A 125,530-nucleotide genomic window follows, 5' to 3' on the forward strand; every position below is an offset into this window, starting at 1 on the left:
GTGAAGTTGGCATGGTTGATGCATTGATGGACTAGAGGCCAGCATGGTTGTACTGGATTGATCCAGGGAGGGAGAGGTGGGAGATGAAGTGCGGAAGTTTGTTAGGCTGGCTCCATGCAGTGAGAAGCCAGTAGGTTTTAGCACATCTCAGCACAGTAACCCTGACAATTTCCATTTCTCATAATTGAAAGATTTATTTTTAGATCTCCCATTTGGGTTACATGGGCATAAGTATTTTGGTCATCATCTGCTTCTTTCTCAGACTGGACTGTACATGGAGAAGTTGGGACTTGAACCTGTTCTTACTTAGGATGCTGGCACAGCAGGTGGCAGTTTTCTTCCTTTTTTTTTCTTAAAAATTAATCTTTAAGTAGTGTTCAACAGATTTGATGTGGTTTGTAAATACAACTTTTTTTTAAAAAAGGATTTATTTATTTTATTTAAAAGGTAGAGCTACAGGGAGAGAAGGTGAGACAGAGAAATATTCCACCTGCTGATTAGCTTCTCAAATGGTGGCAATGGCTGGGGCTGAGCTGATCTAAAATCAGGAGCCAGGAGCTTTTCTGGGTCTCCCATGTGGGTGCAGGGACCCAAGCACTTTGGTAGTCTTCTGCTGCTTTTCCAGGCGCATTATTGGATCAGAAGTGGAGCAGTTGGGACTAGAGTCAGCACCTATATGGAATGCCAAGGACTAGCCTGTTGAGCCACTGTGCTGGCCCCTATAATTACAATTTTAAGAACGGAATGATATTCCCTTTATCCCTCTCTCCCAGCTTCCTTCTTTCTTTTCGTCTTCTTTTCCTTGTTTCTGAGATAACATCTTTTAAAATCACATTACAATGCAAAGCTTAATACTTCATCAAATAAGACATTTCACAAGTAAAAACCAAAAAGACCTGGGGCTGGTACTGCGGCATAGCAAGTTAAGCCTTCACCTGTGGTGACAGTATCCCGTATGGGTGCTAGTTCAAGTCCTGGGTGCTCTAGTTCTGATTCAGCTCCCTGATAATAGCCAGGGAAAATAGCAGAGGACTGCCTAAATACTCAGGTTCTTGCAGCAAGGTGGGAGACCCAGGAAAAATTCTTGGCTCCTGCCTTCGGATCTGTCCAGCCCCTACCATTACGACCATTTAGAGAGTGCACCAGCTGATAAAACATCTTTCTATCTCTCCTTCTCTCTGTAAGCCTGACTTTCAAATATTCAAATATATATATATATATATATATATATATATATATATATATATATATATATATATATATATGGAGGAGAAGGGAGGAATAGGGTGAGGACACATTTAAATAGAAAAACATTAGCCAGGGTAAAGCAGAGAGGGCATATTCCAGGAGATAGGAGAGGACAGACTGATGGTAGAGGGGCACCTGGGGACTAATGGACACAGGAAAGCGCGGAGACAACTGTGTGGTATTGCAGTGACCAAATATCCCAGTGGCATTCAGCCAGCAGCGATCTGAACTGCACTGGCAGCAGGAACTCCACCGGCAGCTGGAACTTCACCAGCAACCAGGTTGGAAGGGGAATTCACTGGAAACTCAGGATGTAAACCCAGACAAAGAACTGCCCATCTTGCTGGTTTGTTTGATCTGACCAGGAGCAGAGACAGAGCAGCAGATCCCAAACTGGTGGTGTAGGAACAGGGTGGATGTCACAGCCCAAACTCCCAGTAGAGTTGAATTGGGTGCCATCTTGTGTAGGGAGGCAAAGGCTATGGGACAGGACTGAGCATGCACTGAGCTGGAATTGAACTCATTTCTGTCTCAGTGAACTGCAAAAATGTGGCATCCTACAGGTTCCACCCAAAACAGGTCTGGGTAGCCCTCAGACCTGACGACCAGAAGATCAAGAACTCTAGTAGTGGCACATCAGGCACCATTTTGTACAATGTGACAAAGGCTTTAAGACTGCAAGGACAATAGTGAGCTGTTCATGCGCTGAGCTGGGAGTGAACTCACTGAGCTCAGTGCATTGCACTAGTCCCACACAGAAAATAATACTAACTTTGGCATTGTACAAGTCAAAGTAGATTCATGTGGCCCTCAGAATTAACGTCCAACAGGTTCTAGCAAGATCAGTACCACCAATAACCTAGCTATATAGGATGCCTGGTGTCTCCTAATCCTGGGAACTGCTCCAACTGGAAGTGGGAGAAAGGTTGCATGGACAATGGTGCAGCCTCAGCATGGTATCACAGGAGGTGGAGAGTGATGAGCCAGAAGCTGGGGCTATGGAGACCACAGTGGAAGTCTAACATAAGACCTAGACCTGGAACTCACTGGAGGGAGTGGCACAGTTGGCTGCAAACAAAGAGCTGTGTACCAACCACAACAAGTAAAATGAATTGTAGACCTGTGAGTGACACAGCTTAGAAACTTGCCCAAAGGAGAAGACTCTGCTAAGCAGAAGTACAACGACCAAGAGCAAAAGATGAGACAGAGGCACAGTGAATATTACTGAACACTCCCCTGCAAAGGAGCAAAACCCTTTGCTGACCTCAAAGTTAACTGAGGAATACATACATAGAGAAAAGAGTGGATACAGAATTAAAAACATTTGTTATAAAACTTCTTATCAATGAGAAGCACGTTAATACAGGAGTTTAACAAATTTAAGGAACATGTCACACAGGAAATGAGTCAAATGAAAACTGATATATCAGAAAATGAAGGAAACAGTGAAGCAAATTAAAAATACAGTGGAGGGCCCGGCGGCGTGGCCTAGCGGCTAAAGTCCTCGCCTTGAAAGCCCCGGGATCCCATATGGGCGCCAGTTCTAATCCCGGCAGCTCCACTTCCCATCCAGCTCCCTGCTTGTGGCCTGGGAAGGCAGTTGAGGACGGCCCAATGCATTGGGACCCTGCACCCGTGTGGGAGACCTGGAAGAGGTTCCAGGTTCCCGGCTTCGGATCGGCGCGCACCGGCCCGTTGCGGCTCACTTGGGGAGTGAATCATCGGACGGAAGATCTTTCTCTCTGTCTCTCCTCTGTATATATCTGGCTGTAATAAAATGAATAAATCTTTAAAAAAAAATACAGTGGAGTCTCCAAAATAGAATGAACAAAGCAGAAGAATCTCAGAATTGGAAGACATTTCCTGTCACCAGGAGGAAACAAAAAGTTGGAAGCAGAGATGGGTCAAGTTAAAAAGAGTATTCAAGAACTGAAAGACACTATTAAAAGGTAAAATATAAGAGTTATGGGACTCCCAGAAGGTGCAGAAAGAGAAGCTGGGACTAAAGGTGTATTCAATGAAATAATAAGGGACAATTTCCCTAATCTAGAGAAAGAATCAGGAAACAACATCCAGGAGGGGCACAGAACTCCCAACAGGCCTGATCAAAAGCAATCTTCACCACGACACATGGTAATCAAGATCCTTAAATGTGCTCGTGAAAAAAATCAATTGACATATAAAGGAATGCCAATTAAACCCACAGGAGATCTCTCACAGGAAACTCTACAGGCCAGATGAGAATGGAGGGACATATTCCAGATTCTAAAAGTAAAAAATTGTCTGCCCAGGATAACGTGCCCAGCAAAGCTTTCTTTTGTCTTTGAAAATGAAATAAAATTCTTCCACAGTAAAGTTAAAAGAATTTACCTCTTCCAAACCTGCCCTACAAATGATACTTAAAGATGTTCTCTTGACAGAGAAGAGGAATAGCACCTACCAAAACCAAAGGCAAATGGGAAGAACATCCCAGTAAAATGACAACAGAAGACTAAATCAATGAACAACCCATTCCTAATATGACAGGACCAAATTACCACGTATTTATATTAAGCCTGAATGTAAATGGCTTAAACTCATCAATCTAACATAGATTAGTGGACTGGATTAAAAAAACAAAACCCATCTATTTGTTGCCTACAGGAGACACATCTCACCAACAAAGACCAGTGGAAACTATATCTCATGGATTTTGATTTTTTATTTCATCTCTTCAAAACACTTTTTTCCTCATTAAATTTCTCACTGACTTATAGAGCATATAGTAGCATCATTTTCTTCAAGAAGGTTCTTGATTTTCATTCATTAATAAAAATTATTAATAAAATGAAAAAGAAAAATATATAAAAATATATCTTAGTTTGATTAGAATTCACACAATAGATAATTAAAACTATTAAAAAAAATCCCCACATTTATCTGAAAGGCAGAGTTACTAACAAGGAGACACAGAGGTCTTCCACCCCCATTTCCCCAAATGCCTGCAACAATCAAAGTCTCCCACAAGGGGGCAGAGGCCCAAAGACTTGGGCTATTCTCTGGTGCTTTTCCAGGCAGATAAGCAGGGAGCTAGACTGGAAATGGAGCAGCTGGGCCCTGAACCGGTACCCATATGAGATGCAGTTATTGCAGGTCATGGATTTATCCACTATTCCACAGTACCAGCTCCTCCGGGTGACCAGTTAACCTGCTGTGTCACACTGGCCCCCTTTTCCTTCTATTTATAATGATTCTAGTCAGGTGGACATGCTGGCCACCTTAGGTGGTGGAGGAAGCAAGCAGAGTTCAGAAGAAAAGAGAAATTGCAAAGCTAAGTTACAATATCCCTAATCTCTGAGAAAGCAAGGAAGCTTTGAATCATTGCAAAGTCCTATAAAAAGCCCAGGTTACCACTGCTATTTATAATTACACATTTTTATAAAACTAATAGTAGCAGAGGTGGGTGCTTGGTGTAGGACACCAAGAGCCATTATTAGAGTGCCTGGGTTTGAGTCCTGGCTCCCTTCTTGATCCAAGCCTCCTGCTAAAGTGCATCCTGGGAGGCAACAGGTGATGGTCCTAGTACCCTCACTCACGTGGGAGACTTTAACGGATTCTTGGCTATTGATTTCACAGTGGCTCAGTCCTAGCCATTATGGGAATTTAGGGGATGAGCCAGCAGACGGAACATATCTTTCTGTCTGCCTTTCAAATAAGTAGTCAATTTAAAAATAAATTAATAGTTTGGACACCTGGTGCAATGGCTTAACTGGCTCATCTCTTTGCATGTGCCAGGATCCCATATGGGCACAGGTTCATGTCCCGGCAACCCCGCTTACCATCCAGCTCCCTGCTTGTGGCCTGAGAAAGCAGTGGAGGATGGCCCAAAGCCTTGGGGCTCTGCATCCGTGTATGTGACCTAGAAGAAACTCCTGGCTCCTGGCTTTGGATCGGCTCAGCTCCAGATATTGCAGCCATTTGGAGCATGAACCAGCAGATGGAAGATGTTTCTGGCTGTCTCTCCTCTGTGTCAATCTGCCTTTACAATAAAAATAAATAAATCCATAAAAATTAATAGTTTGGATAAATAGCTTAGGATTTCTGAATTCCTGGTGATAATAATGACAAATTTCCTTTAGACAACAAATTCTCTAAGCAGACAGAATTCTGTACTAGTTTCCACAAGGCAGTGTTGTTCCAGTCTTCAGACAGGAAAAGCCAGAACTACACTCTTGTGACATTAGAGAGTCTTACTACATGTAATTCAAGTCCTTTGATGGGATGTCATCACCCCAGCCGTTGGAGGGATGTATTTCCAGACCTGGGAGCTATAAGCTAAAGGTACGAATAACCGCATTGTTGATAGGCTGCCACTAAAGTGGTCAATTGGAAGCGCCCCCTGAGGGGCAGTTTCCAGAGTCTCCTCTTGGCAGCAGCCGTAGTAATAACAGTCACAGTAGCAACAGAAAAAGCAGCAAGAACCTCTGGGACAGTAGAGGAGCAGCAGCGATGCCAGTGCCTAATTTTTGTCCGATTTTATACATATCTAATATATATGAGGGCACTTCAAAAAGACCATGGAAAATAGAATTGAAATCCATGCATACTAATGAAAAATTGAAATCTATGTGTACTAATGGTCTTCAAAAAGTTCACAGAAAACATATTTTATGGAAACACTAGGTGTGGGGTCTGGCACGACAGACTAGTGGCTAAATCCTCGCCTTGCATTCACTGGGCTTCCAAATGGGTACTGGTTTGTGTCCCAGCTGCTCCACTTCCCGTCCAGCTCCCTGCTTGTGGCCTGGGAAAGCAGTGGAGGACTGCCCAAGGCTTTGGGACCCTGCAACCACATGGGAGATCCGGAAGAAGCTCTTGGCTCCTGGTTTTAGATCAGCTGGATTCTGGCTGGCTGCTGGGGCCATTTAGGAAGTGAACCAGCAAACAGAATATCCTTCCCTCTGTTTCTCCTTCTCTCTGTAAAATCAGCCTTTATAATGCAAATAAATAAATCTAAAAAAAAAAACTGGGTGTGACTTTTTTTTTTGCAGCAAAGAAATGTGTTTATTTGAAGGGGAGCATAACAGGGAGAGGGAGAAAGAGGGCTGGGCTAGGCTAAAGCCTGGGCCTCCCATGTGACGGGCAGGAGCCCAAGCAGTGGAGCCATTCTGTGTTGCCTTTCAGGCACATCACCAGAGAACTGGCTAGGAAGAACAGAGAAGCCAGGACTCCAACCAGGTGCTATGACATGGAATGTAGCCCACTGTGTCACAATGCCTGCGCCTACATTCTTTTAACACTTATTGTTATTGGAAAGGCAGAGTCACAGAGAGAAGGACACACACACAAACACAAAGTGAGAGAAAGATAAAAAGAGAGAGAGAGAGAGAGATCTTCCATCTGGCTTATTCCTCAAATGGTTACAACAGCTGAAGCTGAGCCAGTCTGAAGCCAGAAACTAGGAGCTTCCTCCTGGTCTCCCATGCGGGTTCAGGGTACTAAGGACAGAGTCCCAAATCACACACAGGTTATCATTGGTTGAGCAGGAATTTCAGGCAATCAGCTGCAGAGCTTTTAACCACTTCACTGCCCTGCCTCTTTAAGGATCAGAGTGGATTTACTGTACTCAGGCAGGAAGATGTCTTGAGGCCCTTTAAGTAGGAATAAAAGCTACAGAGTATACAACTCCTTCACAGATAACACACAGTAAGCGGAACATGGAAATAGTTCCAAGAAAAATAGGCAAGTGGGTAAATTAAGCAGCTAAGGGGCAAGGCGATCCCGCTTCCTACTAATGTGCCTAGGAAAGCAAAAGAAGATGGCCCACGCATTTGGGACCCTGCCACCTATGTGGGAGATTCAGATGAAGGTTTTGGCTTCAGTCTTGCCCAGCACTGGCTGTTGTGGCAAGCTGGGGGTGGGGAGATGTCAATGAGCAGATAGAAGATCTCTCAGTCAGTCTCTTTAAAAATAGAAGAACAAATCTGAGATGCCAGCCCACCAGCAGATGCCAGCATGGGGGACCGGGGATCCACGTGTATGTGTGTGTGAGCCATGGGCAGGCAGGCAGGTGGGCAGGGCCTCAGTTCCATGCTGCACCACAGGAACTCTGGCCTGGGAGACTTGCACCCTTGTGGGAATGGGGGCTGGGGATTGCTCAAAAAAGGGAGTATGGGGATGTGTGGGAGGGAGGACCATTGAGAGAAAACATGACAGGTGAGGAATGACTTCTGGGGGACTTCCACAGACCAGGCTACTGCACTTGCAGGTAAATGAGGGGTTCGAGACCGGATGGTTTGGAGGAGGGAAACCGAGAACCTTTCAGGGCCAAACAAATACACCTGTCCACATGGGAGACCTGAGTTAGACTTGTTAGTATTAACCACTGCCTACCAGTGCACACACGAAAGCCATGGTTGGAGGGCCTGCCTGATAGGGCTAGACCACAGTATCTGCCAGTGAGTGCTGTGGCAGGGGGTGGACTATAACACTAACCAACATGTGAGAGAATCATGTCTGGGGGCAGATTCTATGAGGGATTTGTGGGCCCACCCCTCTGGGACTGCAATATCTGTTGGCTTGCTCAAAGGCTGGAGGTGGCAACAGGTCGAGCTAGGCATGACCATGGAACTCACCCAACACTCATGGGAGCTGGAGTTGGGAACAGGCCAGGTTTGTCCAGCTTGCAGCACCCACACATCCATTCAAGAATTGGATGTGGGACTGGCAAGGTCACAACATCCACCAGCACATTCAAAGGCTGAGACTGAGGGGGAGAGGGTAGGGGCCTAGCACCTACTGACATGTGTGAGATCCGGGTCTGGGAGTAGGCTTGGTGGGAGAACTTGGAGAATTTCCTTACTGGGCTGTAGTTCCTGCTGCTGAGGCTGAGTCAGGACTGGGTGTGGGCCAGAATAGACATGACTGTTCCACTTGTCAGCAGGTGTGTCGACTGGCTTGGGAGGTGGACCAGGCAAGGCTGGGCCAAATGGTAGCACACTGGCATGCACAGGATCCAGGATGGGGTATGAGCCATGACAGGCTAGGCTCATACTCAGTGGTTTTCATGAGAGCCAGGGATGGGAGCAGGCTTGGCAAGCTGAGGCTGGAACACTCACTGGCAAGAGTTGGGGTGGGGGCAGGTTGGGCCAGGCCAGGCTGTAGCATCGGATAGCAAGGGCCAATACAGGGGGTTGACTAGTTGGGTAGGCCATGCCAGGCTGGAACCACTTGCACATGCAAGATCTGTGACTGGGAGCAGGCCTGGTAGGGAAGCTTAGGGGACTCCCTTGCTGGGCTGCAGTTCCCACTGGTGAACACAAGAGTCGGAAATGGGGGTGGCAAGAGTTGAACATGATTGCAATATCCCTTGGCATGTACTTGGGCTGGGTCTGGGTTGTGCCAGACTGTGCTAGGCTCCAGTACCTTCTAGTGCTCATGAGAGCCAGAATGGGTGTGGGCTGGGCTGGGCGTGGCTAGGTTGTCACACCTGTTGATCCACATGAAAGCCGGGTTTGGGGGTGGATCAGACAGGGCTGGGCTGTAGCACCCACCAGTGAGAGCTGGAATATGTGTGGGCTGCTCTGGCAAGGCCACAGTACCCACTGGTGAAAGTCAGGACTAGAGGTGGGCCAAGTCAGACAGAGCCAAACACTCACTGTTATGCACGATATCTGCAACTGGGAGCTGGTCTGATAGGGGTGGGTGAACTGGGCTGGACATGGCTGCAGCATCCCTTGGCATGGGTGTGGACTAGGTCTGGGGTGTGCCAGGCTGGGCCTGGCTCCAACACCCATTGGTGCTCATAAGAGCCAGGGTAGGTGTAGGACAGGCTGGGATAGGTCTCTGCACCTGCTGAATCACATGAGAGCTGGGTCTAGGGGTGGACCAGGCAGGGCTAGGCTGTAGCACCAGAGTCAGAATGGATGTGGGCTGGCTGGATAAGCCCACTGTATATGCCAAGGCAAGAGGTGGGCCAAGTCAGACTGGGCCAAGCATCCACCAGTATGCGTGAAATCTGGGGACATGACCTGATAGAGAATCTTGGGGTACTTCTTTGTCAGGACGCAGTTCCTGCAGGTTAGCATAAGAATTGAGGCTAGGAGCAACCCAGACCAGGCCAGGTTACAGTTAGTACCTGCTGGCCTGTGTGTGGGTCAGGTCTGGGGCAGGCCAGGTTGGGCCAGTTCATAGCACCCACTGGCATATTTGAAAACCAGAACAGGGTGTGGTATAGGCTGGGTTGGATATGGGATGGGTGGGTCCTGGAGTCTTGCCCTACCAGCTCACATTGGCAACTGGCAGTTCACATTCAGCTGCCAAGTGCTGGGAACAGGAGCAAATCCTATCAAACTAGACTGAAGAATCACCTGGAAAGTATGATATCCAGCACTGGGAGTGGGCCCAGCGGGGAAACTGTGGGCACCTCTCTGATGGGCTCTAACTCCCACAGGTGAGCATGAGAACCAGGTCTGGGGGTGGGCCTAGCTAGACAGGTGGTGGCACCCACCAGCATGAGTGTGGGCTGGATAGGTGGGTTGGTTGGGCTGAGGTAGGCTGCAGCATCCACTGGTGTGTACAAAACCCAAATGGCTGTAGGACAGACCAGACTGGTCTGCTGCACAGGAACCAGGGCTGGGGGCAGGCCTGGTGGAGGTTATTAGAAGTTGCTCCAACTGGGCTGCAGTTCCCATTAACGTACACGAGGACCGAGGGTGTGGTGGGTAGGCTTCACCTGGGCCGCAGCATCCTTCAGTTTGTGTGTGAGATGAAGCTGGGGACAGATCTGACCTGGTAACTGCAACCATGCTGAAGCTGGTGATGGACTGAGCTGAACCCTGCACTGACTGGCACAGAGGAGTCAGGTCTGGGGTCGCTTAAGTTGAGGTTTCTTTGGGGACCCACACCCTGCAGCAACTGGACCTCTGGATTCAAAACTCCAATCACAGGGAAAATGACAGGATCTGTGGCCTGACTGTGGAGTATGTGTCAGAACTGGGCCTCCTCAGTTGTTGAAGCCTGTGCAGTAGACAGCTTGACCAGATGCACGTGGGGAACACGACAGATCACTGAAACCTGCAGATGATGTCTAATACCATGCAGGGTAGAACAAATTGGGCACCAGTCCTGTTTGAGCTTCGACAGCAGGTATTTGGGTGAGCCGAGACTCTGAGGTGGACTATATCAGTCAATGAACTTTGGAGGGATTTCCTCAACCTTGGATCAATGAAATCACCAGCATGCGAGAACTATCAAAACTACTTGAGCATGCTGCACATTGGGGACCTTAGGATGACACTGGGTGGCTGTCCCACATTCTTGGGTACTGGTATGGTTAGGCTGCTGGGAGTGGCCCTCACCTCCTCTCTCTCTCTCCTCTTCCTCCAGACACAAGAAGAATAGAAAGGAAGAATGAAAGCAGTCGTTTCATCCACTTCCTCCATTCCTTGATCCTTCCTACCTTAATTGATGGTTCTTCTCAACAACGTAAATATTATCAAAAATAAAATAAATTATCAAAAGAAAAAAGTTCAAGAAACTAGTAAAGTATAAGTGGTGAGCTTTAAAAAAAAGATTTATTTTTATCTAAGAGAGATAAAGACGCAGACAGAGGTCTTCCCTCCACCTGCTGGTTCATTCCCTAAAAGACTGCAATGGTCAGAGCTGTGCCAATCTGCAGCCAAGAGCCAGAAACTTCTTCTAGTTCTTCCACATGGGTTCAAGGGCTGCAGGACCTGAGCCATCCTCCTTTGCCTTCCCAGGCTATAGGCAGGGAGCTGGATGGCAAGTGGAGCAGCTAGGACTCTAACCAATGCCCATATGGGGTACCAACACTGCAGGTGAAAGATTAGCCTGTTAAGCCAATGCTCTGGCTCCAAATGGTGAGTTTTTACCTGTACTGGAGGAAGAAGTGTGAGACATGGTATAAGCACTCAGCAGAACAATCAGCCTTCCATGTAAGAAGTAGAACAATGATCCTAGTTATGTCATACAACCCACAACTTTCACATAAAACTTTTAAAGAAAATAATTACCAAGACACTTTAACAATGCAAACTTTATTTAAAAATAAGTAATATAAAAATGTTCAACAAATATTTATTCAGTGTAACCAAAATAAACAAACATCAATTTTTAAAAACATATGTCTATATCTATATATATGGGTAGGAAACAAGCGCACTTCTTGGTCCCAGTACTTTTGAATATATTACCTTTATCCAAAGGAATTACATTAATGGCTTGATGGCTAAGATGATAACACGTATTAGATATTTGCAAGTTTAAAAGTTGTTTTTCAGGTTCTGAAAGACATTTTGCCAATTCTTTGTCTCAGAACTCATAATCCCTAAAATATAAATGATATTCCCAAGATGACACATGTTATAACATCAAATGGTCTGAACAGGTATCCAATTAAGAAGCTACATGTAGGTAATTATATGAGATCTGCAAAGAGTTTTAAGGAATGTCTGGAAGTTCTTAGCAGAAACAAAACACAAAACAAAAGGTAAAAAGAATAATGCAAAGGAGACAACAAAAAGAACATAAAAAAGTTAATGAAGAATGACATAAAACTAAGCTGCCAAAATCAATGAAGGTTTTAAAAATTACACATTTTGGGTATTAGTATTATTGAGAATTCCTAGTATTAATACTGAATAAAACCATAAATGGCAATAAGAATAACTTACCTCAGGAAGGTAACTTTATAAAAATTTTCTTTTTCTAAAAACAATGTAACCTGGGTTCGAAGACCAGAATTTTTATATTCCTTAGACTGCATGCATGCTAGATTAGTAAAGGACAGCAGTCAAACTGACTGAACTTCAACTTGGATGTCAAAGGACTGATTTTGCAGTCATGTCTTAGAATCAACTCTTACATGTAACAGCAAGCGCCAAAACCCTCAGTGGAAAGTTGTATTCAGTTTGGTGAGCTCTGAGGTCATCTCTGGCCGAATCAACATCAGACTTATGGGCAGCCAGTCAGGTGGTCAGGGATTCTCCTGACTTCTTAAGGCCACAAACTGGAGGAGGTCACACAGGCAAACAATTCACATTGTGTGGAAAGAGAGAACAGGCATTAGTTATGTCCTCTGAAGGGGGACACTGTCCAGTGGTATTCTGGACTTTTTTTTGAAATTTCTGTGTTGTTCCTGCATCTGAAAATGTATGAAAAAAAGAGCAATGACAAAGAGGAGAGATAAAAAAAAAACCCAGCTATTTGACCTAAAATGTAAGACTTAAAAGAAAGCAGACAGATCAGACAATAAACGATGAACAGTTCCTATAGTTTGGAATGTAATATTCCAAAGGCAAACACACCAGAGAAAAACACACATTACTTAAGCAAGCAAGGGAAGACTATAGTAACACAAATTAGTTTTGCAGAGTGCCAACTGGAGGAAAAAACACATGTTAAGCTACATTAACCTGACAGAGATCAGGTAGAGAATCTAGAGTCATTTGAAAACTGAAAAAACTTCTAAGACTTAGTGTCATGAATTGGTTGTTTAACCACCTTCATGTGGGAATATGCGTCAGAACTTTAAACTTGGGAAACTGCCTTTGGGTAAGAAAACACTTCAGAACATTGAACTTGGGATATTCCAACTTGTCTTGCACCAGGTTGCACGATCGTCACACAGCAGCAATCTAGTTCATCAACTGGCTTTGAAAGTAAAAACAAAACACTTTAATATTTCTCATTTCTGTTAATGATGCATTAAAATGCATGGAATGAAAATGAAACTTACCCAGCAGTGAGATCAGAAGTTGAGGTAATTTTGGTCACTGCAATAAGAAAAAGAGTTTTACACTTAAAGCAGTGTATGTGAAAAGCCAGACTTGGTTTAATAATATAAAGGGCCCATAAAAATACTGGAATAAATAGCAGAAGCCCAAAGTAACATTTAATGTATACTTACTATTCTCGACCACAACTTGGCAACTGTGATTTTTATAAAGACTTAAGTGTTTAGCCATACGATCTAGGCGAGTATAATCAGTTAGGAAATCACAGTGAAGGCAGACTACAGTAATGCCCCTATGGGAGGAAAAAGAAGAAAAATTAGAAAGAGGTTCTTACATTTTACGGCAATTCACACACAGGTTCAATAATTATTTTTAAGAGTCCATGTTCTTTTAATGTGATGTAATGTCATTTCAACACCTTAATCCAGGTTATTACTGCATCAGCCTTAACTACCACAATAGCTTTAATCCATTTATGTGCTTAGTTGATTGCAACTCAACTTGTACACTCCTCCAAACTGGTCTTCCTTTAGAGCCCTTGATTTTATTCAAGACATGGATGATTTTCCCAATGTCTTCAAATTAAAATTAAGTCTAAACTCCCCGGCACTGTTTTCAAAGGACTTCACAATCTGAATCTAAGCTTAAAATGATCCCCCCAGATTGTACATACTGTTATGCGAACTTCATGCTCCATTCAAACTAGTACTGGTTATTCACTGTAACTCACAAAAAGGCGTATGTACTGTGCTTTTTCCTATGATTTTTTAAAAATATATTTATTTATTTTACATTGGAAAGTCATATCCATAGAGAGAATTGGACACAGAGAGAAGATCTTCCCCTCCGTTGGTTCACTCCTCAAGTGGCCGCAATGGCCGGAGCCAAGCTGAGCTGATCTGAAGCCAGGAGCCAAGAGCCTTCTCCAGGTCTCCCATGCGAGTGTAGGGTCCCAAGGCATTGGGCTGTCCTCCACCCACTTTCCAGGCCACAAGCAGGAAGCCAGAAGGGAAGCAGAACAGCTGGGACATGAACCGTCGCCCACATGGCATCCCTGCACATGCAAGGCGAGGACTTAGCCACTAGGCTACTGTGCTGGGCCCCTTGCTACACTTTTATGCATGCTATTTCTTCAAATCAGAATGTTTCTCTTCACAGAAGCAGCAACTTCCCCTCATCCTTGAAATCATAAAGTCTCTTTGTCCTCCTTGTTACAAATAATGGCAAGTTCCACACATAGAAATTAACTAGTTTTCTGCTGAGAATTGAAATTTAAGTTGAGAAAACAACACCTTTCATCTTTAATCAGTCAAATAGCATACACACAACTGAGCTTAAAAATGAGGTAAAAAAGTGTCATCTTTAAAATTAAAAAATCCATCTACAGGTTTAAATTTTTTTTCTAAAACATGCAATATAGCTTGTCCTTTTCAAATTACTTGCATGCAGTATTGTTTTAACAATAACACTAATGCATTTTTAAAAACAGAATCAAGCTTTATTTAATCTGTGTGTCAGCTATTCGGTCCAAAATCATTAATTTTCAATATATACATGAACTTACTTACTCAAAAAGTATATATCAAGTGTCCACCAAGTGCAGATACTATTCAATGCCTGGTAAATATCTGGTAACATGAGCAAAATAACTAAACAGAGGAACATGGAGTCAAAACAAATCAGAAAAATGTGAAAAAAATCATGCTTGGTGATTTTGAGCAGAGAGTTTATAGTAAAATCAAAGTTAATTTTAATATCCTTAGAAATATTAATGAAAACTTTCTGTATATAACCACATTGCATATTTATCTTCATTTCCTAAAGAAAAAGTAAAAATTCCTAAGGCTTCATACTGGCTTCAAACCTCATACCAGCTTTGGTAAACTTACTTCTACTCAAATACTGAAGGTTTCCCCTTAATCACTGGCACCAGTGAAACAAAGTTGATTCAGGAATAATAGGCTAACCCTTAGTTAGAAGGGGTGGGAACATTAGCCCTGCCTGTGCTTTCCATGAGTTCCACAAAATCATTTGTCTAGATCTGCTAAGGCAACCGCAGGTGGAACTTGAAATTAAATAAATCTGTAGCAGACTAATTCTGAAGTTGATAAATTTATATGGCCTGTGGGTGATGCTATAAATATCAAAATGGGGCCCAGTGCAGTGGCCTAGCAACTAAAGTCTTTGCTTTAAATACGCCGGGATCTCATATGGGCTCCAGTTCTAGTCCTGGCAGCTCCACTTCCCATCCAGCTCCCTGCTTCTGGCCTGGGAAAGCAGTCGAGGACAGCCCAAAGCCTTGAGACCCTGCACCCAGGTGGGAGACTGGAGGAAGTTCCTGGCTCCTGGCTTCTGATCGGCGCAGTACCGGCCATTGCGGTCACTTGGGAGTGAATCATCAGACGGAAGATCTTCCTCTCTGTCTCTTCTCCTCTCTGTATATCTGACTTTGCAATAGAAATAAATAAATTTTAAAAAATCAAAATGGCTATTAGAATGAAAAGGTTCCCCACCCTGGTCTATTGGGACAATGAGCAGAACTTTACTATGTCCAGTAACAATCATATTATATACAAGGTACCCCAATATCAGGTTTGAAGAAGTACTGCAATTTTTAAATAGAGAAAAAGGAAAAAGATCAACCGGTTACCTGAAAGCTTTGGAAGAACGCTTCTTCAGAAAATGAATCTGCATTCTTTGAGAGTTGCCATGACTACTGGAGAGGCAATAAATAAATCAGATTTTATTAATTTTGTAAATTGAATCATACTAATTTTATAACTACATTTTGAATACCTTTAACTTCTGAGTTTTATTGATCATGACCCTTAATAATACAAATATGTTGGTCCTTGCTATGGTCTAAATGTGACCCACCCATTCATATATTAAAATACAAACTCTCACAATTATAATATTAGGTGGTGCAGGCCTTTGGGCCCAGAGAGCTAGCTTGCCCCTTCCACTATGTGGGGATGTAGTGACAAGGTAGTATTTATGAGCAATGGGTCCTCACCATACTCTTAAAACTGCTGACATCATAACTAGAATTCTCAGCATCCAGAGCATGAGAAATTTCTGTCATTTACACACTTATCAGTCTAGTATTTTGTTATAGCAGCCTGAATGCACCAAAACAGCCATCTTAGTTTAATTCAAAAGTTTTACCTTACATTCAGTTTTGCCTGAGGTATATTTTTGAATTAATTGTTTCCCTGAGAATATTCTTAGATGATCTGTACCTCACCACTATAAAAAACTCTCAAGAGTTAAAAATGTAAAGAATCAAATTAAACTTCTCCAGCTATTAAGAGTAAAAACAACTTAAAGGTCATTCACTAATAATTTGTTCTGCAATAATAGAAATCATTATGAATGATATTCATTTGTTACTTTCTGATTCTAATATGCTTTTTATTTTAATATGGATGGCAATAATCTGAATTATTCTGGAAGTAAATGCAACTCAAACTCAATGGCATTGCTAAATATATAAATAAAACCAAACATTTAAAGAACCCTTTGAAATTACTAGCAAAACCTTTTAAAGGAAGCAAAGTTCATAAGTTAAAATAATGCTTCTCCTGCATATGGGAACAGAACTCTGCAACCAATGGTAATAGCTCTCATATCAATTTTAAATTAAAAAGAAAAGCTTGTCTAGTTAGAAAACAAGACAGGATTAGCCAGGATTTGTGTAGCACAGCATTACTCAGAGTATCACCTGGAACCTTGTTAGAACGACAAAGGCTCGGGTCTCCCTGCAAACCTGCTCACTCCATCTCTAGCAGGAGGCCCAGAAACCAATTTTAACATCTCATTCTTATGCAAGCTAAATTTGAAAAACATTAGCTTTATCTTTTTTCTGACCGATCCAAACTAGCCAAACACAGTTAGCCTCAGACACAAGGTAACCACCATCATCATGGCATATATGCACAAGGAAAAAGAAAAGATTTTGGCTAGCAATAATCCCAAGACAATAGCCTTAGAATAGGGGGCAAGATGAAAACAAAGAGTTTCTTCACAGAGATAGTGCAGGCAAATGTGAAGTAGAATAGCTCAGTGATATAGAACTGAAATAAAGGAAAAATCTTTATGAATAACTTTGGTTATCAGATACTTCTGGAAGTAGGTGAACTGAGAGTGAAGGAACACTATATTCTAGGAATAAGCAACAAGGAAAATACTTTATTTTTAAAAACTATAATTGGGAGGGGGGCATGGTGCCGTAGCCTAGCAGCTAAAGTCCTTGTCTTCCATGTGCTGGGATCCCATATGGGCCCCAGTTCGTGTCCTAGCTGCTCCACTTTCCATACAAATCCCTGCTTGTGACCTGGGAATGCAGTAGAGGATAGCGCAAAGCCTTGGGACCCTGAGCTTATTAGCATGGAACAGGGCTGACCACCCCACACCAGCACACACACAAGCTATGGCTGAGAGCATGTCTAGCAGGGCTAGATCCCAGTACCTGACACTGAGTGTTAGATCAGGGGATGGGTAACAAACATTAGACTGGGCCATGACACCAACAAGTACACAACAGAACCAGTTTGGGGGGGGGGCGGATTCTGTGGGGGATATGTGGGCCCAACCCTATGGAATTACAAATCCTGCTGGTTAGCTTGAAAGTTGGAATGGTGATGGGCTGAGCTTGGTGTGACCATGGAACTCACCTATGCTCACTGGTACTGGGGCTGGGAACAAGGGCAGAAGGTATAGGCTGCAGCGCCCTAAAACAGGGTGTGGGGCGGGCTAGGCTGCACCAGTTCATACAAAGGCCAGGACAGTTGGGGCAGGTTATGTTGGGCAAGAGCCAAGCACCTGTTGGCATGTGTGAGATCTGGGTCTGGGAGTGGACCAAGTTGGGATAACTCGGGAAACTCCCCTAGTAGGTCATAACTCCCGCCGATGAGCACATGGTCCAGGCTTGGGTGTTGGGCAGGATAACTCTATCGTTCAGCAAGTATGTGAGCTGGTTTGGGAATGGGATGAAGTGGGCGTGGCCAAGCAATCCACAGCCCACTGGCAAGTGCAGAAAACAGGATATAGTGCTGCCACACCTACTAGTCTATATGAGAGCAGACTGAGCAGGGCCAGGTTGCAACACCTGCCAGTGAGTTAGGACTGGGGGCCAGCCAGGCCAAGCCATGCTGCAGCATCTGAAGGCAAAGGCCAAGGCAGGAGAGGGACTAGGCCAAGCTAGGTCAGAGCAACCACTGGCACACGCGAGATCTGTAGCTGGGATCAGGCCTGGTTAGGGAGCTAAGGGGATGCCCTGGCTGGGTTGTGGGTCCCATGGGTGTGCGCGGGGGTCAGCATTTGGGCTGCAGTCTTGCTTGGACATAACTGCAATACCCCTTGACATGTCTGTGGGCTGGGTCTGGGTTGTGCCAGACTGTGCTAGACTCCAGCACCCACTGGTGATCGTGAGAACCAGGGTGGGTATAGGACAGGCTGGGCTAGGTCTTGCCTCTGCTGAGCCACGCGTGAGCTACATCTGGGTGTGGACTAGGCTTGGTTCGGCTGTAGCACCCAACAGTAAGAACTGGAATGGGTGAGGGCCAGTCAGGAAAGGCTACTCTTCCTGTTAGAGCAGAAGGTGGACTAAGTAGGGTTGGCACATGGACCCATGGGTGGGTGGTGAGATATGGCACTGGGAGATGTTCTGATGGAGGAGCATGGGGAACTTCTGTCAGGACACAGTCTCTGCAGATGAGTGCAAGAATCAATAAAGGGAGCAGCTCAGATCAGGCCATCGGCTTTCCTTTGGCTCAGGTCTGGGGTGAGCCAGGCTGGGCCAGTTCATACCACCCGCTGGCATTCCGAGAGCCAGACTGGTGTGTGGGTCATTCCAGGTGGGGCTGTAATATCAGCCAGTTTACATTAGGGCTGGGACTGGGGGCTGGTTGGGCTGGGCTAGGTTGTAGTCCCCACCAGCATGAGAAGGAACTAGGCGTGGGCAGGGCCAGACCAGGCTATAGCACCCCTGGAGAATGCCAAGGGGAGGTGGGTCATGCCAGACTGGGCCGCAGCACGCAAGTAGCATACGTGAGACCCAGGGCAGCAGGGAGTGAACCCAGTAGGGGAGCTGTGAGGTGCTCCCCTGCTGGGCCACTACTCCCACTGGTGAGTGTGAGAGCTGGGATTGGTGGCAGACCAAGTCAGAAAGGGTTACAACACCTGTTGGCTTGCATGTAAGCTGGATCCGGGACAGGCCAGGCTGGACGGATTATACCTACTGCTACAAGCATAAGCCAGAGTGGGTGTGATCAGCTAGCAGATGCTGGCACAGGAAGAAAAAGCTAAACTTCAGCACCACCTGGTGAGTGTAAGATTCAGGAGTGGGAGTGAGCCCATTAGGGAAGCAGTGAGCACCTTCCTCTTGGGTTGTCACTCCAGCTGGTGAGCATGGAAACCAGGACTAGGGGCAGGCATGGCTAGACAGAGTAGCACCTGCTAGCACATGTGTTTGCTGGATAGGGGGCCTGGTTGGTTGGATTGAATTAGGTTTCGGTTCCCATCGACATGTATGAGAGCTCAGTGGGATGTGGGACAGAATGGACCAGTCTGCTGTTCATGCTGACAAGCACGGGAACCAGGGCAGGGGGCGGATCTGGTGGGGGTTATTGCAGGTCACTCCAACTAGGCTGAAGCTCCCACTGGCTTGCATGAGGGCCAAGTATGTGGTGGGCAGGATCGGGCTGGAGTGCAACACCCATTAGTTTGCATAAAAGACAGGGCTGGAGGCAGAACTGACCCAGTAGTGTGTGCATAGGCAAATTTGGGTGATGGACTGTACTGGACCCTGTATTGGCTAGCACACACAAGAAATCAGTTCTGGAATTACCTCAGATGAGGTTTCTTTAGGAATCCCCCCAACTGAACCACTGGACTCGGAACTCCAATCATGGAGAAAACTGCAGGTTCCATGGTCTGACCGTGGAGTGCATGTGTCAGAGCTGGGCCTTCTCAGTGGCTTAGATGGAGCAGTGGACAGCATATCCAGATGCACATGGAGGATATGGCAGTACACTGGAGCCTACAGAGGACACCTGGTACCATAACAGAGGACAGAGGAGAGAACAAATTGATCAACTACCCCAGCCAAGAATACCTGGGCAAACAGATTCTAAGGTGGACTATGTCAGCCAGTGGAGTCTGGAGAGATTTCATCATGTTTGGAGTGGCAAGATCAGCAGCAATACAGAATTGTTGAAGTTGAGTAGTGTTTTTGGGACCCTGGGATGTTTGGGAGGTTGGGTGTGGCTTCTTCCCTTATCCTTCCCCTCCCCCCAGTTACAGGAAGGAAAAAAGAGAATGTGAAAACAATGGTTTCACTCACTTTCCTCTAGCCCTTGACCTTTCATACTCTAATCAAATGTAAAAATTATCAAAATTAAATTGTTACAATTAAAAAAGTACAATGACTTTCCTACATCCTCCCTCTTGCTGCATATTTTTATCTCCATGATGAGACACTGCTTTAGAGAAATTAGCTTCCTGAATGACAACTTTGATTTGCAGTTTGCATGCTTAACTTACCCTGTCATATGCTCTCTACGGGCTTTATTACAGTTAGTGTTGTATTTGCAGAAACTGCAGTGTATATTTGCAGAAAAGTGGCTTGCAAAATCTTTTATTTTGGAGTGACACTCGATGCATGTGTGTATCTCCTGACGGCACCTTACAAAGGCAGAAAAGTGGTTTAAAATTATTGTAAAACAAAATAATGAAAAGCCTTATTAGCTTCTTAGTTGAAGTCAAGATGTTTAAATTAATCTTTAAATAGAGACTATAATTTCAAAATTTGCTTTAAAACTAGCTAAATTAAGTGTAAAAAATCTAATACCAGTTAATGTTTCCCTGGAATAGAAAAGATGAAATTAACTAACTCATATATCACAAGATGAAATATACAATTAGTGTGAACATGGAACTTATAAAATAAACAGTAATTCAATTCCTGTCCAGCAGTTGTATAAAAGTATCTTTTAAATAATTTGCTTGGGTTTTATACCAAGTAAGTAACTATGTTATGTAAGAGTGCACAAAACAGGTCTGTGACATGGTAAATTACATTAAAGTAAATATTAATACTGAAGATTAAATTAGTTTTGTCTATCAGGAATGGAGGGTGGTACCTTAACTTCTTCAAAGCTATGCTGATTGTATTTCTTCCGTTGCGCTGACTCTTCAATTGGGTAATGGGTTTCATGCAAGGGTTAGCTGTATCTCCCTGTAGTTGAGTTGTGCTAGCTGGACTTTCACTGGATAAAGTCTCGTCAGGCTTACTTGTCTTGCTTGCATTGGCGTTTGTAGAACTTGTAGCAGACGTACTATCACGGCATGGAGGCAAAACCTCAAGAGAAGTGCTTATAGAACTTTTAATTAGTGATTTTGAGTGAAGATGTCCAAACGAAGCTCGAATAGTAACCTTTAATAGAATGAATTTTCATACTAGTATAAAAAATATCACCAACTGCAAGCCCTCACCTTATGACCAATTGTTTCTGAAAGTATTGTCAAAACAGTTCAATGGAGAATAGTCGTATTAGCAAATGCTGCTGTAAAAGATGATAGTGAAATGAAAGAGTAATTCAAACTCCTTATTCTAATACTACAAAGATTAAATCAACGTATATCAATGACCAAATTTTAAGAGCCAAAACTGCAGAATTACAAGAAAGTACAGGAGTAAATTGTCATGACTATCTGTCAGCAATACCACAAGGAAATAAGAAAAAAAATAAATGAACAGGCATTTCTTTAAAGATATAAATACTAAACAAAAGAGTTACCATACGACCCAGTTATTCCAATCCTAGTTTTATTTTTCAAAGAGAAATGAAAACACTTCTTTACAGAAAAATTCACACAAGAATTTTTTTGTGGCAGCATGACTCATGCTTGTGAAGAAGAAACAATCCAAACGCTCACCAACTGCTGAATGCATAGAATTAAATGTTTCTAAAATCGAATGTTGGGACTGGGGTTAAAGATCTACCCAGTAAAGTCGCTACCTGGAACGCAGTCCTGGCTGCTCCATTTCCAACCTGGCTTTCTACTATTGAGTCAGAGAAAGCAGCAGAGGATGGTACAAGTGCTTTGGTCCCTGCACCCACATGAGAAACTGGGAAGAAGCTCCTGGTATCAGACATGCCCAGTTCCTGCCACTGAGACATTTTTGGGGAGTGAACCAGCAGATGCAAAACATCTCTATATTTCACTCTAACTGCCTTTCAAATAAATGACTAAATATTAACAAATTAAAAAACAAACATAAAACCCTAAAGGGTCCGGCATGGTATCCTAGCAGCTAAAGTCCTCGCCTTGAACGCCCCGGGATCCCATTTGGGCGCCGGTTCTAATCCCGGCAGCTCCACTTCCCATCCTGCTCCCTGCTTGTGGCCTGGGAAAGCAGTGAAGGACGGCCCAAAGCCTTGGGACCCTGCACCGTATGGGAGACCCTGAAAAAGCTCCTGGCTCCTGGCTTTGGACTGGCTTAGCTCTGGCCATTGCAGCCACTTGGGAAGTAAATCATCGGACAGAAGATCTTTCTGTCTGTCTCTCCTCCTGTCTACATATCTGACTTTCCAATAAAAATAAATCTTAAAGTAGAAATCCTAGAATGTTAAGTCCACCATACAAAAAAAAAATGAAGTACTGAAACATGCGACAGCATACATGAATCCAGCAGATATTATGCTAAACAAAGAAACTAATCTTTGAAGATCACATATTATATGACTCCATTTAGATGAAAATTCCAGAATAGGAAAATCCATAGGATCCAAAAATAGATTAAAGTTTGCACAGGACTAGTGGAGGGGAAATGGAATTACAGCTAATGGGTATGGGTTTTTCTCCCTCATGGATTCAGGGACCCTTGGGAGCACTTAAGCCATCTTCAGCTGCTTTTCCCCAGGCCATTAGCAGGAATCTGAACTGGCAGCCACATAGGATGCCAGTGCTGCAGGTGGTGGCTTTACCTACTGTGCTGCAGCGCTAGTCCCTCCATGGGTATTTTTGATCTTCAAGACAACTAAAATGCTTTCACAAACATAGAGGTCAAAATTTAACCCAAAGCCTGAAATAGCTGGAAAAGACCTGCATTATCCTTTGGTAAGTAGAAAACAGTTTCCAATAAATATAACCTTCTCTTTCTGGGAGTTCATTAGGCAAGAGTTTTGCTTCCTAAACTTATGGTGGAGATTACATTAATTCTTCATACAATATGGAGATTTTTGTTTTTTCTAAAGATTTATTTTTATTGGAAAGGCAGATCTACAGATAGGAGGAGAGATAGAGAGGAAGATCTTCCATCTGTTGATTCACTCCCCAAGTGGCTGCTACAGCCGGAGCTGAGCTGTTCCGAAGCCAGGAGCCAGGAGCCTCTTCTGGGTCTCCTAATCATTTAACTCTACTGCCCTCATGTGCTTGAGGAGCAGCCTATGTAGAAGCCTATCAAATACATGTGGCTTCATATTATACAAGAGCACTGGATCAGGGGCCAAAAGGTCTGAGGTTAAATTTCAGTTCTGCCTCTTTCCCAGTATGTGAAACAGAATAAGCACTTTCTTTTTTGTAAGCCTCCTCATGTGTAGCATGGGAATCTTTGCTTAATCTACCTCACTGCAACACGATATAGATCAAATAAGGGTATGCATGAAGAAGCTGAAAGTTTAATTCTAAAGTGTCATAAGAAATTCAGAATTATTATTATTATTATTGTTATTATTTGTGTATATTATCAGAATGAGAAGATAGACAAGAGGACTACATTGCTCCTATCTATCAGTATCCTGCATATCCAGTTTTAATTTGGGATGAATGTACTGTAGCAAAGGACATTGGTTAGTTCCCCTCATTGCAGCTATTCAGAGTATTGGTTTACATGATTTTAATTAATTTAAATACCAGGCATACATTCAAAGGTATATACTAAAACTCAAATATAAAAATTTTGTGATTATTCATTTCAGTTTTTATTATTCATCCCTCGCCTATAGCAAATTCTCGAGAGCTAATGTTATCTAAATGTTATTTAATGTTAAAGATAGAGAGGGGAGGCAGAGAAAGATCTGTCTGCTAGTTCATGCTCAAAACGTGTACACAGACAGCAAAAAGGAAAGATTTAGTTCAATGTGTGCTTCCTTACTATAAACAAATACTACCCAAGAGCAGAACTTGTATCTCTATATTCAGTAATGCCAACTTCAACAAAACAAATGGTTTTCAAGAGACTGATATATGCTGGGGTTACAATGACAGATCAAACACGATTATTCATAAAAACACCTTATCATCTGGCTGCTGAAACAGACATAACTATATGCTGCCAAATGGAATAGCTCCCAAAGCCTGCAGAATATTGAAACCTAATGACCCAGTGTACAATCAACCTATTGCCCTCACTGACAAAGCATACTGTTCTAGCAAAGCACACATCAACAGAAAACAAAAAACAAAAGAGAAACACAAGGGTCAGAAGTTCTTGCTTCCGAGCATAATAATAATAAAAGCTAAAGCTAAGATTACAATAAGTAGAAGTCAATTTTTAATATTACATCCAATAGGTTTCTGTTATTCATAAAAGCATATTAAAATACAACATTTGAAAGGCGGGTGTTCGACCTAAGCAGTTGAGACACAGGGTTAAGGTGCCTGGATCTCCTGTTGGAGTGCCTGAGGTCAATCTGTAGCTCCAGTTTCCAATTTCAGCTTCCTGTCAATGCAGACCTGTGAGACAGCAGGTGACAGCTGAAGTAGCTGGATCCCTGACACACATGTGGGAGACCTAGACTGAATTTCAAGCTCCTGGCTCTGGCCCCAACTCCAACTACAGCCATTTGGGCATTTAGGGAATAGGAGGTGAACCAGCAGAAGGGAAGATGGGAACTCTCCCTGTCTGTCTCTGTGCCTATTTATTTATTTGTTTATTTATTTAAAGATTATGTATTCAAAAGGCAGAATGATAGAAGGAGAGGGAGAAAGGAAGGAGGAGGTGGTGAGGAAAGCAGAGACTTTCCATTTGTTGATTCCTTTTCTATAAGTCCACAATAGCCAAGGTTAGGCTAGAAAGGAGCAGCCAGGTCTGTCATGCAGGTGTCAGAGACTCAAGCCATCATTCACCTCTTCCCAGACACATCCCGTGGAGAGCTGGGCTGGAGGTGAGTAGCTGGGATTTGAACTGGTACTAAAACGGGATGAGGGTGGCCCAGACAATGCCAACCTCACTACCTCTTGAATAAATAAAAATAAATTAATAAAGATACAACATATTTTAAACTTACTTTTGTTCCTGAAGGCAATCCCTGTAATTCTTTAGGCTTTATAAATGTCCGATGCTGTAACTTGTGATCCATTTTCTCCTGGGCGGTCAAAAACTGCAGCCTGCATTTTGTGCAACGATGAACTCCTTTTTTCTGTTTACATAAAATATTAACGGAAATCACAGAAATAGTATATTTTATCATGATAAACCCTGGTACCTGAAATTGCTTTTATTCTAATTTCTAAATTTTAGAAAAATTAGCATTTTACTATCTTCCATAATAGATATATCAAAATATTTTCATTTTTAAAACACTTCTTGTATTACTGAGTTTCAAAAGCAATATTACCATATAAGCATACATTCTGAAAATTATACCAATTAGATTCCAATCAGAAAAGTCTAATAGCAACTATAGCATGAAAGCTATTATAAATTTGAAGTATAAACAAAAAATTTGTAATATGAACTATCCAAGCACATGATCCTCTGGAAATGTTTTACTATATTTTAACTTTAAAACATAAATTCTTTTTTTAAGATTTAATTTTATTGCAAAGTCAGATATACAGAGAGGAAGATCTTCTGTCCGATGATTCACTCCCAAGTGACCGCAATGGCCGGTACTGCGCCGATCAGAAGCCAGGAGCCAGGAACCTCCTCCAGGTCTCCCACGCGGGTGCAGGGTCCCAAGGCTTTGGGCTGTCCTCGACTGCTTTCCCAGGCCAGAAGCAGGGAGCTGGATGGGAAGTGGAGCTGCCAGGACTAGAACCGGCGCCCATATGGGATCCCGGCGCGTTCAAGGCGAGGACTTTAGCTGCTAGGCCATCGCGCCGGGCCCTAAAACATAAATTCTTTTAAAGTTCTGGCTATTTCTATTTATTTCATGAGTTGGTAAAATATTTTGATTGACCTTATTTTATAAGCCCAACAAATCTGATAAAAACTTCCCAAGAAAGCTGTTACATAAACAACTGAATTGGTCTACCCAATCAAATTTTCTGCAATGATGATAATGTTCTATAGCCACACTTTCCAATTGGAAGATGTCAGCTACATGTAGTTATTAAACATAATTAAACAAAAAGATTTATTTATTTGGAAGGCAGAGATAAAGATTGAGATAGAAATGAGTGTCGCAGTGAAAAAGAAAGCTCTTCCATCTGCTGGTTCACTCCCCTAATGACTACATTTGCCAGGGTGGGGCTAGGCCAAAGCCAGGAACTTTTTCTGGGTTTCCCATGTGGTTGCAGGGGCCCAAGTAGTGGGGCCATCCTCTGCTGCTCTCCCAGGTGCATTAACAGGGAGCTGGATCAGACATGAAGCAGCAGGGACTCAAACTGGTGCCCATAAGGGATGCCAGTGCTATAGGTGTTGAATTTACCTACTATATCACAGTGTTGCCCCTCATTGAGCACTTATAAATGTGTATTCGTTTATTTGAAAGGCAGAATTAAAGATAGAGAGGGGAGGCAGAGAAAGATCTGTCTGCTACTTCATGCCCACATGGCTGTAACAGAACTGCTGCACAAGGAGTCACCAATTCTATCTGGATCTCCCAAAGTACTTGGGCCATCCTCTGTTGCCTCCAAGGTGCATTAGAAGGAAGCAGGATTGGAAGTGGAACAACCAGGACTCAAATTCACACTATGATAAGGGGTGCCAGCCATGCAGACATTTTAAACTGCTGTACCATGACACCAGTCCCTAAGAACTACTTAGTGACATCACATTACTAGGGAGATCCTAGAATAGAAAACTTTTTCTAGCGGTTCTTAAGGGTGAGGGGGCCCACAAGGATGAAAGAATTACAGGGCCTGGTGCAATGGCTCAGTTAGGCAATTTTCACCTTGCATGCGTCAGGATCCCATGTGGGTACCAGTTCATGTCCTGGCTGCCCCATTTCCCTTCAGCTCGTTGCCTGTTGGCCTGGGAAAGCAGTAGAGGATGGTCAAAAGCCTTGGAACCCTGCACCCATGTAGGAGACCCAGAAGAAGCTTCTGGTTTTGGATCAGCTGGGCTCTGTCTGGCTGTTGCAATCACTTGGGGAGTGAATCAGCAGATGGAAGATCTTTCTGTCTCTACTACACTCTCTGTATATCTGCCTTTCCAATAAAAATAAATAAATCTTAAATATTCAAACATGTGATACCATCACAGTCATAACAGATGATCTTGAGTGTGTTCAGAAATTCTACTTTTTAAAATTGTTTTCCACTTAACAAGTTAATTTTGATTATCTAGTGATGAACCAAAAGCTATGTTACTACCAGTGCTGAAGAAATTTGCCATCAAAATATAAGCAATATTGTAAAATATTTTGAGCTAACCAGTGAAGAAACAAAAACTGTATTAAATAATTAAATTCTATAAATCCACTGATTTCTGATTTTGGCAAAGGCATAGTTGTTCCTTCCCTCAACAACTCTCACTGTTTTATCAAAGTTTTGGTCAAAGGACAGTCTAGTTTCATGAAAAGAATCAGTTAACATAAAATGAAAAATCAAGGGAAAAGTACAAGCACTAACATAGACATCCCAGAAATTATATAGCAGAACTGGTAAAAGGAATGCAGGAAAGAAGTTACAACCTAAATAGAGTTCTCTGGCATAGTTCACATATCTGGTAATAAGTGACATTGCTGTTCCTTTGTAACCAATTGCTACAAAGGACTATTCTGGGTCACTGATGATAGTTGCATATCTTTCCATTATAAAGAGTGGGCAAAAAAGTAGAAATAAGGTTGTTAAGAAAAAAATGACAAGAGGGTTATGGGCTCTCAATTTCATATTTCAAACATACGTTTCCTATGCCCTAGATAACCACCTTCAAAAATATTCCCATTCCCACCACTCTTCAGACCTTGAAATAGCCAATCAAGTATTCCACTTTTTTCTTTTTTTCTAGAGTTGCTATTTCTAGTCATTTTTTCAGGATTAAAAAAAAAAACACCTTGTTTATGAGCCTCAGCATGGTAAAAAAACAACACACACACACAGGCAAAGAAACAAGTTTCACAAGTAATTCTACTTTCTATCTAGAACAAATTTAACTAATGTTTTCTCTTTGTGGGTACATTTATTTATTTTTATTTAGACAACACAAATTACTAAATCTCACCTGATGACTCATGTAATGATTCATATAGCTGGCTGCTATTTCACTAACTTTTAGGCAAAATGGGCATAACAAGTGCTTAGTGTTTTCATGGAATGTTTTAAAGTGAGTTTCCACATCAGCAAATGTTGATGATCTAAACTGGCAAACCTAGAAATGTAAAGAAGGTTTAGTTCGACATGAAAAATTTTAACATAAATGCAATTATTTCAAAGTAACACTTATGGGTCATTTCCTTAGAAGATTATATACTGTGTCAACTCTGCCACCTATATAGGCAAGAATCCCCTAACTGCAAATAATAAGAATAACTCCTGAAACAGAAAAGTTACTTTGCAAAATTTAAGGACATGTTCCAAAATCAGAGCTGGCCTTCCTTCTTCATTTCAGTTCTTCTACCCCCGACTTGGCTTGAGCTTTCAAGCTCTGATACTTCCTGCTCTCTATTTTTTGGCTAACTAAAACAGAGTATTTTTTCCTTTAAACTTTAAATAGCATCTAGGCTATGTCAGTGGCAATTTATCTTTATCTTCTTTTCTCATTTCTGGGAGCACTTTGATTCTGGAAAGATAATGATCCCAAAGCATTCAACTGGTTCCAGCTATGAGTATTTCCTTTCTCCTCAGCATGCCTATAATTTTTCTTACATGATAGGCGCACATGTTTGTGTCTGTCTAGTATACTTATCATGAAACTACAGCCTATAGGTAAAATGCAGCCCACCCCCCCACAGGTAATACATAAATTAAGTTAAGGGAGCTTTCATTAGTGAAGAAGATCTTCAATTTTAGGACAGTAACTAATGTTATTTAAATGGTTTCTAAAATCAGAGGAACTACAATGTTTCATAGCACATGAAAATTAAGCAAATATCTAAGTACAAAATAAAATGCACATACCTGGCATATATATGGCATCTCACCAGGTTTATGAGTGTCCTTCATATGTAGTAAAAGAATACGTTCTGATGCAAATGATAATTCACAGATTCTGCAAATAGCTGAAATAAAAACAATTATATCAGTCTAATGATATACACATATATATTTATACAATGTATATTTGTGTGTGTATATAAACATATATAAAAATATAAATAATAGTCATCTTGTACATCCATAACAACAAGTAGTAATAGTAGTAGGAATAGTAACAATGGCAGCTTTAACAATTCTCTAACTGGTAACTCTATAGTGTTATGTGGATATTAACTTATCTAATTTTCATAACTTCATTGAGGGAGATACGGTTATTTTTATCTCTGTTTCTCCAGATGAAGCTCCAGAAGCACAGAATGGTTAAGTAACCTACATGTAACTTGTAGCTGTATTAAAAGGCAGAGCTGGCATATGAATCTAAGTTGTCTAGCAATTAGACCTTGAACTTTAACCGCCACTGCAGCTACATTTTTCACAATAAAATGTAAATCAAAGGACAGCGATTTCAACTTTGAAAACCACAGAATCTAGGTGTTTTAATTTAGTCTCCTGTACACAATACATGGGTGGTGCCAAGGAAGTTCCACTAATGAATTATTTACGAGGGGTTTCAACTGCAGTAGCAAATTTTAAGTTTATAAAATGTGCTTTTCAACTGTGTCATCACATTACAAATCTTATTCCGGTTTGAGAAAAAAACAAGATTTTTTTTCACAGTGCAGATGACAAAAATCAATGCTTAGAACTTCAGTGAAATTGTCTCTTACTAGAAACCTCCTGAAGGGTATGTGTACTCTCAATGTGGCACTGCAGCTGGAAAGATGTGGGATACTGCCGGAAGCAGTACTGGCAGATGATAGGGTTTTCACAATTGCTCTGCTTTTCAGTTGTCACGTGATATCTCAGGTGGTTCATGAACCTATAAATAATAGACAACAGGTGCAATTATTCAGATTTATGACCAATAAAAAAACTTTATAATTAAGTATCTGAACCTAAGTTTAAAAGATGCAGTAGCAGGATTCAAAATTGTACCTCTAGGGCCTTAAGCACTCTAAAAAGATATGTACTCTTCCACCCATCCTTCCTGCAGACACAGGAGGGAAGACAGAAACTGCTGCCACCTCCTCCACATTCCACTCTAATCAGAGGCTCATATGAGTCTGCAACCCACTCACGTTTGTAATAAACATTAAAATTGAAAAAAACCCCAGATATGCACCCTAAGTAATTTACTTTCATTAACTGACTCTATAAACATTATTCCTTTTATCTTTATTTTTAAAAAAATAAATGAGGTCAATATGAAATATCAATGATTTGCTACAATTCTTCATCATTATTTAAGATAAAACATTTCTTTTTTGGTAAAGACCAGTACTAGCCTACTTTTCTACACATAATATGTTAAAAGGAAGGAAACCCTACCACTAAAAAGCTTTAGAATCATGAGAGAAATCTTTCTTAGTCCTCCAAGATGTACATTTTTTCAGTCCTACATTTAGCTATTTCAACTTCGTTAAAAGGCTTAAGAGAAGCAACTATGACCTTCAGTGGTAAAAAAAAAAAAAATACAAGTATAAACAGGCATGCTTATTTTGAAGAATGTATTGAAGTTCCAGGTTGAGTTTTTTTTTCCCCTCCTTCCTCCCTTCCATCTTCTCTTTCTTTTCAGGAGTGATCAGAGTTAAGATTTACTGAACACACAGCCAAGGAGCAGTGGGCTGGCAGGATAGCCCAAGACTGACTGCTCCCTCTTCGCTGAATTTTAAAGTAAAGTGATTCAATCAAAATTTTAAGACTGGGTCAACTATTCACAATTACATACTATGAGTCCTTAAAGAAAATAATCTTGAAGTGATCATTGTGAAGGTTTTTTTTTTTAAAATCATTCTTTCTTTTTCAGATTTCCAAGACACTGATTCTCTGTAAAGCTAGGTATGGTACACTTTGAAAAATATCTTTACTCCCTTAGTTTTGGTAAATGCCTGCAATTTGCTTTGAAAGGTACCTAAGGAGAGAGTGTATTCCAGCAGTTAAGATGCCTGTGCTATACTTCAGAGTGCCTGTATTTGTTTAATTCTCATGTCTGGCTCCTGAATACAGCTTACTTCCAATACAGCAGCCAGGTGTCGGTGACAGTTACAGTGACAGCTGAAGTAATCGGTTTCTGCCACTCATGTGGGAGACCTGCATTGCATTCCTGGCTCCAAGCTCTGGCCCACGCTCCTCCCTGGCCATCAGAGGCATTTGAGAAGTAAAACAGTAAATGGGAGCTCTTCTGATTTTGGTCTTTCTTATTCTACCTCTAAGACAACAAATAAAAATTTTAAATGGAGAAAGGTATCAAAAAAAGCAGATGATTCTATGGATAAATAGATATATGTGATAAAGTAAGCAAAGGTTAAGCTGAAAACCAAATTTGGAATGCTCCAAAATTCAAAACTTTCTGAGGGTTGAAATGACAGCATGAGTGGAAAATTCCACATGTGACCCGACAGTATGGATCACAGCCAAAACACAGGCATGTTAAAAATAGTGGGTGAAATTATCTTTAGGTTAGGTGAATAAGACATACATAAAACGTAAATGTATTTTGTGTTTTAACTTGGGTTCTGTGCAATATTCACTCCCTCAAATCTGAAACACCTTTGACTGCAAGCGTTTCAGATAAGAAACACTTCATATAGCAAAATTTTAATGGAAGAGATGTGATGGTAAATAGATGTTCTCTGTAAACTTTTTTTTCAATTTTGCTGAATATGAGGATATTTCATAATGTCTACAGACATACAATAAGAAGTTTACTTAGGTGCAAGAATTTTCAAGTACATGCACACAAAGGGTCTTCAAAACTTGGTGGAAATACAAAGTATGAAAAAAATTATGGGGGTAGGTGTGGTGGCTCAAGAGGCTAATCCTCCACCTGCAGCACCAGCATCCCACTGTGGGCGCATTTCTAGTGTTTGCTGCTCCACTTATAATCCAGCTCCCTGCTAATGGTCTGGGAAAGCAGTGGAGGATGACTTAAACCCTTCGGCCCTTGCACCCACATGGAGGACCCAGGGCAGCTGGAGCTCCTGGCTCCTGGCTGCTGATCAGCTCAGCTCCAGCCTTTAGGGCCATTTGGGGAGAGCTCAACTCCAGTCATTGTGGTTATCTGGGGAGTGAACCAGAGGATGGAAGATCTTTCTCCTTCTCTCTGGAAACATGCCTTTAAAATAAAAAAAAAAATAGAAAAAGAAAAAATTATTCATGAACTACAATTATTTCTTACTTCCCTTTCCTATTTTAACTTCTTTTTTTTTTTAAATTAAAGATTAGCTTATTTCAAAGGCAGATTTACAGAGAGGAGAGAGAAATGTCTTCCATGCCCAGATGGTTGCATGGCTGGAAATACTTGAAAATTTTTATAATAAAATGTTGGAGAAACAACCTCACCAACTTTTAAGCAATAACAAGCTGTATGTCTTGTACTTTGCTGTATCTCATTTAAGATGATAGATATGGGTCCAGGGCGGTGGCCTGGTGGCTGGAGCCCTTGCCTTGCAAACGCTGGGATCCCATATGGGCTATAGTTCTAATTCCGGCAGCCCCACTTCCTGTCCAGCTTCCTGCCTGAGGCCTGGGAGGGCAGTTGAGGAAAGCCCAAAGCCTTGGGTCCCTGCACTGGCATGGAAGACCCAAAGGAGGCTCTTGGCTCCTGACTTTGGATTGGCTCAGCTCCACCAATTTGGGCTGCTTGGGGAGTGAACCAGAGGACAGAGGATCTTCCTCTGTCTCTCCTGTCTCTCCTCTCCTCTCTGTCTCTCCTCCTCTCTGTGTATGTGACTTTCCAATAAAAATAAAAATAAGTCTTTAAAAGATGATAGATACAATAAGTAGCTGGACTCTATGCTTGGTATATGTTTGCAATGAAAGAATCTTGATTGAATTTGAACTGTAATACTGCATCAAGGTGGAGGAATCCACCGGGGGGAGGGGAGGGGGAGGGAGGGGGGATACCCAGAGCCTATGAAACTGTCACATAATGCAAAATAATTAACAATAAAAAAAAAATTGAAAAAAAAAGAAAAAAAAAAAAGATGATAGATACATGTTATGCCATGTAACTCAAAAGACAATAAAACGCAAACTCATGAAACTTGATAAATTCTTTAAAATTGTACTAGTAATTACATCTATGTTTCAAAATGTGTTAAGGTATAAAATTAAATGAGTCAGGATACATCAAACTTATCTAAAGTAGATAACCAAAATAGAACAGTTTCTCTGCAAGGTGAATGTGCTAAAAATAACTATGAACTGAAAAAATTTGAGCATTAAATGAGACTAGTAGGGAGGTGGTCAAAAGGAATAAAATGGTTCATTCTTGTGATTCAAGAAAAAGCAAGATTCTTGGAGCTATACTGGGATACAAGAGGTTAAGCTGCTTGTGATACTGGCACCTGTAGTGAAGCCCAAGTTCGAGTTCCAGGTGTTCTGTTTGCAACACAGCTCCCTGGTAATGCACCTGGGAAAGCAGCAGATGGCTCAAGCAACTGGACCCCTACAATTCACAGGTTAGACACAGAGGGAGTTCCAGGCTCCTGGTTTGATCCTGACTCGGCTCTGGCTATTGCAACCATTTGAGAAGGAGATCGGCAGATGCAACAGCTTTTTCTCCTTTTTGTCACTTTATCAAATAGATGAATCAATGAATGAATAAATCTTTTATAAAAAATAATTAGCAGGGCCCGGTGCAGTAGCCTAGCTGCTAAAGTCCTCGCCTTGAATGCCCAGGATCCTATCTGGGCGCCGGTTCTAATCCCGGCAGCTCCACTTCCCATCCAGCTCCCTGCTTGTGGCCTGGGAAAGCAGTGAAGGATGGCCCAATGCATTGGGACACTGCACCCGCGTGGGAGACCTGGAAGAGGTTCCTGGTTCCCGGCTTCGGATCGGCACAGCACCGGCCCGTTGCGGCTCACTTGGGGAGTGAATCATCGGACGGAAGATCTTCCTCTCTGTCTCTCCTCCTCTCTGTATATCTGACTTTGTAATAAAAATAAATCTTTAAAAAAATAATTAGCAGCTAGATTATAAAAAGATGTAAAAAAAAAAAACTCTTCATTAATGATACAGACTGAAAGCTTTTCGGGGACTAGCGTTGTGGCATGGTAGCTAAGGCTTCCTGTGACACCAGCATCCAACATAGTTCGAATCCTGGCTGCTCTACTTCAGATCTAGATCCCTGCTAACTGCCTGGGTAAAACGGTGGAAGATGACTTAAGTCCCTGACCCCTGCACCCACGAAGGTGACAAGGAAGAAGCTCCTGACTCCTCAGCTTCAGCCTAGACCAGAGCTGGCTGCTGCAGCCATCTGGGAAGTGAACCAGAGGATGGAAAACCTGTCTCTACTTCTCTGTAACTCTGACTCTCAAAATAAACAAACCCTTAAAATAAAAACAAGCCCTTTTCAACAGGATAACCTGCCTTTGCTCTTAGAAAGTGTCAGAATCATCTACTTAGGGATGGAATTTAACAAAGACACAACATTCAGATCAATAGTATACTTATTTTTAAGCAAATGCAAAGTACTTACATACCTGATATTATTTTTAAAAACTTTCAAGCAGCTGGGGCATTGAAAAGTTGTGTAACTCTTTGTTTCTTCCACATTACTTCCTTCATACTGTCCGTAATAAAAGTCACTCACTAACATAACTAATCTTTCTTTGTATGAATCAACCTTAGTGGTGCTTTTTGCATGTGAAAGTCCGGGTTCATTAGTTTTCATAAAATTATTTGCCATATCTGGACAACAACGCTGAAAGATAAAAATGTAAGCCACATTTATATCTTTTAAAAATTAGACACTCAAAAATGATTATGTGTTTACAACTAGCACCAGATTATATCAAACTGCATTTGATCTGTATCTGGAAAGACATTCACCAAAGTGTTTCCTGCTTCACACATTTTTATAAAGTTTCCAACAATAAATATCTATTATCCTCACACAGAAAAAAACTACTAATAAACTGGAAACCTTAGGATCAGAGATGTTCACACATATAGACAATTTTCCCTTGTAATTTTTCTTTTTAGATGCAAATATTATTTGATAACAATTTGTTTCTTATCCAGAAATATATATTGCATATTTGTGCCAAGATGAAATTTAAAAAGGAAGGGGTAGTTTTATATCCATTTATGTATAAGCTTCAGTATGAAACAGTAGTAGTATTTTATTAAAAACCTGACTAAAGCTAGATATGGAACATAGTTAACCTTCCATTCATTAAACACAAGGTACAAGAAAATGTGAGGCATAGACAAAGTATCAGTTACAACTTGAGAAGCTCAACATATCCGAGCTAAAATGCTTTCATATCTTACAGGTGATCTACCTTAAGAATAAAACCAACACCTCATATAAACTGACTGTAATGTGAAACACTTACAGGAGTCTTTTTGCCTCAATAAGATAAAACTTATTTTACACACTTTCAGTTGTAGAATTTCTCCAGAAGAATTCTTACATGGGTGCAGAAGCCATCCTTCCCTGCATTCCCAGGCCATAAATGGCAGCTGGATTAGATTTCTCTCCAGACTCATCAAATACAAACGTGTACAGATTTTTGTACATCAAGCACACCTCAGTAAAGTGTATTTTAGACAAATAGACTAGACTATATAATAACACAAGTTGGGCTAGAAAACATACACACAAAAGCTTTCATAAAAACCCAAAGCAGGGAGCCTGGTGTGGTGGCGTAGCAGCCAGTCTATACTTCCTATCCAGTTCTCTGCTTATGGCCTGGGAGAGCAGTGAAGGATGGCCCAAGGCCTTTAGTCCCTGCACGCACATGGGAGACCAGGAAGAAGCTCCTGCCTCCCAGTTTTATATCAGCCCAGCTCTGGTCATTTCGACCATACTGAAATTCCTGGACCCCCAGATATCCACATAGGAGATCCAAATGAAGCTCCTGGCTTTGGCTTGGGAGAACCCCAGCCATTGCAGCTATCTGGGGATTAAAGTAGTGGATGGAAGCTCATTCTGTCCCTCTCTCTGTAGCTCTTTCAAATAAATAAATAAAACTGCTTAAAAGCAATCATAATGTGAAAAACTAGCTTAAAAAAAAAAAAAAAAGGACAACTGGGGCCAGTGTGGTGGCATAGTCAGGTAATCCTCCACCTGCAACACCAGCATTCCACATAAGTTCCAGTTTGAGTTCTGGCTGCTCCACTTCCAATCCAGCTCCTTGGGAAGGCAGAAGAGAATGCTCCAAGTCTTTAGGATCCTGCACCCACATAGAAGACCAAGAAAGAAGCCCCGGGCTTCAGATCGGCTCAGCTCTGGCCATTGTGGCCATTTAAGAGAGTGAAGCAGTGGATGGAAGACCTCTCTGTCTCTCCTCCTCTGCTCAGTCTGCCTTTTAAATGAAAAACAAATCAACTTTTACAAAAACTGACAGAAACGAGAGCAATTACATCTATCAGGCCAATTAAATCTCTTTATCAGTGAATATAAATGGGTTTAACTCCTAACAGAAAACATAACATCACAAAATACAGAATAACACTACCGAGAATAAGAAATATAGCAAAACCAAAGCGATGTGGAAGAGTGCAAGACACTCGTAAAATAATAATAAGACACATGGAAATAAGAAATCAAGGGTTGTGAGCCTAGGATAAGACAAAACAGAATTCAGACTTAAACTCACTAAACAATCAGACAAAAAGATATTTTATAAAAAATCCATATTTATAATGAAGTTATAAGATATTCATCTTTGCTCCAAAGAGCAACACCACAAAATGGAGTTGGAGGGTATCAATGGAAAGAGTTAATATGGGATTTATATTCACCATTCTCAAATATATTCAGGGACATGAAAGAAGTAATAGACTCAACACAGCTTTGTCCCAGAATATAGAGTGCTCAATTTGGAATTTTGAAAATTATTCCTCTCCAAAATGTTTTGTGAAATGCGGAATTTTAATTAAAAAAACTGCTAATCCTTGAAACAGTGATAAATACCTTTTTTCTAAGTAACTGCTTTGTATTCTCTTCATCACTGTTTTAATCCACAGTGCTTTGCAGATTTTTAAAAATCTCTATTATTGCTATTGGAAAGTCAGATTTACAGAGAGAAGGAGAGACAGAGAGGAAGAACTCCCCCCTCCCTGGCACCGCTACTTCACTCCTGAAGGGGCTGCAATGGCCAGAGCTGAGCAGATCAGAAGCCAGGAGCCAGGAGCTCCTCTGGGTCTCCCATGTGGGTGCAGGGTCCCAAGGCTTTGGGCCATCCTCTAGTGCTTTCCTAGGATGCAAGCAGGGAGTGGAGTGGCCTGGACATGAATTGGTGCCCATGTGGGATCCTGGAGGATACAAGGCAAGGACTTTAGCCACTAGGCTACAGCGCAGGCCCCATATGGCCCAAAGCCATGGGACCCTGCACCCGTGTGGAAAACCCAGAAGAAACTCCAGGCTCTTGGCTTCGGATCAGCTCAGCTCTGGTGTTGCGGTCACTTGGGGAGTGAATCAGTGGATGGAAGATCTTCCTCTCTGTATATTTGACTTTGCAATAAAAATAAATAAATAAATAAATCTAAAAAGTCCTTTCCTCCTTATCATTAATACCTGACATTCAAGGATAGTAAAGCATTTCTACACTGGTATACCAGAATACTGTAGTATCTACCAAAATATTTTAAGTGGAGCATTATCTTATATGTCAATAGTACTTTGAAATTTACCGAAAATCCAGTTCCAAGTTTCTGACACCAAAATAAAGGTAGTTGAAAGTTAAGTATATTCTAGGCTGAAATAAAGTCATAACCTCCATTATTAGTTTACTTTTGAGTTGAAAATTAAAATGCAAAACTAAGATTTTTTTGAATAATGAACATGTATAGGTCACCACAATATAAGAAAATATAAGACAAATATAAGGAATTTTTAGGTTATATCAAATATCAAGCATCTAATAAAAAAGTCTGCTTTACAAGAAGTTTAAAGAATGACATGGTTAAATCAATACAATACTTTGATTAATATATCACTTTCATTAAAATGTCATATACATATACCATAATGTACATTAACCTAATTTTTAAAATGTCATGATTCAGAAGAACTGCAAAAATGCTGCATAATGATAACCATGCTTAATTATTGCTTAAGTTTTATGAAAATATCAACATGAGATTTAGCTTAATATTTAAATAAAGCAGTATTTACTTTTCTACTAATCATTACTCTTTTCAGGGATTTGTGAACACTTTAAAAATTGAACTTAAAAATAATTTTACCTTCATGTGGCATTTCAAAGCAATGCAAAGCTTGAACTCAGTACTGCACCTTGGACAAGCTTTTCGGACAGATGATGAGGCATCTGTACCTAAAATAAATGAAGGCTTCTATGACTTAAATTCATCCTGCATAACCTTGTAAAACTATAAGAAGTTTCAAAATTCATCAAATTGCTAATATTTAAGTATAAGCAATACAATATCTGTTTTACATGAAAGACTTCATACTTTCTGCTATTTCCACACAGTGGAGGGATGTCTCTGAAGAATAGTCCATTAAAGACAACAAAACAGATAGATTTATCTCAGAAACACTTGGACTGGTCTTTGGCTATCTGGGATTAACACCACACCTCTTAGAAATAGAAGGAAGTGCTAATTTGGGTGAATTTTGGTTGGAACCTACAAAAATTTAAATAGTGTGAAAGATATTTACAAATGCTTTAGTACAGAATATAACATATATTATTTGAGAGGTGGAGTTACAGAGAGACATAAAAAGATCTTCTATCCACTGGTCCACTCCCCAATGGCTCCAACGGCTGCAGTGGCTGGAGCTGAGTCAATCTGAAGCCAGAGGCCAGGAGCTTCTTTCTGGTGTCCTATCTGGGTTCTGGGCCCAAGGATTGAGCTGCTTTCCCAGGCCATAAGATGAAGCTGGATTGAAAGTACAACAGGCAGATGTCAACACTATTAGGCTAAAGCTTGGCCTACTATGCCATAATACCAGACCCAATTATTTTTCTTGTTTTGATGTGAGTAAATATTATGCATTAATTTGTCAGTAAACAATTTAGATACTCAAAAAATTATATCTCTCCATGTACTGAAATACATCTAATGAAATACAAAAATGTTAAATGCTTTGATTATAGGAAAATTTTCAAGAAGATAAAAGTCTTCACTTGACATATTAATGCATTTTAGGTTAAGGAAGAACTTTTTTATGCTAGACAAAGAATCAATTGCTAGCTCTTCTTCATTTGGAATTTCCACTGTTTTCCAATGGATACTTGCTGAGCATCTCCCACGTGCAAAACACTAGCATATTTATGTCATTTATTTGAGCAGATACTAAAATATTAAGAAATCAACTATAATCATGCATGTCTCAACACTTTTTTAAAAAATGTGTGACATGTGGGTCTGGCACGATGACTCAGTGGCTAAATACTTTCTTGCATCCTCCAGGATCCCATATGGACACCAGTTTGTGCCAGGGCACCTCACTTCCTATTTGGCTCCCTGCTTGTGGCCTGGGAAAGCAGTAGAGGATGGCCCACAGTCTTGGGACCCTGCACCGTGTGGGAGATCCTGAAGAGGCTCCTGACTCCTGGCTTCTGATTGGCTCAGCTCTGGCCATTGCTGTCACTTGGGGAGTTGGCCAGTGCACAAATCTTTCTCTCTCTCCTCCTCTCCTCTCGATAAAAATAAATAATTCTTTAAAAATGTGTGATAAGAACATGATTTAGACATTATTTACTTGAAAAGCAGTTACATAGAAAGAGAGAGAAGGGAGAAGAAGATGGGCAAGAAGAGGGAGGGGAGAGAAAAACAGAGAGAGAGGGGGAGAGAGAGAGAGACAGAGATTGTGATACCACTCACTCAGTGGTCTCAAGTCCCAGGTTAGGTCAGGCTGCAGCCAGGAGCCTAGAGACCCACCAGCTCTCCCACCTGGATGCATGGGCCCAAGTATCTGTATCACCCCCTGCTGCCTCCTTAGGTGCATTAGCAAAGAGCTGCATCAGAAGTGGAGGCACCACAGCTTCAGCTGCTCCAGCCCCACCAACATTTTTTTCAAGAGTATTTAAGGCATCAGGAAACTTATTTGATTCAAGTTAAGATCTGTCCACTCCATGACTGGTTCCAAATGAGAACAAGTTTAAAGACCATGTGTTAGCCAACTTAACAGAAATTATTCTATTATTAATGTGATTTTATGTAAAACCACTCAAGAAAGGCATTCAGGAATGATTAGCTCTATTTCATCTCACAACATAAGAAAAACTTAACATGAAGGTAAGGAATTCAAAACAGAAATTCGATTCCACATGTATATTCACTAAGTCTCTTTATAATAGCTCTTTAAAAATGCTAAACCAAACCTTGCATAACAGCCTTTGATGCAACTGGTGACTTTGGCAGTATTTTCTGGTTACACTGTAGGCGTGCAAGCTCATCCAAATCAATGTGTTGTAAACCCCCTAGATAATTCTGTAAAAAAAAAATCACAATTATTTTTGTTTTATAAATTTCATTATAAAGGTAAATTTAACTGTATTCAATACTTCAATGATTCAATTACCAGTAAGTCATGACACAAGGTTAATTGCTATGCTTTGCCAAAATTAGCACCTACTAGATGAGGGGTATGTGGGACTCTGCATTATTTTTGTGATTTTTCTAGAAAACTGACATTGTTGACATAAAAAAGTTAAAAAGCAATGGTAAAGCTGCGGAGGATGGCCCAAAGCCTTCGGACCCTGCACCCACGTGGGAGACCTGGCAGAAACTCCTGGCTTCAGATCAGATCAGCTCTGGCCGTAGTGGCCACTTGGGGAGTCAGCAGACTGAAGAGCTTTCCTCTCTGTCTCTCTTCCTCTCTGTATACCTGACTTTCCAATAAAGAGAAAAAGTAAGTTGCTGGATTGCTTTTATAAATTAAATGGAAATGGAAAACAGGGGCAAGCCCATTGTGGTGTAGTGTACCATGCTGCCTTCTGCAAATCATCAGTCCATTTTGGAGTGTTGATTTGATTCCTGGCTTCTTTACTTCTGCTGCAGCTCCCTGCTAATGTGCCTGGGAAAGTAGTGGAGGACAGCCCAACTCCTTGGGCCCCTGCACACATATGAGAGACCCAGCTACAGCTCTAGGTTCCTGGGCTTGGCCTGGAGCAACCCTGAAAGACACCTCTGTCTCTCTAAAGCTCTTTCAAAATAAAGAAAGACTTAAATTTTTTTTAATGGAAAATATCCACTTGTTATTTTTTTAAAAAGCTCTTTAATTTGAAGTTCATTCAAGTAAAGTTAAAATTTTAAAACATTTCTGAGATGACAACTCTGGTCAAGTAACATCACTTCAGAGAGCACACACATCATTCAACAAATAACTTGTAAAATAATTTTCTAAGTCAGAATTTCTTATGTCTCTTCAAAATAGTTCAAAAAGATACTAAATATAATGATAAGGTAAAAGAGTAGGTAAGTTGGATTCAGAGAACCTGTCGTTCATTTAACTGCATTAACTTTGGGCAAATCGCTTCTGAGTTTCAGGTTGTTTACATTTCAAATTGAAATAATAGCAATAAATAATTGTGTGTTTAGAATGTACTTACCTCTTTAAGGGTACATGCATTATATCAAATAATTGACACAATAGTACCAGTAAAATATCTTATATTACTTGTGCCCTTAAGCTACATCACATTGGCTTCAGAAAAGGTAATAATAATCTCCTTCCTTGCCTGCAAAAGTTTTGAGCTAAAGAGAATTTTTTTAACTAAGATTTTTAAAAAAATTTAAAGGCAGATTTTGAGAGAGAAGAGAGACAGAAAGATCTTCGGAGCCTGGCACGGTAGCCTAGTGGCTAAAGTCCTTGCCTTGAATGCGCTGGGATTCCATGTAGACACCAGCTTGTATCCCAGTTGCTCCATTTCCCATCCAGCTCCCTGCTTGTGGCCTGGGAAAGCGGTCGAGGACGGCCCAAAGCCTTGGGACCCTGCACCCACGTGGGAGACCTGGAAGAAGCTCCTGGCTTCAAATCAGCTCAGCTGTGGACACTGCAGCCACTTGGCAATTGAACTAGCAGATGGAAGCTCTTTCTCTTTGTCTCTCCTTCTCTCTGTAAATCTGATTTTCCAATAAAAATAAATAAATTTTTTAAAAAGAAAAAAAGAAAAAGAAAGATCTTTCATTTGTTGGTTCACTCCCCAAATGGCCACAATAGTGACGGGTGAGCCGCTCAGAAGCCAGGAGCCTCTTCCACATCTCCCATGTGGGTACTGGGGCTCAGGTACTTAGGGCATCCTCTGCTGCTTTCCCAAGTCATCAGCGGAGAGCTGGACTGGAGGTGGAGCAGCTGGGACATGAAAACCAGTGCCCATATGGGATGCCAGCTCCAATGGGAGAAGAATTAGCCTGTCACATCACCATACTGGCCCCAAGAGAATAGTTTTTTTGCTTTAAGATTTATTTATTTTTATCGGAAAGACAGATATACAGAGAGGGAGATACAGAAAGATCTTTCGTCCACTGATTCGTTCCCCAAGTGGCTGCAATGGCGGAGCTGAGTCAATCCGAAGCCAGGAGCCAGGAGCTTCTTCAGGGTCTCCCATATGGGTGCTGGGTCCCAAGGCTTTGGGCCTTCCTTGACTGCTTTCTCAGGCCACAAGCAGTAGAGCAGTCAGGATTAGAATCGGGGCCCATATGGGATCCTGGCACATGCAAGACAAGGACTTCAGCCATTAGGCTATCGTGCCAGACCCTCCAGAATAGTTTTTTTTAAAAAAAAGATTTATTTATTTTTATTACAAAGTCAGATATAGAGAGGAGGAGAGACAGAGAGGAAGATCTTCTGTCCGATGATTCACTCCCCAAGTGAGCGCAATGGCCGGTGCTCTGCCGATATGAAGCCGGGAACCAGGAACCTCTTCCGGGTCTCCCACACGGGTGCAGGGTCCCAAGGCTTTGGGCCGTCCTTGACTGCTTTCCCAGGCCACAAGCAGGGAGCTGGATGGGAAGCAGGGCTACCGGGATTAGAACCGGCAGCCATATGGGATCCAGGCGCATTCAAGGCGAGGACTTTAGCTGCTAGGCCACTGCACTGGGCCCTCTCCAGATTTAAAAATTAGAGAAAATCCCTTACTTGGGTTTCTCATTTTATCCAAGAATATATCTGCCATTCTCCACCCTTGATGAATCTTACAATAAATAACTTGCAGAGTTTTTAAGTATCATCACAATGAAAAGAGCAAATATCTGTTATAACAATAGCTTTAACCTCACAAGAATTTCAGGGAACACCATGCCACTGTGGACTAACTAATCACTGCTCTTAGGCAATGCTCCCATTTTCTAGAATATATTTAAATTTATGGATGGATATGTATACGAACATATTTTTAAAACTCCAGGTTAAACTGGATTGAAATCCCAGATCCATAATTTACAGTGTGGATAAAAGTGAATTATTTATCCTCTCTGAACTTCAGTATTCTCTCTTTTTTAATATATATATATATAAAATTAATTATATATATAAAATATATAAAATTAATTAATATATAAAAATTATATATATAAAATTAATATATATAAAATTTATATATTAATTAATTAATATATAAAATTAATTACATGATTGTATTATGTGACACAGTTTCATAGGCTCTGGGATTCCCCCAACCCCTCCCCGTACTGAACTTCAGTATTCTCAACTGTAAAATGGGAATAGTTGCAGTGCCCACCTCAATGGGATTTTTTTTACTTCTGCCAAGCTTTTAAACTGTGAAGCAATGTTTTCAAAATAAGCAGTGAGTGCCTGTGGGTGCGGTGGACTGATCCAGCCTGTCTCCAGCCCTGGCTCTCATGTGCACTGGCACGTACAGTGGCACAGCTCAGTAGACCTCTTGATTCCCCATTGTTGATGCCCCACTCTTAAGAACACCAGCGGGTGTGCCAGTGGTTGAGCCCCAGATTCAGCTATTTCACTCACTGTTAGGTACCTTGGCTTGTTCAGGGTGACCCCCCACCCACCCTATATTTGCATGTGCCAGTGGGCGATGGAACCTGTCCTGGGCCGCCCTATCCCAACCTCACATACACCAGAGGGTACAACAGCCTGGCCCGTTAGCACGACCTCCTGGCTGGTCCCTAGGCCTAGCTCTCCTATGTATTGGCAGGTGTAGCAATCCAGCCTTGGGAGACCTTTTGGGCCCTCCTATCTGTTCTATCACCTGTCCAGCTCTGTTGCTTACATGTGGGTACAGTAGCCTGTTCCATGGAAGTCCTTAGTAATCACTTTACATACCCTAAATAATCCTCAGTTTCCCCTCTCTGGCCTGTCCCTATTTTGGTGACCAGTCATGCAGGCTTTCCACCTCTGTTGATCTCCACAACCCCGTGTGGCCCTAATCAACAGTGTGTGCAGCCATGGTGGGCTGATTTTTGCTCATGTTTAGAGAACACAATTTTCAGTAACTTATATCTGATTTACCTGTAGCAGTACCTATAGCTACCGCTTTGGGTATTGCTGGCTGAGTTGTACTATAAAGATACTGACATTTTCTGATGGAGATTATGCTTCTGTTGGAATGATAACTATCATAGTTCACAATTTTAACTTGGCATTATATCCAATGTGTCCTTGATCTAATTGTAGAATTCCATGAACACTTACTTTAGTCGTCATGCTATCTGTAGATCTTGCATCAGGAGTAAGGTAGAGTACAGTGGACATAGAACATATTGTTGGGTCTCCTTCTGGTGGACTTGAAGAAATGTTTAGATCAGAACTACCTGTATTTTAAAATTATACAATAGATTGGATATATTATTGTATAAAAAATTATCATAGTATTACACTTTAAATTAAACCAGTATATCAATACTATAATACCTTGAGTGACTTTTTAAAAAAAGATTTTATTTTCATTTAAAGGCACAGTTACAGAAGAGGAGAGAGAGAGAGAAATAGAGAAATCTTCCAGTCACTTGTTCTCTCCCCAAATGGCTGCAATGGTAGGAGCTGAGCCAATCCTAGGCCAGGATCCAGGAGCTTCTTCCAAGTCTTCCAGATGGGGAGTGTGCCTCTTTCTTTATTCCCTTTGAGTATGAGCTGGAGAACATTACCCATGTTCAAGACATCTATAAGAGAGCCCAGCACGATGGCTCAACGGCTAAATACTTGCCTTGCATATGCCAGTATCCCATATTGGCACTGGTTCGTGTCTCAGCTGCTCCACTTCCCATCTGGCTCCCTGCTTGTGCACTGAGAAAGCAGTGGGTGGTGGCTCAAAGCCTTGGAACCCTGCACCCATGCCAGAGACCCAGAAGAAGCTCCTGGCTCCTGGCTTTGGATCAGCTCAGCAGCCACTCGGGAAATGAATCAGTGGATGGAAAATTTTTCTCTGTAGATCTTCCTTTCCAATAAAAAAATCTTTTTAATATTTATTTATTTATTATTCCATGCTGCAATTCCACAGGCTCTGGGATTTCCCCTTTCCTCTCCCCAAATCCCTACCTCCTACCAAATTCTCCCGTATCACTACAATATTATAGTCCTTTATAATCAGTCGTAAGTCCATCATTCTATTTAAGTGTATCCTGACATTGTAGACATGGACTATGGCAAGTCCAGCATCCTATTGTCAAGATACATTCAACAGTTTCATTGAGAGTCCATCTTTGATTTGTAAGTATAGATGCATGCTGCATTGTATCTTTACATTTATATGTGATAGTCTCTACTAGTTACTAAATAAACCTTTAAAAATATATCTATAAGAAGTATATATTTTTAAAATTGTTATTCTAATAGCAGAAGACAATTTGAGCCTGATAGTGACAGATACTTTAGATCAGTTTGATTGCTCACACTTGCACTCACGTGAACTCTAACCTCCAGGTTATTGAGAGACCAAAATAAAATGTGGAAGAACACAGGTTGTCTCAAAATTGCTTATCAAGAAAAAATTCAAACTATACAAAATGAAAAATCAGAACCTCCATCTTTTTTTTTTCTTACTAGAAAAGAACCAGATAATGAAAACAATTACACCGAGTCACACAAAATTAGGGCTTTTTTCTGATTATGGAGATATAATACACTACATGAGTAAGCACTATAGAAGTCTTCTAGGAGAAAAACCTGCCCAAAGAATTCAATAATGCTTTCATTCAGGGGTTCAAGATAAATATTTACATACTCAAGCCATTAAAAAGCCATTCCTGCCATTTAGTGTTTGTAGTCTACCAAACACACCTTTTATTCCCCTGTCAACCACTGTAGAGTTACAATATGTAAACTTTTAGCTCATACTTCATATGCTAAAATCATTTTATGGCTCACGCATAAAACATTCAAAAAACAATTAAAATTTAAAATCTGAGTTAACAACTAAGAAAAGGAATTCCAACAGTTGGCTTTATTCCACAGTGATATAAGCTACCACTTGTGACACAATATCCCCTACTGGAGTGCAGATTTGAGTCCTAGCTGCACCACTTCAAATCCAGTTTCTGTTAAATATGCCTGCAAGAGAAGCAAATGAAGGCTCAAGTTCTTGGACCCCTGCTACCTCTGTGGGAGTCCCAGACCATGTTCCAGGTTCCTGTCATTGCAGGACATCAAATGCTGCCATCTCATATAGGTGCTAGTTCGACTTCTAGCTGCTCGCTCTCTCTTTTCTGATATTTACTTATTTTCCTTGGAAAGGTAGATTTACAGAGAGAGAGAAGGAGAGACAGTGACAAAGATCTTCCATTTGCTGGTTCCCTCCCTAAGTAGCTGTTAACAACTGGAGCTGAGCCAACCTGAAGCCAGAAGCAAAAGCTTCTTCTCCCATGTGGGTGCAGGGTCCCAAGGCTTTGGGCCATCCTCTACTGCTTTCCCAGGCCACAAGCAGAGAGCTGGATGGGAAGTGGAGCTGCCAGGACATGAACAGGCAACTACATGAGATGTTGGTGCTTGGAACGGGACGATTAACCAGCTGAACCACTGTGATGCGCCCTACTCACATTCTTCAAGTACAGTGACTGAAGATCAGATCTTTTCTCCTTCATGAATATAAACAGTAGTTGCTAGAAAGTGGGTATAGTTAGTACCTAAAGCATATGTTGGTATACAGATAATGTATAATCATGCAGCACCTATAGATCTTTAAAAACTTTTATTTAAAAATTGATTACACAAATGAGGGGGTTGCAGACAATTGTGTATCTCCAATTAGGGTAGAGAGGATCGGGATGCGGATAAAAGGTACGTGAGACAAATGTGGCAGTCTTTTCTTCTGGGCCTTGTGAAGGACAGTGGGAGTACATTGTCTCTTGTTGTCAAACTACATCTGTGCTCAGAGATGGAGATGGTCATCTGATGTCCCCTGATGTGGAAAACAATGTTCTGAGGGTGTTCATTGATCTAAGGAATTGTCAGATTTGTTATATCGGAGGTGAGATATTCTAAGGTCAGCTAATCATTTCTACCTCAGTGTGTCCGCAGACTGCATTTGCTGCAAAGCTTGGCCAGGAGTATTGTTCAATCTGTTCTTCTTCCCATCTTGTGATGAGGTACTTGAAGTCTTCTTTTGATTTAGATGAACTGGCCTTCTTGGTTTTTATGTACAACTGGGTATGCTCTCTATTCCTGCATGGAAGTCAGCAACCAAGGTGGCCCAGTCCTGGAACATGTGCCCCAGGTTTAGATCACATATCTTTGTGATTTTCCCTGCAGTTGGGGTTCATGCACAGAAATTCAATTGGAGATCCTCAGATTTGGCTATCATGTTTGCCTGTTGTTGCAGAGTCAGTTTCAGCCCATCCCCTGTACCAGCCAATGCACTTACCAGTGGGGGCATCTGCCTGGTCCATCCCATCCTGAGCCCCAGCTCACATGTGAATTGGCAGATGGTTCAGCCTTGCCCACATCCGCCTAGGCCCAGGCCGCCTCACATATACCAGCAGGTACTGTTGCCTAGTCAGGGCAGCCCCAAAGAACCCCTTCCTGGCTCACCCAAGCTCCAGCTTTCATGCACGCTGCAGCTTCTTAGCCCAACCTGACTGGGCCCCTCTTCAGTTCTTGTGTGCACCAGCAGGTGCTCCTTCCTCATCTTAGAGACCCCATCTAACAACCCTTACCATGCCCACCCCAGGCCCAGTTCTTGCATGTGCTGGTAGGTGGCCTATCCACAGTCCTGGTTTTTGCTAGTGGGTGCTGTGGCCCAGCCCGGCTAGCTTCCAGACTGATATTTATGTGTACTAGTGGGTGTTGTGATTGGCTCAGGTTGGCCCACCTCTATCCCTGGCTCTTGTATGTATCAGCAGGTGTTGCTGCCTAAGCCAGGCCTGGCCTGACCCCACTCCCAGGTTTTTTTGGTGGGTAGAGTAGCTTAGCCCTGCCTGGCCTGCCCCAAGACCTGTCTTGCAGGTGCCAGAAGGTGCTACAATCTGACCCAACCCAGTCCTCACTGGCTCTTACGTGTGCCAGTAGGTGTTATGGCCCAATCCACATACGCCCTTGGGATTTCCCTTTCTGATTCACCCCATCTCAATTCCTCTAATTATCCATGAGTACAGTGGCCTGGTCTATGGAAACCCTTAAAAGTATTCTGTACATGTGAAACAAGCCCAAGCTCTCAGTAGCTCCTAATCTGATTTGTCTGTCCCGAGACCCCCTTCTGTAGGCAATGTGCTTTCTCTGCTTCCCACAATGTGTGTGGAGACTGTCTGCAGCTAGGCTCGGGCCCGGATTTGCCTACGCATCTTGCAGTTATCAAGTGAGATGACACTAAACATTTCTAATCTCAGAAGGTCCATAATACAATCTTTTCCCTAAGGTAAATTATTTTGCTTTTCTTAATCATATATCTTAATTTTTCACCTCCCTTAAAAATATTTATTTTAAAATGTTTGCTACATAGGTAGGAGGATTGCAGACCTACGCAGATCTCTGGTGGGCTCGGGATGAGGGAGAAAAAGGGTGAGGAAAAAGACCCTGCCTTCCCTCCTGACTGCAGGGCAGGGTGGGGAGATATTGTGCTGCTCCTTGCTACCAAATCACATCAGTGCCAGGGGACAGAGATGGTCTCCTGGTTTTGTTCCAGGGATCCTGATAAGAAGAAAAATATCTTGAGGGTGTCACTTTATTAGTCTCGATTGTTCTGAGAAGGTGTTAGCTTCACTGCACCAGGTGTGAGATATCATTTCTCTATGTTTCAGTATGTCCACAGCATTTAGATATTTGGTGGAGAATTTAGCCTGTAGCATTATTTAACCTGCTCTTCACTCCATTTTTTTAGTGAAGAATTCAAGGTCCTCTGTTGAATCAGAGAGGCTGGCTGTCCTGTCTTTTGTGTACATCCCTGTATGTTGTCTCTCAGTAATGGGGGCAGTCCCACAACATGTTCCCTGAGGTTGGGGATCCAGGAGAGGACTCACTGGGCTGACTCCTAGGAGTCCCTGCTGAGCTGGTTCCCAGAACCAGTTCTTACATGCAACAGTGGGTGCTGCAGCCCAACCCAGCAGAGCTCACCCCTTAACCCGGCCTCATGTGCACCAGCGGGTACTGAGCCCTGGTCAGAGTAATTCCCCCAGGACTCCAACTTGGCCTGCACCCAGATCCGGCCCCTGCATGTGCCCACATGTGCTTCAGTCAAGCCTGGACCATCCAGATCCCAGCCCCAGTTCCAGCGTGAACTGGTGGGTGCTGTGGCTGGCCCAACATGCCCCCCAGACCTGGCTCTCATGCACACCAGCAGATGCTGGTGCCTAGCATAGACCTCTAAGACTCTCTTCTAAGCCTGCCCTGACTTGGCTCCTATGTTTGCCAATGGGTGCTGCAGCCTAGCCTGGCCAAACTCCACCCCCAGACTCAGATCTCATGTATACTGGCAGGTATACTGCCCCTACCCTCAGCTCTTGTGCACACCAGCAGGCGTGCAGCCTGACCCAACCTGCCCCAGAACTTGCTCTTATTTGTAATCGCAGGTACTATGGCCTAGCCAAAGAGGCCCTTGAGGTCCCTTTTAGCTCCATCCCCTCATGTTTGCTGGTGGGTACTGCAGCCTCGTTCAGTCCAGCCCATTTGAAACTTAGGCCCCCCATGTGTGTCAATGGGTGCTACGGCCTAACCCGGCCTGGTCTGTTCCAAATGCCAGCTCCTTCATTTGCCAGTGGATGCTGTAGTCTAGCCCAGTTCAGCCTGTCCCCATTCCTGATTCTCATATGCTCCAGCAGGTGCTAAGGTCTAGCAAGTATATCCCTAAAAATCCCATATCAGGCCTGTTCCCACAGCCCCATTTCTTGCATGTGCTGTGGGTGTTTTAGCCCAGCTTGGCATTAGATCACCCCAGTCCCAAAACTTGCTGGTTGGTGCCGTAGCCTGGTTGGGGCAACACCTAAGAACTCCTACCAGACCTGCTCTCAAACTGGCCCTCACAAGCACCAGTGGGTATTATGACCTAGCCTAGCCCGGTCCACCCCCAGCTCTAGCTCATGTGTGTATGCAGGTGCTTTGGTTTGACACAGGAAGGCCCTCAAATTCCCCCATCTAGTCCACCCTGTCTCAACTCCCTAGGTGTTGGTGGTATGCTCCATGAAAGCCCCCAGAAAGCATTTTATATATGTCAAACAAGCCCTCACTGGTTCCCATTCCAACCCATCCCCAGTTCCCCAGCTCCTAGCAATGCATGCCCTCCTCCCAAATGCTTGTGACAGCAGCAATGGCAGTGGGATGGCCCCAGCTGCCATGCACTCATGGTGGCACAGTGAACTCTCGCCTTTTCCCTGAGATATTTTTAAAAAATAGAAAAAAAATAGAATAGGCAACTATACTGATACATTGGTATAGTTAACACAGAGTTGGCATTAACCAGGCCCAGAATGTCTTTGGCTGCAGTAACACTTGCCTAGGTACAAGGCGAGCTTCGTCCTCTGCTCACCAACCATATCCCTACCTTGAATTCCACAAATTCTTACTGACCTTTATCCACTAACCCAACTTCACTCCTAGCAGAAGAACAAGTACATCAAGCACATTTGGCAGCCCATAGGTTTTCCTCTTAGGAACAACCAACAACTATGTCATGAAACTTCACTGAAAAATAAATGCTTACTTGAAGAGGCTGGTTTTGAAGCAGGTATCTCTCCAACAAAGATCAAGTCATCCTCACTCGAAGAGTCTATAATTTGCCATGGTTCTAAATCTTCTTCTTCACATTCCATGAAGAGTTCTGCCATTTTTATATTATCTAATTTTTAAAAAGCAGAGAAGCAAACTTTAAAAAAGAAAATTACTGGGGGCTGATGCAGTGGTGCAGCAAGCTAATCCTCCACCCTGTGGCGCCAGCATCCCATATGGGCATCGGGCGGCTGCTCCACTTCCAATCCAGCTCTCTTCTTATGGCCTGCAAAGATCAAATCCTTGGGCACCTGCACCTATGTGGGAGACCTGGGAAAAGCTCCTGGCTCCAAACTCAGGATCAGCTCAGCCCAGTTCTGGCTATTGCAGCCATTTAGTGGCGTGAACCAGTGGACAGAAAGCCTTTTCTCAGTAAAAAATTTGCCTTTCCAAAAAAAAAAAAAATCTGCCTTTCCATTAAAATAATAGATGATTTTATAAAAAGAAAAATACAGGCACTGGCATTGTGACTTAGTAGGTTAAGTTTCGCTGGCATCCCATACAGATGCCAGTTTGTGTCCTGGCTGCTCCATTTCTGATCCAGCTCCACGTTAATGTTCCAGGGAAAGTAATGGAAAATGGTACAAGTTTTGGGACCCTGCACCTATGTGAGAGACCTGGAAGCAGCTCCAGGCTCCTGGTTTCCTGCTGCAGCCATTTGGGCAGTAAACTAGCAGATCAAAGATCTTTTTCTCTGTCTCTCCTTCTATCTCTGTAAATCCGCCTTTCAAATAAAAATATTAAAAAAAACTTTTTCACATGATATTTTTAATATATTTTAATAATATTAAAGACAATAATCAAACTGATATTCATAGTCACCGCATGGTAGCAAAAGTAAGAAACTAAGTAAGTTTAACTGGCCAGGGGTGGGCATTGTGGCGCAGTGACACTGGCATTCCAAATCCAACTGAGAGTTGCAATCCTGGCTTCTCTGTTTCCCATCCAGCTTCTTTTATAATCCCTCCTACACAGAGACTTAGAAATTTGGCAAAGTCCAACAATGCCAAATCTAAACAAATAAGAGACTCACGTATACTAATAACTAAAACAAGCTTATATCCATGTTGATACCATGTAGACGCCCATAGGTCTTTCTCCTCTCTTAAAAAATTATTTATTTTTTGAAACACAGAATTATCAATTGAGAGCCAGGTCCTGTGTCCACTGGTTCACTTCTCAAATAGCCACAACAGCCAAGGCTGGGCCTATCTAAAACTAGGAGCCAGGAACTTCTTCCAAGGTCTCCCATGTGGTTGGCCCATGTGGCCCAAGCATTTGGGCCATCCTCTGCCACTTTCCCAAGTGCATTTGCAGGGATTTGAATTGGTAGTGGACTCAAATTGGCACCCAAAGCTGGCACTGCAAGCAATGGCTTATCGTGAAAGTGCTAGCCCTTATCTCATTCTTTTTAAATGAGGGTTGCAACTGTCTATATTAAGATATTTTTGAGCGGCCAGTACAATGGCTGAACTGGCTAATCCTCTACCTACAAGTGCCAGCATCCCATATGGGTGCCAGTTCACATCCCAGCTGCTCCACCTTCAATCCAGCTCCCTGCTTATGGCATGGAAAAGCAACAGAGCATGGCTACAATCTTGGGCCTCTGTACCCACATGGGAGACCCAGAAAAGTTTCCTGTTCCCAACTTTGGATCAGCTCAGCCCAGTTCTGGCCACTGTAGCCTCTTGGGGAGTAAATCAGTGGATGGAAGATCTTTCTCTCTCTGTCTCTCCCCTCTGTAAACTCTTTCAAATAAAAATAAATAAATCTTAAAACAAATAGTATTTATCTCTGAGGATGAGGAAGAAACATTTCAATTTTACTTTACTGACATTTTTATTGCATATTGTTCATTTCTTATTGTAAGTAGATAAAATAAATCTAAATATACTGTAAGGAAGTGCGCCCACCTCTGTCTCTTACCAGGACAGAAGCAACACACACTGATTTCAGTTGCAAGAGCACTACTTACGTTCTAGCTCTAAGGGGCTGTCGTCATCCATGAGACTGCAGTCACCTAAGTAGCAACCCATGACATCATTCAATTTTAATAGTCACGTTAAGTTACACCAAATTTTGAAACATGAAATGTGATTCAGAAACACTTGGGTCTAATTTTAATTTTCAGTAAACTTACTCTGTGGCTGCAGACAGGGCAGCGTAGTTTTTCAACCTGTAAATCAAAGATACTATTAGAATGCATTTCAGATGAGCAGTTTAATATTCTGCCTTACCAAACTTTATTTTGTAAGTTTGATATATAATGCACGTCTGGAAATTGGTTCATTTCTGAGTAATTGCAAATTTAGTAAATAGAATGCTGAATAGTATAAGCATTTCCTGCTTGAAAAAAAATCTCATGAATTATTAAACTAGAAATAAAATTTAAAAGACTTCTCTGTAAAAATGAGCAATTATCCTGCAAAATATGTTTTAGTAAATCTGAATCTTGAAATGTTAAATGACATTATTAACATTTCAGGAATAATAAAGCATTATTGTAAGAAAACAAGTATAAGAATTTTTTAGTTTACACATACATTTTGGCTCCTTATCAACTAAGTAAAAAGTACAGAAAATTAACTGCATAAATTTCTTTGCAGATAAATTCATTAAAATAAAACTACTCAGTACCTTCTGCATTTAACATAATACGTTAAGTCCTAGGGGAACGTAAATGTGTTTATGGTTCTTTGAGCTTTAAAACAAGCCATCAAAATATTTGAATTGTTTTAGTTAAAATAAGAATTTGTATTTTTAATTCTCACATACATAATATACATTGAACACAAAAAATGCACTCCTCTAAAAAGCTTGTTCAGTTATTAAAACAAAACTAAACTAAACAAAAACCACAACAAACAAGGAGCTGTCATGATGGCATAGCATGCTAAACCTCTGCCTGCATTACTGGCATCCCTTACGGATGCTGGTTTATGTCCCAGCTGCTCCACTTTCTGATCCAGCTCCCTGCTTGTGGCTTGGGAGAGCTGTGGAGGATGGACTAAAGCCTTGGGTCCCTGCACCCACATGGGAGACCAGGAAGAAGCTCCTGTCTTTGGATCAGCTCAGTTCTTGCCATTGTGGCTTTTAGGGGAGTGAATCTGCAGATGGAAAATCTCTGTCTTTCCCTACCTCTCTCTGTATCTTTTTCAAGTTAAATAAATGAAATCTTTTAACCAAATACTGTCTGTCACAAACAAGTTGCATCAGGTAAATTTTCATCATCTTGACTCCAAATGTCTTTCCTCTTAAAAAACATTTAATGTGGATTACTTCTATTGAAACCCAGCACAGAATTAACTGAAACTGAGAAAACATTTCAATATTAATTTACTCAACAATGGAAATTAATTACAAATCAATATAAACACTTTCAACGAAAATAATAATTTTCCTAAAACAAAAAACCTAGCAACAAAAGTGACACTAATATACATTTTAGAAAAAGTTTTGGGCCCGGCGCAATAGCATAGCAGTCAAGGTCCTCGCCTTGAATGTGCTGGAATCCCATATGGATGCCGGTTCTAATCCCGGCAGCCCTGCTTCCCATCCAGCTCCCTGTCTGTGGCCTGGGAATGCAGTCAAGGACAGCCAAAGACTTTGGGACCCTTCACCCGTGTGGGAGACTCCTGGCTTTGGACTGGCTCAGGTCCAGCTGTTGTGGCCACTTGGGGAGTGAACCATCGGATGGAAGATCTTCCTCTCTGTCTCTCCTCTCTGTATATCGGCCTTTCCAACAGAATAAATACATAAATCTTTTAAAAAGTTTTAATATCTGTCTTAGTAAAAGACACTTTGATTTTATTAGCCTCTAAATTTTGTTTAAAAAAGTGCACTATGAATGAATTCTTATTCAGTAATAAAGTTTCCATGAGTCCTTTATTCTGACATAAAATATTTGCAAAGTGAATTAAAAATTTAAGAAGTGAATATGGCCCAGTGTACCCATATGTTACATAACGATGACTACTCTTCCTGGCATACCAAGACTTTCTAGGGATGTTCTTCAAAAGAAAACCACTACACAGAAAATGAATCAAAAAAGCTGAGGCATACATTTTGGAGTCACGTTCCTGAGTAAACCACATCTTTCTGAAACATTGCTCAGACGTCCAGCAAGCAAAACACAAATCATTCAGTCTGGTCTGCTCAAGGCAATCACTGGTGGGACCTGAAATTCAATACATCTATAGTAGGCTAATTTCTAAGCTAATAATTTTGTATGACTCAAGAGGAATGATATAAATAAACATCCAAATGTCCTTTCACTGAATAAATCTTTCCTACTTTTTAAAGTTGTGCTAAAGTTAGAAGACACAGGGTCATATATTTAAGGCCTACTATATTTAGTGTGCATAGGTGGTATATTTCTAATCTTTTAAAAGTTACTTTTTGGGCAGGCTCAGCAGCTAAATCCTCCACCTTGTAACTGCTGGGATCTCATTTGGGTGCCAGTTCCTTTCAGCTCAGTTCTGGCAGTTGGGGATGGGAGATCTAAGCTGGTTCACTCCCCAAATGGCCACAAACGCCAGAGCTGAGCAAATTAGAAGCCAGGAGCCCAGAGCCTCTTCAGGGTCTCCCACGCCGGTGCAGGTTCCCAGTGCTCAACTGCTTTCCTAGGACACAAGCAGGGAGCTGGATGGGAAGCGGGGCCACCGGGATTAGAACCACCGCCCAAATGGGATCCTGGTGCGTGCAAGGCGAGGACTTTAGGCGCCAGGGCAAGGACTTTAGGCAAGGAGCCATCGCACCAGGCCCTGAATTATGTGCCTCTTTCCCCATGATCTTTTCTCTAATACTAAAAGAGAAAAGGCTGAGTGATACAATACTGTGCTGAGAAAGTCAGACTGGATTGGGAAACCTAACTTAATAATGAGTAGGAATAACTGATATATTTTTTTAATAACTGATATTTGTGATTCTCCGACAAGAGGACGTTATCAATAGATATCGTGCAGCTTCTCAATAGGTTTGGAAATATTTTAATATTAAGTTGAAAAATATGAATTTTTAAATATAAATAGCGAAATGAAATAAAAATAAGCATCATAGTTCTTACACTTTTCAGGTTCCTCCCTTCCTCCCCTGCCCCAGTTATTTCTACAGCCACCGCATTCCCATAAAACTGTGGGCATGGTAACGGTGAATTAAACATCACAGGAGGGTCAAGAATTGGTTTTACTATGATTTAAACCCTTTCCTTGAGGTTGTTTATTCACCCTCAAAACAGTTCTATCAGTACTCCAAAGGCTCAGCTCAAAAGAGACAAGGGATGGGCATCTATAAAATCCACAATCACAAGCTGGTCGGATAAGGGACTCCGCACAGGTGTCCCTTGGAAAACACCCGCACAGACTTGACTTCATTTTACAAGCAAACCCCCTGCCTTTCTAGGTTTACTTGCTGCCTTAGAAGACAGCTTGGGTTTGCACAGAAACCTCCAAATCAGAACAGCTCCCGAATGCTGGTTTTTGTTGTTTGTTTTGTAGTTCAAAATTCTACTTGCAGGTCTGAAGGCATTACAACTCAAAGACATTCTAACGCAAGGGTCCAAACTGGGAAACCACGAAGCCGTAAGTTTTTCACCGATTTATAAAACAAAGCGAAACGAAACGAAACGCTGCATCTTTCCAGAGAATTCCTTCGATGAAGTTCCCCCATACTCCCAGAATCGCGCTCACCAGACACTTTCGTCTCAGATCTCGCTTGAGGAAAAACACTCAAACTTGAGGTTGGAACACCCTCTATCTCCAGAGCGAGCGAAAAGAAAGCGAAATGTGTTTTTACCTCATAGAACAAACCCTCAAAAACTCACTCTTGCTTGGGGGGGGAGGGGAGGGGAGGGGGCGGAACAAACAAAAACTCAACCACAGTGCATTTAAACCTCACGATTCTCCTGCGGGCTCTTAGCTTGCTGACAGTAAGGGAACGAAACACGATTTCTGGGATAGAAAAGGAAACCACTTCGACCAGAAGAAAGCAGGAGGCGCAGAAGGAGCGCGACGCGAGCGAGCGGACCCGGCGGGATGCAGCGACCAGAGAAGCCCGGGTGCTTCAAACTTCCAGCTCGGCTCACGGGAGACTGGGGTGGGCGGGGCTCCATCCGCCTCAGCCATCCAGCTTGAAAAAGTCCAAAGGGAGTCTCCTCCACAAAGAAAAGCCAAAAAAGTCAAGAAAAGCCAAAAAAAAAAAAAAAAAAAGTAAAAAAAAAAAAAAGCCGCAGAGCCTGAGAGTCACGGGCCTCGTGAAGTCCTGCGGTTTCGGCGCTGCGTGGACACATGGAGCGCCGCGTCGTCGCGGGGGGGCGGCTCCTCGCCCTCCTGCCCCCACCCAAACACCTGCCCCCACCCAAACTCCCCCACCGTCCGTCCCCCGCGCAGGGTCGGCTCACGATGGTGGCCCACCCGCGGCTGTGCCACGAAGCTGGACCTCTCACGCGTGTCCCGGTCCACTCCGAGAAGCCGCGCCGACGCTCGAGTCCCTCAGGTCGGCACCCTGACAGGAGGGTACCCGTGGCCACAGCCGCGCGGGAGAACCGCCGCCGGCATCCGCGGTGCAAGAGTGGAATGCGCTTACCAACCGCGGAGGGGAAAATCGGCCACAAGCGCGGCCCGAGGAGGAGCAAGAGAGGGAGGAGCGCAAAGGCGCTAGGCGACCACCAGGAGAACTGGCGGCCAGGGAATCCCCTAGGCGCACTGAGAGCCTCCCGCCAGAAGCCGAAATATATAGGCGGGTGCGTTGCATGATGGGAAGACGCCAACTCCACACTGAACATCCGGGCAACTTTTCGGAAAGACACTGTTCGCTACTTTCTAACGCCCTCGAAGGCGACTGCTCTGAGGTAAAAAAAAAAAAAAAAAAAAGCCTCAGAAACCTAAGACACCTCTCAGCTCTTACTGGACAAATAAACGGAAATAAAAGTCGTTAAACAAATTTTAACAAATTCATATTAAACATATGAATTTGCTTTTAAAAACAGAAGATTTATGTATTTGGGCCCGGTGCGGTGGCCTAGCGGCTGAAGTCCTTACCTTGAACGCGCCAGGATCCCATATGGGTGCCGGTTCTAATCCCGGCACCCGCGTGGGAGACCCTGAGGAGGCTCCTGGCTGCTGGCTTCGGACTGGCTCAGCTCCAGCCGTTGCGGCCACTTGGGGAGTGAATCAACAGATAGAAGATGTTCCTGTCTCTCTTCCTCTCTGTATATCTGACTTGGCAATTCAAATACATAAATCTTTTTTAAACATGATTTTGTATGGGGGGATGAGAAAATTCTTCAATCTACTGGCTCACCGCTTAGATGGCACAACCAGCGCTCATTTGGGATATGACAGCGTCTGTGGGGGGGGGGGTCTTTTGTTTTCCTTATGATTTATTTATTTTCATTGGAAAGTGTGATATACAGAGAGGAAGAGAGAGAGGAAGATTTTCCGTCCAATGGCTCACTCTCCAAGTGGCTGCAATGGCTGGAGCTGAGCTGATCCGAAGCCAGGAGCCAGGAACTCCTTCCTGGGTGCAGGGTCCCAAGGCTTTGGGTTGTCTTCGACTGCTTTCCCAGGCCGCATGCAGGAAGCTGTTTGGCCGCATGGGATCCTGGCGCCTGCAGGGCAAAGATTTTAGCCACTGAGCTACCGCGCCTGGCCAAGTGGGGGGGGGGCGGGTAAGGGAGGAGCTTAAAGCACTTAGCCAAACAATACCAGCCTGCCTGAAATATTAGCAAAAAAAAAAAAATCTGATTGCTATGATAGGGATTCTAGGGGACCAACAAAAGGAAAGAAAAACATAAAAACACATTAGCTTAGCTTTCCAAAGACCTGAGAGGAAGAGTTCTAATTTTGTTCTAGCATCCAGAGTGCTGGTTTGCCTTGCCTGCTGACTGCTTTTCTGGCCTCCTGATTGGTTGTTTTTCCCTGCTCTCTGATTGGTTGTTTTTCCCGGCTCTCTGATTGGTTGCCTTAATATCCTCTCTCAATTGTGGTTCCACTCCTCCCCTAACTGGATAAATCTGCATCCAGATGGTCAAGTCCTGTGTAAGAGTCAGCATATCAAGGTTCTTTGGCAACTCCTCCAATTTCTCTGTTTCTATGAATGTTCTGAGGGGTGAGACAAAATCCAAAATAACTTGTTTTTCCACAACATCACCAACACACCCTCTTTCTGGTTTCACGATGGCTCCACCCTGAGATGTAGTGGTTTAGAGATGGGAAGCTGGCGGGCATGTATGGGTCTGGCTAAGGCATCCACCCATGTAGGAAACCTGGGCTGAGCTCAGTAACATCACCACTACCTTCTGGTGCATACAAAAGCTATGGCTGCGGGCATCCATGATTGGGCTAGGCCGCAGTACCTCTCCACAAGTGTAGGAGCAGGGTGTGGACACAGGTCAGGCTGTGCTGGGCACCAGCCAGAATGTGAGAGAAACAGATCTAGGGGTAGATTGTGTAGGGGACTTGTGGGTTTGCATCTGTGGGACTTCACCACCTGTTGATTTGCATGAAAGCTAGGGGTGGTGACAGGCTGAACCAGAGAAATCACTGACACTTGCAGAAGCTGGGGCTGGGAGCAGGCCAGGCTAGGCCAAGCTTTAGCACCCATCAGCACATGCAAAGGCCAGGACTGAGGGCAGACCATGCCAAGAAGGCCATGGCACCTACCAGCACATATGAGATCCAGGACTGGGGGCAGGCCTGGTGGGGGAATTTGGGAAGCTCCCCTGGCAGGCAATAGCTCCCACTGGGGAGCATGGAAGCGGGGGCTGCTGGAAGGCCAAGCCAGGCAAGGCTGCAGCACTCATCAGCATGTATATGGGCCAGGTCTGGGAGCAGGTCAGGCTAGCCAGGCCATAGCACTCGCTGGCTTATACAGAAGCCAGGATAGGAGGTAGGCCTGGTGGGACTAGCCTACAACACCACCAAGCCAGAGCTGAGACTGGGGGTGAGCCATGTTAGGTTTGGCTGAAGCACCCATCAGCACATGCAAGACCTGGGGCTGGCAATGAGCCTTATAGGAAAATGTTAAGGTACTCTTCTGCTAGACTGCAGCTCCCACTGGTGAGAGTGAGGTCTGGGGCTAGGGGCAAACTGGACTAGGTAAGGCTGCAGCAACCATCAAGATGCAATGGGCTATGTCTGACGGCATGCCATACTGGGCTAGGCCCCAGCAGCAACTGGTGCTTGTGAGAGCCAGAACAGGTTCTAGATGGGCTATGCTAGGCTGCGGCACCTGCCAGGTATATGAGTCAGGTCTGGAGGTGAACCAGATTGGACTAGACTGTGGCATCTGCCTACAGGAGCTGGAATGAATGTGACCTAGGCCTCAGTACCTGCCAGTGAGTACCAGAACTTGGAGCAGGCCATGTCAGGCTGGCCCTCAGCCCTCACCAGCACAATATCCAGGGCTGGGAGCAGGCCTGGTAGCAGGCCACAGGGTAGGAGGCAGGCTAGGCCAGGCATGGCTGCAGTACCTGTTGACATATGTGTGTACCTGGTCTGGGAGCAGGTCCGGCTGGGCCAGGCTACAGCACATGCTGGCACATGCAAGATCCAGGATGGGATGCATGCCATGCTGGGTTTGAGCTACAGGACCTGCCAGTTCACATGTGGGCTGGTGCGGATGGTGGACCAGACTGGGCTAGGTTGCTGCACCTGCTGGCAAGAGCTGGGACAGGGGGCAGGCTGGACTGAGCCAGGTTTCAGCATCTGACAGCAAATGCTGAGACTTGGGATGGGCTGTGGCAGACTGGATCATTGCACCTGCTGGCACGCAAAAGATCCAAAGATGGGAGTAAGCCTGGTAGAGGAACTATGGGGACTTCCCTACTGGACTGCTGCTTCCACTGGTGAGCAGGAGAGCTGGGGCTCGGGGTGGGCCAGGCCAGACAGGGCTGTAGCACCAGTTAGCCAGTGTGCGGGCTTGGTCTGGGACAGGAGAGGCTGTTAGGCTGTTTCACCTGTTGGCATGTGCGAGAACCAGAGTGCTGAGACTGGGTGTGATTCACGTCAGGCTGGACCACAGTACCCCTGGCAATCACAGGATACTGAGACTGGTAGGGGAACTGTGGGCATTCCCCTGCTAGGCTGTGGCTCCTATTAGTGAGCATGAGAGCCAGGGCTGTGGGCATCAGGCTGGACCAGGCAGTAGCACCCATTAATGCTTGAAAATCTACAGCCCCAGTAAAGGAAATTGATAGGAGTTCCATGCCAGAGGTTCTGAGATTGCTGAGATTGTAGTCAGCACACCATAGAATTCATGCAAGGGTACAATTCAACGGTTTTTAGGAGGTTCACAGAGATACATGATCAATGTAATGGTCACTTTTGGAGCACTTTCAACATCTCCAAAAGAACCCTGTTATGCATAGGTTATCATGCCCCTCCCTGCCTCACCTCAGCACTCAGCTACACTCTAGCTCTACTACACAGCCAATAATCAATTTTATAACTGTACAAATTTTCCTGATCTATAATAGATTTATTATGACTGAACTCACAAAGTGTTTATATTTATAACTGGTTTTCTTTACGCTTACTGCTTTGAATGTTCATCCATATTGCAGCATGTGATTCTCTCCTTTACATGATTAAAGAACATTAATTGTGTGAAGTTAGTACAATTTGTGCATTTATTTGACTGTTTACGGCTAGTTGTGTTGTTTCCAATTTTGTCTACAACAATTATTACTGTATAGATTTTGGAGTGGAAATATATTTTCAATTGTCTTTGTTACTTAACTAGGAACATAGATCATATATCATGTAATAATTCTATCATTAACTTTTGATAGACTGCCAAATTCCACATTGGCATCATCATTCATTCGCACTAGGGTTTATCATGATTCCTTTCTCCACAGTTTGTCAACACTCACTCCTCTAGTTTCTGCTTTTAGGTTTCTTATAACCACCCTGGTGTTTACAAAAGTGGTACCTCTATCTTGTGTTTTTAGACATCTTCATGTAAACTATTTATTTATTTATTTATTTATTTATTTATTTATGAGACTGACCGAGTTCATCTGATTCACTCCTGAAATGTTTACAACATCCAGAGCTGGGTTTAGTCAGCTGTAGCTGGGGCCTGGGAACTCAAGTTGTATCTCTTATGTGTGTGACAGAATCTCAATCACTTCAGCCACCAAGGATTTAGCTGCCTCCCAGGGTCCATATTAGCAGAAAGTTGGAATTAGGAGTCAGATTTGGGAATCAAACTCACATACTTTGATACTGGATCTGGGCTTCGTAATGGAAGGGCTTTTTTTTTAAGGTCATTTCCCCATATTTATTTACTTTGAAGGAAGAAAGGAGAGAGGGAGAGAGAGAGAGAGAGAGAGAGAGAGAGAGAGACCGACCAAGACCTCATCTTATGTCTCACTTCTTAAATGCATACAACAGCCAAGGAAGGCCAGGTCAGGTTGAAGCAAGGGAATCGGGAACTCAATCCAGGTCTCCCATGTGGGTAGCTGGGACCTGCTGCCTGCAGACTATACATGGCAGGAAGCTTGAATCAGTAGATTATGTGGGACTGGAACCCCCAAGCACTTTGATATAGATGCAGCCATCCCAAGCTGAATCATAACTTCTGCACCAAAATAATTACCCCTTTCACTGTAGTTTTAATTTGCCTTCCTGTAATAACTCATGATATTGGGCATCAATTCATGTGCTTGTTGGCCATTTATATATATTATTTGGATGTCAAATGCTTTTTAAAAATCAAATTTAAAAAATATATACAACAAAATAAATAATAAGTACAAAAGAAAACTAAAATGGAAACAATATAAAAAAGAAGAAAGCAAAAAAGAAAAATAGAATATATATGTATATGACACTTAGTAAGCCAATGAAAGCTATCATGACACATAATTATTACTCAAAGAGCATAGTTTATATTTGAGTTCCCTGAGTTTGTACATTATATCAGTTTGCACTAATTTGCAATGACATATGTCCACTATCGTACAGCAGCTTCACTACTTGAGAACCAGTTTGCGCTTTGTCCATTTATTCCGTCCTCCCCACTGTGTTACCATAGTTTCCTCCTTTCCGAAACATCACATAGTAGGAATCATATTGTCTGTAGTTTTTTCAGACTGCTTACTTACTTTTTCCCTCTTTTTCCTTATTTCTTTTTTTAATGATCTATTTTTTTTTTATTTGAAAGATTTACAGACAGAAGGAGAGACAACCAGAGAGAAGCAGAAACAGAGAAAAATATCTTCCATTGCTGGTTAGCTCCCTTAACGACCTCAGTGGCCAGAGCTAAGCCAATCGGAAGCTAGGATTTAGGAGCTACTTTCAGGCCTCCCATGAGGGTGCAGTGTCCCAAGGCTTTGGGCCAACCTCGGCTGCTTTCCCAGGCTACAGCAGGGAACTGGATGGGAAGTGGAGCAGACAAGGCTTAAACTAAATTACAATTAAAGAATGTCTGGTGTGGGGTGGGCTGGCACTGTGGCATATAGAGTTAAGCTGTAGCCTTCAGTGCTGGCAGGAGTCCTGGCCGCTTCACTTCAGATCTAGCTTCCTGCTATGTGCTTGGGAAAGCAATGGAGGATGGCTCCAAGTGTTTGGGGCCCTGTACTCACGTAGGAGACCCCGACGAAGCTTGCACTCCTGGCTCAGATCTCTGTCTCTGTATCCCCCTCTCTGTGCAACTCTGTCTTTCCAATAAATAAGTTTTTACTACCACTATTATTATTATTACTAAAGAGGGGACTACCTGCTACAGGAATGAAACCTAGCATCAAACTGCCTGTCCTTAATCTGGCCACACTCTGGTCACACTCTCTCTTATCTCCTCCGATTCTGTTCCCGCTAAAATAAAGTTTTCTCTGCTTTAACTAGCTGCCTTTTTTTCTTTTTTGAACCCTAAAATCCTAAAACCTAATTTGAAAACCTCACAGAGGCCATCTGGTATTTACTGCAGTCACTGGTCCACAAACTTCTCACTGGGGAAATCTTTCCTTTCATTTCCTAATTGAACTTAATTGAAATTTGCCAGGTCTTGGTTCTACTCCACCTGAAGTTTCTTCCTGCCTCCAAATTCAGAGCTTTGCGCCAGGGAATGACTGTGTGACTGAATGTGCTTAATCTGTCCCTGTAAAACTAGGAGCAAGATTCCCAATCCCAAAGCTGACCAATTTTATAACCAGAATCGGATTCAACTCTGGGGAGCGTGACCGAAGACAAGCTGGGGAGGATTGAATGCATGTGGTGTTTGGAAACTTGAGTCCCGTTCTGCTTCTTGGAGTTTGGAGATATTTTTGCCCTTACAATACTGCATTAGACTCAAGCACTCAGTTTGACCAACGGCGTGCACCCCACTCTGACTGGAATACGCCCAACCCCTCCCTTCCCTAATTAGAGTACTTTCAGCACTTACCTTGGGACAGCCTCCCAGGGCTCCAACTGCCTGGAGTCGTGGACAACTTTCTCGGAGACAGCAACCGTCCGCAGTCAGGCCAGCTACGTCTCCCTCGTGCCCCCTTTAGGGACCTAGTGCAGCAGGGAAGCCAGAGGAGAGGGGGAGGAAGGAGGAGCCCGCCGTCTCGCGCTGCGCTTTGCGAGGGGCGCAGCCTCGCTGAGCACGCGGGGCGGGGAGACGCGGCTTCGCAGCGTGCGCTCTACGCCCCTCCCCGGTCCAACTCTCGCACTGCGGGTTGGGTCCTCTAGCCACAGTCTGGAATCCTTCCAGCTCTTCCCGCGTCTCGCCTCTCGGCATCCACCTCCCTGGCGCAGGTAGCCGAAGCGAACTGGAGACTAAGGGGTTAAGTACTGCCCTCCCGCCGCCCGCACAGCCCTTCTTTTTTCTTTTCTTTTTTCTTTTCTTTTTTTTTTTTAAACTCCTGTAGGCTTGGGCTGGAACCCGTGCTGTGGGCGGTGCTGAGACCACAGCGGAGAAAAAGATTCCTGTGTAAGAATCGAGTTCGCTCTGCCAGCCACAGGGAAGCAACTTCAACAGGGTGCTCGGTTGTGGCTCTGGAGCGGCACATGCTTTTAGGTTGGCGGTAGTGAGTGGAGCCGGATCCCGAGAGAAGAGATAGTACTCGTCTGTGGTGTCCCAACAACTGCGCTCAGGTACAGCGCAGAGCTGGGAGGTTGAGGAGCGGAGTGAGTGGGGTCACAGGGCGTTCTCAAATCGCGAGCGCGCCTTGCGCCCAGCTAACGCGTGTGGCAGGGGCTAGTGCCTGGCTGCAAGGCGCATAGGACTGCAGGGCAGCTTCAGCAGGTCCAGCAGGTCCGGAGCTGGTCCGTGATGGGCCGAGCAGCCAAAGGTGGAGGAGGACGAGCTGGAGGAGGAGGCTGCTTGGCAAAAGCCAGACTAGTCGGTGTTTCTATTTTCTTTCTTTCTTTCTTTCTTTCTTTCTTTCTTTCTTTCTTTCTTTCTTTCTTTCTTTCTTTCTTTCTTTCTTTCTTTCTTTCTTTCTTTCTTTCTTTCTTTCTTTCTTTCTTTCTTTCTTTCTTTCTTTCTTTCTTTCTTTTTCTTCCTTCCTTCCTTTCTCTCTCTTAAAGATTTTATTTGTATTGGAAAGGCAGATATACAGAGGAGAGACAGAGAGGAAGAGCTTCCGTCCAATGATTCACTCCCCAAATGACCATAATGGCTGGAGCTGAGCCAACCCGAAGTCAGGAGCCCAGAACTTCTTCCGGGTCTCCCACGCGGGTGCAGGGTCCCAAGGCTATGGGCCGTCCGCAACTGCTTTCCCAGGCAACAAGCAGGGGCTAGAACCGGTACCCATATGAGATCCCAGCGAGTGTAAGGCGAGGACCTTAACCACTACACTATCGCGCCGGGCCCTCCATTTTCTTTTTCATAAAGTCTCTTGCACTTCCATAGCGGAAGCTTTGGTACTCCTGTGGCCCCTGGAACCTTTGTGTTAGAATTATCCTTACCGAGGGAGCTGGTCATTTCAAACTTCCGTTCGCAGCTAATGCTTTACTGGTTGGAACCCCAGTTGAATCCTCACCCGACGGCCCCTCTGTTTAATCCTCATATCCTTGTTTTGAGGTAAAATCAATCTTCCTTTTGGAATGTTCATTTATGAATGAACATGTCTGGGCCCAGTGTCGTAGCCTAGTGTCTAAATCCTCACCTTGCATGAGCCAGGATCCCATGGGGCACTGGTTTGTATCCTGGCTGCTCCAGTTCCCATCCAGCTCCCTGCTTGTGGCCTGGGAAAGCAGTGAAGGACGGTCCAAAGCCTTGGGACCCTGCACCCACATGAGAGACTGGGAGGAAGCTCCTGGCTCCTGGCTTCAGATCTGCTCAGCACCAGCCATTGTGGCCACTTGAGGAGTGAACCAGCAGATGGAGGATCTTTATCTCTGTCTTTCCTTCTCTCTGTAAATCTGACTTTCCAATAAAAAGAAATAAATCTTAAAAAAAAGGGAAGAATCACAAGTTAGAGTAGCAGGATATACAAACATGATGTTTGATGATGGACTGATTAAGCACAAATTACAGAAAGTAAATTTAAATGTATCATTACTGGAGGAATAAGAATGGCATTTAATAATAATTTGGTCTGAATATGGGACATAATGAATCTGATTTAGTGGTATCTGAAGATGAATCCAAATTTTTATTAATGTGTATCTTTAGTATTAAAAGTTTAGATAAGCTAGCGAGTCATACTATTTCCTAAAGCTACTTGAAAATATTGGTTCTGCTCTGTTCTGGAAATTCAGTCACTCACGTGAAACACTGTAAAGCTTTTTTCCCCTCTGATCTTTACTTTAGGACAGAATGAGTCTCACTAAGCTTACAAAAATGCAGCAAAAAAAAAAAAAAAACGTGTCCAATGAAACTATTACAGAAAAGAGTCATTATAACACACGTCTACACATCAGGCGTCGCTCCTACCTCCTACTGGCAGTTAATAACCACAATTCAATCCATAAAGGGGTTGGGCATTTGGTGTAGCAGTTAAGATACTAGTTAAGATATCCCTGTCTAGGCCTGGTGCAGTAGCCTAGTACCTAAAGTCCTCACCTTGCATGCACTGGGGATCCCATATGGATGCTGGTTCGTGTAGAAAAAAAAAAATCCCTGTCCAGTTATGACTGATCTGTGAAGGGACAATTGATTCTTGGGTATTGATTCTGGGTCCTGTAACCTTATGAAATTCACTTATTAGTTGTAACTTTTGGCCTGTTTTAGAAGATTTTCTATTTGGACAATATGTCATCCATGAGTACTGAGAGTTTGTTTGCTTTTCCAACCTCTTTTTCTTGCCTTATTTCATTGATTAGAATTTCTTTGCTGGATAGAAGTGGTAAAGGAGATAGCTCTATCTTGTTTCCAATGTTAGAGAACAGGCATAAGTCTCTCTCATTGGTGAATGTGATGTTAGCTACAGTTTTGTAGTTTTCTATCAGCAGGTTGAGGAAGATTCCTTATTAGTTTGGAGAGTTAATCAGGAATGCATGGTGTATTTAATCAGTTTATTTCTCTATATAGATTGTAGTTTTTCTTTTATTTCTAAGTTAATATGCTGAAATATAATGGTCAATTTTAATGGTTATACCTAGTTTACATTTCTCAGATAAACCCCATGTAACCATAATAAACTATTATCATATTTTTAGAGTCAGTATGGTTCTAAAAACTATTTACTATTTAATTTATTTGAAAGACAGAGAGAGAAAAAGAGAATTTTCATCTCCTGATTTACTACTCAAGTGACTGAGGCCAGTGCCCAGCTAAGGAGCAGACCCAGGATTCCTTTGCAGATAGCAGGAGCCCAGGCACTTGCGCCATGTTCCACTGTCTTTTTAGGTACATGAGACCTGGATTGGGGCCCAGTGCCTTTGTCTCAATTGATTAAACCTCCCCCTTTAAGCACCAGGATCCCATATGGGCATCAGTTCATGTCCCTGCTACTCCATTTCCCAACCACCTCCCTGCTTGTTTCCTGGGAAGGCAGTCAGGGACGGTCCAAACCCTTGGGACCCTGCACCCGTGTGGGAGACCTGGAGGAAGTTCCTGGCTCCTGGCTTCAGATCAGCTTAGCTCCAGTAGTTGTTGTGGCCAATTGAGAAGTGAACCAACAGGTGGAAGATCTTTCTGTCTGCGTCTCTCTGTAAATCTGCCTTTCCAATGAAAACAAATAAATATTTTCTTAAAAAGAGCCGATTGTAAGTGGAGCAGTTAGGATTGAAAGCAGCATGCTCGTATAGGTTGCTGGAGTCATAGGCAGCAGCTTAATGTGCTGTGCCACAATGCCATAAGATCTTAAAAAACTAATTTCTTGGGCAGTGTTTCTTTTTAGTTTTATTTCTTGTAATGTGTTTGTCTGATCCTGTTATCAGGGTAATGTTAGCCTCATAGAGTTGGGACTTGTTCTCTCATGTTTTCCTAAAGAGTTCATATGAATTTTAATTGTTTCTTCTGTAAATGTTTGGGAGAACTGATCCTGTAAAGTGGGACTAAAATTTCCTTTGTGGGAAGGGAAGGCTTTCAAACTACAGATGAATTTTTGTTGTGGCTAGAAGGAGATTTGGATCATTAGTTTTCTTTTTGTATGAGCTTTGCGAATTGTGTGGGGTTTTTTCTTTGTTTGTGTGTTTGTTTTTGTTTAAAAGTTCATTAAAAAGGTTAGGAGATTTTTGCAGAGCCCTGTGGGTCACTGGTAGGAATGGAAGGGGTAGGGGAAGGAGAAAACTATGTCCACGGAGGGAGTAGGAGGAGAGAGAGAGGAGGATGCCCCACTTCTATTAGGGATAGAGATAGTTTCTTGTTGCTGTCCCCAGGATGTCCTGGGACCAGTACTTGAGTAATTGATGAGGAAGATTGACATTGGCTGGGGGAGGTACAACCTCCTACCTGTTTCCTTGAGCTTGCTATGTAGTTTCTGCTTCTAACCCTCACTTAGTGAATTGTTATGGCTGGCCAGAGGTTGTCCCTGCAATGGCTGTGGCTGTGTCCCCAGCCTCATCTTGATTGCTCTATTAAACTGTCATTGGCTTTCATTATATAAAAGGTGACTTATTCCATCTGCCCTCGTGGGAGCTCTTGCTTGTTTCCTCTGTGTAAATTCTGAGGCCGGTTTGTTGTCCATGTCTGCCTCAGTGTCCACAGGCCAAGGTGCTTTTTGTAGAACTTGGTCTAATGTGTTGTGCCACTTGCCTTTCTTTCTGCCCTTTGGAGAGGTACATGAGGTCTTCTGTTGGATTAGAGGAGCTGGTTGTCTTGTCTTTCAAATGCATCTGGGTATGTGCATTATTTCTCTGGAATCAACAACCGGGGTGGCCTCCACAACATGTGCTCCACAGTCAGACCATATGTCTATGGGATGTTCCCTGAGATGGGGGATCCTGCCCGTCTAAGGTATTCATATAATTCAGGGGGCCCACTCCTAACCAGGTCACCCTACCCGTCCTATTCCTAACCACAGGTCATGTGCTCCTCAGGGGTGCTGCCACCCAGTCAGGACTACCACCTGCCCTATCACCTTTACATACCTGCAGATGTGTTAGCCTGGTTATGATGATCCCTACCAAGCAGGCCCACAGCCCCAGTTCCCGCAAGCAGCTGTGGGTTCACTGGCTCAACCTCACCTGCCCCCTGACCTGGTTATTGCACTCACCAATGGGTACCTTGGCTTGGTAAGAACAATTCTCCAGATTCTCTATCAGGTTGGCCCTCTAGCTTGGCTTTCTCCTAGGCATGCCAGTGGGTGCAGCAACCTCGCCTGACCTGCTCCCATTCCCTGATCCTATGTACATGGGCAGGTGCAACAGTCCTCTCCAGGAGATCCTCTAACACGGCCACCTGGCTGGTTCACAGGCCTAGCTCTCCTTGTGTTGGCAGGTGTAGCAGTCCAGCTTTGGGAAACCCTCTGGGCCCTCCTATCTGCTGCATCACCTGCCCCAGCTCTGTTGCTTACATGTAGGTGTAGTGGCCTGTTATGCATCATATACCTTAAATATCCCCAGTTTCCCCCTCTGATGTGCAGCCATGGCAGCAGGGCAGGGAGTTTCAATGACACTCTGTGGCTTTTACTCTGGCACACATGCATGTTTTAATCAATTTGTCAAAAAATAAAAAAATATCCATTTCATCAGACATGTCAGATTTATTGATCTAAAGGTATTGTCAGTATTATCACTTTTAACATCATGTTACTTACCTTTTTTGCATAACAAATTGCTGCATGTTGAGAGTCTGAAAGCAACACATTTAAAAAAAAAGATTTATATCTATTTTTATTGCAAAGTCAGATATACAGAGAGGAGGAGAGACAAAGAGGAAGATCTTCCATCCAATGATTCACTCCCCAAGTGGCCACAATGGCTGGAACTGAGCCAATCTGAAGCAGGAGCCAAGAGCCTCTTCCAGGTCTCCCACTCGGGTGCAGAGTTCCAAGGCTTTGGACCGTCCTTGACTGCTTTCCCAGGCAGCAAGTAGAGAGCTGGATAGGAAGTAGGACTGCCGGGATTAGAACCAGCACCCATATGGGATCCCAGCGTGTTCAAGCCTGAGCGCTAGGCCACTGCGCCAGGCCCATAACACACATTTATTATCTCATTGATTCTGCAGGTCAGAAGTCTGGGTCCAGGATAGGTGTGTCTCTCATAAGGCTGCAATCAATGTATTAGTCAGGACTGGGTTCTTATCTGAGGAACAGACTGAGAAAAAAATACATTTCTAAGCTCACATAGTTTCTAGCAACATACAGTTTGTTGTGTGTTGTTGAATAGTGGGCTTTAATTACCTGTTGGCTGTTAGCTAGAGGTGCCCTCAGTTCCTTGCCATTTTGGTCTACCAAGTAAGATATCTTGCTCGTTAAAGCCAGCAATAGAGACTGTAGTAAGATCAAAGTCAGGGCATAATCAGAGAAGAGACATGCCACTACCTTTGTGGTATTTTATTGTTCAAAAACAAGTTACTAAGTCAGTCCACACTCAAGCTGGAGGAGCTTACACAGGGGCATGGATATGAAGAGGCTGAGATCGTTGAAGTTGACTTGCCAAAATCTTTGTAAGGTCTGGAATTAAGCAGCCTATCTTATTCCTGATTGTGTCCATTTCTCCCTTGGGCACCTTGGATAGAGGTTTATGTATTTTACTGACATTCTCCTTTTTTAATATTTGTTTTTTTAAATTTATTTTTGAAAGAGTTACAGTGGAGGAGGGAGACAGAGAGATAAGGGGATCTTCCACTTGCTGGTTCACCTCCCCATATAACTATACTGTCCAGAGCAGAGCTAGTCCAAAGATAGGAGCCAGGAGATTCTTCCAGGTCTTCCATATAGGAGCGGGGGCCAAGTACTTGGGCCAATATTTGGTGCTTTTCTGTGCCAAAAGCAGGAAGCTGAATGGGAAGTGCAATAGCCGGAACAGAAACCAGTGCATTACAGGTGGGATACTGGCATTGCAAGTGGAGCCTCAGCCTACTACACCAGAAAGCCAGCCCCTTAATGTTTCTACACTCGATCTTAGCCAAAAGGCCGAGAAGCGATAAGCCCCTTAATGTTTCTAATACAGGCATTAAATGCTGAACATCTCCTCCCATATCTTCAGCTATGTCTCAAAAATTATTCTATGATATGTTTTTAGTTTCATTCACTTACCACTCTTTTAATGATAATTTTTCTTTAGGTTTTTTTTCCCTTGGCCCATTTGTTACTTACAAGTGTTTCATTCAGGTTTGCATATATTGGGGGATTTTGCAGAAATTAAAAAAAAAACCTTTAGTTTTCAAGATTTATTTGTATTTATTTGCAACACAGATTTAGAGAGAGAGAGAGAGAGAGAGAGAGAGAGAGCCCTTTAATTTGCTGGTTTACTCTCCAGATGATCATAATGGCTGTAGCTGAACTGATCCGAAACCAGGAGTTTCATCTGGATCTCCCACGTGGGTGCAGGAACCCCAACACTTGGGCCACCCTCCACTGCTTTCCCAGTCTGTAAGTAGGGAGATCAAGCAGAAGTGGAACAGCCAGTAAACAAACTGGTGTCTATGTGGGATCCTCGTCTTGCAGACAGAGGATGAGCCTGCCACACCATCGTGCCGCCATTCAGAACATCTTCTGAGTCAAAGTCCAGAGCTGAGAACAATATTTTGGACTCATAGAGGGATGATGGGGTCTTGAGTACTTAGGCTAGCTTCTGCTGCCCTGCTAGCAAGAAGCTGGATCAGAAGCAAAGCAGCCAAAACTTGAACTGGCACTTTGACATGAGGTAGCACTGTTACAAGTGGCAGCTTCACAAACTACACCACAATGATAGCCCCTAGAAATCTGGGTTTTTGTTGATCTAGTTTTAAGACAGTGTAATACAATCTAATCTAATTCTATTGTGTTCAGAGAACATACTGGGTATGGTTTTAATACTTTAAAATATATTGTGAATTTTTTTTAATCTCAGCATATGGTCTATTTTGATAAATGATTCCTGCCATTTGAAAAAAATGTGTATTATTTTATTAGATGAAGTGTTTATATAAATGTCAAATCAAATCTGATAAAATTAAGATGTCTCTGTACGTAATGCTAATTGCTGGGACAAGCACAGCACGAACCAGGGTTTGAAGAGAGGACAATGCATAATGAAAAAAGATAGAGAACTACAGCTGCAAGCAACTGCCTAAGTTGCCTTTTACCTAGGCAATTGTTACACTACTGGGAGGAAAGCAGTCAATAGCTGGTGGGCATTCTGGGCCTGGTGTGTGCCAGATTTGTGTTAACTATTCCAGTATGCCAGCATAGTTGATTATTCTTTTATTTCCCTTTTTTAAAAGGTAAGTGGGGAACTCCAGGACAGAACATGACACCCAACTCCAGGCCAGAATATACCACCCCAGCCTCCAGATAAGGGGGAGGAATTAAGATTGCCCAGGGGTCTGGGGATGTATTGGAGCGAGAGTGACTGAAGGCATGTTTGACAAGGGAGGAATAATTTCTGGGCTCTTTCATGAACTGCACTGTTGCACTCACAGGTAGGCAAGGGAGCTGAGACAGAATGGCTAGGAGGGGGAAGCCACAAGACAGGTCTTGTTCAGGCCAAGCCACCTGCCCATGTCAGAGACCTTTGCTGAAATAAATGGCATCACCCACTGCCCACTAGTGCTCACAAAAGCTGGGGCTGCGGAACATGCCTGGTTGGGCTTGGCCGTAGTATCTGCCCATGAGTGTTGGAGCAGGAGTGGGCCATATCAGGCTGGGTAGTAGCAGCTACCAGAATTTGAGAGAACCAGATATGGGGGCAGATTCTGTAGAGGACTTGTGGGTTTGCCTCTGTGAGACTGCAGCACCCACTGGTTTATGTAGAAAGCTGAGATGGTGATGCTCCAAGCCAGACTGGACTACAAAACTCACCTGACAGGAACCCACCTGAACTAGTGGGAGAAGGTCGGGTAGGGCCAGGCTGCAATACCCATTAGCACATTTAAGGGCCAGGACTAAGGGCAGAGCATGCTAAGCAGGGCCACTGCCCCCTCTGGCATGCATGGGATCCAGGGCTTGGAACAGGCCTAGTAGGAGAACTCCAGATTAGGCCACAGTTCCCCCTGGGGAGCATGGGAGTTAAGGCTGGAGGTGGGCTAGGCTAGGCAAGTCTGCTGTACTCAGTGTTTGTGTGGTCTGGGTTTGGTGATAGGCTGGGCTGGGCCAGGATCAACACCTGCTGGCACACAGGAGAGCAAGGACAGGGTATGGGTCATGCGTGGCTGGTCTAGGATGTAACACCTGCCAGTGAGAGCTGAGACTGCAAGTGCACTATGCCAGGCTGGGTCAAAGTATTGCCAGGGCTGAGAACAGGCCTGATAGTGGAACTAGGAGGGGGCACTGCCCTGCAGAGCCAAAGCTCCCAATGGTGAGTGCGAAAGCTGAAGCTGTAGGCAGACCAGGCTGGGTATGGCTACAGCATCCGATAGCTGGGCTTGGCTCCAGAACCTGCTGGTGCTTACAAGATCCAGGATATATATAAGACAAGCCAGGCTAGGCTGTGGAACTCACCAGTTCACATGAGGGCCAGATTTGTGGGTAGACTGGGCTGGGTTAGGTTTTAGCATCCATCAGAAAAGAGCCAGAATGGGTGTGGGCCAGTCAGGCCAGGCCACAGTACCCATTAGTGAGTTCCAAGACTGGGGGCTAGCAATGTCAGTCTGGACAGCAGCACTGTTGGTACATGCAAGATCCATTGCTGGGAGCAGGCCTGGTAGTAGAACTGGGGGAACTCTCCTGTTAGGCTACAGCTCCCATTGGTGAGCAAGAGAGGCAGGGCTGGGAGCAGGCTAGTCTAAGCTGGACTGCAGTTCCTCTTGGCACATGTGTGAACTGGGTCTGGGGATGGGCCAGGGAGGGTCAGTTCCACAGTACACACTGGCACAAGTGATAACCAGGACAGGATGCAGGCCAGGTGGAAGGGGAACTTCAAAGACTCCCTTGCTGGGCTGCTGCTTCCACTATGAGTGTGAGCTGAGACTGGGGGTGAACAGGTTTGAGGATTGGCTAGACTGGGCTAGACTTCTACACCCACTGGCACACATAAGAGCCATAATGAGTGAGGGCCAGCCAAGCTAGTCTGCAGTACCAACTGGCATTAAACATGTTAGGCCGTAACGTAGTACCCCTAGCATGCACGAGATCCAGGTCTGGGAACACGGCTAGCAAGAGAACTGTGAGCACTCCCCCTCCTAGGTTGTATCTGCCACTGGTGAGCACGAGAATCAGGGCTGGCAGTAAACCATGCTGCAAGAAGGGGTGGCACCTGTTGGCATATGTGAGGGCCAGATCTGGGATCAGGGCGAGCTGAGCTAAGCCACAGCCCCCACACATGTGTTTGAGAGCTGGATAGGATGTGGGCTGGCCATAATAGAGGCTGGCACTTGCAAATACCAGGACTAGGGTAGGCCTGGTGGGGGTTATTGATGGTTGCCTTAACTAGGCCATGGCACATGCTGGTATGTGTGAGAACCAGGTTGGTGGCAGGCTGCTGAGATGGGCTGCAGCACTCCTCAGTTGAGATATGGGGCTGGGATGGTACTGATCAGGCAGCTGTATCCACCGGTTATGTGCATTTGCTGGTGCAGGTGACAGACTACACCTGACCCTGCACTGGCTGGCACACATGAAATCAAATCTGAGGTCACCCCAGGGGAGGTTTCTTGGGGGACTCCCTGACTGATTAGGTCGACTCAGACCCTGGCCACAGGGAAAATCACAAGATGTGTGGTCATCCTTGGTGTGCATGTATTGGGACTGAAGACAGTTGCTGATGCCTGTCCAGTGGACAGCATGTCCAGATGTACCCGGGGGGCATGACATCTAGTTCATCTTGATCAGCAGGGGATGTCAACTGCTTTGTCATAGGATGGAAAGCAGAGCAGGTCTGTGGGTGTGCTAAGGTAGACTTTATCAGCCAATAGACCTTAGAAACATGTTCTCAACCCTGGAACCACAAAACTGAGAATGTCTCAGGGCTATCAAAATAACTTAAGTAACACCCTCAAAACATTCTTCCCTATATCGGGTCTCACTAATGTGTGTTATCAACAGATCATCCCCATCCCAGGGATCTGAGGCAGTTAGATAACAAGGAGTAGGCTCCCTCTCGCTCCTCTCCAGTGAACACAGGAGAAAAAAAACACCCAAAATAGGTCCCACCCAACTTCCTCCATACCAGAAACTTCCCCACCTTAATCAGAAGCCAACATGGGTCTGCACCCCTCTCAACTATGTAAACAATACTAAAAATCAAACTAAGGGCCTAGTATGATGGCTTAATGGCTAAATCCTCACCTTGACAGCAGTCCCAGCTGCTCCACTTCCCGTCCAGCTCCTTGCTTGTGGTCTGGGAATGCAGTAGAGGATGAGCCAAAGCCTTGGGACAGTGCACCCACATGGGAGACTTGGAAGAAATTCCTGGCCTTGGAGCAGCTTAACTCCAGTCATTTTGATCATTTGGGAAGTGAACCAGCAGATGGAAGATATTTGTCTTTGTCTCTCCTTCTCTCTGTAAATCTGATCAGCCTTTCCAATAAAAATAAATGAGTCTTTAAAAAGAAAAGGGAAAGGGCCCAGCACAGTAGCCTAGTGGTTAAAGTTCTTTCTTGCATGCACCAGGATGCCATGTGGGTGCTGGTTCATGTTCTGCCTGCTCCACTTCCCTTCCAGCTCCCTGCTTGTGGCCTGGGAAAGCAGTCAAGGATGACCCAAGTCCTTGGGACCCTGCACCCACATGGGAGACCTGGAACAAGCTCCTGGCTCCGGATCAGCTCAGCTCTGACCATTGTGACTACTTGGGGAGTGAACCAGCAGATGGAAGATCTGTTTCTCCTTCTCTCTGTAAATCTGACTTTCCAATAAAAAGATATAAATCTTTTTTTTTAAAAAAATATAGACAGCTAAACAATTTTAAAAAATAAAAGTTTAAAAATGGTTTTTAAAAGCTATAAATGTTTGAAACTATATGACCTTTGGTAAAATTTATTGTTTTATAATCACATAATATCTATGTCTCTATAATGCTTTTTAATTATAAATCTGTTTGAGAGACACAGAGGTGGGGAGAGAGAATGAGCTAGCACACTTTGACTTGTTAGTACTCTCCCTATATGCATTTTTTGTCTGGGACCAACACAAGGGGAAGAAGAAGCTTGGTCCAGGTCTTCCATATGTGTGGAAGGAACTCAATTATTGGAACCATCACTATTAGGTCCCAGAGTCCACATCAATAAGAATCTGAAGTCATAAGCTTGAGATGGATATGTACCCAGGTACACCTATATGAAGACATCTTAACTGCTAGATGAATGCTCACCCCAGAACACTTTTTATTTGGATTTATTTATGCTTCTTTGTTGAGTTACAAGAGTTTAAATATTCTAGGTGTTAAATCATTATCAGATATATTATTTAAAATGATTTTCTCCCATTCTGGGTGAATAGATTTGCTTTTAATTTTTTCAGTAGTGACTTTTTGAGGCACGCATGTTAGAAGTTTTGATGAAGTCCAATTTATGTAATTTTCCTTTTTTTCTTATTCGCAATGTTCCTTTATTATTTTGTAATGTGTGGGGTATCTGTGGTGATATTCTGTCTATCATTTCTGCTATTGGTAATTTCTGTTTTCTGCTGTTGTTCTCAAGGTACCAGGTTTTGGTTTCTTTGATTTTCTGAATAACTTTTGTTTTCTATTTCATTGATTTCTGTCATGCTTTTAGTATGTCCTGTATTTTACTTGCTTTGAGCTAAATTTGCTCTTATTTTTCTAGTTTCCTAAGATCAAAGCTAGGGTCCTTGATTTGAGGCCTTTTTTTCTTTCCTAATGGAAGAATATAGTGCTGTTGATTTTGCTATAACTACGCTTGAGCCTCATCCTGTAGTTTTTCTTGTGTTGTGCTTCAGTTGTTCTCTTAGTTCATAATAAGCCTAATTTCCCTTTTGATTTCCTGTAGCTGTGTACTCCAGAGCTGTGTGTGGAATATCTGTGCCTGGTGAGGCCCGTTTCAAGTCTCAGCATCTGAGCATCAGATGAGAAGCTCAGAACCATGACAGTGAAAGCGATGCTCAATCTCACCATCCATTTTGATGTTTGTGCAGAATAAGCCTGAAAAGATAGGACAGCATACGGAAAGATCACCATCGGTGACATAAAGAAGCCTTCTGAAGGCAATATTCCCGGGGAAAAGATAAGGATTTTCTTGGCTGCCTAACTAAAGTCACACAGCTGGTAAAACCTGGTTCACTGCTGCCATGGGCTCCAAAGGGTTTGGCCAAGGATCCATATCAATGAATGAAGGTTTCTGCATAGAGTGGCAGCAGACAGGAGACAGTAGGGTTCATTAGTAATATTATTATATAGTCCTCATAAACAGATTTTCCAAATCACCAAATACTATTTGGACATAATATTTTTCCCCAAGATTCATTCATTCGTTTAAAAAGCAGATAGCAGACACACACACACACACACACACACACACACACACACACACACACACATCTATTCCATCCACTGATTCATTCTCCCAGTGACTTACAGCAGCCAGGGCTAGACCAGGCCGAAGTTGAGAGCCTGGAGCTTCATTTGGCTGTTCCATGTGGGTTGTCAAGGGCCCAAGTACTTGGGCTGTCCTCCATGGTTTTCCCAGGCACACTAGCAGGGAGCTTGATGGGAAGTGGAACAGCTGGAATAGGCACCAGAGTCCATATGGAATGCTGGAATCACAGGCTGCAGCTTACCCCACTGTACCTTAGTGCCAAGGCCTCAAAAATTTTATATATATAGTAGTTTTTAAATTGGAAAGCCAGGTTTACAGAGAGAGGAGAGACAGAGAGAAAGGTCTTCCATCTGCTGGTTCACTCCCCAAGTGGCCACAACGGATAGAGCTGAGTCAATCTGAAGCCAGGAGCTTGTTCCGGGTTTCCCATGTAGGTGCAGGGTCCCAAGGACTTGGGTCATCCTTGACTGCTTTCCCAGACCACAAGCAGGGAGCTGGAAGGCAAGTGGAGCAGGCAGAACACGAACTGGCACCCACATGGGATCCCGGTGCATGCAAGAAAGAACTTTAACCACTAGGTTACTGTGCTGGGCCCAAGAATGATATATTTTAGTATTTCTAAAATGTAATTTCTTCAGAAGTGTGCTCAGAATTATGGAAACAAATGAAATTGTTATTAGAAAAAACACTTGTTATAAAATGCTAGAGGTGGACCTTGTGGCACAGTGGATTAAGCCATTGTTTGGGAAACACATCCCATGTTGAACTGCCAGGTTCACTTGGGCTACTCCATGCTTCTGATCCTGCTTCCTGCTAATATACCTGGGTAGCAGCAGATGATGGCCCAAGTTCTTGGGTTCCCATGATCCATGTAGGAAACCCAAATGTTGTTCTTAGCTCCTGGCTTCATTCTAACACTTTGGGAGCAACTAAGGGATGGAATATATCTCTCAACCTCTCTTTTTCTCTTCATTCACCAAAATCTTATCTCCTAATTCCATTTCCACCCACTTCATGAAGTACGCTAAGAGTATATGGCTTCACTTTGATGACGTAACTAGAATAGATTAACTCATAGTAACAGAAAGTAGAACACTGATTAGCAGGGGCTGACAGAAGAAGGGAAAGTGATTGTTTAATGATCTTCTGTTTGGGATGATGAATTTTTCTGAAAATGGATAATGGTGAGCAACTACTTGATTGCACTTAATATCACTCAAGTGTATATTGTAAAGTACATACTTTGGAAAATGGATACAATGCTCCATTTTATGTATTGTGTATTTTGCTTCAAACAAATAGTGTTTTGGCTTAAATGCCAGTTTATGTGAAGTTCTTTGGTGCAGTGCTAGACTTATAGTGAATTCTTAATAAAGGATCAATTTTTTTAAAAAAAATATTTATTCTACTTGGAAGAGAGAGAGATTGAGAAAGAGATCTTCTATCTGCTGGTTCACTTCCCAAATGATTGCTATGGCCAGAGCTGGGCTTATCCAAAGCCTGGAGCCAGGAGCTTCTTCCAGGCCTTTCATGTCAGTACAGGGACCCAAAGCCTTGGGTCATCCTCTTTGCTTTCTCAAGGCATTGGCAGGGAGCTGGATCATAAGTGGAGCAGCCAGGACTAGAACCGGTACCCATAGAGGATACCTGCATGGTAAGTGGAGGATTAGCTTGCTACGCTATTATGCCAGCCCCAGTATGGATGTTTTTGTAATCATCTAAAACCATTTGGACATAGAATGGACTTTCTTGGTGATGGAGTAGTGAGCTTCCTGCTATGGGAAATATTTACAAACCTCCTAAAGTTTCATATGCAACCGAGTCATCCGGATATAATGTTAAAATGCAGATTTTAATGAGCTAATTTGTTTATTGCTAGATAAGCAGAGACAGTGAGCTCCTGTCTAGTAGTTCAATCTCCCAGGTGCTTGGGGCATCCAAGTCTCCTGTGCGGGTGGCAGGGACCAAGGTGCTTAAGCCATAATCTACTACCTCCCCAGGTATGCATTAGGGAACTGGAACGGAGTCAGGGGATTCCAGTATTAGAAGCAGGTATCCAAGGAGGTTTCTTAACTTCTGCACTAAATACCCACCCCTATTTTTCACATTTTTTAAAACAAGTGATTTATTTGGCAGGGAGAGAGAGAGACAGAGCAAGAAAGAGAGCTGCCCCCATCTGCTGGTTTGCTTTACAAATAGCCACACAGTCTTCAGCAGGTTCCCAACCCAGGAGAAGGGACAAGTTGCAATTTTGATCTACCAAGTAGGTAGCAGGAATCCAATTTCTTGAGTTATCACTGCTGCTTCTCAGGGTCTGTATGAGCGAGAAGCTAGAGTCAAATGCCAGAGCTGAGTATCAAACCCAGGCACTGTGATAGAGAACACTGATATCTTAACTGGGAGGTCCAATGCCTTCTCCAGATTCTGATTTAAATGGGTCCTAACTGGGGCTTGACATTTTTGAATAAGCTCTGTATGATGCTGATGGTGCCAATGGACAGCACTTGAGTAGCAAAGAGTTAGATGAATTCTTGGTGGGGAGGAATGCTGAAAGATGCTGTAATAATCTATCAATTGGGACACTGAGTTTGATTTCTTATACCCAAACGTTGGCTACCAACCATTTGTCACCACTAAATACTTGAAATTGAGAAATGCTGAAAGTATAATACACACAAATACTTAACACAAAAATTTTAAATATTTCATTTTTTATGATTACATGCTGAAATCATATTTAGACTATATTAGGTTAAATAAAGTATTAAAGATTTTAAAATGGCTATAAATAGAAGGAGATCAGATGATCTCTAGAGAGTGACACAAGGTTAGATTTTTTTTTTCTTTGGTAACCTGGGAAGAGCATGAGACTAAAATGAAGGTTACATGGAGAGCAAAGGGTGACTCTCTAGGAGTAGTGAGGGCCAGAGAGGGAAGGGGTGAGGAGGCCGCCAGTAGTTAGGAAAGCTCTCGGAGCTGTCGTTCTCCCATGAAAGAGCATTCTGTGTCCTTGTGATAGCGTCTGGGATACGAAGCCCCTAAACATCTTTTTTCCTAATATTTATGTTATGTTATGTTATGTTATGTTATGTTATGTTATGTTATGTGATGTTATTTTATGTTATGTCATGTTATTATTGGAAAAGCATATATAAGGAGATTCACTTCCCAAGTGGCTGCAATGGCCAGAGCTAAGCTGATCTGAAGCCAGAAGCCAGGAATTTCCTCTGGGTCTCTGGGTCTTTCCATGTGGGTGGAGGGTTCCAAGGCTTTGGGCAATCCTCTACTGCTTTCCCAGGCCATAAGCAGGGAGCTGGATGGGAAGTGGAGCAACCAGGATACGACTTGGCACCCAAATGGGACCCCGGCACATGCAAGGTGAGGACTTTAGACACTAGGCTATTGTGCTGGGCCCACCCCTAAACATTTTAAGATCCAAGAGAGAGGTGTGCAATGTATAGTTGCACTTTGTGGAATGTTGTGGCACATGCGTCCTGGCTGTTTTGGCCATGAACCAGTTGTGGTTGTCTTTGTGCTCTTTAACATTGTGCACTCTGGTTGCCTGATGTGGATTATTGACAGACTGCCGACAGTCTCTGTCTTAAGCAGAATAAAGCCATGCCTCTCCCAACTGGACTTTGGATGGTTGCCTCCCATAGCATGACAAAGAAAGATGGGATTGGGTAAGTGGGTTCCTTCCCAGTCACATTGGAAGACAAGAACATAACCCGTGGCCAAGGAATTTGGTTCAGCCATGAATACATTTCTTGGGATGCTCCCATCCGACATCAGAGAGCCTGGGTTCAAATCCCTGTTGCTGCCTTCAGTCGAGCTTCCAGCTTGGAGACTAGCACTAGATAGTGGCTCAAGTCTTTGGATCCCTGCAAGGAGCATTGGAAACCTAGAATGAGTTGCCAGGTCCTGACTTCAGCTTGGTCCAACCCCAATTGTTGTGGGCACTTGGGGTGAGTGAACTAGTGATTGAGAAAGCTATGTCTCTATGCCTTTCAACTAAATAAAAGTAATGGTTTAAAATTTGTGTACCCCACCCCCCACCAGTTGCCGAACACCTTGATGGGAGCCTTGTAAGGTTCCAGAGCCGAGGATCTAGTCAAGTCACTCCCAGACTCCTAATCTGCAGTAGCTGGGAGACACCAAGTGGATGCTGCAAGAAGCTGCTACATTTGCGTGTTTTTTTTTTTTTTTTTAACACAGCCATAGGAAATTAATACAGACTTTATCAGCAGCAAGGAGGGATTAAAGATACTCCTTATATTGTCACTCCCTTTACCTTTACACATGCTGATACGCAGATGCAGTGATTTCAGTGTTAATATTCTTGATGATTAGTAATGTTGAGAATGTTTTCATATGCTTGCCATAAGATATATTCTCTTTGATAAAGTGCTTTCAAATGCTTTTCCCCATGGAAAACTATCATTTCATTTTATTTTTTGAAGATTTATTTTTATTTGAAAGATCTACAGAGAGAAGGGGGAGACAGAGACAGAGAGACAGAGAGACAGAGAGAGGTAGAGCTCTTCCATCCACTGATTCTCATCACAAATGGCTACAATGGCTGGAGCTGAGCTGGTGGAAGCCAGGAGCTTCTGTCAAATATCCCACATGGATGTGGGGTCCAAGGTCATGGGCTCTTCTGCTTTTCCAGCTCACAAACAGAGAACTGGATCAGAAATAGAGCAGCCAGGACAGGAACAGGAAATTATATGGGATTCCTGCACTGCAGGTAGAGGTTTGGCCTGATGTGCCGTTATACTGGCCACGCATATCATTTTATTATTGAGGTTTTGCAGCTCTTAATATGTACTAGATAGGAAATTTTATGTGGATGAAAAATCTGTTCTCTAGTGTGTGACTTACCTTCTCACTCTCTTTCTAGTGTCTGGCAATGAAAATAAGAATGTTCTGAATTTTAAATTGAAAAGCACATTTTGTGACATGTAACAGAGCCCTCCTCACTGCAAAAAACCAGTGTTATGCTATTTGCAAATGCAGAGTATGCCACCTTGAAATATGTCACTTCAGCATAAGGGTTATTTATTGCTGAATGTCATTTAGAATGAACAGATTCAGGAACAGTTCTCTCTTCTCCCCTTATCTGTTAAAAGCAAAAAGAAAAGTTGATTCTTTGTCTGTAGCACCGGAATTCCATATGGGTGCCAGTTTGTGTTCCGGCTGCTCCACTTCCCATCCAGCTCCCTGCTAGTGGCCTGGGAAAGCAGTTGAGGATGGCCCAACTCCCTGGGCCCCTGCATCCACATGGGAGACCTGGAAGAAACTCCTGGCTTTGGATTGGCCCAGCTTGACTGGTGAGGTGATTTGGGAAGTGAACCAGTGGATGGAAGATCTGTCTCTCTCTCTGTTTTTCCTTCTTTCTTTACATTCTGCCTTTCCAATAAAAATAAATAAATATATTTTCAAAAATACAAGTGAAAATAAAAACAGAAGGCATGCGGGTAAGACACCCCATAGTATGTCCACATTTCACATGGGAATACCTGGGTTTTAGTTCTAGCTCTGGCTCCCGCTTCCAGCATCCTGATAATGCAGACCCTCAGAAGCAGCAGTAATGGCTCGAGTGACTGTGCTCCAGCCATCCACAGAGGAGAGGAGACCTGGATTTGGCCTTCTTCTCCTGCTCCTGGTCATTGTGGGTATTTAGGGAGTGAAGCATCAGATGGGCACTCTCTCTCAAATAAGTACATAAAAATTACTTGAGGAAGGTGAGGGAGAGAAGATTGAGTCTTATGCTTGAAGATGGGGAATCACCACCAAGTTGATTTGCATGAACAGACTTCCCTTACTAAGAAAGGTCCATCCTACTATTAATCATCTCATATATATTGGGCCATCCTCGACTGCTTTCCCAGGCCACAAGCAGGGAGCTGGATGGGAAGTGGAGCAGCGGGGACATGAACTGGCGCCCATATGGGATGCTAGCACTTGGAAATGGAGGATTTTCTGACTGAGCCATGGCACCTGCCCCAGGTTTTATTCATTTGCTGGCACGTTGTAAGATGTTGACTAATGGGGATTCCCTTGTTAATATTTCTGTTCTTTGTGTTTCTGTTTCAAAAATTTTTATGATTCTTTTCAGCTTCCACCTAGCTCTTTTTCAAATACAGTTGCTGACCAAACCGTGAACTCTGAGTACAGAGCCTGTAATTTTTCAGTTATGAATGTCTGCCATCCAATAGGCACTGGGGCTTCGCGCTTTTTTTTTTTTTTAATCCTTACTGCCTTTCTGAGCTCAGACCTTTTTACCATATTCCAGTATCCCCATCCTTCATTTTCCATTTTTGTTTCAAGCCTTTTGTTCCCCCATTTCATTTTCCCACTTTTTTTTTTAAACGATACTCTTCGAGCCCCTGGAGGCCCTCTCCTGGCACTCCACTGCTAGCTCCGCCTTTAAGGCCCTGTCACTCGCTCTGTCCCTCTTTCCGCTCGCTCCGCCCTTCACATCCTTTGTGCCTTGCTCTACTTCCTCCGTCCCACCTTTCCTAGTCCTTATAAGTGCCAGTCAAGAGGAGAGCTCGGTTCCTGATGTCGAGCAAGTTAACTACGTGAGGCTTTTCCCCCTTACAGTTCCTGAAATTCAGATTGCGCCCTTCAGGCCTTGGCGTCCGAAGCCTGGCCTTGACTGGCGGTTAGACCCTTGCCCTTTATACATCTTATTTCGCGCGTTTTTTTTTCCCCCTAGCCTTGCAGGGGGTGGAGCTACAATGACTGCGCCACCGTTGCCGAGACGACGCCTATGTTACTTCCGTTGGCTTCAGTGCTTCCGGGTTGGCTTTGCGGTGGCGTTTCCGACTGTGGGAGCCTCAGCTTCCCAGTCGTCCGACGAGCCCGAACAGGTGAGGGGGAACTCCTGGACTTCCAGGCTGGGGGAGCGGGGCTGGGCCGCGCCAGGCCGCGCGGGGCCAGGCTGGCCTGGGAGGGGCTTAACGGTGCTTTGGTCTCTCTCTCCCCTCAGCTGAGTCCCTTCCCTGTCTTTCACTCTTCTGGCATCGGTGGTTTTACTTCTTCGATTGAGCCCTGCTTCCTCGAACCCCTGGGAGGCCGCCTCCTTCAGGCGCCTCCCTTCTCTCCGCGAACTCGCTCTGACAGCTGAGGAACTGGCAAGATCCTGCTACCCAGAGGGTGAATGGGTATCTTTCCTGGAATAATCCTAATTTTTCTAAGGGTGAAGTTTGCAACGGCGGCTGTGATTGTAAGCGGAGTAAGCAAACACCTCCATTATACTAGTGCGAGGGATGCTGTTTGAAAGATACTCCCCTTCAACTTCCACCCCCTGAGGCGTTGGAGGCATCTAGTAAAATGCAGTCCAGTTGCTTGATTGGGATGACAACTATTGTCAACATGCATTCCTTTCACAAACAAGGGGAAAGCAGGGACGTTGATAGTTTACTCTCAGTGAATCCTAGTTTGTTCTCCAGATTAGAGATGTGTGGAGTCCGCACAAACTCTCCACTGTCTTCATCCCCTCCATCCTTGGAACCTTTGTGTCTCCGTCTCAGAAGTTGAGCTCTAACCTCACCACTAGCAAGTATCCTTGTCTGCTTACTCCACGCCATGCTGAGTTACTCTCTGCATCTCCTGTGCATAATCGTCTGTGCTTGTTGGGGCCCTAGTAGGTTAACTAAAATCACATGGCTTTCTTCAAGTCACTTCACCGTTAAAAATAGACTCAGCTCTCCTCCTCTCCCCTCCCAGCATTTCAGGGTAGCTTGCTCCTTATCATACGTCTTATCTGATGTTATTTCAGTCAACAAGGGAATTCTCTGTTCTAGTTAGGTCCTGGTCTTCCTTCTCAGCACAGATGGTACTGCTGCCTGCCTCCTCATGCTAGGCTTGTTCCTACATTGCTGTCTGTGTTCATCCTGCACCCCCATCCCTTACCCGCCTCCCCACTCTGACCTCCACAAGCCTTTCCAGGTTTTTTTTTTAAACCTCATGCTGATTTGTTTTCTTTTCAATGCTTCTTAGCTTTTAATGGTTTGTACCGCAAGTGAATGACTGATGTTTTCTACCGGATTCTAAGCTCTTAAGAAGCAAGTGCTAGATTTCGTACAGTTTTGATCCCTGCCCCATCCTGGATTTTCCAGGAAAGAGAGGTTGAGTGGTGAATATTGTCTTGGTGTTAGAACATATTTCTGTGGTTATTTTGTTAATATGAAAAGTATACCCATCTCACATTGCAGATTTGGGCAATTTGTATTCCTTTGATAAGTATTTGTCCTATTTTCCACCTTCTGAATCTGAGAGTTGCTGATCTTTCTTAAAGGAGAAAGTAAGAAAGGCATCCATGTTTCCTGACCAGATCTTTGGAATAGTGTATGGCTATGTAACTTGTAAGCAGGTACTCTAAAAAGTTCATGGAAAAGATGGAATTTATAAGATATAAGTTTATTTTGATACAAAAGCTTTTGAAATCCATGTGGAGTTTTTCTTCCCCCATAGTATGTGATCTTCATGAGCTTTCTGATGTATCCTAATATTCTGTGACATTCTTGCCGTCTGTTAGATTGTGAAATTGTCCTTGGATCTTCAGAATGCAGTCTGCATTTTGAAGATATTTTCCATTGGCTTCATTGTACACTAAGAATATTTAGGAGGTTGCATTTCTGTTTTAATTTAGGACTTATCTACTTTTACCTATAGTTGGGGTAAGCCCCCACAAGTCAAAATAATTTTACAGGGTGAGGGGGGGTGTTGCACAACTGATTTTCTGCAGAATATGACCTGTAGGCAGAAGAGTTCTGGGGATCAGGAGAGTGTTATAAAGAAGGGTTGTAGCATTGGCTGGGTCCAGCAAGTTACAATTTTGATTTCCCTGTAATCCTTTCCATACATCAAAGACATCACATTGGAAAATCAAGTATTTAATGGCTGTGTACATAATTCTGTGCAAGCTATTCAAAGGATTATGTAGGGATTTTATGTTGTTAAGAAGAAATAACATGGGACAATGAGAAGGTCACTTCATCTTAATCATTAATTCTGTACTTAATATTAAGATACTAAAAGGAGGGGACTGCCATTGTGGTGGAGGAGGTTTAAGCCATAACTTACAATGCCAGCCTCTCATATTGCAGCACTGGTTTAAGACCTGGCTGCTCTGCGTCTGTTTAGCTTGCTGCTAACGTATCTAGGAAAACAGCATGATGGCCCAAATGCTGAGGACTCTGTTACCAGTTAGGAGACCTGGATGGAGTCCCATACTGTTGGTTTTGGCTTCCCCCAGCCTCAGCTGTTAAAGATCTCTGTTTCTTCTCTCTCTGTCACTGCATTGCCTTGCTGTCAATTTTCTTTCTTTCTTTCTTTCTTTCCTTCTTCCTTCCTTCCTTCCTTCCTTCCTTCCTTCCTTCCTTTCTTGCCTTCCTGCCTTCCTTCTCTTCTCCCCCCCTTTCTCTGTCCATCCTTTATTTTCTTTCTTTCTAAATCAACTGTGGTTAATTAAACAAAATTATTTGAAAGAAATGACTTGGGTTGGGGGAGGGGAGGGAAAGAGACAGAGGCAGACAGACAGATCTTCCATTCACTAATTCACTCCCCAGATAGCCACAATGACTGACTGGAGCTGAGCCAATCTGAACACAGGCACCAGGAGTTTCTTCCAGGTCTCCTAAGTTGGTACAGGGTTTCAGGGACTTGAGCTAACCTCCCTGCTTTCTGAGGACATTAAACAGGGAGCTGGATTAGCTCCAACCCCCTTTTCTTTCTTTCTTTCTTTCTTTCTTTCTTTCTTTCTTTCTTTCTTTCTTTCTTTCTTTCTTTCTTTCTTTCTTTCTTTCTTTCTTTCTTTCTTTCTTTCTTTCTTTCTTTCTCTTCTTCCCTTCCTCCCTTCTCTCTCCCTCCTGCTGTTTTCAAGATTTATCTTTAAATTTTTATTTGAAATGCAGACTTACAGAGAGATCTTTCATACACTGCTTTACGCACCAAATGACCTAAATAACTGGAGCTGAGCAAATCTGAAGCCTGGAGCCAGGAGCTTCTTCTGGCCTCCCAAGCGGGTTTAGGAGCCCAAGGACTTGAGGTATCCTCTGCTGCTTTCCCAGGCCATAAGCAGGGAAATAAATCAGAAGTGAAGCAGTTGGGATATGAACTGGACCCCCATATGGGATGCCAGTGCTGCAGGTGGAGGCTTAGCCTGCTACCCCATAGTATTGGCCTCCAGTCCGTCTTTCAAACAAATAAAAATAAATCTTTAGGAAAAGATATAGAAGGGATAAATGATTCCAATAGTATCACACAACTTTGCAATAAATGTAACATAATATGCATGGCTGTAAAAACACTCAGGTTTTAGCTGAGAGTCGTATATTTCATTAACTGTGATAATTGAAATGCATTATATAGTATTAAGAAATGGTCATGGGCATTTAATTAGAAAATGAGAATTAGGAGAACATGAAAGCTGTGAATTTATTAAACATTGCCTGCAAAGCTTGGGTAAAAAATGAGAGAACTCACTTTCGGCTTTATGTGAGGAAGGACTGTCTGACATTAGAGCTAATCCAGGACAGTACAGGATTTCTTCCTAAGATTCTCTGTAAATGTTAGAGTACAAGATGTTACTTGCAGATGGAGGTGAGGGAGTGATTGTAGTAGCAGTATTGGATTTGCTCAGCACTCTCCAGTCTTGTATTTTAAGGATCACTAAAATTTAGATGAAACTGTGGGGAGGAAACCAAGGATTGAGTAGTCAGTGTCACTTTGCCAAATAAAGAAACTAAATAAAGCCAACTACCAATTACTATCATCATTTCGTACCAGAAATGTGATTTTTAAAATCTTCCTAGGTAACAGTGCTTTGAGGTAAATATATTTAGCTAAGGAAAGATGCTAGGTGCTCTTATTTTTCACTTCACCTTGGAATTGGGGAACTTTTATTGTGGGACCACTGTGCCAACTGTGACAACTCTGCCTTCTGTTGTGACTGTGCCCCCTGCCTTCACAGATTATTATTATTGTCCCCTGAATCCTGCATGCATTTTCCTTGTTAGAAGGCTAGGCAGCAGTTCAGTTCTGATAGAGGCTTTCTCTATAAGAAGAATTGAAATATGTTGTAAAGAAAAAGAGGCACAGGAATGTCTGAAACATTTAAGATTATTTTGGGTAATTTTTATTTGTGTTTGCATTTTCTTTCATTTTGCTTTTTAAATTAGAACCAAACAGATTTAGTGTGATTTGCAGGTGCAATTCTAAGAACATGATGGCATTCCCATCCTCCCTTTGTCTTTACCTTTTGAGATAACATCTTTTAGATTTACAGTAAATTGAAAGGCTAAGTATTTCACCAAATAAGTTTAACAAGTAAAAAGCAAAAAGACCTTAGTTTAACGGGAATTCAGGTAGCTGCTATGTAAAATAATCGAGTAGAAAAATGACCATTTCACTATTTTACATAATCTTTACATTTGTGATTAGAAAGTGGTGTTTCCACAAACTTACAAAACATGCCCTTGGTCCTGTTTTTCCAGCCCTTTTCTCTTACCATGGGAGTCATGTTTTACCATTAGCCCTAATTGTAAAATGTAGACTGTACTAAAAATGTTGACAGGTGGTTAGTACTTAGGATCCTTAATTCAAGCTGCAACTGATATTTCAAGTGCTTGTTCCTTTGCTTTTTACGGTTCCTTTCAGTAACTTTCTACCAAAAAGGCTGTCTGTTCCACATTTTGTGCTACTAGGCTATAATTATTTTTGTGGCCTGTAATGAAAGCATTCATTTTGCATGTTTGCCATCTTTTCTAGAAGATTGTTCTTTGCTTAGTTACTGGGAATTCCTTATGTGGAAACAAAGCAAAACCTTGTCTCCTCTAAAGATAGACAGTGACTCAAAGGCACTCACTCCAGGTTGTGGTGGGTGGATGGAAAGCAAGTAATAACTGTTAAAGTGCAAGCTTGGATACTTGAATTTTCACAAAGGTGATAAAGATTATTAACTAACTGTTACTGAGCTAGATGTCAGGCACTTTTCTAGGTGTTTTGCACCTATTTAATTTTCACAGCAACACATAATACAATTTTTATTGTTCCCATTTTACAGTTCAGAAAACAGGGAAAGAGAGGTTAAATAACTTGCCTTAGGTTGTAAAACTAGTCAATATTGGAATCAGGATTTGAATTTAGGCAGGCTGACTTCAGAGTCTTCATTCTTGACTATAAACCACTTCAGGGTGCTTTTGCAACTCAGATGTATGCATACCCTGAAGCTCTGTTTATGGGAAATCTGAGAGTTCATGCTAAGTAAAAAATGATTACTTTCTTCTGGTGACAGGTCTAGCGAAGGTGGCATGGGAGATGTGGTAGGTAATAATGGGAGAAGTACATTCTTAAGGGACCAGACATTGAATTAAAAGTTTTGTATATATGCATTTTGAAAGTCTGGAGGTGTGGAGGAAAAGGAGATCCGCTGGGTGGATGAATGTCCAATGTCAGAGAAAGGAGAAGCATCATTCACATCACTGTCATTTTCTGTGGGGGCCAAAAGGGAAGTGAAGAGATACTTAACTCAGCCTGGGCCTAGTAAATGGAGGGACTCAGTATAGATCAAAGTAGCTAGAGAAATTAAAACCATGGAAAAATGAAAAGGCAAAGAATTTGAGCTAAGATGGTAGTATGGACCTGTGCTTTTCACTTGAATCAAGCTAACTGAATATTATGAACTGCTTTTATGAGATGCCTCAGCCTGTATAGTTGCAATTCCAGGTTCCTTTACTTGTTTATATAGTTAAACATCTAAGTTGGGTGTACTGGATGGACTAAAGCCCCTTTGGGTGGGGATGAATAGCGCATTAAACCAGAGAATGAAGGGCACTGATTGATCATTGAGTGAGCAGCATGCCTACCCTCGTAGTGTGGCAGGACAGAGGACAGCTGTGATCTCCAGCACATAGGACAAGAGCCCTTATTTTGTGTTATTGCACCTTGTGGGGTTTTTTTCCTTTACAAATCTGTTTTACTTGCCAATTTTGTTTATTAAGTTATGTGACCAGATGCTAACAAATGTCCCCACTTCTTGTACCTTGTTCTGATTTGTGTTTGTTTTTTAGCACCAGAAAAGTGCCACTGTAAGCCATGAGATGTCTGGTCTGAATTGGAAACCCTTTGTATATGGCGGCCTTGCCTCTATTGTTGCAGAGTTTGGTAAGAATGTGAAAAAAATGACAAGTCTTTATTTTATGATATAGATAATAATGTGTGGTGACTGGCATCTGCGGTGAAAACTAGAGAGAAAAACAAAATGAAGCTCACCTTGTTTGTTTCAAAAACGATTGTCTTGGAGACATCAAGGAATAATTCTGGGATAGTCTTATTAATGGTGTGACTGATGAAGTTAGGGAAATCAAACTTAGGGAACTTTTAAGATAGTTGAATGATTGTTGAGTTTCTAGGCTTAATATACATGAGAATATAGAAGGAGTTGGATATGCTACAGGTTTCTGCCATATTTCTGTACTAATGATCTTTCTTTTTACGATAACCTGTGTATGACTTCTTAGTAAATATCCCAACTTTCTGTTTTCAAGCCTCTGTCCTATTTCAGAAGAAAGCTGACAACCAACATCAAACAAAATCCTTGATATAACTCTTGTAATATTTTTAGATTGTAACTTTTCATCTTCTAGTTTTTTTCTTTCCTGAACTATGTGCAAGTGATTGCAGTCCACTGGTCTTTGTTGACTTTCTTGTGTATGCTGTGGTGATGTGATAGCCAGATCATCAGTGGCTAGAACTATGTAGCCACCTTGGTAGTTTGAGACCTTGTACTGTTTCTTGAAGTGTGTTTTGTCAAAATGAAGGCAACTGCTTTAAGCTGACATAAGCACAATACATGAAGTGGGAGGGAGCAGCAGGAAGAAGACACTGATAAAAGGCAGATTTTATGTTACAGTTGCACAGTATTGCATGTATAGTACACACATATTGGGACCATCTAAAATCACTTTATTCCACCATCGTTTTAAGTATGTTGTGGATGGAGTAATGCTGGCCAAATTTTAACACATGTGACTCTTTGTTCTAAAGAGATATTCTAGTAGAGAATCTGTGTGTTATAAAAAGATCTTTGTCTTATGTTTCAAATATTGTCATTGGTTTTGAGTTAAGTAAAATCTAACTGTAACTCTTTGGAAATACTTATAAATGAGTGTGTTCTTTTGTAGGGACTTTCCCTGTGGATCTTACCAAAACACGACTTCAAGTCCAAGGCCAAAGCATTGATGTCCGCTTCAAAGAGATAAAGTATAGAGGGATGTTTCATGCCTTGTTTAGAATCTATAAAGAAGAAGGTATATTGGCTTTGTATTCAGGGTAAGACTGAATTCTTTCCTTACGTTGTGAACAGAAATACTTTTTTAAAAGAGACTTATTTACTTATTTGAAAGAGTTCTAGAGAGATGCAGAGAGAGACAGAAAAATCAAACTCATCATTTCACTGGTTCACTCTCTGAGTGGCTGCAACAATGGGAACTGGGTTAGACTGAAGCCATGGACACTTTTGGGTCTCCCACATGGGTAGTAGGGACTCAAGTACTTGAGCTATATCAAAAAAGAAATAACTGGAAATCAACCAGCACTTTAATAGAGGATGTGAGTGTTGCAAGTGGCAGCTTAACATGCTGTGCTGCAATACTGACCCCTGAACAGGAACACATTCTAAAGAAGCCATATAAGGGTGGGAATAGTGGTGCAGTGGGTTAAGCTGCTGCTTGGGACAACTACATCCCATATGAGAGTGTCAGATGAAGTCCTGACTTCTCATCTTCCATTCCAGCTTCCTGCCAATGCATACCAGAAAGAAGCAGATGATGGCTTAAGTGCTTGGGCCCTTGACATTCACATAGGAGACTTTGATGGAGTTTGGTTTTGTCCCAGTCCTTACTGTTGCAGACATTTTGGAGGTGAAACAGCAGATGGAAGATCTCCCTCTCACTCTCTGTGTCTTTCTCTGTTGCTCTACCTTTCAAGTAGATGAAAAAAGAAACACTTAGAAAAATCTGCACAGTTCACCCGATAGTTTGTACTTTCATACTCATGGTTTCAACATCTAATTCTGCATTGATGTACCAGTTGATTTTTCATCTACTTACAAGTGCTGAGATTTTGCTTTTGTGTTCATCTGGCTAGAAATGATGCATATTACAATGTATTTATCAGTGTAACCTAAGCTCTCTCCTGGTTCTCAACTTATTGGTAGCCATTGCTAATAGCAGCATCAATTAACTATTTTTGTAAAATTCTTCCTGAATTGGCAAATATTGGCTTATTTTAAATATTTCTTCTTTAGATAAATGTTACTCTGCAAGTTTAAACAGAAATATAGAATGAGAGAGAGGGAGACCCATTGCAGGGGTAGAGTGTCAACTTTTGACTAACCATTTGTTTCTGATTTATTCCCCAATTTATAGTTTATCTGCTGTCAATTTCATGGTCACCTCTGTGTCTAGGTTACCCGTTGATTGCACAGAATATGGACATCAATGTTATCACCAACTTATATTAGGCTTAATTTACAGGAGAATTTTTTGGGAGGAAATCAAGTAGTATATGTTGAAGCTAGTAATTTGTGGATCACCTCTTCTACCCTGTTCATTAATCATTGTGGATAATCACAAGATACAGTTTTTCTGATAGCAAGCAATAAAGGCAGAAATGCATATATTTAGTCTTCATTTTCAACCCTAACCATTTGAGCTGCTACTGTCTTTCTATTTATACCTCCCAGAATATAGTTCTGCAATTTGGAAGAATCTCAAAGGAGAATTGAGTGAGAGTATCTCTCATTCATAAGCAGAAATTAAATAGGGCAAAGTCTTGGCTCTGGTACCTCCTTGTTGATAGGATTCAAGATGTGTCTGCAGCTGTTTGGAAGTAGAGGTTGATGTTTTATAAAATCTCTGCAGTTTATAATAGTGAATAGTTCTTCTATGCATTATAGAATTCAAGTTGTTAATATTTCCCTAAGAATTTTTGTGTAAGTATTCAAAAGAGATACTGGTCTTTAGATTTCCTTTTTTGTGTTGTATTTATCTGGTTTTGGTATCAGGGTAATACTAGCTAAAATGAATTGGGAAACATTCCCTCTTCTGTTTTGTGGAAGAGCTGTGTAAGATTGGTGTTAATTCTTTAAGTATTAGGCTGAATTTCTAAGCAAAGTTTTACAAATCTGGAGATTTATTTATTTATTTAAACATTTCTTTATTTTTATTGGAAAGGCAGATCTACAGAGAGAAGAGGAAACAGAGAGGGAAATCTTTCATTCACTGATTCACTCCACAACGGCCAGAGCTGAGTTGATTCAAAGCCAGGAGCTTCTTCTGGGTCTCTCACATGGGTGCAGGGTCCCTAGGCTTTGGGCTGTCCTTTACTGCCTTTCCACTGCAAGTAGGGAGCTGGATGAGAAGTGGAGCAGCTGGGACACGAATTGCTGCCCATATGGGACCTTGGCGGGTGCAAGGCAAGGATTTGTTTATCCACTGAGCTATTGCACTGGGTAATATTTATTTGAAAATCAGTTGCAGAGATAGAGGGAGACACACACACACACACACACACACACACACACACACACACACAAAGGATCTTGCATACACTGCTTTACTCCCCAAATGACCACAATGGCTGAGGGCTGAGCCAGGCTGAAAGCAGGAGCCTGGAACTGCATTTGGGTCTCCCACATCAGGGGGCAGGGACTCAAATACTTGAGTTGTCATCAGCTGCCTTCCCAGGCACATTAGCAGGAAGCTGAATCAGGAACATAGGAACTAGGACTCGAACTGGCATGGTGATGTGGTATGTGGGTATGGCAAGTAGTGGCTTAACACACTGTACTGCATACCCATTCCCTTATTTGGGAAGTTTCAAATTATTGATCCAAATTCTTTAATGGTGGTCTAGTTTTGGCTTCAATAACAAAGTTCCATGGGCTAGATAGCTTATAAATAGCAGAAGGCTTTTTTCCCACCTCAGTTCTGAAGGGGCCCTCTGCTGTCGAGGGCCCTCTGCTGGGTTGCAGAATGCCCACTCATTGTATTCTCACAGGCAGAACGAATGAGAGCACTCTCTGGGATCCCTTGTCCAGGGCACTAATTGCACTACTTCACTGTTGTGACCTGATTACCTTCCAAAGGCCTGGCCTCCTGATAACATCCGTTGGAGGTTAGGATTTCAGTGTATGACTTTGCGGGAGGATACAAATAATCTATTGCAGTGATTATGCGACTTAGATTGTTTTATCTTGGTTGGGTTTTGGTAACTTTGTGGTTTTCAAGGGATTAGTCCTTTTTGTATTCCCTTTATTATCCTTTTAGTGGCTATAGGATTTATAGTGCTGTTCCCTGGCACTTTCCTGATGTCGATGATTTACATCTTTTTATGTATTTCAGGGATCTATCAACTTTACTGATTTCTTTAAGAGCATGCTTTATGTTTCATTGATTTTACTTTACTTTCCTGTTTTCAATTTCTTTGTTTTATGATCTTTATTTTTGTCTTCCCCCTGTTTTCTTTGGGTTTATTTTGTTCTTCTTTAGTACCTTGAAGCAGGCATCTAGACCATTGATTTGAGACTTTCCCTTTTTCTTTTTAAAATTTTTATCTTGCTTATTTGAGAGAAAGAGTGAGGACTCTCCCATCTGCTGGTTCATTCCCCAAATGCCTACAATAGCTAGGAGTGGGGCAGACTGAAACTGGGAGCCAGGCACTGAGACTAGATCTCTATATGGGTGACAGACACCCAAATACTTTTGCTATCACCTTCTACGTCCCAAAGGCACCTTAGAAGGGGTATTCTGAGGTAGATTGCAAGCATACCACACAGTATTCTGATCATCATGCAGAAAGACATATCCCCATTCTTTTTTTCTCTCTCTTTTAAAAAGATTTATTTTACTTTTATTAGAAAGTGAGATATACAGAGAGGAGGAAAGACAGGAAGATTTCTATCCATTGATTCACTTCTCAAATGGCCACAACGGCCAGAGCTGAGCTGATCTGAAGACAGGAGCCAGGAGTCTCTTCCAGGTCTCCCATGTGGGTTCACGGTCCCAAGACTTTGGGCAGTCCTTGACTGCTTTCCCAGGCCACAAGCAGGGAGTTGGATGGGAAGCGGGGCTGCCAGGATTAGAAGCAGCGCCCATATGGGATCCTGGGCATGCAAGACATGGACTTTAGCCACTAGGCTTCTGTGCTGGGCCCCTGACTTTTTTCTAATGTAAGCGTTTTGGGTTGTAAATTTCCCTCAGAACTGTTTTGACTCTATCCAATATAAATTAGTAAGTTGGACTTATACTTTCATTCAGTTCCATATATTGGAAAAAAATTCCTCTGAGACTTCTCTGACCAATGGGATTATTTTAAAATGTGTTGTATAGGGGTTGGCACCATAGCATAGTAGGCTGAGCCTCTGCCTGCAGCACTGTAATCCCACATGACTGCAGGTGCATGTCCCAGCTTTTCCAGTTCTGATCTGGCTTCATGCTTGTGGCCTGGGAAAGCAGCAGAGGATGGCTCAAGTCCTTGGGCCCCTGCACCTGTGTGAGAGATGCATTGGAGGCTTTTGGCTGCAGGCTTTCGATCAGCTCAGCTCTGGCTGTTATGGTCATTTGGGGAGTGAATCAGTGAATTGAAGAGCTTCTGTCTCTTGTCTCTGTAATGCTGCCTTTCATATAAAAATTAGAAAAAAATAACTCCTCAAAGAAAAAAAGATAAGTATATTATTTAATTTCACATCATTGCAGGGCTTTAATTTTTTTTAGAAAAGGTTTATTTATTTTTACTGGAAAGTCAGACATACAGAGAGGAGGAGAGACAGAGAGGAAGATCTTCCATCCGCTGATTCACTCTCCAAGTGGCCACAACAGCCATAGCTGAGATGATTCAGCGCCAGGAGCCTGGAGCCTCCTCCGGGTCTTCCACATGGGTGTAGGGTTCCAGTCCTCCACTGCCTTCCTAGGCTACAAGCAGTAAGCTGGATGGGAAGCAGGGCCGCTGAGACACAAACCAGGCACACATATGGGATCGTGGCGTGTGCAAGGCGAGGACCGCAGTGGGCCCTGCAGGGCTTTAATTTTTAAAAAAATTATGTATTTATTTGCTTGAGAGGCAGAGCAATAGGGACAGAGGGAGAAAGAAAGAATCAGTCTTCCATCTGCTGGTTCCACTCCCCACATGTCTTCAGCAGCTAGGTATGGGTCAGGCCAAAATCAAGTTTGGAATTCTATCCTGATTTTCCATATGGGAGGAAGGGGCCTAAATACCTGAGCCATCCTTCACTGCCTCCCCAGGCACATCAGTAGGAAGCTGGATTGGAAGAAGAGTAGCTGGGGCTTTAACTGGTACTCTGATATGGGATGCTGGCATTACAAGTCATGGTTTAACACACTGTAAAACAATATCAGCCCCAGGATTTTCCTGATTGACTTTATGATTTGATTCCATGATGATCAGAGAACATGTCGAATGTGATTTCAATGCTTTTACATTTGTTGAGATTGGTTTTTATGAAGTGTGCTATCTTGAGTATTTCTTGGCTGCTTGAAAAAAATGTCTTTTGTGTTTTTGGATGGAATGAGGTAAGTAATAGATAAGAGTGGGTAGATATGTATAGTCTTCAAATACGTGTTGAATACAATTAACCTTTTCTTTCTTTTTTGAAGAATTGCTCCTGCTTTACTAAGACAGGCATCATATGGCACCATTAAAATTGGGATTTACCAAAGCTTGAAGCGATTATTTGTAGAACGTTTAGAAGGTCAGTGTACTTGCTCTTTTTTGAGGTGCTACTTTAAAGGTATTGTTGAAATCACTCTTAGTGAGAAGTGTGCATCATGACATGCCTGCAAGGATAAAGTGAGTTTGTATTGACTTTGGATAAATCCTTGAAGAAGTGATGCAGGGATTAAACTTGTCCTTTATCCTATGGCGAATTTTTACAAAAGGCTTCTGGCCATCCCAGAGGAACCGTGGAACGGTGTTGTTCAGAAAATAAGTGCTATTGACATGAAGAAGAGAACTTGAACTTACAAGTCATTTTCCAGCTGCCAATTTTGATACGCTTTTGTTAGGATAATTTTAGGCTGTTAGAGTCGAGGTTTTGCTGTACATATAGCCACCTGGCCCACAGTCAGCATTGTCATATGTCTTTCTATTTGCTGCCGCAGCATTTCCAGCCCGATCCTGTATTTAATGATTATTTTACTGCAGGCCTGGGGCTGTTGGATGTTTTGGGACAGCTGAAGAGCCTTCGGTTAGTAATGTCCTTTGAATCACTTTTTTGTTCTCCTGAAATCAGCTTTTTCTGGACCTTCTTCTTTGGAAATCATGAAGGATTCCTTTCTTCTTTTTTTCTAAAATATCTTCCTTTCCTAAATTGTTCACTTGGGCTTACTTAGTCTTTATTTGTAGGCTCTTCATGGTGGGAGGAGTGTGAAGATTGACTTTTCACTGCAAAACTCTGCTCTGGGGTTTCTTTGTTTTTTTCTCTATGTGTGTATATCGGGGGGAGGGGAATTAGTTTTAATTTCTTGCTTTTCCACATTTGACTACAGGCATCTTCTGTAAATAAATAGCGGGTAAAAGAGATCTAAGGCCTATCAAAATTAATATTTAGGTAACTTTTTCTATTTGCTAGATTTTACGCTTTTAACATTCAGTTCCTGAATCTCTAGAGGTGACAATTATGCAGAAGAAAAAAAAAACATTTAAAAAGTATGTTCTTTAAATGTTTGAGATGGTTAGAGGGGAAATAGCACATTCTGAATTCATGTGGGGTATTGACATGTGCCACTGAGCTTTAGAAAATCATCTTTAAAATCAATAATGATTTTCATTTTCTGATTTTTATATATTTCATATATATATTTTTATATATTTGGGATCTAGAAATATTTGAGTTTATTTTTTGTAAGCTCTGTAGCTTATTTCTAAAGTCTGAAGGTTCCTTTTCGCTGTATTTTCAGAAACTGGCACCTAATTCAACAGAATTTTCTTTTTTTTTTTTTTTTTTCCTTTTTGCAGATGAAACTCTTCTAATCAATATGATCTGTGGGGTAGTGTCAGGAGTGATATCTTCTGCTATAGCCAACCCCACTGATGTTCTAAAGGTAAGAAAGATGTATGCAGTGTGATTTGAAGAGAAAATGACCTTTGAACCAGATTTCGGTTCTGGCACTACTGCTCAGCAGCTGTAAAAGCTTAAGAAAGTCACTACCGTTTCGGTTTCACTCAGTTACTGTGAAGTGAAGATAATGTAGGACTTACAACGTAGCTTTATTGCAGATCAGAGACAATATGTGTAGACTGCCTGTCATTGTACTTGATAGTAGATGTTAGCAAGCAGTAGTCAATTTATTATAATAGACTTGAATTTGTTGGTCTTCAAATCAGGGTATTAAGCATCTGTTGGATCCTTCCAAGGACTTTGCAGTTTGAGGGATCTCTAAACTTTCCAGATCTCGAAATTTTCATTTGTAGTCTTTTCTCGAACTAGTCTGAGAATGAAAATGTGTTTAGAAATACCCTTTCTCCACTTTACAAAGCAAAAGACATAAACCATTCCAAATCTCAGTATGGTATATCTTAATATATCCACCAAACAGTTTAAACCAACATACACTTTTTAGGTAAAGGCCTCTTTAATAATTAGTTGGAGTACAGTAAATCTCTGTTGTCTTTCCCTGTATTATCCATAATTTCTATTAAGGGTGAGATTTGGCTTTCAAAAAATCGATAGTGAGAGTATTCTTAACTCAGAACTTGAATATTATAGGTTAGTGGTGCTGATTTGCTAAGCATATAGTTGGATTTCTTTAACGTTTTAGCAAATCACTGAGTGAAATACTTATTGTAATGACAATCTTTATCTCACTTTATTTCATAATGTAGTAAATTTTAACCTTAAATTTATGATTAATTAAGAACATTAAGTATGAGAGGATTCCAAATTTGTAAAAATTATTTTATGGTGAATGAGGATGCATACTTTTTGGAACACTGGTGAAACCACAAGTGGCTAAGTTAATGAAGAAAGGATCAGTTATAATTTGGTTTTGAGAATGAAAGCATGACTTGAAAAATAACCATGAATGAAACCACTGATGGTTGATGGAGACACAGAAAAGACATGAAATATTTTTTTGAACTAAAGTGAGATTAATTTTGCTATAAACTTTTCATATCACTTTAGATTTACAGAATATTTATTTAGGAGAAGACTCAACTGTATCCTAAAACTATAGGATATTTGCAGTATAATTACCCTTGTTAGTCATTTTCAAGAGTAGTAATACTTCACTCTCCGAGATTTTCTTTTCTTAGCGCTCATAATCCTAAATCACCCACGTTATTCACTTCCATTTCCTGTCTTTCTGTCCCACAAAATTACAAGCCTTGACCAGTGCTACAGTTTACCCTCTCCTTTCTTATACCTATGTACGACCGAAGGTCTGGGGTCCAGCATGTTGACTCAATTGGCTAATTCTCCCTTTGCAAGTTCCCGAGTCCCTTGTGGGTGCCAGTTCTTGTCCCAGCTGCTGAACTTCCATCCAGCTCCCTGCTTGTGGTCTGGGATGAAAGTGGAGGATGACCCAAAACCTGCACCTGTGTGGGAGACCTGGAAGAAGCTCCTGGCTCCTGGCTTCAGGTGTTTGTCTTTGTGTCTCCTCTCTGTAAATCTGCTTTTCTAATAAAAATAAATCTTATAAAAAAAAAAAAAGATTGAAGGTCTGAGAGTGGGGAAAGCCACTATCTTAGACTTCGTGCCAATGGGATTTGTAATTGGGCTATTCATTCCTTTCACTTGTCCTTGAACAGTTCATTCTGTTATCCTCAAAGATGTTTTAAACCATCAAGCTTTCTTTTTAGCTCCTTCCTTCTATCGCCCTCAGAAGCTAACCCCGCCCCTTTTCGCCTTGCCTTCGACCTCTGAACTTTCTGTTGTTTCTGTACTTCAGCTCTTGTTGGGCACGTATGCCCATGCTAGCCGTGGCTCTCAAAACGTCACTGTCTTTTTTGCTTGTCCAGACTTCACAAAACAGCCCTCACCTTACACCTTTTCCTCATAATTTGCTATGAGCATTCCTGCTGCTTGATTGAAACTCCTTTCCCTCATAGTGCACATTATTCAGTCCAGTAGACGTAGTTTGAATCTCACTTAATCTGTTTTGACTAATCATTTCTACTTGAATTTCTCCTTTTCTTTTTTTTTAAGATTTGTTTATTTTTAATGGAAAGTCTGATATACAAAGAGGAGGAGAGACAGAGAGGAAGATCTTCCGTCCGATGATTCACTTTAAGCAGCCACAATGACCACAGTTGAGCCAATCCAAAGCTAGGAGCCTGGAGCCTCCTCCGAGTCTCCAACGCGGGTACAGGATTCCAAGGCTTTGGGCCATCCTCCACTGCTTTCCCAGGCCCCAAACAGGGAGCTGGATGGGAAATGTGGCTGCCAGGATTAGAAATGGTTCCCATATGGGATCCTGGCACATGCAAGGCGAGGACTTTAGCTGCTAGGCTACTGCACCAGGCCCAAATTTCTCCTTTTCTTTTGACACCACAATTTTTAGAGAGAAAAGGAGAGAGAGATCTGTCCACTGTCCTCAAGTAGCAACAGTGACTGGAGCTGAGCCAACGTGAAGCCTGGAGCCAGGATCTTCCTGGTCTCCCACGTGGGTGCAGGGTCCCAAGACTTTGGGCTGTCCTCGACTGCTTTCCCAGGCCACAAACTGGGAGCTGAATGGGAAGTGGTGCTGCTGGGATTAGAACCAGCGCCCATATGGGATCCCGGCGTGTTCAGGGTGAGGACTTTCAGCCGCTAGGCTATTGCCTACAATATTCTACAAATATTTCTTTTTCCTATTTAAACCTTTATCTTCAGTGCTTTTCTCTGCTATAATCTCTCTTTGGCCATTTTCATTCTCAATACCTCAGGATATAGGCTAGGCTGCTATAACGTAGAAACTGAAATATACAGTCTCGCACAGGATGCAAGGTTTTTTCCTCTCCCAGGTAACAGTTTAGAGGAGAGAAGTTCTTGCTTAATTGAGCATACGTAGTCCTTGCAGTTATCCAGGACCTGGGGGCCTTTGCTTTTAGTATACAAAATCCTAGAGCAGGGGTTAGCAAGCTTTTGTCTATGGGCCAAATCTGGAACAATGCAAATATAGTATATTGTTACATAATCACCCCACTGCATTTGTTTCTGTATTGTTTATGGTTGCTTCCGTGGCAGAACGGGGTGGTTGTGACAAAGGCCATAAGCTCAGAGAAGTCTAAATTGTGCTGTCTGGCCTTTTACATTAGAATAAGTTTGAACTTTGTGTTATGAAATTGTTTACTTTCTATTATTTTTAAAGGTTTATTTATTTATTTGAAAGAGAGATGGAGTGGGAGACACAGAGAAAGAGAGAGAGAGATCTTCCTTCTGCTGGTTCATTCCCAAATGACCGCAATAGCTAGAGCTGGGCTGGCCCAAAGCCAGAAGCGGAGAGCTTCTTCTGGGTCTCCCATATGGGTTCAGGGGCCCAAGCACTTGAACCATCCTCCACTGCTTTTCCAGGCATATATCCAGTGAGCTGGATCAAAAGTGGGACAGCAGGACTGGAACTGGCACCTATGGGGGATGATGACACTGCAGATGGAGGCCACAGCACCGGCTATTATGATAGATTTTTTTAAAAAGATTTATTTATTTTTATCGGACAGTCAGCTGTACAAAAAGGAGGAGAGAGAGAGAGAGAGGATGATCCTCCGTCCACTGATTCACTCCCCATGTGGCCGCAACAGCTGGAGCTGAGCCAATCAGGAGACAGGAGGCTCCTCTGGGTCCCCCTTGCCAGTACAGGGTCCCAAGGCTTTGGGCCATCCTCAACACTGCTTTCCCATGCCACAAGCAGAGAGCTGGCTGGGAAGTGGGACTGCTGGGACACGAATCAGCACCCACATGGGATCCTGGCACATGCAAGGAGAGGACTTTAGTCTTTAGGCTACTGTGCCTGGTCCACTTATGATATTGTTTTAATCTGCATGGTTGACGTTGAGCCACCATCATCCTTGAATTACAGTTCATATGAGGACAAAGTAAGGGATAAGAGTTTCCTTTTGTTTAAAGTACAGTGATTTACTAAGAGAAAGTATAGTTGAAGATCCAAGAAACTTCAAACCGAATAATAAGAAGCTCAGAGCCCCTTAGAGCACAGTTCATAAAGTATGCAGTGGAGATGTTTTGAATTTTAATAAGATAGATTTATTTATTTAAAAGGAAGACAGAATGAGAGAGAGAGTAATTGAGATCTTCTACTCATTGGTTTACTCTCCAGATACCAACAACAGGCAGGAGTATCCCAGGTCAAAGTGACATGCCAGAAACTCAATCCAGGTCTTTTAACTTGGGAGGCAGAGCAGTAACCTGCAGATTTCCAAGGAGTACATTAGGAAGCTGGCATGGAATTCAGCTGAGGTGGGATTCTGTCCTCGGGACTCTGATGTGGGATGCAAGTGACTCTTTCATCTTAACTCTTCACCACAAAAACCGTCCCTAAACATGTAGTTTTTGATCATCAATTTTAAAAATATCACAAAAATATATGGTAGCATAGTATGATGAATATCTTTGTATGCATCACCTAGATTCAAAAGCTACATTTTTCTATGTGCACTTCATTTATTTCTACTTTTCTGAATTATATTAAAGTATACCCCACACACTGCCATTTTACTCCCAATTCTTTGGTATGGGTTTCATAAAAGGAATGCTTTATTTTTTATTCAGATTTATTTATTTACCTGAAAGACAGAGTTATAGAGTGAGGTTGGCCATCTGCTGATTCATTCCCCAATGGCTACAACGGTTGGAGCTGGACCAATCTGAAGCCAAGAGCTTCCTCCAGGACTCCACGTGGATGCAGGGGCCTAAGCACTTGGACCATCTTCTGCCTTCCCAGGCACATTAGCAGGGAGCTGGATCAGAAGTGGAGCAGCCAGGACTCGAACTGGTGCCCAGATGGGATATAGGCAATGCAGGCAGCAGCTTTACTCAACACACCATAGTGCTGGCCTCAGGAATACTTCTTATGTAATCAGAGTGCCACTGTTACACCTAATAAAATGGATATCACTTCATTGATAATATCTGATACTCAATCTATGTTCAAATTTCTAGACTGTCATATATTTTTTATAGTTGACTGAAAAATCCAAAGTCTGTACATTGCAGTTGGTAGTTACATGGTTAGGTCCCTTTTACTCTGTAACAGGGGTGAGTGATGAACATCATTCGTTCTGGCCTTGCCAAAACAACTGTAAGTAGGGTTTGAAATTTATTATATCTAGGGCCAGCACTGTAGTGTATAGCAAGCTAAGCCTCCGTGTGCAATACCAGTATCCCAGGTAGGCGTGGCTGGGCATTTGGACAGTGAAGCATTAGATAGAAGATCTCTGTCTGTCATTCTGCCTTATATATAAATAAATAAATCTTTGAAAAACATTTTTCAGTGGGTTCAGGTTCCTGTTTTGCAAAAAGCGTTGTACTGACCCTTCATCTCAAAGTTTTTTATCCATTGGTGACCATCACTTGAATCATTTATTTCTGATTGTGAAGAGTGATTTTCTAATTCTTTCACTGCTCCTATGTTTCTTAGCCTCTTCTGCAAGAACTTTTCCTTGTTAAGTAGGGCTATTTGCTTATCCTGGAAAATGTGAAATTTCCTTCAAAGCAAAAAACAGGGAGATTTCAATCATCTCCATTCATGTTCCATTCTGAAAATCTTAGTTGCCTGGTTATGTCTAACATCTGCCAGGATGCTAGATACGCAGTTATGCAATTTCCAGCAGGGAAACTGTGTACCGAACTGAAGCTCTGTTTTATTATTGAAGAGAGTAAGTAGTGGTGGAGTGCAGTTAGTCACCCCCGAGATAGCTGCAATAGCCAGGGCTGGCCAGGTCTTTTTTCTGTGTTTATGGATATTTTACTTTTTTAATGTTTTTATAAGTTTACTTGAAAGGCAGAGTGAGAGAGAAGGAGGAAGAGAAAGAAGGAGGAAGAGAGAGAGAACACAAGTACAAGAATGTGTGTGTGTGTGTGAGAGAGAGATCTTCAATTTAGTGATTCACTCCCCAGAGAGAGAGAGAGAGATCTTCCGTTTAGTGATTCACTCCCCAAATGGCTACGATGGCCAGTGCTGAGCCAGACTGAAGCCAGGAGCCTGGAATTCCATCTGGATCTCCCCCATTGGTGGCAGGGGCTCAAGCTTTTTGGCTACCTCCTGCTGCTTTCTCTGGCACATTAAATGCTGCAAGATCAGAAGTGGCTCATGTGGGATGGTCTGCATTGCACGTGGCGGCTTAACCAGTATGCTACAGTGCCAGCTGCTAGTGAATTATTTCTGATGCTGAATAATTGTTTTTACTATTTCTTAATTTTTTTTCCAACACCAGAAATTACACTTTGATACGGGGAAATGTGATGCCTATGGAAATCATATTTATGAAATCTGTTTTCACAGAAACTACATTCTCTATATAGTTTAGCTGATTGTTTTTATTGTAATAGCAGAAATCTTTGTGATAATTCCCAAATATTGTTTCCAGAATTTTAAATGAGTACGACCTCTTACTTTGGTTCTCTGTCAAAACAAAGTGTGCTTCTTTCAGATCCGGATGCAGGCTCAAGGAAGCTTGTTCCAAGGGAGCATGATCGGCAGCTTCATTGACATATACCAGCAAGAAGGCACTAGGGGTCTGTGGAGGGTGAGTGCTTTTTCCTGCTCTTTTGTTAGAATGTGGGAAGAATACTTTTTCTCTATGAGGCCATAAAATTGTGAATTATAACATGTGAAATAAGATTCTCCTTGTCACCCGTGACAGGAGCAGCACCTGCCATTGGTCTTTATTTCTCCATAATGTGTACATGAGGAAAGTTGAGATAACCATGTTGGTTTGTTCAAATTCAAAGTACATTTACTTATATGTATTTTTCATCAGTCTTATGCTAACAAAGCAATATATGTTTGTGATAGTTTCAGTAATGCCTATCTTTAAAAGTTGTTGTATAACTTTTAAAAAAAGATTTATTTATTTTTATTACAAAGTCAGATATACAGAGAGGAGGAGAGACAGAGAGGAAGATCTTCCGTCCGATGGTTCACTCCCCAAGTGAGCGCAATGGCCGGTACTGCACCGATCCAAAGTCAGGAACCAGGAACCTCTTCCGGGTCTCCCACGCGGGTGCAGGGTCCCAAAGCTTTGGGCCGTCCTTGACTGCTTTCCCAGGCCAGAAGCAGGGAGCTGGATGGGAAGTGGAGCTGCCGGGATAAGAACCGGCGCCCATATGGGATCCCGGGGCTTTCAAGGTGAGGACCTTAGGCACTAGGCCACGCCGCCGGGCCCTCCATTAATTTTTAAATGACCATTTGCACGACAAAATGCTGAAAGTGATTATCTCTAGATGGTAATACTACTCAATTTTTTTTCTTTTCCAGCTTTTTATATCTACTAAATAATGTATAGTTCATCACTTACTTTTTATAAATTAAAAAAGTTATGGGGCCCGGCACCAAGGCCTAGTGGCTAAAGTCCTAGCCTTGAACGCCCCCGGGATCCCATATGGGCGCCGGTTCTAATCCCAGCAGCTCCACTTCCCATCCAGCTCCCTGCTTCTGGCCTGGGAAAGCAGTCAAGGACAGCCCAAAGTTTTGGGACCCTGCACCCGCGTGGGAGACCCGGAAGAGGTTCCTGGTTCCCGGCTTCGGATTGGCGCGCATCGGCCCGTTGCGGCTCACTTGGGGAGTGAACCATCGGACGGAAGATCTTCCTCTCTGTCTCTCCTCCTCTCTGTATATCTGACTTTGTAATAAAAATAAATAAATCTTTAAAAAAAAATTAATGGAAAATGCTGGCCATTGCAGTCGCTTGGGGAGTGACCCCCAAAGATCATCTTTAAAAAATTTTTTATTTTTATTGGAAAGACAACTCTACAGAGAGGAGGAGAGACAGAGAGGAAGATTTTTCGTCAGTCAACCCAAGCTAATGCAACGGCTGAAGCTGCGCCGATCCAATGCCAGGAGCCCAGAGCTTCTTTCAGGTCTTGCATGTGGGTACAAGCTCCAAGGCTTTGGGCCATCCTCGACTGCTTTCCCAGGCCACAAGCAGGGAGCTGGGTGGGAAGCAGGGCTGCTGTGATTAACACCAGCACCCACATGGGATCCTGGTGTGTGCAAGGCAAGGACTCCAGCCGCACTGGGTCCAGAAGATTATCTGTCACAGCACAAAGTGCGGAGAGGCACTGTTTGGCTGACTTGCCAGATCAGCAGAATCAAGCATCTTGACTCAGCTGTATCATTTCTACTTGATAGATTGAGTTTTAGAATTTAGAGATGATTAAACACTTAAATCAGAATTGTCCCAGAAAAAAATTGTCCCTGTGATATGCTCTTTTTTTATTTTAAAAATGTATTATTTTCATTGATCTGCTTTTTTGAAGTGTGGTTCACAAAACTTACACAAATTCTTAAGCAAGATAATGCTACTTCAATTATAAATTGCATTAGGGAATGGCATGGTGGCATAGTAAATCCTCTCCTTGTGTCAAAGCATTGCATTTAGGCATTGGTTCTAGTCCCAGCTGCTCCACTTCTCATCTAGTGCTCTGCTAATTGGCCTGAGAAAGCAGCAGAGGATGCACCCAGGTATGTGGCAGATCCAAATGATGTTCCTGGCTCTTGGCTTTGGATGGGCCTTCAGACCTGACAGCCAGAAGATCAAGAACTAGTACTGGCACAGTGTGGCAAAGGCTTTAAGACTGCAGGGACAACAGTGAGCTATGCTTGTTCTGAACTGGGAGTGAACTCACTGAGCTCAATGCATTGCACTAGTCCCAGAGGGAAAATAATACTGACTATTGCATCATACGGGTTAAAATAGGTCCATGTGGCCCTCAGACCTAACAACCAACAGGTTCCGGCAGGATCAGTACCAGCAATAACCTAGCTATATAGGACACCTGGTGTCTCCCTAACCCTGGGACCTGCTGCAACTGGAATGGACAACAGTGCAGCCTCAGCATGGTATCACAGGAGGTGGAGAGTGATGAGCCAGGAGCTGGGGCTATGGAGACCACAGTGGAAGTCTAACATAAGACCTAGACCTGGAACTCACTGGAGGGAGTGGCACAGTTGGCTGCAAACAAAGAGCCGTGTACCAACCACAATAAGTAAAATGAATTGTAGACCTGTGAGTGGCACAGCTTAGAAACCTGCCCCAAGGAGCAGAATCCGCTAACCAGAAGTACAATGACACACAGCAGAAGAAGAGACAAAGGCAAAATGAACATTACTGAAGACTCTCCTGCAAAGGAGCAAAACCCTACGCCAACCTCAGAGTTAACTGAGGAACACATCGAGAAAAGGGAGGATACAGAATTCAAAACATTTGTTATAAAACTTCTTATCAACAAAAAGCACGTAACACAAGAGTTCAAGAAATTAAAGGAATATGTCACACAGGAAATGAATAAAATGAAAGCTGATATATCAAAAATGAAGAATACAGCAGAGCAAATTAAAAGTACAGTGGAGTCTCCAAAACAGAATGAAGGAGGCAGAATGAAGAATCTCAGAATTGGAAGATATTTCCTGTCACCATGGAGAAACAAACAAAACGCTGGAAGCAGAGCTGGATCAAGCTAGAAGTATTCAAGAACTGAAAGACACTATTAAAAGGTCAAATATAAGAGCTATGGGAATCCCCGAAGGTGCAGAAAGAGAAGCTGGGACTAAAAGTGTATTCAATGAAATAATAAGGGATAATTTCCCTAATCTAGAGAAAGAAAACAACATCCAGGAGGGGCACAGAACTCCCAACAGGGTTGACCAAAAGCAATCTTCACCACAGCACCTGATAATTGAGCTCTCTTCAATCGAACATAAGGAAAGATCCTTAAATGTGCTTATGAAAAAAATCAATTGACATACATAAGGGAATGACAAATTCACAGGAGATCTCTCACAGGAAACCCTATAGGCCAGACGAGATGGAGTGATATATTCCAGATTTTAAAAGCAAAAAATGTCAGCCCAGGATAACGTGCCCAGCAAAACTTTGCTTTGTCTTTGAAAATGAAATAAAATTCTTCCACAGTAAAGAAAAGTTAAAAGAATTTGCCTCTTCCAAACCTGCCCTACAAATGATACTTAAAAATGTTCTCTTGACAGAAAAGAGGAATAGCACCCACCAAAACCAAAGGGAAACATGAAGAACATCCCAGTAAAATGACAACAGAAGACTAAATCAATTTACAGCCCATTGCTAAAATGACAGGACTAAATTACCACCCATACATAATAACCTTGAATGTAAATGGCTTAAACTCATCAATCAAACATCATAGATAAGTAGACTGGATTAAAAAAACAAAACCCATCTATTTGTTGCCTACAGAATGCATATCTCACCAACAAAGATCAGCGGAAACTATATGTCATGGATTTTGATTTTTTTTAGTTTACTTTTATCTCTTCAAAATACTTTCTTAAATTTTTCACTGACTCATAGATCATACAGTAGCATCATTTTCTTCAAGAAGGGTCTTGATATTTTTTATTTCTTCAGTGATACATTAGTCATTCAGTAGCATGTTATTTAACTTCATGGCATTTTTAATTTCTTCTTTTCTTCCTGTTGTTGATTTTGTATTGTGGCTTTTCATTTAAAGGGATGTGTAGTAACTGTGTAATGGAGACTATCATTTCCAGATGTGAGGATGCAATGCAGTATGCATCTCTACTTCCAGATCAAAAATGGACTCCCAATGAAACTGTTTAATCTATCTTGACAATAGGATCTGGACTCTGCCATTGTCCATGCCCGCAATAATGTACATATGACTGTTTATGAAGAACTATACTATAGTAATAATATAGGGGAAATCAGTAGGGGGGTGTATTGGGCAGGGGGTAAGGAAAATCCCAGGGCCTATGGAACTGTTTCATAAAAGGCAATAATCATAAAAAAGTAAATAATGCAAATAAAGAAAGAAGGAAAGAAATTGTTTGCCTTTGTGAATATACCATATGCATTTTCTTATATCATTAATATTCATAAAATGGGATTTTTATTGCTGGCACACTGCCGTTTTACATGAAGCGAGGTAGGGGCATTGTGCTAGTGAGTGGAACCTGTGCATGTCATCGCCGGAGGACTCACAAAGAAAGCACTGCTCGTCCCTGACCTCTTGCTTCCTGTTCCTGTTTGTGCTGGCACACCAGTGGGTGTCCTGCACACCCTAAATGTGTGTGAGAATTACACTTGGAAGTTCTCTCCCCATGGCTGTTTGTTTTCTGATATAATTATTTTATTGTATCACAACTTTGCTGGGATAATTCACATACCATGAAATTAACTATATTTGAAGTGTACGATTGATTTCTAGTACATTCTCCTACCATTATCAGCACTAAGTTCAGTTCATGTTCATCATCAGAATGAAAACCTGCTGTCCTTCAGCATGGACTTCCCATTTCCCCCAACCTGTCAAATCTTAGAAAACTTCTACTGTGTCTCTGTTTGCCTAGTCTGGATATGTCCTCCCCCTGGAATCCTCAGCACGAGGTCCTGTGCCTGGCTTCTCCCATTGAGCAGACTTTTCAGGGTTCATCTGTGTTGCGATATGTTCCAGTACGTCATTTCTTTGCATGACTGAGTGATATTTCTGTTCCGTGCATATATCACATTTTATTTATCCTTTCATCAGTTGATGTGCATTTGGGCCATTTGGAACGATGGGACTGTTCTAAGTAATGCTGCTGTGAACACTGTTGTATGCATGTATATGTTCACAAATCTTTTCCATGCTCCTGGGTATATGCCTAGGGTTGAAATGGCATGGTCATGAGCTAAGCCCATTTTGGCTTTTTAAAAAGGATTTTTTTTTTTTATTTGAAAGGCAGAGCAACATGCAGAGAGAGATCTTCCATCTGTGGCCTCGACAGCTGGGGCTCATCATCCAGGCCGCAGCCAGGAGATCAGAACTCCATCCAGGCCTCCCACATAGGTTGAGGGGCTCAAGCACTTTGGCCATCTTCTACCAGTTAGTCACACTAACAGGGAGCTGAAACAGGAGTGGCACAGCCAAGAGTCAGACCGGGGTTCTGATATGGAAAGTCAGTGTTGCAGGCAGAAGCTTAACTTACTGTGCCGCCACACCAACCCTTGTTTTAACCTTTTGAAGAGATGCTAAATTGCTTTCCACAGTGGCTGCCTCGTTTTACATTTCCATCAACAGGGAATGAGGATTCTAATTTCTCCAAACCCTCAGCAGTACTCACTTGTACTTAAAAAATATATGTTATAGCCATCCTGGTACGATGAAATGGTCTGTCATTGTGGCTTTGATGTGTGTGTCCCTAGTGATCTTTTAAAAAAAAATTTTATTAATTTTTATTGGAAAGTGAGATAAACAGAGAGGAGGAGAGATAAGAGAGGAAGATCTTCCATCTGCTGATTCATTCTCCAAGTGGCTGCAGTGGTCAGAGCTTAGCCGATCCGAAGCAAGGAGCTTGTTGCAGGTCTCCCACGCAGGTGCAGGGTCCCAAGGCTTTGGGCCATCCACAACATTGCTTTCCTAGGACACAGGCAGGGAGCTGGATGGGAAGCAGAGCCGCTGGGATTAGAATCGACACTCATATGAGATCCCGGCGCAAGCAAGGCGAGGACTTTAGCCGCTAGGCTATTGCACCAGGCCCCTCCCTAATGATCTTGAGCATCTTTTCATGGGCTTGTTGACCATTTGTATATTTCTGGGGAAAGTGTCTTTGTATGTTTTGTCCATCTTTATTTTGGATTGTTAAGAGCTTTTTCTGTGTTTTGAATACTATTCCCCTATCTGAATGGCTTGCAAATTGATGTCTGTTGAATAAAATCTTTAATTGCAGTTAAGTCCAATTTAGCTATTGTTTTCTTTATTTCTTTTTGTTCTTTGGATGTGAAATCAGTGACAGTTTCTGATACAACATGGGAGTTAGGGATTTATAAATAGGTGTGCCAGTATTAGTCTTTGATTTGTAAGAATGACCCCCTATAGTTTAGACTTGGATTTTCCTGACACATTGCAACTCTGGACCTGTATGTTGTTTGCTTTAAGATCTGTGTCGCTCCTTTTGTATTTCCTTGGTGTCTGATGTCGCTTGTGTTTTGTAGGGTGTGGTTCCAACTGCTCAGCGTGCCGCCATTGTCGTGGGAGTAGAGCTACCTGTTTACGACATTACCAAGAAACACTTAATACTGTCAGGAGTGATGGGGGACACAATTTTAACTCATTTTATGTAAGTAGAATAGGTTGTGCTGATACCGTATTCCCAAGATTTGAACACAAAAAAGCCTCTTTCACTGCAGTCCTCAGCTGGACCTGATAAATGGTATGTATAACCTAAATACCTTTTTTTTCCCTCTCCTAGGACCAGCATTTCATGCCTTCTGTGCTCTTTACATCTCATAGAGAATTCACATGCTCTGAGCACTTGGGTACTTGGCAGCAATGTCTAATACAAGATCTTCATTCATTCATAATTAGCCTCTATTTCTAATAAGCACATGTGTTATCTGCTTTAATTTTGCATCAGAAAGTAAACATTTCTCAGTAAGAATCAGAGAAAGCAAGGTGTAATTTAATGAGGATCTCTGAAATTAAAGCACAGTTTTTGGCCAAAGCTATTAGTAACCTCATATATATATATATATTATCTTGCCACCTTCATGATATTTTGCTGCTCAAATGTATTTGGTATGTGATGCTTGTAGTGTACAAAAAAAATTATGTAACAACTGGATGGTGTGTAACACCTCCTGCTTAGGGATTTGTTCAGCTTAAAACCTGCCTCTTAACAAATAGGCCAGGTTTCACATTGAAAGCTGAAGGAATAACCTTTGAATGATGTCTCTTAAGAAAAGGTTTCCTTTCTCTTTAGATTGTAATGCAAGAGCAAGTAAGGGCTTTTATCTAATGAACCTAATTTGGTGTATGTTTATATTTGGTCCAGTTTTGGTTTAAGAGGGCTAGAGGTGTCAGTGGGGACAGTCCATCTTACAAGTTTTCATCTTTAGTTCCAGCTTTACGTGTGGCTTGGCTGGGGCTCTGGCATCCAATCCAGTTGATGTTGTGAGAACTCGCATGATGAACCAGAGGGCAATTGTGGGCCATGTAGACCTCTACAAGGGTACCTTGGATGGTATTTTGAAGGTATGCACACTGTGGACTTGAGTTATATGTCTAATTTTCTTTCAGGTCTCAGACTTTCTTTCAACCTTTAGTTGCTATATGTCATTCTGAAGGTGAAGGAAGCATTGTATTTTCAAGTAGCCGCTCGCAGTCAGTCTCAGAAAAACTGTCTCCTAGGAAATCTGCTGCTTATACTCAGTGGTCCTGATGTCCTTATTCCAAATTGCGTGCTTGAGAATATAGGGTGCTTTGTATTAGTAGCACCATGGAGAATTAGCAATAGAAAAGGCTTAACATACTCCATATTTGTCCACTTAGACAAGACAGAGACCCTGTAGCAAAAAACTTGGTACTTAACAACAACAAAGGCCTGGTACCTGGTTTTAGTTCAGGGTTTTCAAAATGTTGACACTTTGAAAGTTTCCACTGTTAGGATTGTGGAAAGGTGGATTTTGTAATTTCGTGTATCACATAAGTGCTGGTGATGTTATTACTACTGCAGGGACAATTTGGGGTTAAAATATGATGCTGCCATATAGTTTCTCTGTTCTTTTTCATTTCAGTTAGCAACTGTTTATCACACATCAGGTAGCATCTGAGTACTAGCAGAGAAATGATAGTTGTTACAAAAGTGCTATAGGTATACAAACAGATAATCAGTATAACCCAGCAGTTGTGTGGGACGAATGTTTAGCCTATTTTGGAGGATAGGCTCCCTCTAGGCGGTGACATTCTGAACCATATAATGCCTCACATCTGTTGAGTACTTTATTGTGTGTCAGGAACTGTTCTAAAGAGACTTCCATGTTTTCATTCACTCAGTCTTCACCATTATCCTATAGTGAGCTATACTAAAGCACTGAGAATGTGAGTAACCTGCCCAAGGTTTTGCAACTAGCAAGTAGGAGGGGAGAGATTTAAACTCAAGACTGTTTGGCTTCAAGCAAACTTAACTTCTATGTTATAACAACTTCTTTATATGTAGCCAGATATATCCACTGCGTGTTCCTTATGCAGATCAAGTTATGATGTGTTAAACATGTTCAAAGGTTTGAAAGAAGGCTAGTATATCTAAATGTGGTATGGAATAAAGTATGAAATGAAATTGGAGAGAGGAAGTACTGAATCAGATAGGATCCTGTAGACCACTGTAGAGAATTTGCCATTAGAATGATATCCATTGGAAGCCTCTTGGGATTGTTAAGCAGGAGAGTGATACAACCAGATTTATAGTTTTCTACAGTTGTTCTGGCTGGTAGTAGAATTCCAAACCAGTTAGTGTGTTGTGGTGGTTCAGGTAAGAGACGATGGGATTGGATTGTACTTCTGAAACACCCTGTTGTTTAACAGTTCATGAATCTGGGTCATCCACACCTGGACTTGGATTTTCACAATTTCCAGCATCAGATTTTGTCTGAGTTTTTCAGCATTTGCTTGAAGATCCTTGGGGGGTAATCGAATTACCTCAGTGCTTCCATAAGTAATGTGCTTAGCATGTCACTGTTTGATCCACAAAATAGTAAGGTTAATTATGTCTGGTGTTCTTAGTCTATAGGATAGGAAAAGGGATATTTACAAATCGGGCCTTTCTTATGACTGTCTGGTCCAAATACATCTACTACAAATAGTGATAGACTTCGCTTCAGTAGAGAAGTAAAAAGATGTCTAACAAAATGTCGCACACATTGTAGTTACTTAACAGATATTTCTGTATTATGTAAGAGCAGCTTCTGCTGATTGAATTGAGCACATGCCAGCCACAGGTTTATGAACTCTGGAATGCATAATTTGCCATTTAATTATCATAACCACTCAATTGATGTGTATTGGACACCATAGAATGAAATAGGAAAGCAAAAGTCAGAGCAGTTTGCATTGTTCCCCATGTAATGGTCCAGGCCATCACATGAAGTAGGCCAGAGTGTTAGACACAATCTACAATGATTGAGGAGACGCAGAGAAGGACAGAGATTTGTCCAATTCTTTTTATCCCTTTCCCTTTGGTTTTCTTTGTAGCGCTTACCATTTCTGTATTTAACACACATCATTTTGTGTAATTACTTGTCCACCCCACTAGAATACATACTCTATGAGGGCAGAGACCAGATAAGTCATTTATTGCTGTGTAACAGATTACTCCAGAACTCAGTGCCTTAAAGCAAACATTATCTTGCAGTTTCTGTGGCTTATCGTTCACATGTTAGCTAGGGGTACAGCCATCTAAAGTCTTGACTGGGGCTAAGCTCTCTCCTTCAAAGCTCAGTCCCATGACCGTCTTCCAGAGGCTTCAGATCCTCGTCACACAGGCCTGTCTTTCTAGCATCCAAGAGAGAAAAAGGCAGATGCAAGGCATCTTGCAAGGCAAGAAAGAAAAAGGCAGATATGTAAAGGACCTTGTAGAAACTAGCAATGGCAGTGATGAAAATCCACTCTATAGATGATGCAGTCCAATCCTGAAACACTGTGGAATGGGGGCTACACAAAGGGTGACCATGTGGACATGGGTTCACGAGAGCCTTCTTGGAGGCTCGCGTTCATAGGCACTACCTCTGTTAGCTTCCCAGTGTCGAGAGGAGTGTCTTGGTAGGTGCTCAGTAAATATTTGCTAAGTGGGTAGGTGGGCGTAGATTACATGTGAATTCAATAAGTATCTTTAGAACAGTGGCCCTTCACGGAGCTGTATGTTGCTGAAGTGAGAGGTGAAAGATTGGCACATGTGAAGAGAATGGAGAATTCACTCTGTGTTTGGTTATATCTCCCTCAGATGTGGAAACACGAGGGCTTTTTTGCGCTCTATAAAGGATTTTGGCCAAACTGGCTTCGACTTGGACCGTGGAACATCATTGTATCCTTTCAGAATGTGAGATTGAAAGAAGTCCTTAAACCTGCAGGTGATTCTAGGTGGGGGGGGCGCTGATTTTGATTATTTATGGTCTTTTAGCCAGGTGAGAAATTTGGGTGTTGCAGTGGTGAACACTGAGGATGGAACTTTCAGTGGAGGCTAATACAAGCTAAAAGGGATAGAAAAAGTGGGTCGTACGGTCCTCTTTAAAGCAAAATGGCAACAAACATACGCAATCAGAAGGGGCGAAGACATTTTTAGAAAGCCTAGTGGGAAGTGCCCACAGGAATGCCATGCTGGTTTTCTTACAACTGACTAAAAGACTGGAATAGCCAGGAAGAAACAAAAGGACAGAAAATAGAGTGAAGAAATATACAAACAAGGCTTTTACTTATGAGTGAACGTCCCTCCTTTAGCTGTGTTTGAGTGCCTGCTGTGCATAGAGCCCTATGCAGAATGTCAAGTGTGGTGACATATTATCCAGTGGTAAGTATTGCAGAGTTGCAAAGTAATTCTCCACCTTTGTAGGGTCTGTAGGGTTGAGGGCAATAATTTCTTGCTCCCTCTTTGGAATTGTTTTGATCAGCTAATATCCTGTCTGTCCCTGAAAACTATACTTGAGTTTTAATCTGTTTATATTGTCACATGCCAGCAATAAAAATGGACACATGGTAGGCACTCAGTGCATGCTTGGTTGAGCAAGTGTTTTTTGAAAGAACTGTAAAGTAAGTACAGGGTAGGATAGCACAGGCCAAGTGCTTTCGGTTACGAGGATGCAGCGTTTAGTTGTGGAACTGGGTTTAGCTTTGGGTATGCACCCAGTGATCTTCCTTGACTTACTCTTCAGTTTTTTATTACATATGAGCAGCTCAAGAGGCTTCAAATCTAAGGACTAAATTATCTGTGAGCCCAGCCCTGCCAGCCTTTCTACTGTTTTCTTCCACTGTGTTCTAATGTATTTTGACAAAGCTCTATAAGTTTACTGAACGATTTGATCTCCCAAGGACCTCCTGGTAGAAGAACATCAGGGTCCAAAGTTGTATATGTGTTTGTGTTACCATGTTAACTTCTCCTACAGAGGAAGTGTTAACATTGCGATTCTGGCCCCAGATTGGTATCTTCTGTGAAGATGGATACTGATGGGTGACATTTAAAATTGCCTTCTTTCCAAATGTGGGTTAAATGGAGTTGGTGAGCCCCAACCATGGGCTAGAGCAGAAAGCATAGGCCAAGGCAGCTATTGCCATGTATGTTATGGACCTCAGTTCTCATTAAAGTATTTATTGGCATCATTTTGACTTTGTCTTCATTTACTTTTTTCTCCTTTGCCTGTTTTTTGTTGCGTTCTACAGAAAATGATAAACAGAAGGAAACTGTGAAATTGAGATTGAACTCTTAAAACACACATTAGTACTAATTATTCATTTGGAAGTTGTTACAGATAAGATGCTTAAAAAAGAATCTTACAGGCAAAACATTCTGCCTACTTTTTAATACTTAGAATAGTGCCTGTACATTGTAGGCACTCAAATATTTGTGGAGTTTATGGGTCATCTTTATCAATTTATTCATTTGTTCTACACACATTGATTATGTGTCTCTTATATCTTAGAACCTGGGAATATGAAAGCCTGTGTGATATGGTCTCTGTTTCCAAGCTCACATTATAGCAAGACAACAGATCTGTAAGTAGCTAACTGTAGTAAGTTCTAAGTACTCTGTAGGAGAGGAACAGAGTGCTGTCGGGGCACAGAGGACAAGCAGCCTTACCTAGACTGGGGGTAACAACTGAACTGAATCAAAGGAAGGGTGGATGTTCCCTCCCAGTAGAACCAAGTATCATACATGTTAACTAATGTAAAACAACACTTACCATTCTAGAAACATACCAAATAGTTTCAATGCCCTAGCTATCCTAGATGCTCTTCCTCATCATTTGTAGCCTCCTTTCTAACCCCACCCAGGCAACGCTGACTCTTTATTTCTTTGGTTTTACCTTTCCCAGAATGTCATACAGTTGGAATCAGGCAGTAGCCTTTCAGGTTGAATTCTTCCCATTTAATACTATGGGTCTAAGGTACCTCCAAGGCTTTTTATAGCTTGATAGTGCATTCCTTTATAATGCTGAATAGTATTCCGTTATCTGGATATACCATATGTATTTACCCAGTCATCTACTGAAGGGCATCTTGGTTGCCTCCAGGTTTTTGTAATTACGAATAAAGCTACTATATATAAGCATTTCTGTACAGGTCTTTGTGTAAATGTAAGTTTTCAGCTGGTTTAGATATATACAAAAAAGTATGATCACTGAATGGTGTAAGAGTATATTTAATTCTGTGAGGAGTTGCTCAGCTGTCTACCGAAGAGGCCTGTCCATCTCGCCTTCCCAACAACAGTCAATGAACATTACTTTTGCTCCAAAACCTCTCTAACTTTGGTGTTGTTGATGTTTTGGATTTGACCCTTACAGTAAGTGTGAAATGGTAGTTCACGGTTTATTTTAAAAAATACTACACCCACCTATTACAGACTCTACTCATCCACAAATAAATTAGTAAAAGGGGAACCTTTTCACAATTGTACAGGTTGAAAAATGGTTTCTTGAAGGGTTAATGCATACTGATAAAATGATTTTCATTCATCTTAATTCATTCTGGGAAACATTCCAGTGTATCTTCTCTCCTAATCTAAATAACTTTCTTCACTATAATTCCTTATACTACATACCACAATTTATAACTACATATTGTATTTGTTTAGTTAGTTGAGGGATATATATATATTTCCCATCATTATAGATTAATATCTATAGCTCTATAAAATAATTACTTCAGTTTTGTTCACTGATGGATTCTAAGGACCTTGCACAGTTAGGTACACTCAATAAATAGTTGTTAATAAATGATCTGGTAAAATGCTTAAAACAGTAAAGTTTCAGCAAATACTATAGAATGAAAATGTGAGAAATGATTATATGATAAATGTTGCTTCAAGCCTTGAGCCAATAGAAGAGACAGTATTGCCTTAGCTTTAAGTACCCTCTTGCTGGTAATGACAGCTGCTGGAGGCCAGCTCCAGCCAAGTTCAGAGCTTGAGAAGGGGGTGTGAAGTTGACAAAAAGATACACAAACACAGTCACTTGGTGCCTTCTTGTAACAGCTCAAGACGCTGTCCTTTTTTCTTTACCCAGCCATATCACAAGCTTCTGTACAAACATTTAATTGTTTTATTTGTACGTCATGACTAAGCAGCTGCCCCAAAAGATAATTCTGCAAAACACTGTATTCATATTCTTCAAAGCAAGCCGTTGTTCATTCTTCAGTAGTAGCCATTGGGCGACAGCCAGGACTTCAAGGCCAAGGTACATGCGATTACCTGCTAATCAGTAATACATTCCTATTACATTTCTATTTCCACAACTTGCCCATCATTTAATGGGAGAAATACATCACAAGAGGAAAACATAAAGATCCAAGACAAAAGTTTCAAATATTAAATCCCTGTACAATTACAGGCTCTACAACCCCATAAACAATCAAACAATAATTAAAACCATATCTCTATAATATTAATAAAAGCATCCTTTAATTCCTCTAGCCAAAAATTATACAAGCGGCTAAAACAGATACGTTTCCTATGCTCCAAAGAAGTTGCAAAGACTGGCTAGCCTTTAAGATCACAGTAACTGTATTTATCACCATAGCAGTTTCAGCTCATACCCCCATCACTTTCATTAATTTTTTAGGATACTTATCATGCGATTTCCAAGAAGGTGTACTACACGTCTGGGCCAGATTCCAGGGCAGTGGGTAGGCACACAATAAGGTGTCCAGAAATGGACACCTATGTGTAAATTGTTAAAAGGCCCACTCACGAAGACATTATCAGTGACATTAATTCCCAAGCTCACATTGGTTGCAAAAATCATCTCACAAGGGCAAACAACAACGCCTCAATAGATTACAGAATTCTTAGCATGTGGTTGGGTGTCCATGCAAAAGGGGGTGAGACTGCATCAAGGTGGTCAGAGAGACATCTGCCATGCCCTGCCATACTGCTGGAAGCTCCTCTGGGCCTTGCCAACAGGAGAGCTGTTCTCTTCACATCTTCGTGTCATCCACAACACTGCACGGACCCCAGCAGACTGCCTGATGTGTTTTCCAAGGTCACATCTCTCCTTTGAACTCCATGCCTCTTTTAAAAAGATTTATTTTATTTATTTGAAAAGCAAGGTTACAGAGACAAAAAAGGGGGAGATGGAGGCAGGGGGAGAGAAATCTTTCTTCTGCTAATTCACTCCCCAAATGGCCACAAAAGCCAAGGTTGAGCCAGACCAAAGCCAAGAGACAGTAGCCAGGAGCTTTTTCTGGGTCTCTCACATGGGTGCAGGGGCCCAAGCATTTGGGCAGGCCTCTGCTTTTTATTCCAGCTGTTAGCAGGGAGCTAGATTGGAAGTGGAGCATCCAGAGCTCAAAGTGCACTCAAATAGGATGCTTGTGTTGCAGGCAAAGGCTTCATGTGCCACAGTGCCAGCCTCTTCCCACTGCCTACACTGCATCTCTGTTAAGTGAAATGGCCCCAGCTATAGGCAAGTGCCTAGATTGCCTTATATCAAGGCAAGTGTTACAATGCTAGGAGAAAAGCAGCTATTAACTGGTGGCCATTCCAGGTCTGATTAATGCCAAATCTGCACTAACTATGCCTGTGTACCAGCATAGTTGCCTATTTTATGTATTTTCTAATTTTATGCAGGGAATTCTGCACGCTGCCTGGTAGCAACATGCAGTGGAAGGTGGGGGACATGCTGCTCTGGCCTCAAGGCAGGCTGTAAGCCACGATGCAGCAGGAGAGTTGCAGGTTGCCCAGAAAAGGGGGATCTGGAGATATGTTGGAGTGAGGGCTACCGAGGGTATATTTGACAGATGAGGAGTGAATTCTGGGAGCTTCCATGGACTGGGAGGTTTAGAGAGGGGAAACCAGAGGATATGGGTCAGGCCAAGGCACCCACTCATGTGGGAAACCTGGGCTGGGTCAAATAGCATCATTTGCTGCTCACTGCTGCATGCAAAAACTGTGACTGGGGTCAGCCTGGCTGGTCCAGGCTGCAGTATGCACCAGTGAATGTCAGAGTAGGGGGTGGGCCATATCAGGCTGGGCCACAGCACTCACTAGAATGTGAGAGAACCAGATCTGGGGGTAGAATCTATCGGGGATTTCTGGGCTTGTCTCTGTGGAGCTATAGCGCCCATTGGTTTGTATGAGAGATGGTGGTGGTGATGGGCCAAGCCAGGTTAGACCATGAAACTCACTGACACTTACAGGAGCTGGGGTTGGGAGGAGGCTGGGCTGGGCTAGGTTGCAGCACCCACTGGCACATGCAAAGGCTGGGATTGAAGGCAGACCATGCCAAGCAGGGCTGTGGCACCCACCAGCACACGTAAGATCTTGGGCTGGGAATGGGCCTACTAGGAGAACTTGGGGAACTCTCCTGCTAGGCCATAGCTCCTGCTGGTGAGCACAAGAGCTGGGGCTGAGGGTAGGCCAGGCCAGCAGTCATCATTGGCATGTGTGGGCCACGTTGGGGCAGAATTACTGGACCATGTCATAGCACTTGTCATTGAGAGCCAGGACTGCTTGTGGGCCACTCACGGCTGGATTAAAGCACAAGGGTGCAGGAGCTGAGGCTGAGGGCAGACTGGCTGGGCAAGGCTGCAGCACAGGCCAGTAAGAGTCGAACAGGTGTGAACCAGTCAGGCTTGGCTGCGGGACCCACCAGTGAGTGCCAGGACTGGGGATTGGCCATGTCAGGCTGAGTTGGTAGCACTCACTGCCAGCACATGCTAGATCCGGGGCTTGGAGCAGTAGGGGAACTTGGGGAACTCCCTTGCTAGGGCACAGCTCTTGCTGGTAAACACAGGAGCTGGGGCTGAAGATAGGCCAGACTGGGCTGCAGTACACATCGCATGTATGTGAGCTGGGTCGGGGCAGGATGGGCTAGGACCACATGGCTGTGTATCTCTCCGAACTATGTAAACAATATTTTTTAAAAAAATTAGAAATATGGGCCCAGCGCAGTGGCCTAGCAGCTAAAGTCCTGGCCTTGAGTGCACTGGGATCTCATATGGTGCCCGGTTCTAATCCCAGCAGCCCCGATTCCCATCCAGCTCCCTGCTTGTGGCCTGGGAAAGCAGTTGAGGATGGCCCAAAGATTTGAAACCCTGCACCCGCCTGGGAGACCTGGAAGAAGCTCTTGTATTGCTGCTGATCTTGCCACTCTAATCACGAACAAATCTCCAGATTGCACTGGCTGACATTAGTCCACCTCAATCTTCGTTTGCCCAGGTATTTACTGCCAACTCTTGGCTGGGGTACTTGATCAATTTGTTCTGTCCTTCATCTTCTGTTATGGTACCAGGGGTCCTCTGCAGGTTCCAGTGTACTGCCTATCCTCCATGTGCATCTGGATATGCTGTCCACTGCTCCATCTAACCCATTGAGGAGGCCCAGCTCTGACACATACACTCCACGGTCAAACCATGAAACCTGCAATTCTCTCCATGGTTGGAGTTCTGAGTCCAGTGGTTCAATTGGAGGGATTCCCAGAGAAACCTCATCTGAGGTGATCCCAGAACTGATTCTTGTGTGTGCTAGCCCAATGCAGGATCTGACACAGTCCGTCACAAATCAGCCTACGCACATACTGGTAGTTGCAATTGCTGGGTCAGTACTGTCTCCAGCCCTGTCTTCTATGCACACTAATGGGTGTTGCAATCCAACCTGACCCTGCCCACCACATACTTGGCCCTCTTGCAAGCCAGTGGAAGCTTCAGCCTAGTTGAAGTGACCTGCAATAATCCCCACAAGATCCGCCCCCTACCCTGGTTTCTGTGCTTGTCAGCATGAACAGCAGACTGGTCCGTTCTGTCCCACATCCCACTGAGCTCTCATACATGTCAATGGGCATTGAAGCCTAGTTCAACCCAACCAGCCTCACTATCCATTCCACATTAGTGCTGGCAGGTGCCACTCTTTGTCTAACCATGCCTGCCCCTAGTCCTGGTTTCCATGCTCACCAGTGGGAGTTGCAGCCCATCAGAGAGGTGCCCACTATTTCCCTAATGGGCTCAATAATCCCTTTGCACTCTCCAGGTGGTTCTGCACTTTAGCTTGACAGAATTTGCCCCCCATGCCAGCATCTGTTAAATGATGCTACAGCAAAACCCTACCAGCCCACACCTACTCTGACTTGTACATGTGCCAGTAGGTACAGTCCTGCTGGGTTCACCCCCTACTGCCCTGGGTCTCATGTGTGCTGGTTGGGCACTGCAAGCCAGTCTGGCATGGCCTGCCTCATCTTGACATTTGCCAGTGAGTGCTATAGCCTGGCCTGGCCCAGCCCATCCCCAGTTCCAGCTCACACTGGTGGGGGATACAGCCTAGCCAGCCAAGCCAGTCTCCAGTCCCGGCCCTAATCTGAACTGGCTGGTATTGCGTCCTGACTTGGCATGGCTCACAAACCATTCAGGTTCTCAGATTTGCCAGTGGGTGATATGAACTGGCTCAGCCTAGGTCACCCCAGACCTGAGCCAAAAATATGCCCGTGGGTACCATAACCTGGCCTGCTCTGGGCTGCTCCCTTTCTTGGTTCTTGTGCTCACCTGAAGGGACTGTGTCCTGACAGAAGAGTTCCCCAAGCTTCTCCATCAGAACCTCTCCCAATGCCAGATCTTATGCATACTGGCGGGTCATTGGGTCAGCCCTACTTAGTCCACCTCCTGCTCTAACAGGAAGAGTAGCCTTTCCTGACTGGCCCTCACCCATTCCAGTTCTTACTGTTGGGTGCTACAGCCCAACCAAACCTAGTCTACACCCAGACATAGCTCACACATGGCTCAGCAGAGGCAGAAACCTAGCCCAGCCTGTCCTATACCCACCCTGGTTCTCCAGAGCACCAGTGGGTGCTGGAGTCTAGCCCAATCTGGTATACCCCAGACCCAGCCCACATCCATGCTGAGGGACACTGGAGCCATGTCCAGACCAGATCGCATCCCTTACTCTGGTGCCCACAGTCACCAACAGAACCACAACCCAGCCAGGGAATCCCCTTAGCTCCAAAACCAGGCCTGTTCCCAGTCACAGAGCTTGCGTGTGCCAGTGATTGCTCTGACCCAGCTTAGCAGAGCCCCTCACTTGTCTTGGCCTTTGCCTTCAGATGCTGCAACCTGGCCTCGCCTGGCTGGCCCCCAGTCCTAACACTGCTGGGTGCTGCAACCCGGCCCTGCCCAGTCTGCTCCCATTCCTGGCTCATGTGAACTGGTAGGTGTAACAGCCTAGCCGACATGACATGCACTCCATCCTGTTTTCTGCACTTGCCAGCAGGATAAGGGCTGCTTGACCACGCCCCCACCTGCCCCTTTCCAAAACCAACTCACATACTTGCCAACAGATGGCGCTACATTGCTAGTCTGCCCAACACCCAGGCCTGGACCACATGCTCACCAGGAGGGGCTATGTCCCTCTAGGGGAGTTTCCCAATTTACCCTGATGGGTCCACTCCCAGACCCAGATCTCATGCATGCCAGTAGGTGCTAGGCCCCTACACAGCATGGCCTGCCCTATCCATCCTGGCCTTTGTTTGAGCTGGTGGATGTTGTAGCCATCCCTGCCCCACAGCCTGTTTTAGGGGGCTCATGCGGGTGCTACAGCTTGTACCTGTCCCGCCTGTTCCCAGCCCCAGTACCCATGAGTGTCAGTAAGTTCCATGATCATGACTAGCTCAGTCCATCACCATCCCAACTCCTAATCTAACCAGTAGGACTTGTAATTCCATAAGGTTGGGCCTACATATCCCCCATAGAATCCACTCATGGACCTGGTTCTCTTGCATGTTGGTTGGTGTCATGGCCCAGCCTGATGTGACCTGTCCCCTGATAAGACAGTCACTGTCAGGTACTGGGATTTAGCCCTGCTAGACAGGCCCCTAGCCTTAGCTT

General features: G+C 42.9%; 2 protein-coding genes across 12 annotated transcripts; one reads left to right on the top strand and one right to left on the bottom strand.

The window, feature by feature from the left end:
* Positions 1-11,324: 11,324 nt before the first annotated feature.
* ZNF280C (zinc finger protein 280C) lies at positions 11,325-65,026 on the bottom strand. 9 transcript variants are annotated; one of them, XM_058658387.1, is made up of 18 exons: positions 64,894-65,026; positions 53,648-53,683; positions 53,483-53,527; positions 51,443-51,577; positions 45,013-45,131; positions 40,721-40,829; positions 38,616-38,704; positions 34,901-35,121; positions 30,083-30,234; positions 29,277-29,377; positions 28,381-28,527; positions 25,280-25,411; positions 21,128-21,420; positions 20,529-20,669; positions 15,634-15,699; positions 13,157-13,275; positions 12,986-13,022; positions 11,325-12,900 (listed from the first exon to the last, which is right to left on the bottom strand). In XM_058658387.1, the coding sequence occupies exons 3-18, from the start codon at positions 53,511-53,513 to the stop codon at positions 12,885-12,887; spliced, it is 1,908 nt and encodes a 635-aa protein (XP_058514370.1). In that variant the 5' UTR covers positions 53,514-53,527; positions 53,648-53,683; positions 64,894-65,026; the 3' UTR covers positions 11,325-12,884. The 9 variants fall into 9 exon arrangements, with proteins under 9 accessions (XP_058514370.1, XP_058514371.1, XP_058514369.1 ...); XM_058658388.1 differs by lacking the exon at positions 64,894-65,026 and adding an exon at positions 57,918-58,058 and having other exon boundaries at positions 11,325-12,896; XM_058658386.1 differs by lacking the exon at positions 64,894-65,026 and adding an exon at positions 57,918-58,058.
* Positions 65,027-65,148: 122 nt separating this feature from the next.
* SLC25A14 (solute carrier family 25 member 14) lies at positions 65,149-117,832 on the top strand. 3 transcript variants are annotated; one of them, XM_058658396.1, is made up of 11 exons: positions 65,149-65,277; positions 85,181-85,334; positions 91,539-91,632; positions 92,652-92,799; positions 98,145-98,239; positions 99,505-99,590; positions 106,135-106,230; positions 112,675-112,799; positions 113,578-113,713; positions 116,457-116,537; positions 117,382-117,832. In XM_058658396.1, the coding sequence occupies exons 2-11, from the start codon at positions 85,203-85,205 to the stop codon at positions 117,421-117,423; spliced, it is 1,035 nt and encodes a 344-aa protein (XP_058514379.1). In that variant the 5' UTR covers positions 65,149-65,277; positions 85,181-85,202; the 3' UTR covers positions 117,424-117,832. The 3 variants fall into 3 exon arrangements, with proteins under 3 accessions (XP_058514379.1, XP_012783160.1, XP_004587752.1); XM_012927706.2 differs by lacking the exon at positions 65,149-65,277 and adding an exon at positions 85,025-85,043; XM_004587695.4 differs by lacking the exon at positions 65,149-65,277 and adding an exon at positions 85,454-85,699 and having other exon boundaries at positions 85,252-85,334.
* Positions 117,833-125,530: the final 7,698 nt, after the last annotated feature.

Source organism: Ochotona princeps, chromosome X, assembly GCF_030435755.1.
Source record: "Ochotona princeps isolate mOchPri1 chromosome X, mOchPri1.hap1, whole genome shotgun sequence".
In the NCBI taxonomy this organism is placed as follows: domain Eukaryota; kingdom Metazoa; phylum Chordata; class Mammalia; order Lagomorpha; family Ochotonidae; genus Ochotona; species Ochotona princeps.

Coding starts and splice junctions, on each gene's coding strand:
- ZNF280C (XM_058658387.1), bottom strand. CDS start 53,513: ATGGATGACGACAGCCCCTTAGAGCTAGAAC. Junction 40,830..45,012: donor CAGATAGCATGACGACTAAA/GTAAGTGTTCAT, acceptor TTTTTTTTACAG/AATTATCTAGGGGGTTTACA. Junction 29,378..30,082: donor TACCCTTCAGGAGGTTTCTA/GTAAGAGACAAT, acceptor TTTTTATTTCAG/CTATTTGCAGAATCTGTGAA.
- SLC25A14 (XM_058658396.1), top strand. CDS start 85,203: ATGACTGCGCCACCGTTGCCGAGACGACGCCTATGTTACTTCCGTTGG. Junction 92,800..98,144: donor ATATTGGCTTTGTATTCAGG/GTAAGACTGAAT, acceptor TCTTTTTTGAAG/AATTGCTCCTGCTTTACTAA. Junction 113,714..116,456: donor CCTTGGATGGTATTTTGAAG/GTATGCACACTG, acceptor TATCTCCCTCAG/ATGTGGAAACACGAGGGCTT.